The sequence below is a fragment of the Convolutriloba macropyga genome, chromosome 1 (assembly GCF_964194025.1).
Source record: "Convolutriloba macropyga chromosome 1, txConMacr16.3, whole genome shotgun sequence".
In the NCBI taxonomy this organism is placed as follows: domain Eukaryota; kingdom Metazoa; phylum Xenacoelomorpha; order Acoela; family Convolutidae; genus Convolutriloba; species Convolutriloba macropyga.
The window spans coordinates 4,933,868-5,071,367 of NC_134468.1; the positions used below are offsets into that span (position 1 = coordinate 4,933,868).

Genomic DNA, 137,500 nt, shown 5'->3' on the forward strand with positions numbered 1-137,500 from the left:
CATCAGATTCTTATATTTTACATCTACTGATGTATCCAGAACGAAAATCAGCTTCGCACTTCTGAGGACCTGTGTTCTTTGCTTGAGGGGATGTCGTGCCCTCAAGCCTCGTGTTCTCAGTGAGACTTCGATTAGCGCCGTCGTGGACTGATGTATCCAGAGAGTCAATTATATAAAGTAGGAGGCAGGATAAACGAAACGAGATAGATTTCTGCAGTTTTTATATTTTGACAATAGAAAGGGGGTTTGCTCTTAAGCCGCCCAGGACAATCCAATCGATGAGTAGTGATGCCCTACTAAGAGACATCACTGCATCGTATATAATTTTAAAGACAAGGCACTATAGCTCTTTTAAAGCTGCGTCATGAAAATGAAAAAAGATAAAATAAGAAATGCCCCACCCCAACATGGGGTGAATATTGGCTGGTCCGTGGCCCTCCCAGCACTACGTCCTCAGAAAGCATTTTGTATTGTTCAAATCTATCAATAAAATGATAATATATACAAACATCAGCTGAGAAAGACAAGACAGCATTAGGAAACAAACAACTAATGGCGAAAGTAGAAGAGTCAAACTAACAACCTCCCGTTTTCAACTACAGCTCCCATTGAAGCATCGACAATTTCGCCCCGCCTAAGCGTCCTTGACCCACGAATGCAGAGGATGGAATTTCTTAGGACAGCAAAGCTGATTTTGTCCTCAGATATATAATATCAGCGAAACGGTACTCTTTTCGCGCAGAGAGCTTTGATGCGTTGTTTCACCGTTTTTGAGGCTGATTCGCAAGCTCCATTAGTGCATGCAAAGACAATCCGCGAAAGTGTTGTTTTCACAACCTGTAATTCTTTGTTCATATTTGATCTTTTTAAAAGATTCATGGTACCTGTAAACTTCGCTAATGCTTTCAGGGCGACATTTTGTCAGCTGGTCGCCCTGAAAATTTTCGCATCAAAGTAGGTTTTGTTTAACCTCGATTCCCAAATTCCGTTGGCTTTGATATCTAATTTTGCATCATCATCATCATGTTGTCGTTGATTTAAGAGCAAAGGTTTCCCCTTGCAACGGCTGAAGATGAGGTTCGATCTCGACATCAAGACAGACATCACTTAGCAAGTTCGCAAAGGAATCGAGAAGTTCATTACGTCTAATGCTGGTGTACCCTAATTTCGGACAGTGGAGGACATGTGTCACAGTGAAGTTTTCATTGCATGCGCATAGTGATGGCATCTTCACTGGGGCTCAGCGATAGTGAAGGGCAATGTGAGTGTCATACGTATATAAAAAAAGTTGTACTAAAAACCTTGGGTTTAAAGGTCAAAGCTTTAGTTTAAATTTTAATCTATTACCTGATTAATGACTGACACAATCTTGATAGGTGTCGACAAATTGAAAAAGACAAGGCTCGGGCTCCGAGCAATATTAACAATTGTGACATATCAGTATTTACTTGGTTAATTTACCACCGTGATAGAACCAATATTGGGTACGGACAAAACTGAGGATAAAACTCTTTCATTGAACACCAAACCTACCTTCAGAGTTAATCACTCTATTAGATCTTCATTTATTTGAAACCATTCTCTTCTGCTCTTATCTACTTATTAATTAAACTTCAATCCTTGTATTTTGAACAAGTACCACGCTCAATTACTAATGATAATAGATATTGCGCACGGGCTGCTGCTATAGTGGCGACAGAGATTAAAAGTAAATAGAAAACCACCATCCAATAATATTGAGCGTTGTATTATTTTCCAAGAGAAATCTATGTTTTGTTTGAAAACTAACTTTTAAACTCGAGTTCGACGTCTTAACATCACGACCCGGAAGAGGAAATGTGGACTGCTGTCGGGATTCGACAAGAAAAATTGCCATCTTCGAACTTTCAAGTGAGTACTCCCTAAAAAATCGAATAGTATAAATCAGGGCGTACATGTTTTTTTGATGATAAAATAGCGGTCAGAAACATCAGTATTTTAGTTTGACTTAATTTGAATTAAAATATACCATTAAACCTCGAGTTTTTTTGCATTTATTGAAGAGGGAATTAGAGTGTCAATTATAATTAAAAGCTGTTAACTAGAGTGTTGGAAAAATAGTTCGAGTTTCGAACAGAATTAGTCAAAGATTTTGAATAACAACAGCTTTTAAATAAAATAGGGATGGCGCGGCACTCCTCAAAAACGCTGTTACCGGAACCGTTTACTGGATCAAATGATTTTGAAAGTTGTGTTACACACTTTGAGCTCTTGTCACAATTACATAAGTGGCAAAGAAAAGAAACAGTAAGCGGCGCCGAGACCAAAATTGATGAACGGCCGCATTATTTCACGTTGAGGTTACAAACGTCGGCTATTGATTTCTATCGTACACTTTCGGAGGACTCTAGAAAGAGTTATGACGAGACCGTAAAGGCTTTCAGACAACATTATAATGAGAAACCAGTAGTGTTCCGGGGTAGGCTAGCAAAGAGAGTCCAGCAACCCGGTGAAAAATTAACAGATTTTCTCGGTGATTTGCAAACATTAGCTCTGAAAGCGTACCCCCAAGAGTCCACAGAGATAAGAGAACATCTCATTTTGAGGGGTTTCCTTGAAGGCATTGAAAATAGTCAGGTGCGGCTCTACTTGAGAAAGAACTTAGGTGACGCGGATATGACTTTAGACAGAGCTTTAGAGAGAGCTCTACATATAGAGGCAGTCACGAGAATTGAGGAGGAGGACAAGGAGCCGCGGGTTTCTGCCACCCAGTTAAAGAAAAATTCACAGTTACTTGATTCGATTAATGAATTTGTTAGAACATTGCAAACTAATCAACCTAATAGGCAAGAGAATCAAAAGTTTTCATCTCAAGGAGCGCGGCCAAAAGAGTTTCTGCGCGGTAGTGAGCGAAGTTCAAGAGAAAACGGAGATAGAAATAGAAGTACTAATAGCTATACCAGAAGCAGCGCTGAGCATAGACGAACCAATTACGAAATTAGAGCTCGTTCGCCAACACCGGGAGGTGAGAACAGAAGCCGAGATCCATCGCACGAGAGTCGTGCCGAGCAGTCGAAGGCAGCGGTGAGTTTCGAGAGAAAAAATGTTGCCGTTGCGGTCAGCGAAACCATGCATCTAGGGAATGCAAAAATTGTTTCAAATGTGGGAGCCCAAATCACTTCAAACGAAATTGTCCGTTTTTAAACGAGAACTAGCTCGAAATGGCAGGGCTTCATTTTCAGCTGACTAAGTAAAAACCTTGCGTGGCGGAAACAGCCCAGTGGAGGCGTTGTTTGCAAAAATAATTATAAAAGACAAATTGGTAATGGCCTTAATTGATAGTGGAAGTAGTGTTAATATTATAAGCGACACACTCTACAAGCTATTGAGGGGCCCGAGCCAGATCAGAATGTGCAATAAAAATATAATAGCTGCCAACAACGGGGAAATTGCCTGTAATGGAGTCAGCAGATATTCAAATTCAACTTCAAAAATTTACATGTGAAATAACAGTTGAATTTCTAGTGACCAGAATTGAGAAAAGGCCCTGTTTATTAGGCATGGAATTCTTATACAGGTTTGACTGTATATTAAACCCCAGAAAAAACGAACTGTTCTGCGGAAAATTTGGGAAAACTTCACAGTTGTCCCATCACAACGAAGTAACAGAAACTTGTTTTTAATTGCGGAAGAGGATCACAATTTAACTTGTCGCTGCGAACTTCTCATTAAATGTAGTATTGTTGACGAAGAAGGTAACAAAGCACAACAAAATGAAATTATAGTCGGACACCTAAAGGAGTTTGAAGACAAATAACGTTTATTAATAGCGAGATCGCTAAAGGATATGGTTGATGATGTAGTATGGGTTCGAGTTCTGAACCCTACAGTAGAACAAAAGAAAATTTACAAAAATGCGAGAATCGCATTTGCGGAAAACACTGAAAAGATTTCAAGAATACAGCAAAACAATCTTGACAATAATGCAAAATCAAGAGATGAATTTGACTTCAAGAAGCATGTAAACACAAGTTCAATGAATTTAACCTGTGATGAAATGGCAAAAGTGAGGTCACTTTGCACAAAATTTGAAACAATTTTTTCGCGAAACTCAAACGATATGGGATTTTGCGATCGAATTCATCACAAAATTAAATTGAAAATGCCATTTCAGACGTACATACGGCAACTTGAGCTTTGAGAAACGAAAAGCCATGAAAAAAATTGTTGAAAACTTGGAACGAAATGACTTAGTTGAACCAACACACTCTGATTGGGCAGCACCATCATTACTGGTACCAAAAAAAGACGGAACCTACCGCTTAGTTGTAGACTACAGTGGTCTAAACAAACAAATAGAGAAAACCTGCTGGCCATTACCACGAATTAATGAGGTTTTTGATTCATTGGAGGGAAACATGTACTTCTCAAACATTGATCTTCTGTCGGGATAGTTTCAAATGGCGCTGGAAGAAGAGAGTCAAAAAGTAACAGTTTTTATAACACCTTTGGGCCTATATAAGTGGAAAAGGCTCCCTATTCGACTAGCTTCTGCACCAGGAGCTATTCAAAACCTAATGGAATTAATTTTTGCTGGTCTCTCTTACGAAGTAGCTTTAGTTAATCTAGACGACGTTATCGCTTTCAGAAGAAATTTCGAAGAACATCTTAAACGGTTAGAGCTGGTTTTCCAACGTTTATCGGAGAATGGATTAAAGATTAAAGGATCAAAATGCAATTTCTTCCGAAAGCGCGTCAGCTTTTCAGGACATATTATATCTGAGAGTGGTGTCGAGGTCGACCAAGAGAAAGTAAGAGCGGTAGAAAGAATGAACGAATCATCATCCTTAAAAGACGTCAGGGCTTTTCTGGGCTTTGTGGGCTTTTATCGACAACTTATTCCGGGTTTCGGAAAAACAGCAGAACATCTTTACAGGTTACTAAATAAATCAAATAAATTTGAATGGAGTACAGAGTGCACAAGTGCGGTAGCACAGTTGAAGAAAAAGCTTTTGGAAGCCCCAGTTTTAGGATATCCAAACGATACGGATCCATATACATTAACTACCGATGCATCATTGACACGCATCGGAGCAATTCTTACACAAAAACAAGGAACTGAGGATAGAGTTATTGCATATGATAGCAAAATTTGAGTAAAAGTCAACGAAACTACTCAGCAACTAAGCGGGAATTATTCGCAATTGTTCATTTCACCCATTATTTTGACAACTATATACTTGGTCAGCAATTTTTAATTATGACGGAACACAGGGCTCTCGTGTGGATCTATTGTTTTAAAGAACCAGACGGTATGGTCGCAAGATGGATAGAGAAACTTGAGCAATTTAATTTTGACGTCAAGTATAGAGCAGGTAAGAAATCCCACACATTGACTGTCTTTCGCGCATAAGCACAGAAGATGAGGAACAAACAGCTTTCGTTAGCGCTATTGCACTAGACGTAGAGCAAGACGATACCGACTATAGTAGTCGAGGTTGGCAGTTACACAAACTACAGAAAATAAAACTGCGAGATTCGCAGCAAAGTGACAATATACTCAAAGAAGTATATTCATAGGTCAAAAACAAAAAAAGACCCGAATCACTGCAAATGAGAAACGGAGCTTCGAAGGAGTTATGGAAATACTGGGTTCAGTATAAAAAATATTTGTCTCATAGAAGGGATTTTGTATCGAAAACACCAAACAGAACCTAACTTAGAAACTGTTTACCAAATGCTGGTACCCTGGGGTAGAGTGTCCAATGTTCTTTAGCTGTTGCATGATTTGCCTAGCGCAGGACTTTTTGGTATAGAGAAAACGTACAAAAGGGCTTGCGAAAGGTTTCATTGGCCGTGCATGAGAAGGGACGTAAGAAATTGGATGAAAAGCTGTGACGGGTGCCTAAAAAGGAAAGGCACTAAACAGAAACATCGACATTCACTCACAAAATAGAAACCTTGTCATCCATTTTGGCAAGTTTCTCTCGATATCATGGGTCCACTTCCGGAATACCAAGGAAAAAAAATACATTTTGCTTCTCTGTGATCAATTCAGTAAGAGGTACGAAGCCGTAGCGTTAGCCAATAAGAGACAGAAACTGTGGCAAAAACGTTTGTTGAACACTGGATAGTGAGATTTGGCCAGTCAACCTACACAGTGAGGAAGGGTCAAATTTATGTTTAAATTGTTTTGTAGTCTTTGCAGTGAACTAGGAATTCAGAGGACATCAACAACATCCTACCACCCACAAGGGAACGCGATGATTGAACGAACAAATGGAACAATAGAAGAAAGCCTCTCCAATTATATAGGACAATACCAACACGAAAAGGACAAATTTTCTACCTTTAGCGATGATGGCTTATCGATCATCAATCCATTGTTTAGCAAAATATAGCCCAGCATATGTGGTATTGGGTTTTCCACTATCACTGCCTATAGACTGCATCTATAGCACACCACAAACTGCAATATATGCCACACCAAGTGACTAAGTTTACTCAACGAAACAAAAACTACAGGAAACGCATCAGCTGATGCGAGAAAGTATGGATGTTGAACAAGAACGCCAGAAGACCTATTACGATCGCAGTAAATATGGACCGAACTATAAGGTAGGAGAAGATGTGTTAGTTTTCAACCCAACGGTAGAAAAGGGAGAAACACAGAAAATTACTTCTGTTTATAGAGGACCATACAAATTGTTAAAATCATAAACGATTTGAACTTCAGGGTGGAAGATAAAAAGACGAAGAAAGCTATTAAGGTCCATTATGACCGACTAAAAAAATATAAAACGCGAGAAAAACCATTTACGCTTGAGCCTCAGGCAAAACAAAAAACAACAGTTAAGTAGGAGAAAAACATTTCTTTGGAGAGCTCAGAGGACGATGATATAATTGAAATAGAATCATCCACAGACAGTGAAAGAAATCTGAACTCAGAAAATCAATCTGAAGCTGAGAATGTAAACAATTCACTAAATCCTACAAATGACAAGGTTGAAAATGAAACTAAAGAGTCAGAGCTAGAAACCCTTAAAGGGCAAGAGAAGGCAAACAAAATTGCCGAAGGAAGAGGTGGATCTTCTTCAAAACCTAAAGAGAAAGCTGGAAGGAAATCAGCACAAACAAAAATTCCAAAAGCGGAAAAAAGCCACCGGAAGGTAGTAGTAAAACAAAAAGCACTGAGGAAAAGGTTAATAGTGAAACAAAGGTGCCAAAAATGGCAACAAGATCCAGCAGCCGATTAAAATCGGTACCTGAGAAACTAAAGAATTACTTTACTGAGCAAGATGATGAGTATTTTAGCAGTGAGGAAGCTGATGATGTTTTTGTTTCAGGAAAATTCGGAAAGAAATAATGGAATCTAAAAGAAATGCGAGTTCATCCGGAGCATCGTGTGATGGAGTATCACTATGTTTGTATCTGGCAATGATAGCCATTTTCGCTTCTCCTTCACTTTGTATTAAATTATACGGCTATGATTTTGACAATATGGTATCAACTAAGATATTTTCTCTGGATCACAGTACAAACTGTGGTAACAAAATTCGAGTATCGAAAACAACAGAAGAAGGTAGTTTGATGTATTTGATATATGCTGAGGTTCAAATTAAGACTTTGCATGTATGAAGCGGCATATACTGTGTCTGCACTTCAAAAGAGCAATGTATAAGACAATGTTGTCTTTATTACCAAAAATTCAAGACTCCTAAAATCCATATATCCATTAAACGAGGGAACTGTAGAAGCAATTGGCAAAACAAAAACTTCGCTTTACCGGGTTTTGGAGATAAAACCTTTAAAGTCAACAATTCAGTAACGGAATATATATTACAACGAGCAAGTGGAACCACTTATGTTGAGGAGCATAGCCAGAGCTTCATGAAGAAAATAATTGTAGAGGTGCTATGTAAGCTGAGCCTATAGAGTGGGTTTCACTTACAGGATTAAAACTTGAAATGTGAAGATCAATGCAAAAATTTCCATCGGAACAATTTGGGGAAAGCTGCTACAAAGAAAACTCTTAAGCTTTAAGGATCCCCTAGGTTTTCCAAAAACTGTTTTCATCAAAACCGCACATTTTGAAGATGACTTAGTAAATGATTTTTTCAAAAATCAAGGCAAGCAAACTTGTCAATTTATTAAACACTTTAACAAGGAGGACCATGCAAAAATTTTTGGTAACAACAAGACCACATCTATCAGCGGAAACATTTTACACAAAAAACAAATATGAAGATTTCGCTTTGGAAACTTTAGAGGAAAAAGCAATTTTGTGTGGACAACAGTTAAAAGTAACCAGAGTCCCAGGTGTTTTTTACTCCGAGAAAAATTCAGAACTGACAACTGTTAATCTAAAAATAACCTTGGAAATGTTTCTGTCAAGTATTATCGACAGCTTTTAGTTCGATTTATTCGAAGAGAGGGAATTTTTTTCATGAACATAAGAACGCTGCAATGTGAAATTCAACGACTGAGAATTCAAACAGTGATCGAAACATCAATAAACTTTGTGAGCCCTTCAGTAACACTCTTCGAGCCAGGAACTCACGTTGAAAGAGCAGGATCTGTTTTGTATGTCCATAAATGTACAAAGATGGTAGCAACAAAAACTAAGCTTACTTTTTGTACAGAGGGAGTTCCGGTGTTAGTAGAAGGTCAAAATTTTTCTTTTATTAGGTATTTGGAACCCCTCACCAAAATTTTGTATCATATTTATACAATCGCTGCATGTAACCCGCTGTACACAAATGTCGTCAAATTAGAAGACGGCAGTTTTCAATAATATGGAGAAACACTGAAGAAATTCGATCATGAAATATATCAATGCCGATGAATAATGACTTGAATTCTAGTGATCAAAATCTACATCGTAGACTTTTTTTCCCCATCAGATTTAAAAAAGAGTCAAATCGCTCGAACAATTCGCCACAATAGTAAAGGAATTATCAGTCGAGAAGCGTTCCAAGACTCGGATTGAAAATACAATCTTGATAATTTTGTACATTGAAGCAACCAGTTTCAACAAGAAATTGTTTTTAGCAAAAGAAATAACGATTTTTTGTAACTTAAAAACTGAAAGCTTATACGTTTGGTTAAAAGCTAAGGACATTACTGTGTCAGTCTTAACAGTCTACCTCATATTCCAGTTTGTGAAAAATTTTCCTAAATTGTTCTTCTATTTAGGATTAGTCATTAATGGAGCATCCTGGCAACAATTGTTGCGGAATCTCGACCCTGTAACGGTAACACGTATGTATAATCAACTACTCAAATTAATTAATGAGCGCCGAGAACAAAAGAAAATGATTGAAGAGAGAGTCCTTGAAATAGTCGGTTGTTTAAATAAAATAAAATTAGCAGTCTCTAGTTCAAGACCAAAAAAAATGAAAATGAGTTGTCTTGAGTTCAAGACAGAAAAAAAATGAAAATGAGCTGTCTTGAGTTCAAGACCAAAAAAAATGAAATAGAGTTGTCTTGAGGTCAAGAACAATAAAAATAAAGGAAAAATCTTGAGATCAAGACTGAAAACATTGAGAAACTTTGGAAGCACAAAAGGTTCCCATTAAACATAGCAGGCAGCGCGACCCCACAAATTGGTGAATATGTGTACTATATGGCGGAGTTGTGGAAAGTTATTTCGGAGATTTCCCCGAGAGTGTACCGAGTGGAATCTTGTCTGTCACGGACTTGGAAGGTGTCTACACTAGAACTTCTGGCTCACGCCAATATTCGGTCCCGAGCTCTGCAGACTGAAGTGGAACTGCAAAACCAGTGCGCGCAGTTATAGAAGTTGAAGAGTACAAACTCCAAAAAGATCTTGTGGAGCTTCGACAAAAACTAGACAAACATTGCGACAAAGCCAAAGAGGCAACAAGAGAAGCATTGGGAAAACTGAGCGCCGAGTGTGAGGCGCTAAGAGATAACCTAAAGGCGGCGGCAGCTAGAAATGCCGAACAAGAGCAGTCAATCGTCTTACTTAAGCAGGAGTTGGCCGATCTAAAAGTCAATGTTGATAAAAAGAGCGAAGCCATGGAGAAAATGGAGAAAGAGAATGACCAATAGAGGTCAGAGCTTCGGCAGTTGGAAAACTATAACCACTACTTGGCGAGTGAGTGCCGAAAGAAAGACAATATAATCGATAGACAAAAGCATTCTTTGAAGAACGAGAAAGCCAAAACGAAGGCCACAGAAAAATGTTCATTCGAGATTTGGAATAAAAATGTATTTAATCGGCCTGCGACATTGTACGAGATTTTGTTGGTAAAAAATTCTGCTTCAAAAGATCAGATCAAAAAACACTACCACAAAATGAGCTTGTTGACGCACCCTGATGCTGGTGGAGATGAGTTTTTCAAGACCATTAATCGAGCATACCAAATACTGATGAACGATGGGGCGCGAGGAGCGTACAACAATTTTGGGCTGGACGAGGCAGAGAAAGTCATGAATTACAAAAACTGATACCTAACCTTTTTATACGACAAGTACAAACTTTTCGTATTTTAGAACGTTCATGCATCAAGAATTGTAAAATTTGTTTGATTTTTATGTGAGTGAGTGGCACACTCTGTCCTTATTGAGAGGGGGAAGTGTGAGTTTCACACGTATATAAAAAAGGTGTACTAAAAACCTTGGATTTCAAGGTCAAAGATTTAGTTTAAATTTTAATTTATTACCTGATTAATGACTGACACAATCTTGATAGGTGTCGACAAATTGAAAAATACAAAGCTCGGGCTTCGACCAATATTAACAATTGTGGCACATCAGTATCTACTTGGTTAATTTACCACGGTGATAGAACCGATATTGGGTACGGACAAAACTGAGGATAAAACTCTTTCATTGAACACCAAACCTACCTTCAGAGTTAATCACTCTATTAGATCTTCATTTATTTGAAACCATTCTCTTCTGCTCTTATCTACTTATTAATTAAACTTCAATCCTTGTATTTTGAACAAGTACCACGCTCAATTACTAAAGATAACAAATATTGCGCACGGGTGGCTGCTATTGCAATGCTATCACGAAACTCGTTTTTTCGTTAGGTCAAAGTGATATCGTTTCAATGGCCTAGCTTTCAACCAATTTGATGCTCCTTTTTCACTAGATAAGTCAAGTGAGAGAATCCTGTTCTTATTCAATTCGGTCTTATATTAGTCTTTTTTGATTTGATACCGAGCTCTTTCCCCTTTTTATTTCCTGTATGATCTGTTGTTGCTTTAGTTCGGCTTCGGGCGAGATAGGGATAAGGGACTTCTAGGTGAACTGATCGCTCATAACCCCTAAAACTGTCTTCAGGTTTGAGGATGTTCGGGCCAACCTCCCTTATCGCCAACGAAAAGAAGGTCCGGTGTTTTTGATTATAGGCGGGATTCTTTATTAGATTAGGCGAAAACTCATCGTTGATTGATCTAACATTCGTCTAACTGGCCTTCAGTATTGGGTGTTGTACGAGCTAAGAAGGTCAATTCATGCTGAACCAATGAAGTGAACGATTTATGAAGATTTTGAGGTGAAATATTATGAACGGCCAGCTTTTTCAACAACAATTTCTGCTGTTAAAGTGATCTTTCTACAAAATTTGCTGCGTTAAAAGAACCTATTATACTAAGTACTCTACAACTGTTAACTATTTGCTCTTGGTCGTGAACAAAATTCTGCTGTGCTTTTCCAAAAAGATGTTCTTGGGTAATGATGTGGCATTTGGTAAGATGGTAACCGAACCGACTGTGTTTTTTCGGTGAGCCAAAATGCTTTTTCAAGTTATCAGGAGAGCCGACAGCGTTGCCATCGTCTGTATACCACTTTTGAACGTTGAAGCAATCGTCGGAAAATTCAATTAAGAGGATATTGACAATTCCATACATCGACATCTCAAGGAGATTGCCCTGGGTTGTACCTTCCTGAGAGAACATTGTTTGTTTTTTAACAAATTGATGTTTCACGATAAAAATTGCTTACGGAAACATAGAGTGAAGTGCATAATTGCCCAATGTTTTGTTAAGGCAAGATCACGGTTGAGATTATTTTTGCGTCGATAAGCAAAATCGCCTCCGAACCAGTGTTTTTAATGAATGAATTGCATGTTCAATTCTTTCCCTTCACCTTTCAATTCATCCTCAATTTTGACCCATACATGGTTGCTGATCACTACCTTGAATTTTAAGGTCAGTTTTAATACATTTGAAAACAGTTTTTTAATCGTTCGTACCACGGATTAATTACCCCAGAGCTATCAACCGACATGAATTATACGAAGAAGGAAAATCAAATGAGACGTAGCTAAACGTAATGCTAGTTTAGCAGTCGTTTGCATAGATCAGTTGAGGGCAACCCAAAGGATGTCAGAAGATTTCGCACTTTGTTGGCATCCAGGCAGGAAAGTCACTGCCTTCCATGGCAGACTTTCTAAACATTGAGGCATTGAGTTTGTCAAATATGGATTGATGGTATGGTTAATTTTTTTGGATGTTCATTATTTACCAGGTAATTCAAATTTGCACTGCTTGGTTCCCGATGTTTTTCGCGTAACATCAAGAACTGTTTTCTTATCAACGTTGTCATTTCTAGTCACTGCATCGTAGATAAATTTAAAGACAAGGCAGTATAACTCTTTGGAGCTGCGTCATGAGAATTGAATTTTTATATAATTTGTTATGAATCTAGTCTCCCTTCCTGCACTATGGCACTGCGTGAACTATCAATGTCGGTTGGCCACTTAGAACAACGGCATCCTCGGACGCATATGATAGCGCTGCACAAGAGAGCAAAACGTATTCTCAAGAGTATGTATATCATAGCGTCCGAGTATGATTCGTCTCTTTTCAGCAATTTTGCTAGCTTGTTGTTTCAGTGTCTTATAGTGCGCTTTGCGGACATTCCTGTGCCCTCTTGCAGGAAAACATTAGCGGAACGAAGTTACTCCTCTCGATGTCAAGTATTCGTTGCTCATACTTAAGGAACTTCAATGACTCATGATATTTGTACGCTTCAACGGAGTGTTTCGGGTATAACTTGAAGAGTGTGTTAAAGATCTTTACGTCAAAGAAAGAACGGCTGAATCTGGACTCGACTTGAAGCAATTGTCGGCTTAACCTCGAAATCATAGCAAGCCTCAAGCATGATCTTAGCAAAGGTATCGCGCATCTCGTTGTGTCTCATGTGTGTATAATCACCCTTCGTATAGTGGAGAGCATGTGATAGGGTGAACTTTTCACCACATGGACAACTAATTGGCGTATTTTTGGCCTCTTTTTTATCTCTAATGCAAAGCCTGTCTCTAAAATCGGATTTTGGTGAACCAAAAACCTTAAGGTTTAAAGGGTAGAGCTGTGAGCCTGTTCGAGGCTCCTTTTTCTGAAGAGATTTCCATTTCTTTTTCCGTTGTTCGGTCGGTAGGCTTTCCATACGATCCTTCTTACGCGATCGAGTTTTATTCAGGCGTGCGGTTGGTTGGTCGTGCGTTATGCGTTCTTGAGTGAGATGAGCATTGCTCAATCCTCATCTTCATGAGTTGCGCATGCGGTCGGCGATGCGGCGTGCTCTATTCAGCGAAGGCTGCTCAAAACTTTTGGAAGATTTGGAAATGCGTTAATACCGAGTTTTCAGAAGTCAACCTTTGCACATGGCAGTTTTACTGTCACTGCAACCCGTGCAGTAACAAGTAGACACTTTTAGATTGAAGGAAGAGGACCCTGCAGCTGTGTGTTGCGAAACCACATCATCAACAACAAACGCCTAGCTCTTAGCAGTGTTAATATCTCTCCCATCAGTGTGAAAATTTTGCATGAAAAACTCCGGATCTTTTCTGTTTCGGCCACTCCAGCTTAGTGAGCATAATTTTTTTATGACCCCCAGGCGCTCCTGCTAGTTTCTTACAAAGTAACATAAAGTCTTACAAATTCCAATAAAATCTCTCTCAATGTAGCTGGCTTTGCATCTACCGTCAATAGTGAGGCCAGTAATACATCAAAATGAACAAGATTCTCGACTTTGAATCTAACTTGTATTTTGTGTTAGTAGTAACTTTTCTCTGCCTCTTATTTGATGTACGTTTGTGGGTGAAAAAAGAAAAAAACCTCGGGTCTCAATAGCAGAGATGTACTCCAGTTTTTAATTTAATACTTGATTTTTGGCCGTCAAAATGTTGACAGGTGTCAAAGAAATTTAATTGAGAATTGATGGAAAACAGAACTCAGGCTTTGCGCCATATCAACAAATCTGACGTATTAGTGCCCAGGTTGAGGTGACATCCCGAACAGACATCTGCTCAGCAGACCAAGTTGAAAGCACACGTTGAGTTCCCAGACCAAATTTACAGGGTCTGGGATTTGGGATCTATTCTGTTTTGCCTCCCCCCCCAGGGTTAGTGAGCATAAATTTTTTATGACCCCCAGGAGCACGTGCTATTTTCTTACATAGTAACGTGCTATATAACATAATTAAATTTGTAACTGGGGGTCATAAAAAACACTGGGGGGGGGGGGGGGGGCGAAACAGAATAGATCCGGGATTTGGTTCGAGCGCACAATAGTATGATCAGAGGTCATTCGGTCTGGGGATGGTAAGATCAGAGAAGATTTTGAGCGCAATAAACTCCTAATGATTGCGATAAATTTAATATATAGATGACCAAATGTGAGAATGCGGTCAACTAAATTTACTAGAGAACTCAATCGATTTCAAACAATTACCCGAACTTGATGAGCTATTACGTTCCCTATAATAGTAGTAGTAGTAGCAGTAGTAGTAGTAGAAGTAGAGAATTCGAGTATGTTTCCCGGGGCTAAAATTTGTGCCCGTGTCAGTCCAGTTTCAGTTGTCAAGTTTTTTCCAATTGTTACAATTGTCACATCTGCAAATTATAATCCAAGAGCATTTGTTTGTAAGGCTGAATTGAGTTGTGAAAAAAAGCCAGTATGATTTTGTGATAGTGTGTTTGTTTAATTTGCCTCCAAATTTTTGAATATTTCTTATTTACAACGTTGTACAGTTGTTTCGTTCGGTGGAAGAAGTTTTCATCGGATTTGACTAGCCGGTTATAGTCAATTTTCAGTTCACCTCTACAGTGTTGCCTTGTCCTCTCGTCTTCCAGGGTTTTAAAATTTGTCGGAATGTCAAATTCATTACGTATAATAGCTAGCAAGAGAAGATCTTGCTTTTCAACGTGGTGACACAGTGGGAGGAGTTTTAGGCCAATGAGACGTTCTTTGTAACTTTGAAGTGAGTTTCCTAGACGTTAAATTTTTGGCTAGGAAGTTCTCTTGACGAAAAATGGCTGTACATCAACGTTCCAGTTGGAGAGGCTATAGATATTGCTCTAAGAGAACTCTATTTAAGCAACCTAGCTCCAGATATCCCAAAATCCGCCATGAAAAAGTTGCTAAAGCTTGCGGTGACAAATGTTCATTTCAAATGTAATGGGATTTGGTATGTACAATCAGATGGTCTAGCAATGGGTGCATCACTCGCTGTATTACTAGCAAACGTATGGAGGACATCGTTTGATGCATCACTGCAAAAACCAGAGCACAGTGAAAATTTTTCCAGATCCGACCAAAACGGGAAGTGCAGTGACTGTAACCGGAGAGTGACTTTCCGAGGAAGAGGAGTAGAATGTGAGTCATGCAAAAACTGGTTTCATGCAAGATGCCAGAAGATATCGATTGAGGAAAACGCCAACATGCAGGATGAAATTGTTTAAAAGGAAGGTGGAGGATTTTATCTGCACGGTTCGTGGTGACCCGGACGTGTTTTTAAAATTTGCTAATCCACTACACAACAACCTGCAATTTACATTAGAAAAAGTTAACATGGAAGGGGATTTGGCTTTTCTTGACATTAACGTAAATGTGAACAGCAAAAGTAATATCACCTGCTATTGGTATCAAAAAACAACTGACACTGGAAAAATACTGAATTTTTGCAGCTGTGCACCGCTTCAGCATAAGAAAAATGTGATTCAAGGGATGTTTCATAGGGTTTTTAATGCAACCTCTAATTGGTAGGCCTTCGATCAGGCTCTTGAAAAAAATGAAACTTGCTGGACCAAAAATCAATATCCAGAGGAATGGTCTTCAAAAATAGTGAAGCAGACTCTAGAAAAGATAATAAGTGGCGGTAAAGAACATTTGGGAACAACACCAAAGGAGCATCAAAAATGCAGGAATAGATCTTATGATCAGCCAATTTTTTTTCTAAAATACAGAGGCAACCTTACAAACTTTGCCAGCAAATTGAAAAAACTATGCTAATTGCAAGTGGCTTTTACAACGCAGAAGTTAAGATTATTCCTCCCCACACTGAAATCATCTTTCGATAGAGACCTGAAATCCCACGTGGTATATGAGATTAAATGTAATGAATGTGGATCCATCAATGTTGGGCAAACAAGCCGGCATGTTACCACAAAGATATCAGAACATCAAAAGAAGGATTCACAGTGGGTCAACATCTGGTTGAATTTCGTGTCGCAACGAAAGACATTGAATAGAAAATTTTGGACGCCTGTCGGACAGTAGAAAAACTAATGATTATCGAAGCTATATACATCAGCAAGCTGAAGCCTGCTTTAAGCACACGCGATGAATATAGGGATTGGGAACTCACCTTAAAATATTAGTTCAAATTATAATTTTGACTAGATGAGGATACATAGGGCAAAGAATTTTGTGCATGACAAACCGAAATTGGCAAAACCTCCACAAGAGGGCTACTTAACTTTAGGGCAAACTCAGAATGACCCTTAAAATACAAGAACATGGCCAAAATCGAAAAATCCGGAATAGAAATGTTTCTAAATAAATTGATAACAGATGTAAATATGAGTTGTAAAAAGGCTAATTAGTGTATATAAGGAAGAATTTTTGATTGAATTTTTTAGAATAATTCCTAGAATTGTTTTAAGTGTGGTCTCAAACAAATCTAAATACATATTCATTTTACCTACAGTTTTAACCTGACGATGAACGTAAAGTTCGAAAACGTTTGTTTCAAATATCGGAAGTAATTTTAAATTGACAAATCGATTTCTTTCACATGAGTTTCCTAGAATCCATTTAGTGGCCATGATCTGCAATCCAACGACGCTGAATCTGTCCAACGACGCTGAATCTATCCAACGACTCTGAAAAAAAGCTCATACGGTGAAAAATACCAAGGCTTGGGCTCACCGTCTGAGCTCTAATCCATCTCCTGAAGCCAACCTATTTCCCAAATTGACATATGATGTTGATGACAAATTGAAACTTCTAAGAATTTCATCCAAGAAAAGAAAAATGCTAGAAAATTTTTGAAGAAAAACTAAAATCTGTTAGCTAACCGAATGCATAATTTTGATTCACTGATCAAAAGTAAGCCAAATAGTGCTACTTAGAGATCAAATTAAGATGATCAACAGACGGATATTGATTTGAAGCGACTCATGATTATATGAAAAATTTTGTATAACAATATCCTATATGTAAAAATTTCGGATACTTAACCAACTTTAACCTCCTTAAGACAGGAAGAATACACGAATCCCAATTCATATCATTTCCCAAACTCACTCAAATATACTTATATAGGTTAAAAAAATTAAGAGGTGGCGTGAAAACCCCGCGCTTGTTTTCAGGTATGATCAGGTCCTGTACTAAGAAGGATTTTTATCTCGACTCGGGCTTTCCCATTATAGCCCCTCCCCCAGCTTAGTGGGTCAGATAACCTATAGCCCCCAAACATGGTAATTATAACAAAAGGGGGGGCTGAAATTTCATGGGGGAAAGACCCTTTGACATTTGGGACTCAAAAGCAGAGTATAGAGAGAAAAGTGACACAAATTAAAAACTGGTTTACTGGTTTTGTCATCAAAAAGATATTCGCAATAAGCGAAACATGGCCTACTGAAAGCGATAATTCTTCGGCATGCAACACCTTAAAAGGACAAAATTTTTTCTTTAGAAAAGAACGACAACCGAAGCAAACAAAGAAAGGAGGCGGTGGTGCAATTTTTGTACCTATAAGCATTGATACTAGCGAGAGAAGCGAGAGAAGCGAGAGAGAGAGAGAGAGAGAGAGAGAGAGAGAGAGAGAGACAGATAGGGAGAGATTGAGAGAGAGATAGAGAGAGAGAGAGCAATAGTCAACATAGATACCTTTAAGTCAATTAGCTTGGAGTCAGTTTGGGTAGAGTTTAGCAAAGAATTTGTACCAAAACACGCAAAGAAAAAATATTAACAAACCCTGAATATTAAACTGAAAAGCATTTAAGTAACAATTTACTTGAAACTAACCTCTGGCCTGCAACGTAGACAACGCTATTGTTAACTGCCCTTTATTATTGTTTATGGGAGACTATAAAAGAAACTAGCTAAACAATCATGAGAAAAACTGCCTGGACAAAATTATTGTTCCATATGGTTTGAATGTAGCTTCACCGCCCGATGAAACAAAACTCAATTCTCTGTCAAACACGCATATAGATTATAGCATAACTGATGATGAACCATCAGAAGAATCTTTCATTTTCGATTTTTAATTTTTATCATCTGTCAAAAATCACAAAAAAAGACACAAAAAGATTTTGACTTTTATAAAAAAAACTGTCGTGCAAACGAATTCAAGCGATATTATGCTTCGTATATTTTGTATTCTGCTGGTCTCAGTGTTGTAGATAAACTTCAAATATTTATCAACATAAGTCTTTGACACTAGCTACACCAGCATGCACCAGTTTAAAATTTATTAACAACAAGAATACATTGAGCAGTTTGGAAGGCAAACAGATATTCAGTGTTTGTTGGCCTTCGAAAAGCGTCAGAAAAACTTTTATGTATTCAAAAGATATAGTATTATAACTAACTGGTCTAATTCGACAAGCAAAACAGTCAAGCTACAAACGCTATCCAATAACCGCAAAACTTAGAGGCTCCTTACAGGTCTTTAAAAAATAACAGCTTTATAGAACTCTTTCGGCGAAATGATTACAAACTATTTTAAGTTAGAAGAATTTCTGAATTTCTCCTTTTTCAAATTGGGCAAACATCTTTTCTTGGATTGATTACACGTGAACACACCAATTGCCTTTCTACATAGAGAAGTGCGGTGCTTACTCTCTGCATTACGGGAATTCAATCAAAAAAAGCCATTAGGACAATACACAGTCCCTCCATGGGCAATTAAAGATGCAATGTGCGTAGTTGCTTCAGATTTGGCTTACAATTTCATCGAAAGTTTACGACCCCAAATTTATCCCAATAAGTCTAATGATGCTAATGTTACCCATCGGTGAAAAAAATTTGGTCCGCTAATTGTTATTGACCAGATGTTTTAAAGAGTCATATCTGTAAAGAAAGTAATGCATAGAAAATTATCAGATAATCTTTTGAAAAAAACATAATGATCAATTAGCCGCTCGGCTTTAGAAAAAAATATTAACTAGTGATGCCTTACTCTTTCCGACTGAGTCAATTAGAACAAAAATAATAAAAAGACAAAACATCTTAAGCAAGTGGTTCTGTTTCCCAATAAAAACTCTAAAAAATTGACGGAATTGGGATCTCACTTTTCGGCTAAAATTGTAACTGAAAATTATCTACCCACAGGTAGCAACAGATAGGCGTCAATAATGTTTTCTTTAGTTGGTACCAAGTGGAACAAGGGATGTCACGGGGAACTGTGCGTGGTCCATTGCTTTTCAATTTACACCGTAACAGCCTGAAAAATTCCATGAAACATAATAAAAAATTCATACAGTACGAAGATGATAGCTTTTTATTTTCTTCAGATAAAGTTAACCACTTAGCTAAACAAGATTTATTGGAAAGTCTTAACAAAATTAACTCAAGTTTTTAAAATTGTGAACTAAACCTGAACGCACAGATAACAGAATATATCGAGTTTAAGCCAAGGTGTAGATTTAAAACCACAGTTGTGGAAACCTTATTTGTTCAACATAAAACTGTTATTGAGAAAAGCGAATACAAGTAGCTTGTCTTAATAATTGATAACAAAGTTCAGTTTGAATCACAAATAAAAATAATTTTTCCAAAGTGGTTGTAGGAAATAAATCCAGAAAATCAATAAAGATTCAACTCGCAAATTGAACAGCAATTAAACTGGGGATTAAGGACAAATCTTTTCAGATAAAAGACAGAATTTCAAGGGAATCAGTAAAAATGGTTCAAGTATCCGACACCGAATTGGCATACGATCTCTTCGACACGCGCTAATTTTCCGACTAAATCACCAATCAGCATCTGCCAATCAATAAAACATTGAGGCTTCCAAGTGCAAATTGTCACGTACGTAGAGAAGCTAAGATAATCTTTTTCCAAGATCACAAGCTTTATCTAAAGAATTTTTTTCTACACAATATTTTAAAAATGGAACTATAAATTAACAAAGGTAGAAAACAGTTTAAAAAGATACTCTAATGACTTTATTGTTCAAGCTTCACAAGAATCTAGCCATTCAGTTTTGAAACACGTTGATTTAGTGGTAACGGAGAGAGACCAGAAATCTTCTATTTTCTTTGTTAATGTTTAATTTGTAAATTTAATTGCTTGTATGCCGTTTGACTAAATATACAGCTGCTTGTATATAGGATACAGTTAGTCAAACTAATTTGTTTTTTTTTTCTCTCTACTCTCTTTTCTGTCTCTCTCTCTCTCTCTCTCTCTCTCTCTCTCTCTCTCTTTTCTCTCTCTCTCTCTCTATGTCTCTCTCTCTCTCTCTCTCTCTCTCTCTCTCTCTCTCTCTCTCTCTCTCTCTCTCTCTCTCTCTCTCTCTCTCTCTCTCTCTCTCTCTCTCTCTCTTCGTGCATGGAAGCTATTTTATTTTTTATGGAGTTTTTTCAAGCAATCCAAAAATCAGTTTTCAAACCATGTGTCTGTCCTAAATTTCAATTTACAGACCTGTTTTTTTAAATTAAAGTCTGTCAGCGTCATCGCTTTTTGCAGACCATTTAGAAACAAAGACAATTTGTAGAAACCTAAACTTCCGAGATGACAACCTGAAAAATCATATATTTCTGAATTCCAGTGGCGGTTGTAGTCAAATTTTTCCGAGTCTTGTCTCACTTGTTACGTTTTTCGGACAGAGCATTTTTTAATCAAATTTTAATATAGCTGTATTAAGCAAACACTCAGATGTTTTTCAATATTACTTTTTGCTTGTTCTATTTTGTCATTGAAATCTGAGCTTTGATAGGAAAAACGGCTCAATGGCATTTAAAATGAAATTGATAAAATTAGGTGCCTTAATTAACATAGATAAGTTGTCCGTTTATTTTGCTAGATCCCTTAATTACTAGCGAACATTAAGATAAATTTTTTGAATAATCAGATTTGAATTGATATCATAGTGTATCGCGATTCAAAAGTGCACACAACTTTTAAAATATAATGGATTTTGCGTTTGTGTCCCCTCCCTCCACTCCAGCTTACTGGGTGCATATTATTTGCAAACCCCAGTCGCACGTGCCATATTTTTACATCATGATTTACTATGTAATGGCACGTGCTCTGTAACTTGGGCTGCATAATGCACTGGGGTGGTGGGGGGGGGGGAGAGCAAACGGAAAAGATCCGTTTTAGCATATAAAATCTCATTAGAATAATAAGACATTTTTCAGAAGACCGTTTTATGTCTGTATTATTTGATAGGTAATCTTCAAACCCTTTATCTTTCAAATATAATTATTTAAGTCACGTGCTTTGGGTGCAATGAAGTTGATAAGTGCGAATAGGAAGTTTTGTTTTTTTCTCATCGTGCTCTGTGATTAGTTTTGAGTTGCTGCTTTTGTTTTGGTTACGTCTTCTGAATGGCGCAGGATTTCATTCCACCAAAATGTCCACCAAATCTACCACCTGCCCGAGAGTGTGTATGTGACAAAGAAGTATGCAAGATTCCACCCAATGAAGGTGGAAGGGAAAAACCACTTGCATATCTCATCCGCATTCCCGGCACTCCAGTAGTCGAATTTGGTCACCTGCATGCAAAAAAAAACATGAATGTACATCAACACTCTCCAAGTTTAATAACCCAGATTGTGGTAATGGCTTCAGCAATCAGATCATTATATTTGGTTCGTTATCAGGTACCGTTAAAAACTAGAATAATTTTTTTTAATCACAAGTTTTGTCTCATTTAGAATTTACTGTGATTTTTTATTCAAAATTTACCATCTTACTCTATTGACAGAATTAACAAACAGATAAACTGGGGCATAAAAGTTTGCTTTATGAAAACCAAATACAATACTGCCATAGATCTATTTCTGGAGACTAAAATTCTTCCAGCAGAGCTCTAAATAACACGGGTGTCATTAAATAGGTTTTTCAATATTCTCCAACAAACAAGAAATCGATCTAATAAACATTTCAGATTTTTAGAAAAACTGCCAATTATTGAAAACAAAGGAACCCATAACCTTTTCTTAGAACAAAAATGTAAGTCAAAATGGAGTAATGGTTCAATTGTTCGTAACTTTATTCGAAAATGGAACACACTTCCAATTACAATTAGAAAAAAACCGTCGAAAACCAAATTTAAACAAAAAATTACAGCGAAAATGCTTAAACGACACGAAAGAGTTCCATTAGACAGAAGGGTTGCAGGATTCAATGCAAAAGGGTTACATATTTTTTATCAAACTATTTTAAGGAAACCGAACCTTAGTTTGTTATGAATTAGAAAATGATTATGTATGATTAATAAATTTATAACATGTAACATTAACCAAGTGGTTAGTTTAATTTACAGGTTTCAGATTTTAACAAAATATCAAGCTAACAAAGGTGATACTTCAGCAGAGCTTTGGTGCAACGGTAGAATGCCTGAGCGCGGTGCTGGAGATAGTAGGTGCGAGTCCTCTATTCGAAACCCTAATTTTTTTTTTGCAGCATATGGAGTTAGCTAATACCACAGTTGGGTTGTTACACAAACATGCAACTTTTTCTTTCAAATGTTCCACAAGAGCGTATACGACGCTTGGATATGGCGCAGTCTATGACCTTCAATGGAGCTAGCTTTGAAGGTCATAAACTACGCCATAACTTGGTTCGTTAAATGACTAATGGTGGACCCATGAAAAGACCTTAGCTGGACTTTGGGGTCTTTCCCATTATAGCCCCCCCCCATGAAATTGTAGCCCCCCATTATGGTATAATTACCACGATTGGGGAGCTATAGGATATCTGACCACTAAGCTGGGGGGGGGGGCTATAATGGGAGAGATCCGGACTTTCTTCGTTATGGAAAATGTTTAGCTCGACCCATGATAAGCTATTAGCTCGACTTTAACTAGGAAGCTCGACCGTGTAATTATAGTCAATATTGCCCCCCCAACAAGTCTTTCAAAGTCTTTTCATAAGTCGAGGCCTAGGCCTGAGCTATTTGAGCAAAATTTGCAAAACATGACTACTGATTTGCCCTCTTTTCATTTTCTACTCAATTTCCGACTTACAATTTGAAGAGATTTAATTTTTCGCTCACTGTATCATTGCAAAGGAACTCTGTTCCCAGTGTGACTTATCCCCGGCTGAAGTTCTTTCGCCAAAGCAACACTTATCAGACCGCCATATTGAGCTAATAGATGAGGGTTGTAATTAAAATTGGAAGAAAAATCAGAAAACTTACAGAGATTTTGTATCTATCCAATTTTTCAAGCATCACTATTTGTTCAATGGCTCAGAAGGCTTTTTCAAAAAAGAACCGATAGTCAGAACATAAAGCACTCTTCATAAAATTTTTAAATGTAAATACTGTTTAACAATAATTAAACATAAATAACATAAATAAAAAACATAAACAAAAAACATAAATAAAAATTTGTAAATTCATTATTTCGTCAGCATTGGAAAATAGAATAAATAATAATGAAAAATAAATTCTAGCCTGGCAAAATGGCAAAAGCGGGCTCCAAGTAGAGGAGAAACAAATTTTGCACAAATTTGATTGAATTTGAAACTCATACCCTGTTTTTTGACTTGTAAGGACCGAACTTTTGCTAAACTGAAGTCAGTTACCACAAATTTTTGTTACTGGGTGATCACAATAGCAATTAAATTGTTTATTATTGTATGCAATTTTATTTAACCTGTTGTAATTAACCGGTTATACTTTTTTTTAAATCAATTCTCGGGTCGAGGTTTTCGGGTAAATTTTTGTAAGAAATGCGGTGAATTTTGCGGTGAATTTTTGTAAGAAATGCGGTGATTGCGGTGAATGCGGTGAAAATAAATATTTCATCACATTTAACCGCTTTTCTTACAAAAATTAACCGCAAAATTCACCGCATTTCTTACAAAAATTCATCGCATCAATTTTTGTGGCAAATTAATGTAAGAAATGCAATGAAAGCGTTGAATGAGGTGAAAAAAAAATAATTCACCACATTTCACCGCATTTCTTACAAAAAAGTCTGATTTAAATTAACAAAGAATTTGAAAGCTGTAAGTGAGAGTTGGCGAAGTGGACTAAGCAGTTGAAGGCACGCAGGAGGTCAAGGGCCAAACCCCTGTGGGGACGATTCCTTTTTGTAAGAATACTGAGAACGCGGTGAAAATAAATAATTCACCGCGATTCACCGCATTCACCGCAAACAGATGTAAGAAATACGCGGTGAAAATTATTTTTTTTTCACCGCATTTCACCGCATTTCTTACGAAAATTCACAACCGAACCTCGACCCGGGTTTCGATTAAAGAATTGAGTAAATTGAAAAATATTTTGGTTGGCCATTGAAACCTAGTAGTTCGTTAATCAGCTCTGCTCTTTTTACCTTGTGCAGTTCATCCTCTTTGATTTCTCCATTGAACTCCACCTCCTTGGGACCCTGTTCGAAGTCAAGGAATCCGGTAACGTCTCCAGCCTGGGAATCTCTTTTCGCTGCCAGGATGCTTCTCACGGCTGCAGCTCTGGAAAAAAAGCAGTTGATAAATCGGATCTATTCTGTTTCGGCCCCCCAGTGTTTTTATGACCCCCCGTTGCAAATTATATGTTGTTATATAACGCGTTACTATGGAAGAAAATAGCACGTGCGCGTGGGGGTCATAAAAGATTTATGCTCACTAAGCGGGGGGGGGGGGGGGGGGGCAAAACAGAATAGATCCGAAAAATCGAATCTATTGTTTCGTCCCGCGTTTTTGTTACCACTCTTATAATCTATGTTCTTACTAGCAAAAAGCAAAAAGAACAAATTATCGGTACGTCGAAGGGGGGGGGGGGCGTAAATGTTATATGTCAACTAAGATGGAAGAGAAAAAGAATAGATCCGAGAATTCTACTAAACAATGTCTGTTCTAAAGAACAGAAAGATAGTTATCGAACGGTCGCAGCTGAAAGAAAAATTGTTTTGCGACGAATTAGTCAATTTGCAGGCCAAGGCAGCTAGAATCTTGAGTTCACTGCCCCTTGTAATCTGACAATTAGAATATATTGTTAAAATTGTCATGTATTCTCTAATCTGATAGTTAGTAAATATAGGAAATTTTTTCTGCTAGCGTCCCACCAGCCCTATATAGCCGTTACTTAACACCCCCTGCCCCCCCCCCCCAAAAAAATTCTAAGTTTTCGTGAGTTGTAAGAGCGATATTTGCATTTCATTGAAAAAAGTGTGTCTAGGTAGACTGAAGGCACTTTTAGAGTAGTTTCGCTAAGAAAATTTTAAAATCGAGCTCTTATTGTAGCCGATAACAAGAAAAATGATATAATACAGAACTTTTTATTAACGCAACAATTTATGCAACAAATTTTCGTCGAGATATGTAATACTTTCAAACTATAGCTAGGCTAGCTTTTAATAAATGCATATTATTCATATATGTTCATGTATAAATTTACTTACCTTTAACAGTATGTTTATACATGTACAAATGGGGGTTACAACACTAAGCGGGAGGGGGGCTAGCAGAAAGGATTCATTATTGGAAACCGTATAATTTTAGACACGACATCCAGGAATTCATGCAATGCATACTTTTTCCTTCTATCATAGGGTTTTTTGCATGGTTACAAAAGAATTTGTTTGATGACCGACTCCCTAGTTGAAGAACAACATTAATGAATTAACGACATACTTTTTCCTTCTATCAGAGGGTTCTTTGCATGGTTACAAAAGAATATGTTTGATGACCGACTCCCTAGTTGAAGAACGACATTAATGAATGGAGGCTGCAAAGCGGTCTAGATTTCACTGCTAAATGTTCTTACTTTTGTTGATTCAGATGCCTCGAAAAGAATTGTTGCGGCTCCTAGATTTTTCGAGTATTTGAACCAAAACTTCAAGAGCCTAAACAGCAACATTAGTGAACTAATTTTTCGTTATCAAACAGAAAAATCAGTCTTTTGTTTTATCGAAAGCAAAGAAAGGACCCATGTTCTTGTGGATATTGTCCTTTTTTGGGTAGCTCATCATAAGAAGGTTCGTCATCCTAATTTTTAACGTAAAGAGGACTCTCTCGTTTTCTAAATGCAAACGTTTTCTAATCGTTTTTATCGTGCCCTACTTTTAGGTAAAAAGTTGTTGGTGTAGTCACTCAGAGGAAAAAAGATAATTTTGATTAGATTAACGGTTTGCACCATATGTCCACTTCAATTAACAAAGCGGATGTACAAAGAAAGATAGCAGTAATCAATAAGGCGCATATAAAAATTCAAGCTCATATTGAACAACTTAGGCTAGTGTACTGAAGTAATGTTTGTGTTGAATACTTAGCTTAACTAAGCTAAGTATTCAAATTACATCATTCTAAAAATAGAATGATGTAATTAGCTGAACCATTCATATTGCACAAAATGTCTGTCAAGCCAAACGGACTTTTTGCCATCCAGCAGGACGGGAACTATCCCGTTCTGAGAACTATATATAGAAAAGAAAGCATCACAACTTTGAGGAATTAAGAACTAACAACTCAGAGAAACTGAGAATCTAATATCTCCAAATTGAGAAAAGTAATCTCAAAACAAAAGTAATTCGAATCGGAATTGCCAAACTCCTTCTCAACTATATCGAATAACGAATAGTTAGAGATATCTTCAAGTCAGGACTTTATTCAAAAGAGAATAATAAGTTACTGATAAGTTAATAACGTTTTTACAAATATTCCGACCCTTTCCCTTTTTACAAGTTAGATTTAATAACTCTAAGTGCAACTCTTATAATTATACCATTAGTGCTGTAAATTATCTATGTTAAACTTTTACAAATCATATACAAATCTTATAACTAGAATAATTAGTCAAATTTACATATTTAAATCCTTAAGTAATTTCATGAGACTTATCAGGCTTAGAAAGATAGCGTATACTAGGAGTAAGACCATCGAGTCAGAAGTTTAAGTTTGAACCTTCGCACCCCCCTACCCTCTAGTATAAACTGGTGCGACCAGTGAGGCACGCATAAATATTCTATCTTCTAAGTACTGTATTCAGTTTTAAAATATAAACCAAGTTAATGGCCTCAGGCGGAGGAACTGGAAGTTGCACCGGTACTGGTGGCACTGGTACTGGAACAACCGGTACCGCTACATTAGTAAGAACACTTACTGATACACCTCTCTCCCATCCGAATATGTCACTTGTTACATTCTCGGGAAATGACCCCAGACAAAACGCGAATGAATTTTGGAGTTCTGTAGAACAAAAAATAAACTTCTCTTTGGGCACAACGTTACCTACAGATGCTGCCGCTTTAACAAATCACCACAATAGACGCAAAGCGCTATTTGGATCTTTACTAACAGAAACCGCATTAGAGTGGTTCAATACTATTGACCCCACAAGAACCCTGGATCAAATAAAAGGAGATTTCATAACCCGGTTCACAGATAGTCGTGACCAATTCAAATATCGACTTGAAGTTGAAGGTGCCACCAGGCACGAAGGGGAACTAATTAAAAATTATTTCCACCGAATTAAGCATGCTGTTGATAGAGGATGGCCTGAAGAAATACCCGCACGATTAGCTGATCCTGGCCAAATTGCCACTGAACGAACAATACAGCAGAGACAAAGAGAGCAAAAATACATTGACTTTGCTATCAGAGGTCTACAGCCCCCATCTCTAAAGCGCAAGGCGTATGAATATAGGATAGAAAATCCGGATAAAACTTGGGACGAAATACAAAATCATTTAATAACAAAGGACTTAACATTTACTGTTAGCACTGACGGCACAGTAAAACAAACAAATGATAAAATTAGTAGCCTCGAAGCACAAATTAAAGAGCTTACTAGCCTAATAAGAAATAACGAAGTTAGCGCTATTAATTCGGGCTCCTTTAAAGACCCCAATGTAAAAGGACGACCAAATAACACACGCTTTTGCAACTATTGCCGTAATCATGGGCATTCTATTTCTAACTGCTCTAAACAAAGGATTGATGAAGGATTTAAAAAGATGAAAAGAGAACTCACTGAGGGAAAGGAGAAAAAGACATCCTTCAGTACTGACTACAAAAAGCAGACTAACAGTAAGCCGTATTTTAGTAACCAGAATCGCCCAAATAATACAAACAGTGGATATGACAACCGCAGATACGGAAATAAACACTATAATAATAATAATAACGAATCCTATGAACAAAAATTTCCCCAAAACAACCAATTTAGTCCCCATGAAACTGAAGCTAGGCAATATTATGAACGTGAGAATCAAAATTTTCAACGTTCTTATCCCCCCCACGCGCATAATAATCAATTTCAAGCATCAAGCAGTAGATATTATGATCAACAACCCCGCTCGTCCCACTCTGTTCACTGGGTAGAGGATCAAAACCAACAAACAGAATATTACGATCAGAATAATTACACCGATGCTATCACAGACTTCTTTCCTTTAAACTTCTAAAGTCTCCGAAAGTTAATACAAATAGTAATCCAAAATCCAGGATTTACCTAAAAATGTATTATTTCACCATCGGAGACATAAATAAAAATAGTGGACTTGAAATTGAATATCTAATTGACCCAGGTTCGACTTGTACGATAATAAACTACCCCACATTTCTAGAAATGCAAAAGTTGAACCCTAGCATGAGGATTTTCTCAGCCATAAACATCACAAAATCCTATAATGGATCACAAATTCGTATGTTAGGCCATACTACAGTAACATCATACTTTGACACTGATGGAAAGTATGAAGCAAACTATAAAGTATGGGTTACACAAGAAGGAACGTCTAACCTGATTGGAGTTGATTTCGGCCATATTTTCTTTAAAGCTCTGTATTTCGATATTCCTGCTGTAGAGTTAAAAGAACACACAGGAGTAATCAATTATGGAACACTGAATAACGAAAAACAGTATCCACAAGTATCAGAAATAGAAGCAATAATCTTGTCTCAGCCACTTTGTATACAGGCAAGATCAACCTACTTGTACAAACACAAGAACACTGATTTATGTTACCCCAAAGGCACTTCCTTTCTGCCACACAAAAATACAGTTAAAACAGAACTAGTGTTTATTAACACAGTCTGTACACAAAAAGAGAAAACATTACCTATACTAATAGAAAACCACAAAAATCACCCTATTACACTTAATAAAGGTATTATCGGGTACGCAGTATGTGATCTAGTATTAAGTCGTGATACGCGCAAATTCAATATTCGTGATTGTAGTGAGTTCGCATACTCAATATTAAATAAGTATGAAGAACTAGATAATTGTTTTATGCTCAGTACAGTTGTTAACTCAGTACAAGAGGCTGAGTCAAACGAGTCTGATAGTTGCATAAATTACATTAACCACGAAGAACAGTCAATATTCAATAGTAGTATGGCTATTGTACACACAATTTCTAAGGACTGCGCCATGAGCAAAGGCTTTGCACTTATGGTGTGTAAAAGGTTCCCCGACTTAAGAGAACATTGTAAGTGGCAAGTAGAAGTGAACGATCGTGACGGAAATACAATGAACCAAAATGTATTACAATACATTGCTCCTAGTCTCGGACACCAAATCTTTAGTCTAGTAACTAAAGAAAAATACAATAGTAAACCGACTTTTGAAAGTATTACAACTGCATTATTCGAACTTCGCAATATACTTCTAACTGCAAAACATTAGATGCATAGCTATGCCAAAAATCGCATGTGGATTAGACAAAATGAACTGGTCTGAGATATCTGCATTGCTATACAATGTATTTAATTCTTCGGGAATTAAAATATATGTTTATGTGAGTAAAGCCGAAATTAATCAAATGCCGTCTCTTACACAATACACAGATGAAAACATTGAAGAGATATTTGGAATTGTAGGCGATGAAATAAATGCAAAAATGATGCTGAAGTAGCAACTGATTTCTCAAATGATGCAAAAACCTTATGCAAGCCCAATAATACTGAACAATTCCCCAAGTTCAGAACAACTGAACAAAACCACTTCATTATTCATGAAGTTGTACAAGAAGGACTCGATACACGACCAAAAGATGCAAGTAAAAACTATGCACACTATATCGAATACCTAAAAAAGTTTGCCTTCACGCAGAGTGATTTAACGGACGATGAATTCAGAGCACTTCTAGAAGTTCTTCTAGATGATGAGGACGTATACTCCCATCACAAGTATGATATCGGCCGCACGAAACAGAAATTTCACATACCCCTAAAAAGGACTGCGAATTTAAGAAGCAACGTCCCAGCAAAGTTCCCCTACATTTGCGTGACAAGTTAGAGGCATTAATGGACGAATTAATACAAGCCGGAATAATACGCGAGCTAAATGAGCACGACGATTTAAATAGCTGGTTTGTAAATCCAATTATTATACTGCCTAAGAACGACTATGTAAAACTTGTAATTGACGCTCGCTACCTAAACTCAATTACAGATACAAGTAACTCAAGTTGGCCGCTCGAGCCACTACAAGTTCTAATGACACGAGTAAATGGAGCATATTTTACAAGTAGTGATTTGTCGTGCGCTTATCATCAAGTGCTCCTTACAGAAGAAACTCAGAAATTAACTAGTTTTATTGTAGGTGGACGTCAATATACCTATCAAGTCGGATTTTATGGCTTAAAGCCCCTTCCGAACTTCTTTAGTAAACTTATGCGTTATGCATTTGGACCGCTAATAAAGAAAAAGCAACCCATCACTTATATTGACGATACACTGCTACAAGCACAAGATAAACAGGAAATGTTCACAGTAATACGTGAATATCATGCACTACTGCGTAAAGCTAACTTAAAAGCTGCGCCGGATAAAACAAAATTCTTTTTACGAAAAGTGAAATTCCTCGGGCATGTAATATCGAAAGGGACACTCAGCCCAATCACTTCGCGCATTGCAGATATACAAAACTTAAAAACGCCAGAATCGAAAACCGATGTCCTCAGCGTATTAGGGGGGATGGGATTTTATGCAAATTATGTTATAAACTATCATATAGACGCAAAACCGCTATATGATTTAGTTAAGAATGAAACGCATTTCGAATGGCTGGATAGCCACCAGCAGGTATTCGATAAGTTGAAAGCAAAATTTGCACACGATATTTCCGTCGCTATCTCCAACCCAAAATACCCCTTTCATATACATGCTGACTCTTCCAACTTAGGAACTGGTAGTATACTAATACAACAGTTCCCCGAAGGGAAAAGAATTGTTTCTGCAAACTTCCGTGTATTCGATAAAGCAGAACAGAAAATGTCCCCACAGCATAGAGAACTGTGCGGAATAATATCAGCATTACAAACTTACGAGTTCTACATTATAGGCTCCCCCTATCCAATATATCTATTCTGCGATCACAGACCTATACTATTCCTCTGGTCTCGCCGCGGACAATTATCACATAGATTCTTTAAGTATCAAGTCGTGCCTACTAAATTTCAGAATCTAAAGATAATATACACTGAAGGTAAAAACCTTGCTTTCCCCTACTTACTTAGTAGACAAGTCCCGCAAGAAGAAGCGAAAAAGTTCCAAATTGAACACAAAACAGTCCCAAAGGACATTCGCTTCTACACATCGGAGTATAAACCGATAAAATATTCAATACTACACTGTGACGAAAAGAAAGCACCCCCAAATACTAGCTATCCGGTAATTGCACATATACCCGGTCAGAAAAAGAAAATACTAAATATAACCGACGAAGATTTTAGTATTAACGACGCAAGCGATGATATAGAGCAAACATGTAGTGCAATATACAATATTGCCGACTCGTTCAGATATGGACGACAAATAAATCAGATCAGAAAGATGTCTTCGGAAAATGTATCTACAGAAAGCCTTAATGACCACACATACGAAGAAATAACCGAAGAGTTACATGCAGTAGATGACGGTCTTGATGATGAAGACTGGTTAGAACTGCAAAAAGGGAATGTAAATATATCGTTAATACAAGAACTAGAACAAGCGAAGGAGGAATACAAACAACGCACACACAAGTGTGATATTGTAGAACCGACGACTCTACATACAGAAGTAGTAAAAGTATCTTGTAAGGACTTACTACAAAAATTAACAGAGTTCACCAAACAAGCTCAACTAGACACAGATACAATTCTGCGCGAACAAATAAATGATCCGGTTTTACAAACCGTTCGCCAGTGGCTAAAGGCAGGCAAAGAACCGCCGAGCACAAGTACAATTAAGCATTGTAAAGGATAACGTGCGTACAAAAATATATTTAACCTTCTACTACTCGAGGAACAATATGACTTACTATGCTACAATAAACCAGACGAGAACGGTTTATACGATACCAAAATATGTGTTCCACTATCGCTATTTATGAAATGTTTTGAGTTAGCACATAATAATCCGCTAAGTGGGCATCGTGGAGACGCATGCACATTTAACAACACTAGTAGATTCTTTTACTGGCCCGGAATGTACAAATTGGTCACAATGCTAATACATGATTGCCTAGATTGTCAGAAGAATAAACCACAAAGACATGATCTAAACGAAGCACCCTTAGAACAGTGGGGAGAACTAGAAACCACCCCATTTCATACTATACACATAGACCACAAGGGCCCATTTAGGCCTTGTAGTAACCAAAAGAAATTTTGTCTAGTTATAGTAGATAGTTTCTCTCGCTTTATACAAGTTTATCCATCAAAAACAGCCGATGCACCAGAAACTGTTAAGTTAATAGAAAAATATATTACCCGATTCGGAATCCCCCAACAAATAGTACATGACAACGGTACTGCATTTTTGAGTAATGATTTTGTGCACTGGACGCATGAATTCGGAATTACATTAAAACCACGGACCTCATACTCACCTTGGACAAATGGCAAGGTTGAAGTACAAAATAAAAACTTAGCAAATTATTTGCGTAGTTTTATTAACGACACCGGATCGAACTGGGCCAGCCTTACTAATAAATTTGCCTTTGCGCATAATACTGCAATAAATTACAGTACAGGATATACTGCGTACGAGATAGTATTCGGCATTAAACCACAAATTCCAATTTCCCTTAAGCTAGGCTTACTACGGGATAATAGACGGAATTGTATTTCAGAGTATTGTAAAGACCTTCCCTTACGTACTCACTGTGAAAATTCTTGTAAAAACGAGAAGGTAGACAAACTATTACAGAATAGATTGTCTAGTACTATACTACAACGCGAAAATGAATTTAAAAATATATATAGTAAAACGTATACTCGCTGTCGGCAAATTACAAACAAAGCACACGAGTATAGGAATAGATTTAAATTGGGTAGACCAATCAAAATTGGTCGTAAAGTTCTACTAGAGAATCACGCTAAAGGATTATTGAAATCCAAAAAACTACTAGAGTTACGCTCTGGACCATATACTGTTACTAAGCAAATTACTAACACTACGTATGAAATTGTTCACGACACAACTGAACAAAAGAAAGTAGTGCATAGAAATCACTTAGTAGAATACTTTCCTAAAGAACAGGAAATAGACAAGTTAGTACAGGACTATAGTACTAACTATGATGATTCACAGGCCTACTATGATAGGTTCAACCAGTACTCAATAAATAGATTCAATCACCAAACAATTGATAACCCGGAATATATGCCGTGGCCTATTATTAACAACGCAAATAATCAGGCTGAGCAAATAACATCACCGCAACCAGTTGAATACTCAACTACTGTTAACACGTGCCGGAGTGTGCCTAACAGCCCATACAAAACAAATAGAGATGATAGCACACTACATATCAGAAATTTGTTTAGCCCCCAAAGTAGTTCACAAAGTACTACGTCCAATTCCCATACATTTAGCCCTATCATTAGTTCAACCCCCCACCCAGTAAAAATAAAAACTAATCCTAACCCAATTTATTCTGATGTCAGACCGCAGAGAACACGGACTGAACCTAAACGCTATGGTAATACAATCCCATCCGATTTAATTCCAAAAGTCCAAAAGAAATAATTCTTTTATACAAAGTTGTTATTAAAATATACAAATTATAAAAATATTTAAACCAAAATTATAACAGCCGAGCTCTAGCAAGTTTAATCAGTTTAATGTATTCGCGGGCAATAGCACAGTCTCGAAAGAGAAGCCCGCACCCCAGAACAACAGCCAACCCATACAGTTGCTGAGCAGCTCTTGCTGTCTCAGGGGTCCACCACACTCGCCAAAGCTCGAACACATAATTCATAAATTCTTCGTGGCACTCCGGGTTTGGTGCTGTTAACTTTCGCTCGAACTAAAAATTCAAAAATTTCATAATCTACCCCAATATATCCCAGAAAAATAATTGTAACTTCAAAAATTTACCTCTTCGCCCAACCAAAATTTGAGGTACTGCACTGTAGCAGGACATATCTTCGTATATTTTAGTAAACTTCTGTCTTTATTATTTACACAATACTCCTGCGCAACCCGCAGCGAATAAAACTCCTCTTCAGAGAGGACAATTTGAGTTGATATATACTGCTCAGAGAGGAAAAATTTCATCTCTCTGGTATCCAACTCCAAATCTAAGTCTTCAAAGGCAGAATAATTTGCCTCTTTAAACAAATTTAAAATAGCTCTGTTCATTATTCTCAAAATTAGACTAGAATTACACTCAGAATATTTCTCTATTTATACAAGTATAAAAATATACCCCAACCAGTTAAATTTCTTATTCACTCTGTCTTCACGGACAACCCTAAATCAACCAATGAGAATTGCATATTCCGCCAGTTGCGCGGATAGTAATCCGCTCTCAATAATTTATGCAAATATACAAACTACAAAATGCAGTTGAAACAGTTAGCCAATCAGAGCTCAGTATTTTGCCATCCGCGCGGACGGCCAAATTGCCATTGAGAATTCTATAAATTCTCAGCCCCACTGAATCGATTCATTCTTCTGAATCTCTCGCGTAAAAACTCCACTCTTGTCTACAAAACAATCTGAAATTCATTTTTAAAAATGAATACAGAAATCGAATCTCTGTTCCCCGAGGAGGGAGAGGTTATCGAAACTGAAAACCCCAGAAGAAACTTCACCGAGGTAAATCATTTGCTTATTCTTTTTCTGTTTCGTCTATTTTTATTTTGCAAAAACAGATACATAGAAAATGTCACAAAATTATTTGTGACCGCAACCTTAATTTTATCTAATTTCACAAATTGTGAAAACCCAGACTCTGAAATTTTTACAGATTTAAAAACTGCTCACCATCACTAAAAGTCGCTCACTACGATTGTTCACTTATGGGCTCTAATAAAATGTACTCACTAAACAAAGTCGCCCCTTGTAAAATTGAACCACAAAATGTTGAAATTTCAAAAATCAAAGGTCAAATTTTCAACCGTTTCTTTAGAGGAAAATTAGAAGCTACTATGTGTAGAGCAAGCCACCAAAGCATTAGGTGGTATTGCGGCCTTTTCGACGCTAGTGGAATTGATGCAAAACGCGGCACATTCACCACAGACGTAGATTTAACTCCAGAACAGTGTAGGCAGGCTAGATAAGTTAAGTATTAACGGAAAAGAAATTCCGATTAAATTAAATGTAAGAACAACTTATATAAAAAATTCCGGTCCAAATATTGGAGAAAATCCAAACGAATGTGACGACTCTGGCTGGATAATTCACGATACATTTGAAACTTATATGCAGGATAAAACTTTAAATAGTAACCTGCGGGGAGGATCAGTAAATAACTGGCAAAATATTCCCCTGCCTTGCACATTATCAGAAGGCGGTTGTCAAAGCACGTCAACCGACCCCCATGCTTATAGCTGGGAGAAACAAGATAATTGCTTGTTCGCTTTAAGAGAACAATTTGAAGGCAAAATGATAAAAATAGGAGATAATTACTATATCTCTAAAAATCAGAGAAAGAACAAAGCTTTCTATTTCAAGTGTACAACAAGCCTCAATCGCTATGCAATAGCAATAATATAGTTTATCCGTCACCATACGACACACTATATGTTGAATTTACAGGCGGATTTAATATGAATACAGGAGAGGCACTCGAACCTCTACCTAATATAAATAGAATTACTAGACTTCCGAACAATTCACTAAGTTCGCTTAATATCTCCCGAACAGAGATAGATTACGAGACACATTTGAATACTAAATTCGACTACTATCAGTACACTAATTTCCGAAGGCTACAACTCTCTGAAATAAATACTATACAACAAATTTGTGAACTAGAACGTTCACTTAAAAATACACAACTTGCATATTCGCGTCTCAGCTCCAAGCTGGCTGGTTTTCTGTTAACTAATAACAGATCTATGTTTTTAGAGACAAACGGCAATATAGCCTGGCTCTATCACTGTCCAAAATTTCATTCGCCTTTACAAGTGATGGATACTTGTTACGATCGAATACCGGTGTTATATCAAAATAAAGTTCGCTTTATCGATCCAGTTAGCAGACAAACTTTCACTACTGCTAAACAACAACCATGTAACAACAAACAAAAGAATCTTTTTCAACTAGATATTGAAAATGATAACTCTTGGATCGAGCTAACTCCAAGTATAACACAAGTCACTGGGCCAGCATTATTTGCCCCCAGCAATCAGAAACACAAAATGGTTTCGATGAAATTCAAAAGGAAGTTTCTTTGCATGTCAAAGAAGACATGATTGCATTTTGGAACGATGTAACTTTAAGTTCCGAAATGAAAGACGCAGCGCAAGAGTTTTCTCGTGAATTAGTTGAGATTCAACATAATAAAAGCCAGCCTAGTGGTTATAGCAACTACTACACTACAAAAACAATATATTTGGATTCTCTAATCTCGTCACAATTCTTACACAACCGGTATATAAAAGCATTCGGCCGAATACACTATTATTTGGAACAATGCGCAATTACTTTCGCTGTATTCCTTTTTGTGAAATTTATAATCGACATTGTAGTTTGCATCATTCGAGCACTACAAATACACAAAATTACTGGAGCCTCAGTGAGTTTTGGGAAAGTAATACTATCAGCTACTTTCAATATATTTTTTCAGTCTATAGTAACTTCAGTATTTCGTCCTACTGAAGAAAGAGACGACTCAGAACACTTAGTACAAGCCCCAACTTATAAAGAGCCGACTATAAACATATACCCTCCTATACAAAGTGAGCTACAATCAATTAGACAAGAGAGGGAAAATCACTCTAGCAATGATGATTTCCCAACCTCTCCAGTGTAATTAAATCTAATTAATTACAACTATAAATAACCCTTTGTATAATTTTTTTTTAGAACATAATACCGGACGACAATGACTTTCTGCTGCCCGCATTCGAGGAATTACTAGACGATGCACCTCCATCAGAACTTCCCATCGACATTGTCACACAATATCTAACAACAACCGAGGAGCCCCAATCATATGAGCAACAAGATACCCAACAACTGTCAGAACAGCCTCAACAACCACAACCAGGACCATCACAACTCCAACCTCCAGTGGCAGCAGTCATGCCAAAGACACTTACTGTGCAGGACAAAATCAACCGCCAAATCAAAACCGAACAACTAGTGTGCAACCCAAGCTTCAAGGGGCACCCGAAATATGACATGAGCTTGAACTATAAATTGCAAAACCACGCTAACCTATACAAACTGATCTCTTATAACCCCAAAGCAAAAACTTACAGAGCGAAGAATTTAGGCATCGATAAACGAATCATCTCTGTCCCATTTCATTTCCTAACCGCAAACCTCGACAGCTCAGAATACAATTACATTCGAAACCTCGAGCAAAGTTTCCTCAAGGAACGTTAAAAGAATTTCCAGCTCCAGCAGCGCAACGAAAGCCTGCTGAGAGAACTAAGAGACTATCGACATGGAGACTTTCGAGGAAACGACAATTTTTCGAATCTCTGAGCCGGGGAGAAGGCACAAAAACTTTTTTTTACATAATCTGTAAACCTTAAAATTTATAACTTGACTTTATTTATCTGTAAACCTTAAAAATTTATATGTGTACCTTTATTGATGCTATGATTTTCATTTTACCCCCACTAAGGACCGGGTCGGGATGTACTGAAGTAATGTTTATGTTGAATACTTAGCTTAACTAAGCTAAGTATTCAAATTACATCATTCTAAAAATAGAATGATGTAATTAGCTGAACCATTCATATTGCACAAAATGTCCGTCCAGCCAAACGGACATTTTGCCATCCAGCAGGACGGGAACTATCCCGTTCTGAGAACTATATATAGCAAAGAAAGCATCACAACTTTGAGAAATTAAGAACTAACAACTCAGAGAAACTGAGAATCTAATATCTCCAAATTGAGAAAAGTAATCTCAAAACAAAAGTAATTCGAATCGGAATTGCCAAACTCCTTCTCAACTATATCGAATAACGAATAGTTAGAGATATCTTCAAGTCAGGACTTTATTCAAAAGAGAATAATAGGTTACTGATAAGTTAATAACGTTTTTACAAATATTCCGACCCTTTCCCTTTTTACAAGTTAGATTTGATAACTCTAAGTGCAACTCTTATAATTATACCATTAGTGCTGTAAATTATCTCTGTAAAACTTTTACAAATCATTTACAAATCTTATAACTAGAATAATTAGTCAAATTTACATATTTAAATCCTTAAGTAATTTCATGAGACTTATCAGGCTTAGAAAGATAGCGTATACTAGGAGTAAGACCATCGAGTCAGAAGTTTAAGTTTGAACCTTCGCACCCCCCTACCCTCTAGTATACTAGCTAGGCTAACATAGAATTTTGCAGAAAAACTGATTTGAAAAGAAAGAGAGAAAAAGGCTTGCAACAATTATGTCTAAAAACGAGCAAAACTATCAAGTTTTGAGAGATAATGCAAAGAAAAAGATTTTGCCAACCATTCTAAATACGAAAGCTAACCTTAGTCGACAAAACTTTTTAAAAATAGAGGTTCCTGAAAACAGGTTTTCTACAAACAGTTTTTACTTGAGATAAGATATCTTTGAGGCCGTCAGTTTTGGTCAAAAACGTTTTTAAGTGCGATTTATTTTGATGTCATTTCGTAGTTGAAGGTAAAAGAAATCAGATCAAAAAATAAGAAAAAAACAGAAAATCAATGTCAAAATGCCGCATGTGAACAAAAAAAACCACTAGCGAGAAATTAAAATTTAATTCAAACAAAAAAATTAGGCCTAGAATGAGCTGTGAATAGATTGGGAAAACCATTTAGAAAACAATCCGCTCCAAAAAACAAAAAAAATGAAAATCAAAGTGAAATTGCCGCATGTGAACAAAAAACCACTACCGAGAAACCGAATTTTTGTTCAAACACCGTTTTCTCACTCTACTTTAAAATTAGAGCGAAAAAAATTCACGCCACAAAACCACTCGCTTTTTCGCTCCACTTACTGTTTCGGCGTGACCAAAATCACTACTCCAATTTGACTTCAGAAATCATGAAAATGTGTGAACAGATCTTAACAAAAAAGAATTTGTTCTATATATATTTGTTCAGGATTATAAAGTTTGGTGAATGCACTCTAATTCAAAAGAATACCACAATTTTCTTTTCCATGAGCAAAAAAAATTTCGACAGGTTTGTTCCAGCACTTTCATTGCGACTGCGAGAAAAAAAAAACATCAAGCAGATGGCTATCCTAAAAAATATATACTTGAAACCAATAAAAGAACGTTCACTCTTCACTTTTTAAATTGGCATCCGCAAAAACAACCAGTCGAAATAACTTCTAAAATATGCTTCTTGAGGCGTTGCTCTTTTGAAAGTTTTGCAGTGCCAAAATTTAAAATCATATTTTGGACATTTAAAACTTATCGCAATAACAGTATTTTTTTCAGGCATTAAATATCCGAAGAACTTTTGAAACACAAATTTTTCATAATTTTTTCAAAAAATTGAAACTTTTCTTGGTATTTCAGATGAAATACTCGATTACTTGATCATTCAACAATGTCTCTAACTCCTTACGATTTTTGACGAGGCATTGGAGTGTTTGGAAGAGGGGCGCCTCCCTTGCTGTTGTCATCCTGGTTGTTTTGACCAGGTGTGGCAGCTGCTGTCTTGTCACCACCTGTGCCTCCTCCAAATAACAGGGCCACTGATTTGACCGTCTTTCCACTGAAAAAGTTTGCTGTTAAATGTTCTTTGTAATTCCTGAACATTATTTTTATACTTGGATTTAGACTTGCCTAGTAATGATATAGACTTGGAGTTCGGCCCGGGTAATTCCTGATTTTTAATGTGAACAATCTAAGAAAATGTGTGGAAAAAGTAGCGCATTCTCTATTTAGCACATGTAAAAAGTACGGGACAAATTAGCTTTTTCGCGAGCAATGTGGTCCAGGAAGAACTATGAATTGAGGTCTGCAAGGATTGCACAGTCGAAGAGGTTACTCAGATTGAGGGGTAGAGACTTAGTAACATAGTTTGGACAGTTTATATAACAGTGAAGTTTAACAAATAGCTCTTTGAGGCACCTCAAAAATAGATCATTAGTTGTATGGTTTACTTTCGGTTCTATTAATCAAAGAACGACTTTATTATTATTATTGTTATTACCGTGCCGGCATATCAATGGAAGATTTGAACTCAATGGGATGAAGTCTTATAATAAAGACGACAAATTTCTACAAGGCATAAAAAAGGCAACAGAGAGTACAAGTATTCTACCATCACTACCAACTTTTTGAGAGAACACCATATTGACAATTTGTCCATCTAGTTCTGTAGCTGGAAAAAATATCCTCGAAATCCAAAATCTACGCCTCAATACAGACTGTGTTTTATGTTTTCATAAAATTTTATTATCTTTTAAAAGCTTTTTTTTTTAAAAAAGTCAAATTAAGTTTGTCACAAAAGAGTAGCATACTCGTCTGCAATGATGGGTGCTGCCGCGTCCTCTGTAGTCGGAGTGTTGTTTACGTTGTTTACATTGTTGCTCCTAGTCAGTTTGCCCAAATTCATCAGTCGCAGAGTTGAGCCAGGGAGTTTGGTGAACCCTTTTAGGGTCGACAGGAATTTCTCCTTCCTTATCATCTTCCATTTAGCCCTGGAAACAACATGCATCTGATGGCTTTGGTTGTTAAAAAAAGTTTGCATTTGAACCAGCACTATAAAATAGTAAGCAGATTTCCGAATTCAAAACTAATAATGAAGTCGACAAAAATCTTGGACCAGAAAAAGTACGACTGTTGTCCAGAAGTGACACGCATTTAATTTATATTTCAGGTTTAAAATTTTAGTAGAGATTGCAAAGAGTGGATCCAATTGTGGCTAAGGTTTCAAATTTTAAAAGTTGAGCGATTGATCAAATATAGGCTTGGTCATAATGTTATGAAATCAACATCATATTATTTAAGAGATTCAGTGGAAATTATAAAAGTTAAAAATCTCTTCAAAAATTAAAATTCTGTTGTGAAAATTTGTTTGCTTGTTTGAGTTTCTGAGATCATTACTTTGCAAAAAGCGCATTTGCGCGAGTATATATTTTTATAATTATAAACAATTAAATTGTTGAGTATGAATTTTGAGAAACGTTGTTTCAAATGAGAAGAAGATTTATCTGTGGTTGGTCATTTTTTGAAACTTCCCTGAACGCAATTTCAGCTATAGTTGACCAGAGGCTGGTGACAGAAGAAATCATCGCTGAATCAGAGTGAAGACATTCTGTTTTTTTTTATGTGGATGGCCAGTACTCTTGATGGCCAGCTGGTCTTGATTTTCGAGTAAAATGTAATGCACTAAAAATGTTATGTTCAGCTTAAATCCCGCCTACAAGGTGTGCTTTATCTGCGATTCGAACTTCCGCGAGCACACTGGTACCATTTAATTTGCGAAGCCAGGAGCTAGGTGGGCTTTGTGGTAAGTACCCAAAAATAAACTTAAGTAAAAACTTAATTTCGTTGCTTGTGTATGTTTTTAGACTACAAAGGATATAATTAGACTGGGTGAACTCAATGACATGACTTCAATAATAATGAGGTTTAACTGCACATAATGAAACTTGAAATACACCTGATATGCAAACTGAACACGTGATTTACTATTCATATACGCTGGTTCAGCGGGGAAATGCTCTGAAACTCAAATCCGGATTGCTAATGTGGTGTCAGAAAACAGGTAAGTAAAAATTGATCAATCTGTGGTATGTTAAACTAATAAATCTATAAGTTGTTCACGCCATCAACACATTTTCAACCTGGAAATTTTAATATAACCCATTACCAGATCGCTAGAACCCTCTCAGATCAATTTTATATTTTTGATCAGTGCTTCTCTTGTGAAGTACACATATTGTACTAAAAAATCAGAAATATCAGAGTCTTATTTCACGTCTTCTGAAGACTTTTCAGGTCTTGTACAGGATTTGTGAAGTCTAAGTCAATTGTTGGCTGACGAGTCTTGAGTCAAGTCGTGGCCAAAGCCTTGAAAAGTCGCAATTTTTTCAGAAATAACCAGCAGAGTAGTGTTTTCAGAGAACATGATTTATAATTAACGCTTTTCAAATGTAGTAAAAAAATTATCAATTTTCTTATTGATAAATTTGTTTAGCTAACCAAGCTATCACTAAGATTATCAACCACCCTTAGTTGTACCAAAAATTTATTTTGAAGCCAATGGGCAAAAAGGAGTGGCCTTGTCTGAAAAAATAGGAATTTTTACTTTAGAGTTTTTTGAAGGCACGCCGCGTCTTATTTCACGTCTTCTTAAGACCGGTCAACTCAAAGTCAATTGATGGACAACACAAGCCTGACGTTACGAAATGAATAAATACACCAACGTCTGTGTTTAAGACTTGATTCAAGACGTGCCAAGCTTTTAAAGTGACTGCGATACAGTACTGATCAAAGACTTGCAATTTTACCGAATCAGTACTAATTATGAGCTGGCGTTCAGTCCGGGTTTCTTCTAACATACCCCCGACCCCCGCTCACCTCCCCCCTCTCACAACCTACTACCCCCCTCCCCCTACCCCCTCACGCCCTCCCCCTCCCCATGCGTACACCTGCTATATCTTTTTCCTCCTTGTTTTTCCGGGTTTCCTCCTTGTTTTATCATCCTTCTTATTTTAGTGAAAGATAGTAATTGAAATTTCAAGAATTTTTCTTTAATCTTGGCTCGATATTTCGGAAAGCACTAAACTTTTGGTTCGTTACAGGAGACCTCAGGCTATGGAGAGTTATTGAAAGCTATTGAAAACTAGAAACAATTGGGTTACCTTGGGGGTGGTTTGTAGGAAACGAGGGCGAACTCGACCAGTGTTGCGAAGACATAGAAGAAGTTCACGATGAGATAGAGATCACCCATCTTCAGATCAGCCACTCCTGGGAACCTACCCAAAAAACAAGAGATCCGGTGAACATTATAAAATCCGACAATTCTTCCCTCCTCCGGTCATCTGACACTTGATAACTGAATGGAATGGAATGGATGTGACATTAAAGTCGAGATGGCTTATTACATGTTTGGACTGTAGTGGATTGGATATAGGGGGCCAGAATTACGTGGGAAGTGGCGCAGTTGAAGAAGAAAAGGCTATTATGCAGGAGGTGAGAGGTTCGAATCCGTGCAAGGACGGTAACTTGTAGATAGCATTACAATCTGGTGAATTTTTGTAAGATCTCCGCTTACTCTAGCGTGAACTTACATAATTTCACCGCATTCACCGCATTTCACCGCAAAATTATGTACGAAATTTGCGGTGAAAAAACTAACTGTTCACCGCTTATCTTACATATTTTCCCGATTTTTTTTTCGACCCGGGCTACATTTCACGATTTCTGCCTAATATTTTGCATTTTGGCCGGAGAAAAGCCCACTTTTGCATTGTATTGTTCTAATTTAAAATGAGGGCTTGTTAAAGATAAATGGCACTTTCGTCAAGTCTGAAAGAAAAAATACGTTTCGCAGTGTCAGTAATGCGAAGGTGAATGGATTAATTTTTCACGTCGTGACGTCAGTTTTCACGTCGTGAGATTAAAGATAAATTTAACCTGGTGCCGTTGCCGTTGATGAGGGTGATTGTAGCCAGGATTGTCGTAATTGACAGTCCAGATCTAGCCGGCACTGCCTTCTTGTCCACCCAAAACCCAACCCAGGACAGCACAACCAGTGCAATGGAGGGCAGGAACATAGTTATGACGTATATGGCCAACTTGCGAGGGAACACCATCTTTATGCAGAGTTGCTTCCATACAGTTCCTATAAGAAAGGGGAATCCAGGTGTTCAATTCGGAATGAACTGTTTTTCCTGTTTTAGCCCGAATTTATCATGAAAACATCACTCGATCCAAATTAACAATTAATGAAAATTATTAATAATTTTAATTAATAATTAAAATTAATAATTACGTTTCTTAGGATAGGGGATGTTGAAGGGGATGACAGCAATGTTTTCAACCGCAAACAAAGTGTGGATTGTTCATGCTCGATTGCATATCAAACGTTTCAATTCATCAAATGCATAACCATGGGTAAAAATTGAAAAATTCAATTTTGAGTTTATTCTCAGATTTTGTATATTCTAAGTTAGGTTTTTATGTAGATTAGATACCCCAGTGTACGATTTCATCGGTCACTAAAACTTCGAGGCAAAGAGTTTTGTTTGGAAGATTGAAGTTGGGCTTAAAGAAGTAAAAAGGAATTAATAACTGACAAATTAACTCAAATTTTGCATCAAATGTGTCGCTTCTAATTGAGAAAAAAATCCGCCACCAGTGGATCTTACTTAGAAGTTATTGGATTAAATCATTGTAATTTGTTGTGTTTGCTTGAAATAAACGCATGAATAATCCGAAATGTGATTTTCCTTTTAATTTCCGACGTCACATCGTTTCATTTTTTTTCAGGCATATATTCATAGAATTAGTTTAGACTAACTGGCCCCATTTTACAAAAATCAATTAGTTTGTTTGAAAAATAATTCCTTGTCTATTGTCTTCAAGTGCAAAATTTGGTTGATTGGCACCTGTATTTACATAGAACAACTTATGCTGATTTCAAGTATTGAGGGCATTATATGTTTCCAAATTTCAAATTCTCAACAAAATCAAGCCTTAAACCGACCATTAATTTCGTTCAGCAAAACATTTTCAGATAGCCAGTTGCAATTGATCAATATCGAAGCCCATTTTCTCAGAAAAGATTACCCATGAATAATTCTAAAAACAAGGAGAGAACTATCAGACTTATATAACATTTTCGGCCTATTTATATAACGTTTTTGGAAAGTTTAAGTAACATAAATAAAAACATAACATATTTGTGTAACATGTTATTTGATCGAATAACAGAATTTCATTCAAATATGTGCGTGATTGTTGTATCTATTGCTCAGTTATACTGAAACGTCAACAACCCAATATAGATTGTTGTATCTAACTGCTCAGTTATACTGAAACGTCAACAACCCAATAACACAGCTCCTTGTCGACAATCCTATAAAACAGCACCACTTACGTCAACTGTCAAATGAAACTGGCTATTTCCTAATCTGTCTAATAATAGGTAGTTTATAGGGTTATCGTCGTAGTTTTCAGTATCAATTAACAGTTGTACTTGTACAGCAGCTATATTAACGCATTCAAAAAACAAAAATTTTCAAAAATAATTAATTAAATTAAACATTAGGCTACTGTTTCAGGAACCCGTTATTATTGATTTTACTCGGTTTTTTACCTCGTTTAATTGAATAAATAATACGATTTGCCAAAAGCACGGACGAGTTAAAGTATACGTTAGAACAAAATCTTAGTCACCCGCCCGCGGGACCTCGCGACCTGGCAAGACAGCGCTAGCGCCCGAGTCCTGGTTACGAGGCATGAGGAAGAGCAAGATTTTGATCTAACGTTTTTAAAGAACAAAAGGACGCCAAAATATTGAATTTCATTTGAAATTGAAGTTAACAGTACAATTTTGCAGATTAGTGAAGGAAAAGTTTTCTTCTTAGAAAAAAAGAAGTTGAAATAAACTAAAACGTCTCCGTCTCAGAAAGCAAATCAGCAGATCAATTATAGTGGTTTCATTCAATTGTCAATATTTGGATTTTTAACTAAGTCTTGTTTTTTGCCCTTAACCTAGTGACTTAATTTTGGACAAAAAGTTTAGGGCGAAAAAGATAAGACTTAGTTAGAAATCCAAACTTTGAAAATTTATGCAATGAAACGAGGCCTAAAGCCTAGTAAAACCATTAATAACGAATTCCGAAAACAGTAGCCAATTTTTTAATTTATTTAATAATTTTAAAAAATTATTGTTTTTTGTTTGCTTTTAATATAGCTGCTCTACAAACTGTCAATTGATACTGAAAACTACGACGATAGTCCTATAAGCTACCTATTATTGGAAAGATTACGTAATAGCCAGTTCCAATGTACAAGTGACGTAAGAGATGCTGTTTTATAGGATTGTCGACAAGGAGCTGTATTATTGGATTGTTGATATTTTAGTATAACCGACCAGTTTTTCTTCTAGTGTTGCTGTATTAATTGATACATCGACGCACGCACATTTGTATATTAACCTCAATTATTCAATCAAATATTTACTTGTCGCTGCTTCATAAGCACATCGACCAATAATGTTATATAAATATGTATAAATAATGATAATGTTCTCCTTGTTTTTAGAATAATTCATTGGCTACCTATTTTGGAAAAAATCCTTCTTTTCTTGCCCAGTACACAAAAAATATGTAGTGTTCCGGGCTTCGATTTTGATCGATCACAACTGGTTATCTGAAAATGTTTTACTGAATGAAATGAATAGTTGGTTTAAAGCTTGATTAGGTTAAAAATTTGAATTTTGAAAACCAGTAATAGCCGCGACTTGAAATCAACATTGTTTTATGGAAATACAGGTGCCAGTCAACTAAATTTTGCGATTGACGACAATAGAATTTGAATATTTGAATATTTTTATTCGAAATGGGCCATTTAGTCTAAACGAATTCCATTCATATGTGCATGGAAAACAATATGAAACGTTGTAACGTCGGAAAATGAAAGGAAATTAAATTTTTTGAAATTTTAAGCATCTATTTCAAGCAAGCACAACAAATTATAACTTAATCTAGAAACTTATACCAGCCGAAGAAAGATCCACTGATGGCGGATTTTTTGCACAATTAGAAGCCAAATTTGAGTTATTTTGTCACAGTTATTTATTCCCTCAGTTAATAAAAGAGCTGAAATTTTCCTCTTATTAATAAGATGTAGTTTAAGCACATCCTCAACTTTATCTGTTAAAACATTTTCTCTGCCTTTTAACTATTTTTTTATTATCAAGGAGTTAAACTGGCTTAAAAGAAATCAAAACTGAGTTGAAAGAGTTATAGACTGGCTGAAAGTTTGGATTGGCTAAATAAGTTTGAAGAAAATGAACAAGAAAAAAGAAAGTATGAATAACCTAGAGCATATGTGGTCTCCTTGGTGTAAGTACTTGGCTTGTCCTCAATGTAGAAGTTGGCGATAGTCTGTCCTGTCGTGATGGACACAATAGACTTCGTCCATGTCATGTTCTGGTGGTTCGTGTTGTACAGGTCTAAATAGTCCAGCCTGAGAGGTCGACCATATGAGAAAATATTTTGAAAATACATGTTTCTGGGTTGTAGGAAATAAACCCCCAGAGCAAAAACCCACCCGATTTTAGATGGGGAAACAACACCCAAGGAAATAAACCCTCTTTTTAAAGTTGAATTTTGATCGTGATAACTTATTCGGTTGCAATAATTTAATATTAAGTCTCACGGGTCGCTTAGGCATGGCCATGGTCTGCGAGGTATAGCCAAACGAGCTGAACGCGCCTCTCTTTAATAGTCAAGTGGGGTTTATTTTCTATCCAAAATCAGATAGTTTATTTCCGTGTTTTTTTTTCCGAAACTGATGGTTCTGCTATTTTTATGATACCATTATGATACCTATATTACAATCTATGCAAGATTTAGGTTTTAAGATTAGGTTTATTAGCGCGAGTTGACAACAATGACAGTTGAGAAAACTAAATCAATTTGGCTCAAAAGTGGACCTATCCATCACATTTACCTACAATGCTTAAATTTTGACAATTGCGGATAATTTTTCAGAGTTTTACCATTTTTGTCTGCACATTACCGTCACACTGAATCACACTAACTTAAATCAAATTCCGCATTTTTATTGTCCACAAAAAAGGTATTTTATTTTTTACGTTTTTTAAACAAATTTTTGCAATTTCAGCGTATCTTCTATGGACAAATTGCTTAATCTATATACAGAGATAAAACATCTAATTTCCGTTGTATTAATGTGTTTGTCCTAATCCATCTTGGTTGATGTAAATCAGTGTGTTTGATGTCGAATAAATTGGGTTAACTGGGTCTGCCCATTTCCCTTGACATCTTGTTTTAAATGTTTTTCCTACCATTCAACCACAAGAAAGAACTAGAAAAGAAAAAATACATAAACAACAAAATGTTACGACATATGCACCAGCAGAAATAAAACAAATAACTGTTCATTTTGTATCGAGATCGAGAGAGAGCATATTCAAAAACTCAAATCTTAACATCATCAGAGTCAGTTGGAAAATGCCCACATGGCATCAGAAATCAAACATGCACAACAGTCAGTTTCACGCAGCAATTTGTGTATCTTAAAACCGCTTCGGATGATTCAATTGAATGTATTTCTTGTCGAATGCAGTTTGTTAATTTGTAAATCAATTTGAATTATTTTTCTGTGTGTTTCAGTTACTTGTGGAGCTAAAGGATAAACGGAAGCCATCGTTTCTAGGACACGGAATGGACTGTCAATTGAAAATTGATACAGGTGCACTTCCAAAGTAAAATGAATACTACAACTTACTCATGGACTCTAATTAAAGTTGATATAATAATAAAAATTAAACTTTTTGCATAAAACATCCTCAGTGAAGTCTCCAACAATTCTGAGCAAAAGAACTCATACCAAATATAAGCTTCCTTTAAATAAGGATCACGGGTTGATTTTGTTATTTTCATTATATATGTTATATTTTGATTGCTTTGTTATAGATTGAATTTATTTTGATCGGTTTGATACGTTTGATCTTCATTTTCGTCTCCTTTCAGCTCGAGTTTGTAGAGCAGTACACGTGGGTTTGCACACTCGTTTATTCGTCATAATTTAGTTTTGCTTTTGGCAGAGAGAGGACATTAAAAGACATTAAAAGCTCATACGGGAACAGTTAATAAATTGTGTTGTACTCAAATCACTATAAAGTTAGAAATGGGTGGCTTTTCTGTTAAATACATGATACAGTTAGTATATGTAATGGCCCTTTAGAATGGCTATGTAAAATTCCAAAATGAAATACAAATCGGGCCGATAATCGGTAATTGAAAAATTCAAAAACTTTCGGAAAATTCACAAACTACAAATAGTAAAATATAACGTAAGGTTCTGGTTAAATGCCTAAAATCATCCGATATTAGTGCTTGAAGCAGACAAAATTATTAACTCTCAAAATACCATCAATCAATTAAGTTGTACTGACAGCTTTCAAAGCAGAGATGGCACTCTTGTATGTCGAAGGGGAAGTAGGTCAGATCCATTTCACATCTGAAGTTGATCAACAGGCGAGAGGAGAAGAAGATGCTACCCTCCGGATCAAGTTCCAGAGACTGGCCTCTCGAGTGCACTCCTGGCTTGGACACTAGCAGAGCATCAACCTGCAGAACAAATAAAACAGGTACTGGACAAAAACAGTTCAGTACATTTTGAACTCGTAGTTATACGAAGAAGTCTCTCAACTCTGAAGTTTCAGAAAACGGGGCTGAAAATAATTACGTTCAAAAATTCGTCAAAATTTTAGGGCAATCGGAATGGATCATTTGATTTAAGTGCTGCTATACAGTTGTTTACTCATGCTGGGGGGGATTATTTTTTTCGATTTTTGGAAAAGAATATCCTAATATTCCATAGAAATTTGACCACTCTTAAATTTCTAAAACTCTTTTATTGCTCTTTAATTCATGGGGAATTTCGTCGCTAACAAACTTTCTTCGGCGAGTATTTTGGGCGGCCCGAGATTGTTTAACTTCAGTGCACAGTTTCAGCATAGTTTCTTAGCAAAAACAAAGGTAGATCGAAGTCGAATTGTTACCCAGTATATATCTGGGAACCATATGAGGTCCATGTAGTCGATGCCCATCTGAACTGAGGATCCGACAGAGGCGTTCGTAGCTTCAGCCAAGTAAGTGTACAAGTCTATCAGTCTCTCGTCTTTCCAGTACTGTCGGAAGTAGATGTCCACCGACATTTGCTAAAATATATATCACATCTGGAATCATTCGGATGACATTGTCGGATAGAGTAAAAATCTTTTGTAGAGATTTAATAATTATAATTACAATCTTTTAAGCCATTTATGTTTACATTCACCTTTCCAATGGTATGTATTAATTGGAATCTCAGTTTATTCTAACAGTTAATTCAAAATTAAATTAACTGTTAGAATTAACTTGAATTAACTTCAAAATTATTCTAACAGTTAATTCGAAATTTTCTCAGTAAAAAATAATACAATTTTACTAGAAATATTTGAAAAAGACTCCGTTAGTTTGACTTCTGATCAGGCTATGCAAATCACCATTAGTTTAAGAAAAGAGGGGTATTAGTTTATTCACACATGGTTTTAAAATTACGACACATTGTTTACGCGGTACTGAAGCACTGTTCGTTAAGTTTTTGTTCACGAGGTGAAGAAAAGAGTTCCATTTTTTTGACCGAGGATGACACTTCCAAAAATTTTTTTCTGATCGAGCATGGACTGCGCTCGAAGTCGTGCCTTAAATAACCAATAAAGACCACAATCGTTTGTAAAAAGAAAATAATTTAAGCCAATTAAAGAGAATAACAAGGAGGCTCGGTAATGTGCGTTTGCACATAATCTTCCGCCCTCACTCAACTACATTTAATTGTCTTCCATAACAGGAAAAAGTAGAAAATTTTCAAAAATTTAACTATTAATTGCTTTGAACACGAGCCACTGAACGACTTAAACAATAATGTCTTAGAGGGGCAATGAGATATGCAATCAACTAAACTGAAAGACAAATAAAACAAAAAACCAAACAACAAAACCAAACATTATTTACGACCAAAACTCAATGTATTTTCTTTAAAGAATTAATAAACAATGTCAAATTAATATCGTATGAAACCTAAATTGATCAAATAAACTTTTAATTCACAAAAAAAGATATGGGACCTGCCCTTAATGAGACTTGGTACCAAAGAGACAAAAGTAAAAAAAAAGAACAGTTAAAAAAAAATGCGTTAATTTTTTTTAAAAAAGCCGAAACTTTTTAAGTGCCGAAAGCAATTAGCAATTAATTCGAATCATTAAATAGTTCCATTTACAATTTTATAAAATGCCATGGGACCTATGATTATCCCAGATTATATATTATGATCAATAAAAGAACAGGAAATACTAAAAGCAAGGAAAAATTAAAAAATTTAGTTTAAAATCAGTATCAAATCCATTAACATACCAAGATGTTAACTAAATTAAAATCTGTAACTTGGCTTGCAACCAATGCTGGGACTTGTACTTAGTTTGTTATAGCTACAAGACACAAAAAACTAAACTCAAATAAGGGCAAAAGCTACAATTTAAAAGAAATAAGAAGAAAAAGAAGAAAAATGGAGAAGAATTAAAAAAAATGATGTTTTCACAAAAAAAAGAAGTCAAAGCCTTGAAAGATACTAACTGTAGTTCAGATGTACCTTCAAAATTAGCTTGAGAGTTTTCGGTATCCAAATTATATCATATGACAACATGCCGAACGACAATTGAACGCATACGTCCGAAGTTCAATTAAATTTTGAAGGAAAACGGTATCGAAGACGTTAAAACCAAAAACCCTCATGAAAAACCCTAGATATTATCATTGGATTTTTTTTAACACCGTTGTTGTGATATGTGCTCTGTGATTAACATAAAAATGATAAGTCGTTAAAGGCAAATGTACGAAGTTAAAAAATGTACGAGAACGAAAATAATGTTTCGCCTCACTCAACCACGTTTAATTGTCTTTCATAAGAGGAAAAGAGGGAAAATTTTTCAACAATTTACGGTTACCTCAAAACTTATTGGCGCTCGAACAAAAAATTGTTTTGAACACAAACAACTAAATGACTTAAACAATAATGTTTTGGAGGGGTGATGAGATATTCAATCAACTAGACAAGAGAAGTAAAACAAAAATCAAAAAACAAAACCAAATATTAATTACGACGAAATGCTAATGTATTCTCTTTAAGAAAAAACTAAACATTGTAAAAATAACATCCTGTGAATATTAATTTGAACGAATGATCTTTTAATTCACTAAACAAGTTATAGGACAAGCCCTTAATGAGACTGGGAACCAAGGATGCAAAAAGGAAAAGTTAAAAAAATACGTTTCGTTTTTTTAAAAAACCCAATTTATTTAATTCCTGAGGGCAATTAGCAATTAAATGGAATCATTAAATAGTTCCTTTTACACCTCAATAAAACGCCCTTAGACCTATGATTATCCCAGATTATGTCTTACGATCAATAAAAGAACAGGAAAAACTAAAAACAAGAAAAATGCCAGTAGAATGTGATAAAAACCATTATCAACGCCATTAAATTCCCAAAATGTTAACTGAATTAATATCGGTAACTTGGATTGCTATCAACGACATTGGGACTTGTTTTGCCTGCATTTGACGAAATTAAGCTACAAGTTAAAAGAAATAAGAAAAAAACTATGAACAGGGGGAAAAATTCAACGTGAAATTGATATTTTTATTTAAAAAGAATTCAAAGTATTCAAAACTATTAGCAATAGTTCATTTGAACCTCCAAAATTAGCTTGAGAAATTACGTTATCCAAAATATATCATATGACAACATGCCGAACGACAAATAAACGCGTACGTCCGAATTTCAAATAAATTTTGAGAGAAAACTCTATCGAAGACGTTAAAATCAAAAAACTTCATGCAAAACCTTAGATATTGTCAATTGTACTTCCCTTTGGCACCGTTGTTGTGATAAGTGATCCGTCAAAAAATTGACAAGATATTACAGGCAAATGTACAAAAATAAACTTATACGAAAAAAATGAAGGGTCGTAGTCTCGAAACCAAACAATAATTTTTGAAAACATAAAACACTAGCAATTTACAACTCAACTGTAATACAGTTAAAATTGCTGAAAAACTCCTTGTCCTTGCTGCAGAAAGATGAAAAAAGTAGAAAAATCTCAAAACCCAATACTTTTCGTTTTGCAATTGAATAGTTTCGAAAGTCGAGAAAAAATTGAGTTTTCAACTAAGAACAGTAAATAGGTTAATTGTTTTTCTCATGAGGACTTGGAGATATATTAGTATTGAGACTAAATTTATGACTAAAATGAGAAAGAAAATGAAAAAAAAAAAACAATTTTACGCAAAAAATTTGTTGTAGCTATGAAAATTTTGAGCTTCTATTTGAATTATTAATAAATGTTCATTGGACCTCAATTGTACGTAAATTTGCATTTGTGGATAATTGAGCATTTAAGCAAAATCATTCCGGTTATTAGTCAATTTAAAAGAAACAAAAAAGCCAAAAAGTTTGAAAAAGAGAGAAAAGACAGAAACCTATACACTTCGGAACCACGAACGAACCAAAAACAGCTTGTTTATTTTGTTGTATTGTAGAAAAAAAATCATTCCATATTTTAACAATATACAGAATTTGACCAGAAAAAGACAATATATGAAAGGTGAACAAATTGAAAACCGGGAAATATTTTTTTCGAGAACACTCTCAAAGCAAGCGAAATTAAAGTAACCATTTTGGGAGTTTGATAAGATTTTGGCAGCAAGTTTTAGGTCTGCACTTCCAGCTAATTTTACAAAAAATGCTGACGAGTGCAGTTTGATGGAAAAAGGCTGAACTTTGTCAAATTTAGCCAATTTTTAGCAAATTTTTGGATCAAACTGTTCAACAATTTTAATTTTCCTTTAAAATTAAAACAATTAAAACTTTTTTTTAAACAATTTAACATACAGCTTAGCAAAATTGAGAAAGAATTAGGGAGAATGTGAACAAAAACAATTGAAATCACTCAAATTTTCACAAAACTTTCAACCTCGATATTTCCGTAGAAAAAATTAAATTCGAAAAAATTTTTCATTGTATATCCTACGGTGGACGGGCTTTCTAATGATAAATGATACCAATCACCACCTTCTACGATGAATATATCGATTGGACAAAATTGACTGAACAAAAAACTCATTTGAGTATATAGTCCCTACCCCCACCAAGGTTGGTGGGAAAAATTAGCCACTAATCATAGTTCAGACATTTTGTAGCCGTGTTATGAAAGAAAAGCTGGAAGGAAGTGGTTTTCGTGGTGTTTTATATTCCGTACCATGTCCGCTTCTTCAATGGGCCCCATTTTGTGAATAAACGTGTCGAATGAAGCATCAACTTGTAATCCTAAAACACAGAATTATTAAAACGGAGAAATTTTTACCATCATTAAACATTCCAAGTTGTCCAAATTAACAACTTCCCATCTACTAGTCGGTGATAGCAGTGAAGAGTTACTACTACACTAGTGATCAGAGTACTCAAAATCTTGCAAGAATCTTGCAAGCAATCTTGGAAGGGAGTACATACTACTTCCATTCTGTTTGCAAGATTCTTGCAACATTTGAATCATCTTGCAAGAATCTTGCAATATTTTAAATTCAACTTGTACGTTTTTTTGTTGCAAGATTTTGAATTTTTCGATCTCTTTTTCCTGGTTAACTGGCTGCATTCGGAGGTTGGTCGAGCTGAAATAGTTGATCAGGTTTTAGAATTAAGTTTTAGAAGATTAAGTTTTAGAAGATTAAGTTTTAGAAGTTAGAATTAAGTCAAGTTTTTGTTTTTTTTTGGAAAATTCCAACACTTGAAGTTGGACTGTTCGTTGCAACGCTAGTTTGGAGTTGACGGTAGCACATCCTCTGGAAGAAATGAGGAATATAATGAAATAATAATGAACAGTCCCCAAAGAAATTATTTAAAAGAAAAAAATTGTTAATTCCTTTTGAGCATGAACTAAGAAAAAAACAGAAAGATAGTTTAAAGACAATGTAGCGTCAAGAATTATGAATGAATATAGAATTAAAATGAATACAACTGAATATTAAATTTACAATGTGTAAAAAGGTCTTGGCAAATTAAGCCCGATAAAATAATTTCCTCGGCTCATGTGAAAGTCATGCTCGATTCAAGTTAGGTCATAAAAAGAACCCTGCTCGACCCTTGCAAGACCCTTAAAAAGACAGTTTTCTACCCTAATGTGTTATTAAAGAAAGAGCAAAGCTGGACCCATCAAAAGACTTTATCTGGACTTTAATTAGGCGCGGGATCGTGTATTTATTGCCAGTATTGGAGCTCTTACTAGAATTATAAAGTCTTTTTACAAGACGAGGTCAAAATCAGCAGTCTGGGTGTTAATTGGTATTTGATATTAAAGAATAGATTAATGGAAATTACACTATGATATTATCAACATTGCTACTATATTCCTATTTTACAATGCCTTCATCTAAAAACTTCACAATTGTTGGGTTATGGACTTTCGCAAGCGGAATAAAAAGCGTTTTTAAATAAGTAAAAGAATTAATTTCTCAAAAAATGAGAGAATAACAAAATCATATTTTACAGTAGAATTTAGAGATTTACAGGAGAGATCTGATTATTAGATCAAGATGGTGATTTGAATTTGGGGATGAAAAAAGACTCAAAAGTCAGCTGTATATATACCTATTATCAGGGTGAAAAAGTCAAGATACAAAACTAATCTTAGCACCGTGATATATAGTGGGGGTCGCAAAGGTTACCCAATATGGTTTGCTTCTGCAAATCATTCGCAAAGGGAACCATAAATGGAATGCATTTGCACTTTTCTAAGAATTCATTCACACCTCCGGAGATATCATCATCATTTAATACATGCTGGGAAGATTTTACATCACTTAATCTAACTCTAACAATAGTTATATAGATTCACCAATTTGAACCGAATATTGATTCTCAGCACCATTTCTTGACGATTCATTTATATAATTACTTTGATCGAAGTCATATTGCTTGTCTTTCTAATCTGGTAAGTCAAACTTTCTTTCTAATTCTCACTAAGTTTAAGACTATAGTTTGATCGATATTCTAACAACCCCACTCAGACTTGAGCTGATTGCGTAGAGTGTGCTCCCATCAAAACTGCTTTGAATGTTTCCACTTTCGAAACGGGTAAGGACTTTGTGAAGATGTCCACTGCCCTTTTGTCTGTAGGGACGTAATGAATTGAAATAGTCCCATCCTCAGTCTTGTCACAAATGAGGTGAAACTTTGTTTCGATGTGCTTTCTCCTTTTGTGCATGACTGGGTTTTGGCAGATTCTGATACAACTTTGGTTGTCCTCTCCAATTGCTATTGGACGTTTCTGTTGGATGCCAAAATCCTCTAGAAGTTGTTTCAGGTAGAGTGCTTCCTGAACTGCTGCTGCCATGCCCTGATATTCTGCTTCTGATGAAGAAAGAGCAACCGTGGCTTGCTTCTTGACACCTCAGCTGAGTGCTGCGCCACGTCCGTTGAGCTTGAAGTAATAGCCCGTTGTTGATTTTCTGTCGTTCACGTCTCCAGACCAGTCTGCATCACTTTCCCCCACTAAATCATAACTAGCCTCTTTTGTGTAAGTAAGTTTTAAACCTTTTGATTCTTGAAGATATCGCAGAAGTCGTTTTCCGCACATCCAGTGTTGATTGGTAGGTGCATTCATGTGTCTGGACAGAATGTTGACTGTGAACATGATGTCTGGCCTCTTCTGTTTGGCCAGATACAGAAGTGATCCAACCAAGCTTCTGTAGATCCTCTGGTCCACTTCTTCGTCTCCGTTCTGTGCTGTCTGAAGTTTCAAATTCAAATCAGCTGGAGTTCTTTAGGGTTTGCATTGATCCATTTGAAACCGCTCAAGCATTGTTTCTATGTAGCGTTCTTGGTCGACTGTGACTTTGCCCTCATCTCGTCTGTTTCTTAGACCCAGAAACCAGTGTAGTCTCCCTCTGTCTTCCATGTGAAAGGTTGCTTCTAGTGCCTTCTTGACATCAGAGATCACTGTCATACTTCTTGATGCTACTATGATGTCGTCAACCCAGACCAAGATGAAGGTGTGATCCTCTGCCTCTGATCTTGCGAACAAGCAGTGATCGTTCCTGCTTCTGGTGAACCCCTGTCTCAGTAGTAGGAAGTTTGCCAGTTCTTTTTACCAGTTGTTAGCAGCCTGTTTCAAACCATAAATTGATTTATTTAATCGACATACTATATTCTCCCCATCTGATCCGCGTTTTACAAACTCCTGTGGCTGTTCCAGATACACTTCTTCCTCGATTGGTGAGTGCAGGAAAGCAGTCTTGACATCAAATTGGTGCATCACATGGCCCTGCTTCGCTGATAGCTGAAGTAGAATCCTGAATGTCTCTGGCTTACAGGCAGGCGCAAAAGTCTCAAAGTAGTCCAGTCCTTCCACTTGTTTGAAGCCTTTCGCCAAATAGCGCGCTTTGTATTTGTCCACTTGACCACTGGGTCCCAATTTCACTTTGTAGACCCATTTGCCCGGTATGACGTCCCTGTCTGTGGGTGGTCTCACTAGGTTCCAAGTCTCGTTGTCTTGGAGTGCCTTGAACTCGTCCTTCATTGCCCGGTGCCACTGGTCCCAATCGTCACCTTGCTTGGCTTCGTAGACTGTTTTGGGTTCCACATAGTCGCCCTCAGTCACAACAAGATGGGTCCTGACTTCTCCAAAAAATTGCGGAACATTCCTTGCTCGTGTCCCTCGTCTGGGCTCTGCTCTGTCCGCGTGTTCCAGTGCATCTTCATTGAAACCAACTGTCTCTAACTTTGAGAAGTCTTCTGTGTCACTGTCTTCCAGTGACTCTGAGTCTCTGTAACTCCCTCTTGTTGCAGTAGATCCTTCATCTAGTGCTGTTTCTCCAACATCTGAGGCCTCTGGTCTCAGTGTTGTTTCTTGAGTATTGACGCTCCCTGCGTCATGCCACTCCTCCTTTATTGCAGTAGATGTGTCCTGTCGTTCTCTGTTGTCATCATCTTGATGACCATCATCTGGGTGCGAGATTCCCAGTTCCGACCCATCATCTAGTAGGTCAGCCGTTTCTTTGTTGTCAGGGATTGAGCCCACTTCAGACTCCTCGATGATCACATCTCGAACTGCCATCACCTTGCGTGTGTTGGGTATGTACACCAGGTATCCGTTTTCTCCTTCAGTGTAACCCACAAACATTCCTTCCAGTGCCTTGGGTTCAGGTTTGCTGACTTCTCTGTCCCTCTTCCTCATGAAGACTGTGCAACCAAAAATAGATAATTTACTAATTGAAAGCTTAGGTTTTATACCTCTCATCAGCTCTGCTGGGCATTTTTCTTCTCCTCGTCTCACAACCAAGTTTCTGATCCTTGCTGCGTGAAGAATTGCTGCTCCCCACATCATCTTGGGAAGTCCTGATTCAATGAGCAAACATCTTGCCATCTCCAGCAGTGTCCTGTTGCACCTCTCAGCTAACCCATTCTGTTGTGGCGTCTCTGGTATGGTCTTTTCCTGTAGAATGCCTGCATCTAAGCAGTACGTCTTGAACTGCTCTGAGAGAAACTCCTTCGCATTGTCTTGCCTCAGCTTCTTGGGCGTCCCCACACTGAGAACAAATTTCTTGAGGCTAGCCAGTGCTTCACTCCTTGCCTTAAGCAAGTCCACAAACACAAACTTTGTGTACTGGTCTGCAAACACTATGCAGAACCGGAATCCTGACAGTGACTCTACTCTGAAAGGTCCCATCACCTCTGTGAACACCCTCTCCAGCTTCTCTTCTGCTTGAGTCTCTGCCACTCTTGGTACTGGAGTCTTTGTGATCTTGGCCAATGCACACACATTGCATACATCATCGAGTTCCCCCACTGTCTCTGGTGCATTCCTGACCACATCCGCTTGATTCAAATGACCCAATCGTCTGTGCCACTTCCTTGCACTGTCAAGTTTCACGCTGTTGGAACTCATCTTGAGTTCTAGAACGCTGCAGGGTAAGTAAAACAAATTATTTTCTTGTGTTAGTTTTACCCGAGTTCCCTTCTGGAGTTTCATGCAGCTGTTTCCTCTCACGAAAGTGAAGCTATGTCCCCACTCCGTGCATCTTGAGACTGATAGGAGGTTTGAAGAATAGTCCGGCACACACAGAACATTTTTGAGTTCGCATTGGAATTCCCCTTTGTTTGAGGGTATGCTGATCCTCACACAGCCTCTGCCCACCACTCTGGAAGCCTCTCCGTTGGGATTTCTGACCACTGATTGAATGGGCACAAAGTCCAGGAACGCATCGATGTTCGTCACTATGTGATCTGTACAACCACTGTCCACTAGCATGCCTGCTGTCTTCCACTGGGTAAGAGCTGCCCAGCATTCCTCGTCTGGTGTAGCCAATGTTGGACCCATTGCCACTGACTCATGTTTGCCTCCATCTCTTTGTCTCTTGCATGCCCTGTCTAGGTGACCCTTCTCACAACACTTGCTGCATTGTGCTGTCTCCTTCTTCCTGCAGTCCTTGGCAAAGTGTCCAGGGATTCCACACACAAAGCAGTTTCCTTTCTTGTGTCCCTTCTTGAAGTCACGCTTCACTGCCAGTGCCACTGAACCACTTTGTCCCGTGTGTCTCTGCACCGTGCTCTCATGAAAGTTCTGCAGCCTTTTCCTCAACTCTGTGAAGTTCGTTGCCGGGTTGAAGCTTTCATGTATAACAAAACTTTCATACCTCATTGGCAGACCATTGAGGACCAAGGCGTCGAAGAGGGTCTCTGAGACTGCTTCCCCTGCTTCTTGTAGCCTTGTGAGCAACTCCTGTCCTCTGATGAAGAAGCTGTCCAAATCCTCAGAATCCTCGAGCTGCAGTCGAGCAAGCTGTGCCATTAAAGTCACCACTGTCGGTGTCTCCACACTCTGAAATCTCTCTTGCAAAAACTTCCAAGCCTTTGCTCCATCTCCAATGCCATCATCTCCCACACAGTCATGTCTCATCAGCATGAGGGTTGTTGCATCTAGAGTCAGTGCCAGATGGCACCACACATTGTTCCGTTTCTCCTTGATGTCTGCAACTTCCTTCTCATATGCATCCTTCAGCACCTTGTGGTTCTTCTTCTCATCATTGGTTGCCTTATTGGCCAGTGGCGCAGGCTCATTGGGTTGCTCCTCTGTCCCCAGTAGTGATTTGTAGAGTCCCTTCGTCTGCATCATTGCCACAAATCTTGTGCTCCAGATTTGAAAGTCCTGTGCCTGTCCTGTGTAGGTCAGCAGCTTCACTGTCCGTTGATCCATTGAAGTTTGAGCAGGCAAAACAGTTGTGAAAAGAAAAGGTACTAAGCAGAAAAGGATTATGACTGTCAACAACAAATTAGTTTTGTTTTGGAAATCAATTTTATGACTTCGAAAATTGCTGGGCCCATAACCTGTTGGGTTATGGACTTTCGCAAGCGGAATAAAAAGCGTTTTTAACTAAGTAAAAGAATTTATTTCTCTAAAGATGAGAGAATAACAAAATGATATTTTACAGTAGAATTTGGAGATTTACAGGAGAGATCCGATTATTAGATCAAGATGGTGATTTGAATTTGGGGATGAAAAAAGACTGAAAAATCAGCTGTATATATACCCATTATCAGTGTGAAAAAGTCAAGATACAAAACTAATCTTAGCACCGTGATATATAGTGGGGGTCGCAAAGGTTACCCAATATGGTTTGCTTCTGCAAATCAGTCGCAAAGTGAACCATAAATGGAATGCATTTGCACTTTTCTAAGAATTCATTAACACTTCCGGAGATATCATCATCGTTTAATACATGCTGGGAAGATTTTACATCACTTAATCTAACTCTAACAATAGTTATCTAGATTCACCAATTTGAACCGAATATTGATTCTCAGCACCATTTCTTGACGATTCATTTATATAATTACTTTGATCGAAGTCATATTGCTTGTCTTTCTAATCTGGTAAGTCAAACTTTCTTTCTAATTCTCACTAAGTTTAAGACTATAGTTTGATCGATATTCTAACAACAATTTAGCGTAATTTTACTTAAAAGCTATTGGTAGTAACCATCCCCAGACCGAAGTGACCTCTGATCAGACCATCGCCAGACCGAAATGACCTCTGATCAGACCATCCCCAGACCGAAGTGACCTCTGATCAGACCATCCCCAGACCGAAGTGACCTCTGATCAGACCATCCCCAGACCGAAGTGACCTCTGATCATACTTAAGTGCGCTCGAACCAAATCCCTGTAATTTTGGTCTGGGAACACACCGTGTGCGTTGGACTTGGTCTGGTCAGAGGTCACTTCCGGATGGCACCTCAATCTGGGCTGGCTCATAAAGGGCTCTATCGACGATGTTAAAAGCATCAGATATTTCGAACCTTCCAAAGCTCCCGGTCTAATGTTTCTGTCATAGTCGCTCACAAAGAACACATCTACTCCAAATGCCCCTTGTTGAACCAGAGACAAAATGGCGATAAAACTCAGCATGCAGTTGATAAGATGTACAGACAGGGAGAACATTATTACGTAAGGGAAACGCGCTACAATAACTGCAACCCTAATGCCCGTTTTTTCAGATCCCTCAAAACTGGAGTACCACAATGACAATGAAAATTGGTATTAAATCATTCCCTAATTGTTAAGACTGCTATCCTACTCGAACGAGTACGCATATATTTCAAGATTTGTTTGCAAATCAGGCTTATCTCGCAAAATCTTGTAAGATGATGCACAATGATATATTTCAAGCGTTTACAGGTACTAAAAATGAACCTAATTTCAGAGAAAATGGCTTTGACTTACACGCCAATTAAAAAGATTAAGTAAAATTTATAAGTATAGTCGACTTTTACAAGTGACTAGAGTTTCTGTTCGACTAGGGTAGTAAAATTCGAAGGTGAGCCTTATATAATATTTAAATTATATTTTAAGTTGACGAGGATGCAAAAAGTCAAATGAAACGGTTGGACCAAAATGTGCTTTACGATTAACTAGGTGGGTTATTAAATTATAATCCAGTAAACTTCTAAATTAATTTTCAGCTTTGTCAACGTTGAACGTAGGATAATAAATATTTATGAAAAAAATTGGTAAAATGGTTAAAATGGTGTTTTTAATTAAAATTCAGCAATTGAATGATATTTTGTGAAAACACGCGCCTCAATCTATTATTAAAGAGCAGATAGCAAATTTGAGACCACTCTCAAATAAGCTACAATTCATATGCTATAAAGCAAAACAAATATCCGAGTGTTTTTTGACTTCAGATAAACGCTCCTATCTTTTTTCTCAACGGTGATGTACATACAAGGTGTAATATAAAAAATTTACTAAAATTAAATTTCTGATGAATAAATTATCAACTGTTGCTATGATTTCGGGATAACACATTCATTTATAGCAAAATGTTCAGTTTGGTCTAGTTTGTCTAACTTGAATTGCTCACTATCAATACGAAATGACCGGACTGAAAAATAAATCTAATAAGTTGTTTTTTTATGTTTCTGTTCAGATCAGTGATGTTTCATAATTTCGCGATTTAAGTTTAAGAATTCTCACTCTAGCCGATAATTGATTTTATAGGCTTTTTTACCCCACCCCACCCGCAGATTATCACCCGTCATAATTGCCCGGATACGAGTCACAAAACAATTCACTACTGAATCATAGTACTATATATGCACGCTGTTTTTGTTTTACTATGACTCAGTCATTTTTTTAAAGGTTTTTCGCATTGATTTCCAAAATTAATGTTGCTAATATTAAGAAGATCGGTGCTTTTTGTTTCTCATTTTGTCATGATGGAACAATCTAATTGAGGTGTAGCTCTCACTGCATGAACGCTCTCTGAAGTTATATTTCATATCGTCTGAGGCACCTTTCACATACTCGGTTCAGCTGCTGCATCAGTTAAGCACACCTCAAACAGAATATAGACCAAGAAGTTTCTAAAACTGCTCCAGTTATCTTAATAGTCCCATGCAACGTTTGAAAATGAAGGTATAATAAAAAAAACCGACCCAGGTTTGTATAAAATAGGGATCGATTTTGTCCCCCCCCCCCCCCCCCCCCAGCTTAGTGAGCATAATTCTTTTATGACGCCTAGGCGCACGTGCTTTTTTTCTTACATAGTAATGTGCTATATAAAAACATATAATTTGTAACGGGGGGTCATAAATAACGCTGGAGGGGGGGGGGGGGGGAGGAGGGGGCGAAACAGAGTAGATCCAAAAATATATGTTGGATAGACCTCAGGTTTGTGTATGAAACAAATTAAGATAGAACCAGATGTATATAAAAAGATAGAACCAGATGCATTAGGCTGGATGTATGAAAAAAATTAGATAGAATAAGGTGCATAGGAAAAAATGGTACGACCCATGGAAAGACAGTGCCCGACCGAAATTGTATATGGAAGAAATACGGCTGGACTTGAAAAGAATTCTCCTCGACTTTAACTAGGATCCTCGACCCGACCGTGTAGTTTAATTCAATAGTTACCCCTCCACCTGGAATACTTTTCATATTTCCAGGCTTGACTAGGATTGAAATCATTCTTCATTATTCTACCACAAAAAACATGAGTTAAAAAGCAAGACTGTAAAAAACCCGAAATAAATACCAGCGGAAAAGAAGTGAACAACCACAAGACCTAAATTATGTACTGGTTGTCGAACCGATTAGCCTTTGGCTAGCATTGCCACAACATCCAGACTTTTGTCTCTATAGGTCAAGAGACTCCCAATCAATTAAACAAACCAGACAGACCCTATCCAGACTATTAGCGAGAAAATACAGAAAAATGAAGGTAATAATGAAATGAAAATGTTGACTCAAAAACACACCTTGACCAAACAAACGGAATGAAATGAAAATGTTGACCAAAAACAGACCCTAGTGCGGACTATTGACCAGATTAAGCAGACTCTAGGCTTGAACAAAGAAACACTTGGCCAGATCAACTTAAACATAAAGCATCTCACAAGATTTACAAAATCTTATTTTCATTTTATAGGTAAAGAATTCAGAATGGACTTCATTAATTTTATTTTAGTGAAAAGACCTTAAAATTTTGAAAAATTGAGAATTTTAAAAATCAATTTGGCTAAGCAGCCTAACCATCCTCATTTCGGCAAAGGTTGGCCGTTGCTTCAGAATCGGTGAAATAATCTCAGTAGTATCGTATATATACAGGAAGATCGGGGGGGGGGGGGGAGATCCTTTGGAGATCCGTTCGGCAGAGGGGGATCACTGATCCCTTAGGGGAGATCCTTCGAGATCCTTTCGGCAGAGGGGGATCACTAACACCTTAGGGGAGATCTTTTATGTTAAGAAAGTGGTAATTGCGCTACATGTATTTGTCTGGTGGGTTATTGTTGGTATATATACTTCGCGAGTGTGAGGGAAGATCCTTCATGTTAGCGGTATTTTCGCTACATGTATTTGTGTGAACATACTTTGGTTGGGAGTGGTCAATCCTATGAGGTACGATTAGGATTCATTTTGCCAGAATAATATTTGTTGAAAAGGATGGCCAAAACGATAGCAACCACTGATCTAAAAAATATTCATGAAATTTACCTGGAGATAAAGAACAATTATCCAAAATACGGTGAAAGGTTTCTGTATTTTCTAGCTGCTTGCCAATACCTTGACCCTGATATTGATTTCGAGGCAACATTGAAGCTGAGACCGTATGGAGGTCTAATTGGAATTGATAATTCGTCGCTGGACAACTACTTCAAATCGTCCAAAATACTTCGACTTCATGCAATACTCCACGATGCATCAAGTTTTATAGCAGAGTACAGTCGTAAAGGCCCTGGATACTCCTATGTGTTACCTTGTCCAATTACGAACGAGTATTTGGGTCACATCACGGGATTGGCTTTTTGTTTGTTTGTGAAGACGTTCAAAAACAATTTGTTCACTTTGTTGGAATGCTGAAACAAGAAATAGTGATATTGGATTTTGAAGGTTTTCGTTACAAGAAAACTGTTTTTATAATAAAAGAGTTATCGCTTTGTTCAAATAATTATTCGGACACAATTCTTTTTCTTCCGCCAGTGTCCTACAACTCACTTTCAGCTAGTGACAGGAGATATTATAAGTGGGTTACTAAAATTTTACATGGTTTGTCTTGGAACAGCGGTACTTATCCTTATTGGTTTCTATCACAAATTTTTGTCGCCATTAAACTTCGGTTTCCGTTAGGGAAATTTTATGCCAAAGGGAAAGAGAAAACAGAATCACTCCAAACTCTCTTGCAGAAAGAGGTAATAGATTTGGAAACTCTTCTATGTCCGAAAGTTGAAGATATTAAATCGCCAATTGATAATATTACTTGTGCTCTCCACTCTTTCTACCTACCGGAAAAGCAAAAGAGGAAACATTGTGCTAAAAGGAAAGCACAGCTGTATCTCTATTGGATCTCTCTGCCATCCAATGAGCCGTCGAGTGGAGAAGGCAGCTCCGTCAGTTCTTCAAGTGAATTTATCTCCAAGTTTGACAGTATGCAGTTACATAACGAACGATAATCAGTTCACATTGACTTTTTTAAAAGAAGAGAAAATAGAATCACGGGGACAGAATATTCTGCGAAAACAACAGATTCTCTGCAACACTAAAGAAATTGAGACGCTGAAGAAATATCTTTCATTACTTGAATATTTTCAAATGTATCATGTCGTTACAACAGAAAATGAGAAAACTGAAACTAACCCCTTTACCTACGCCCAAGTGGCCAGCACCAGTTCAAGCACCTCTGGACGATGACAATCTCCCTGATGAAATTAAAATGTTGGTCAGTGAAGGCAACGTAGAGTCTATTTTCTACTATGGAAGTGGTTACGGAATGCAGGCAAACTATAAAGTGACTTACAAAAAAGACGACAAAGACTCTAGATATACTACTTATGAATTCTTTTGGATTGAAAGAGAGACTAACAAAAATGCAATTTAAACTAAAAAACAGAGTGTAAATTCATTTTTGCAAATAACTTATTTTCAAATGAGTGTTAAAGAAGACCAGATAGACTCCGCTAATGTAGGGGGTTTGAATGCTTTAGTTTTTGATGAGGAAAATCATGAGAGGCGTTCGTGGAAGTTTTTTAATTTTCGGCTACCACGTTCCGAAGTCGTCTATTTTACTCAAATTTTGATAATACTTTTTCATATTGTAGTGTCTTTAACCAAGCTTGTGTTTCCCAACTTGATTGTGAGGAATCAACATTTTGGTATTCATTGCTTTTGTGCACAGTTGGCTACGCTCTTCCAAATCCAAAGCTATGAACAAAATAATATCCACTAGCGATAGGCTGTTTATGGCTGTTTGTGGTCCGTCGTGTTCTGGAAAAACAGAACTTATATTCCAAATGTTATTGAGAAACACTTTCTATCCAACCTTTAGTTCTATTTACTTTTTCTATCAACACGAGCAGCCAAAGTTCAGCACAATAGAGCGTAAAGTGAACATTTTTTTCACTAAGTTTTCTGGATTCGAATTCATTTCTCAGCTGGAAAATTGTCTGCTTGTGTTTGACGATTCGTGTGAAGAAATTTTCACTGACAAAGAATTTTCAAAACTTGCAACTGCGGGACGCCATAGAAATATCAGTGTGATTTATGTTAAGCATAACTTATTTCAACAGAGTAAATGGTCGCGAACGATTGATCTGAACACAACCCATATCATTTTGTTCAAATCACCTAGAGACATACAGCAGATCACCTATGTCGGAAAACAGTTGAACAATACAAATTTTTTGAAGGAAAGCTATGAACTTGCAACAAAACAACCTTTTGGACACTTACTCATTGACTTAGATCCAAAAACATCAGACTCCTTGCGTTATTATTCAAATATTGTACAACCAGGTCCAACAATTTTTTATCTACCGTCCTCCAAAGCGGTTATCACTACTTTGACAGATGAGAGAGAAAGAGTTATGTATGCTAAAGCAAATGCTCGAGCTGCCCGAGAGCAATTTCAGAAAGTTCCTCAAACAAGCACCAAATAGCTTTATAAACTTTCTCTGTGAGTGTTTGCTCAATGTGATCAATGGCAACGTTCCAGTGAACAGGCAGTTACTTAAAAATCAGGAGAAATCTTTTCAACAAATATTATCAAAGAAAACAAGTTTGGAGAAAAAGCGAAACGTTTTAGCCAAAAAACCAGAATTCATTCGTTGGGATTGTCGTGCTATATTTACTTGAAGGCAGAATAACGCATGCAGAAGAGTTTGTTTTGATCCCTGAAAGAATGTTCATTTCAAAAAACCCAACCAAGGAAGAAATATTTGATAATCCAATGTATCAGCAAAAAGCAACTCAGTTAGCACTCCTACAGAGGACTAATCCCAATTTTGAACGAAATAATGAGAAAAAAGTACAAGATGCGGACACTAACACTGATTGGTTGATCAAGAGAACAAAGAGTAGCGGTGATGTGACAAGTGATGCAGACGATGTAAGAAGCGAATCGTTTTTTAGCGATGACAGTGAAATAGAGCTAATAGTGAAAAAAAGGAGGGATTCAGCATTCGACTCAATAATGCTAGAACTGAAACTAGTGGATGAAAACAAAACAAAAAGAGCTGCAATTATCCTAAATAAAATTTTCAATTCAAATAATGTTTCTATTAGTGAAGAGACCAACATTCTGCACATTAACGATGAGCCTCAAGGAGTAGATGTAACAAGCTTTTTGTACAATTTACAACAACCCACAAAAAAAATTGACTTGTCAAAGTATACCAAAATCTTGAGTGAACTTGATATATCAGCTGACTTGGTTTATAATACTCACGCAAAAAAAGTTGTAGATCAGTTTTACAGTGAAGATAAAAAGGAAACTGCATCCCAACAACTAAAGCAAAAAACAAAAAAAGAGCAGGAAGGAAGACGATCTGAACACACGAAGAAACATGCAAAGCCAAGAGTCGATGAAAGTAAAGAGAAGACAGCGGAAGAGGCGCGTAGAAAAGACTGGGATATCTATTGACGATGTGCGAAAACTTGACAAACTCTATTTAAACGGTCCTGCGTCATTTGGAAGCGCAAAGAGATTGCAAAATTTGAGTAAATTATCAATGAAGAAAATTAAAATGTATCCGGAAACGAAACCATCTTTTAACAAATACCGATCACGTCGCCTCAGGTTTCCAAGGCTTAAAGTTGTTGTTAACGACATAAATGAGATCTGGTCCGTAGATCTAGCATATGTTGATAAACTTGCAAAATACAACGGTGGTGTAAAATATCTGCTTGTGGCTGTTGACTGTTTGTCAAGATATCTCAGGGTTGAGCCACTGAAAACAAAATATGCCACAGAGACAGCACAGGTCTTCAAAAAGATGATCAAGCATAAACAACCTGAGAAAGTTTGGGTTGATGATGGTACAGAGTTCCTAGGTGCCTTCAAAGCCCTATGCACTGAACGCGGAATTGATTTATACAGTACCTTCAGTGAGAAAAAATCTTCTTTTGCGGAAAGAAATATACGCTCTTTGAAAAATATAATTTACAGATATTTAGAAGAAAAGTGGACTTATTCATATCTAGAAAAATTGGATGCGTTTGTTAAAACAATCAATTCTCGAGTAAATCGAACGATAAAGCTCGCTCCGAACAAAGTCACGAAGAAAGACGTTCCAAGGCTTGTGTCCTTGACTGCAAATACAACAAATTCTCAAAAACCCAAATTCTATATTGATGATTTTGTGAGCATAGTGAAAAAAGAGCAGACTTTCGGGAAGGGCTACAAACAGTCATTTACTGACAAGATATTTGAAATCGCATCTATCCCGACATTGCATCCTCCCACGTATTCTCTTATTGATGCGGATAAAGAAGTTATCCGGGGTAAATTCTATCAACCCGAACTTCAACTAGTACGAGAGACTCCACTAAAAAATGGGAAGTAAACGATTCGAAGACGAGTTTACGGTACATGTAATATCTAGCGCTTCGATGGAGATCTTTGATCAAAACACACTAGCTTCGTTCAGAAATTTTTTCAACGATGAAATTCAACTATCTGGTGACTGGAGGGTAGCTCTAAGCGAAATTATTTTTCCGACCAAAATTCAGCATGTGGTGAATGGAGATTTGATAGCATATAGTCTTAAGGGTTCCGAGGAGTCACAAAGAATCTCATCTGATGCCAATGTCATTTCTCGACCTTGCAGTGGAGAAAAATTCTCTTTCATGACTGGAAACTTTGAAACTGTTGCTCAACTTTTATTTACTATCAAGCGAACAGTTGGACTACCTAATTTTTCGTTTCGTGAAATCAAGAGTACTGGAAAATACGAAATACTTTTTGGTAAAAATGAGGGAATCACTTTTCCTAGTGAAGAAATACCCAGTATTGTGGGTTTTACAGGAATTCCACATAAACATGGTGTACATATTGGGTACAAAATGAATACAGCTACATCAAATAAATTAATGAAGAGCGGTGAGACAAAAGCTTTTTATGGAGAATTCCCTGCTGATCTGTGCGCGGGAAAGCACTTAATATTCATATACACAAACATTATTGAGTATCAATATGTTGGTGATGCTAAGGCGCCTTTATTACGTGTCATTGATTCAAAACAACGTCTGAAAAACGGTAGCGTGTGTGAACTTGAACCAACACATAGAATAGTTTTTTCAAATTTGGACTATAAAAAACTACTTTCAAATACGATTCAATCAATTTCCATAGAGTTACGTACCGAAACAGGTCAATTAGTCCCCTTTTCAGGAACCGGTAAAGTAATATTGACATTACAGTTCATAAAATTTGGTGATTAAAACACTGGAATCGTACTATACCAATCAAGCATCTTCGTTGCCTTATTTTTCTGGACACTATAGACAAAGAGGAAGTGGCTTTGGAGCTTTAGCAAGTGGCATAGGTCGAATCGCCTTACCGCTTGCACGAAAATTCATTCTACCCGCAGCAAAACGTGTCGGAAAAAAACTTCTATTACAAAGTGTGCCAGAGTTAGTGGATGTTGTCAGCAAAAAAAAATCCGCAAAGCAGGCGTTGAAAAACACTATTTCGAACACAGTTAAAAAGCAAACAGGAGGCTCATTTGCACTGCGAATGAGACGACAAAACCGAATGAATCGGAGACGGTCTAAACGATCTGGCTCAAAAGCTAGAAAAAGTACTAATGTGAGAAAGACAGTCATTTCAAAAAATAAACAGCCAAAAAGAAGTCGGTCGGATTTCTTCGCTAGAGTTAAAGATGATCGGTAATATGTTACCAACAGAGGCAACACATAGTTCCCTGGATTTGTTTGAAAAACCAGCGCTTCTTGTAACTTTTGATGGTAGTTTTTGTCAAAAAGTAGGGCCAGTGTACAGCCCTAACGGACCCATGCTCGAATTTGAGGTGGCTGGAGACAGAAATAATTTTATTGACCTACAAAAAATTTTCCTGGAAATCAAATGCAAGATAGTTCAAGGTTCTGAAGCCGATTTGAAATATGACGCTGGAGCTGCAGCAGACGTCACCAAAACAGACGCCCCTTACTTCTGCAATAATGTTTTACATTCGCTCTTTTCTGACTGTACAGTATCTGCCAACGGATTAAAAATTTCAAATGCAAATGGAAATTATGCTCAGAAAAGTTTCATTGAAACTGAATTTTCTCATAACAAAGATGCTAAAGCAACTTGGTTGGCATGTCAAGGTTATTCCTACGAAGAGAACCCCGGAGCAATTCTGGCAGCTGAAGTTAACAGACGAAAAACTTTGGTTAGACAATCTGCCGAATGTACTTTTTATGGAAAAGTAGCTGTAGATTTTTTTACTTGCGATCGACATCTTTTGAGTGGTGTGACGCTGCGAATTTCTTTTCGACGATCAATAGATGATTTTGTCACAATTTCCGACGATGCTGCAAAATCCTACAAAGTAAAAATTATAGAAGCTAATTTGTATGTAAGAAAAATGACGTTGAACGATGACGTGGTTTCTGCAATTGAAAAAATTTTACTATGAAGTCCAGCGTCCTATCCGTATTTGGAGACCATAACTAAATCGTTTCTTGCTTCTACTGGCTTGCAAAGCTGGAAACAAGAAGATGTTTTCAGCAGGGAGCCAATTCGACGTCTAGCTATATGTCTTAACACAAATGAAGTGTTTTTAGGCAGCAAACAACTCAATCCTTTCCACTTTCGTAAATTCAATCTGGAGCAGATTTGTATTTACCGAAATGGACTTCCTGTTGCTGACAGTCCAATAAATACAACTGATGACAAACGCTTATATTTCAACACAATGTCAGACTTAGCCTATATTGACAATGGTCATGGAATTAAATTGTCTGAGTACCCGAGCCATTTTATTATGGTGTTTGATCTCACAAGCACTCAGCAGGCGTCGCATGATTTTATTCACCCTGAACTCAACAATTGTTCAATTTCAATAGAACTCAAGTTTTCAGTTGCCTTGCCAAGTAATATAGAAATTTTCATTATTGGTGAGAAAGCGAGCACTATTTTCATCGATTCGGCTCGGAAAGTTTCTAAAAATCATATTCTGACAAACTAATGGATGAAGACGAAATAAACAGCCTGATTCAAGCATGTAAACTTCTAAAGTACAAATTTTGTGGTGTCTTTGCAGCTGATAATTTTCCCTTGAAATTGTCACAGAACAGATTCATTATTGTGAATGTATCCAGCTCTGATTCTATTGGAACACATTGCACACTTTTGTGTAGGAAGAATGGCAATTACATTTTCGCTGATCCGCTTGGACAGAAATTAACATCATACAAATGTTTGTACAACAGACTGGCCTCTGCTGCTCTTGATATTCAAAACGTGTATGAATTGCTTAGAAATCAACCTATACAAACACAAAACTCTATATTGTGTGGCTTATTTTGTATTTATGTTGCTCATTACATTTATAACAACACAGAAATGGTAAAAATGAGTGATGTTGATTTGATTCGATTTGCGCTTCATATGATGCTCTAACTAACTCTACTAAAACTCTGCTTAGTTGAATAAAGTTTTTTTTTCAAAATTTTATTTTCTCTTCATACACTATGCGTACAAACAAAACATCAGTATCAACAAGCAAATTACCATATCCGCTCAAAAAAATGTCCATTATTTGGCAGAAAGCACCTGAGTGTGGCCCAGAGAAGATATTTTGAAATCTCTTTAGAGATTCACTTGCAAAGCTATCAGTTTGAGTTTGTTGGTTATTGGACTTTGTAATACATTTTTGCAATGACTTTTGATGGAGTTGAAACTGTACGCTGCTTCCTTGCTGTAGTCGTCGTCGATTGTCCTCATTCAACGTCACGTTGCTGTTGTTGTTGACTTTTTGATTAGCAGCTACGTTAGAGAAGTTTGGCAACAGTTTCTGAATTGAGTGGGAATCTATGCTCAAATTTTTGTTGTATTCAACCGCCAAAACAAGCTTTTGAAAAATTTCTCCATTCAACTCTAGGGTATTTGAATTGGCAAACAAAATCTTAAATGTTGTGTAGAGACAAGGCACTGTATAGATTTTTTAATTTTTGATTTGTCTGAAGACTTTGTCACGTCTGATGTATCCACCAAAACATGGTAATGATTAGTTTTCAAAGTGCAAAAGGGGTTTTCAAAATGAACACACACAGCATAATTTTTTACACCATTCAACTCCGGTTTTTCATCGCAAACTGAAAATTTGAACGCCTTCTGAAATTGTTTGAAGAAACCCGGCGATCTTTCAAACATTGCTTCAACCATTTTGATTAATCTGTGGAAGCAGCCGAGGATGAGGACGCTGATTCGTATCCAGAATCTTTTTCTGCTAGTTTAGATTTTTTAGCCACCGGTTTTTTAGTAACCGAAGTATCTTTTTTCCCTTCTGACTCTGGCACCGAGTTTCGGATCCTGCCACTTTTTTTCATAAGTTTGTCAAATTCCTCTGTTGTAAGGGATATTCTCTGTTCAAATTCGTATTCATTGTCTTTTCTCTTAAAAAGTTTCAAAAAGACATACGTCCCGGTGTTTTCATAGGTTTTGAGAGTAGCTCTTATCAACCTCTTTTCTGTTTTGGATATATCGAAATAGCAATCACCGTACTCTTTGTCTTTGCTTGCAGTGAAAGGCATTTGTACCAAATTAGCTTGGAAGTTTTTGTTGTAGAACGTAGTCAACTGTTAGCGAAAGGTTAAATTATTCAAATATTAACTATTCATTCCAAAACGGTACTGATAAGGGTGTTTCAAGTGATTTACATATATCACATGTCTTCAGAGGCCCATGTATTTCCCATATAATTTATATATCGCGGAGTTATATTTAGATCAACAAGAGGTATTTCTTGGCATTGCCTTGATAACCCACACACATACACAAATACACACTGGTAATAGTCCCTAACACCATGAGTTTCAAAGAAACTAACTGATAAGAGGGGAATAATACGTGTTAGTTGTGATAATTCCCTCGTAACAAGGAACCAGAGTGGTTTCAATTACAAGCAACGTGCTCCCCACCTCAGGCGCGCGGCATGCGTGGTTTATACGTGTGTGGTCTACTTATCCGACTTGGTCCAAATTAATGAAAAACACCTGGCGTTCAACTAAAATTTTGTAAATACATGTGAAGTTTTAAGGCGTGTGCCTAATTCTGTTATAAACAAAGTAGTAAAGCACATATGTTTTCAATCAAAATTCCGGGCCAAACTAGTTGGCCATTGGTTGTGCCGGGGGCAGATAAGAGAACTGCCACTGGACTCACATTGTTAACTCGCATAAACTACATGGGGGTAAATTCCCCGCTACATTTTATTTCATTTCGGTGCCGAAACAGCAACTCTTTAACTTTGTTGAAAGTCCACTGTCTGAGTAGAAGTCAAATTTTGTAAACAAGTATCCTTGCGCTTAAAATACCTTCACAACTTTTTCTTGTTCAATTATCAAAAACATTTAATTTGCTTAACTTCTCTTCAAAGCACTCCAAAATTCTTTAAAACATTATTATCTCTTCAAAATTCTTCGAACGCAGAAAATGTCTTTCCATATCCTAAGCGACCAAAACAATGTCTGGGAGCGAACAATTGTGTACCAAACCTTTTACGAAAACTTTGTGGTTTTTATCCAACCAAAAAGGACAAACGAGAAAGAGGAGAATTGGAAAACGCTTGAACACTTTATGATACCTAAAATCTTCATTAACTTCATTGCAACCTTGCCGGACAAAAAGGAGAGTGAAGATTGCGGTGGAACCTTTATCACTTCAGGCGGGTTCGTTCCACCTTTGTCGTTAACACATCCTCTTTACCCGTATGACATTGTGACGCTGCCAAAAGAAACTCGAACTATTCTATACAAATACGATTGTGACTGCGTGCCCTTTTTCGAAAACCAGTTGGGAGTAGTTCGGGCCTGCAATGACCTAGCCGATTTGTGGGGCCTTCCACATTCTCCCGAGTCACCACCACCAACACCAGGATGTGTTTCAACGCCAACTTCTGATCCTAGTGCCACTGTGACTCCGGAGAGCTCACCGTCTCTGTTTTCACCCCTTACAGAGGAGAAACTTGCATGGAATTTTGGCTCACTAACAACTGCAAGTCAATTGATGCAGAATTTCTCTGCGACCGACTTCAGAACACCGTCTGGCTCGACGACACCAACAACAATTTTAGAGACCGGTGCAAGCTTGGTTGCAACAACAACAACAACAACACCCGACAACTCCGAGACGCCAAAAGTCACTCTCGCGCCAAGAAAAAGAAGGTTCATTGAACCTTGTGAAAAACTCTTTGATTAGAATTTCTGAAAGGAAACCTAAACTCTCAGTTTGATTGTGTGAAGAATTGCTTATTGGAGTAATCAAAAATTGTGTTTTATAAAAATGTTGAGTCAATTTATTTGATTTATTTGTTTCGATTTTGCAAAGGAGATTAAATATTTTTTGTGTATAAAATAAAAATTTAGTATTATTAGTTTGGTTTTTGAAAATAGAAAAAAAATTCGAAGGACTAAAGACAAACTGAAATTTTTTTTCGAAAACCTGTAAAAGTGACTAAATTCGCCAAATGAAGAAACATGTATAAACATGGTTTTATAGAGCACAATATCGTCTACAAAACAGGACATGAACAACTCTATTGAGAGGTGGAGTCTTTGCCCATTTTCAAACCGTTTTTCAAACAAATTGCTCGAAAAATTGGAAAATTTTTGAAGAAAAACGAAAAAAAAACAATGAAAACGAAAAAGTTGGATAATTTTGTAAGGAGACATTTTGCTGAGCGCAAAGTGTTCTACAATGAGTATCTCATATGATGTAAAACAACACGCTCTAAATTTTTGGTCCCCATAAACTTTTTCATATCTGTAACAGAAAGTTATTTGTAGAAAAGCAAAAATTTTGTGAAAACTATAAATTTTGAAAAAATTTTTTTCTTACAAATAACTTGAAAACATGCAATTTTTCGATGTTTCAATGTTATCTCTATGTTTTTTACTACAATTTGAAGGTGTTACTTTAGAAATTCCTCATAAAAAGTTTTAGAGAAAAAACACTTTTTTTCTGAAAAAAAGGTCAATTTTTCCGAAAAATCGAAAAATATTGATGATGTGGTTGTTTTGCTGAAAAATACTCAGAATGAGTTTTTCTTACGACTTTGTAACAGAAATTACAGGTTATGATGATCATGGCCAAAAAACCCCGGGAACACGGTTTTCGCAAACACCTGTTTTCAATTAAAAACATGTGGCTGCCAGATGTTTTGAAAAATTGTGTTCCCGAGGTTTTTTCACACTTCTGTAAAAACCGGTCTTCATAAAATCTCACGCTGTGAAACTTTGATCATAATAATGATGAAGCTAGCTGCTCACCAAGTATGAGTTCCATTAAAAATTGCAAAAAAAACAAAAAAAATCAATTTTTTTCCAAATTTTAAAAACATTTTTTCTTAGTTTTTTAAAATCTTTCAACCCTCAACTGATTCTGCTACAACCTCCAGTAATCATTGATGGGACTTGTTAAACTAAAATTCAAATCTATTTTCAAAAAAATTTTTTTTCAAGGTTTTTGGTTAAAAAAACTGCGATAATCAATTTTTTTATGCCTAAAAAGAAATATTCAGTTGCACTAGAACACCAATAAAGCCATTTAACCATATAAGGCTCGCTAAAACACGTCATTGCATAGTCATTACGCATATATTGCATAGAAAATACGCATAAATCTCCGACTATTACGGCAAAACATTGGTATTTGCATTTTAATTCAACTTTGCATAAGACATGATTGTAGCCCTCTTTGGCCAGAATACCAATCATATATGCAAATGGATTTGCATAAAACATGATCTACGCCCTCACTGGCGAATGATGGAGTTTGCATAAAGCAGGACTAAATTTGCATAAAATGCTAGACGCCCTCTTACGGGATAAAAAAATGTTGTTTCTAAAGCTTCATCCATCTCCTAATTTAATTAATGGGGCTGTGAACATTGGGCAATGATTTTATTCACTCTTGTGTAATCCTTTAGTTAACTGATTGGAAAGAAACTTTGTCCCTAGAAATTTCGTTTTGAACATGTTTTCAAATTCAACCAATCAGAACGTTGGTTATTTTTAGAGAGTTGAAGGTTTGGTTTAGCTCGAACTTAAAACCATTTTATCTTCAAATTGATTCAACAATGAGTTTCTCGTGCAAATTTTGTTACCCCAAATTCACATTTCGCACCAACCGCAATCGTCACCGAAGGAACTTGCATCCAGATGAAGTTGGAGTGCCAGTGTACCGCTGTGAACACTGTGATTTCACTACAAGAGATCTACGAACTCTCGAACGACATTTCGGAAACCGACATAATCCGTTAGTACAATGTTGTCTCTACTGCTACATTGGCTTTGATTCTGCTGATCGCTTTGCCACACACATAAGAGATCAACATGGACTGCCCTCGAGAACTAGTGAAACAAGCAGAAGACCAACAGAATCCGCCTTTCAAGGAGCACTTCAAGTTTTCACTATTGATGGAACGGAGGACGACCAAGATCTCATGGAGTTCATGCTGAACAATAGAGACATCATAACGGACCTTATAAACAGCGAAGTTTCGAATGCAGCCAAAAAAATTCAGTTTGTTGTGTCTCTGGATCTGTACAAAGAAAGAAACGAAAATGACAACGAACAACAAGCTATCGAAATCTTTGCTAGCTCTGAAATGACTACAGTGTACTTGGATGGACTCTCAAACGAAGATTTTTTCAAGATGTTGAGTAAGATGTTGAATATTCTCTTCATGTTTTCGTCACAAGGCAGTGGATGGATTCTACGCAAAGTAAACAGACTGGAAATCAAGATGGCCGCCTTTGCCCCCGTGCATGCATCGTCATATATAGCTCTACCTGGTTTCCTGAACGGATGCCATTCATTGCTCAACATACGAAACCATTTTGATCACAACTGCTTCGTGTATTGTTTCGTTGCCGCGTATCACATCAAAAATCGAATCAATTTACTGACAGAAGGTCGATCGGGAACTGAAAAGACGAATCCAGATACGTACAAGAATGCGGAACGACAGCCGGTTGGAGACTATCAGATGCCCACGCCCATAAACAGGATCCCATACTTTGAGGACGCCAACGACGTTCGCGTCAATGTTTTCGGGTAAGTGTTTCTTTAATAATATCAATAAAACTCAAATAATCCCGCTCAACGAATCAAAATGTTAAAACTGTATTGGTCTTCATGAATCTGTTTTGTTTACAGAATCGAGGGAACACGTTTGGTGATGATCTATGTTTCCAAAAAGTCAAACAAATCCTTCACAATGGACCTTCTTCTCCTCCACGATGAGAATGCCCATCACTACGTTCTCATCTTGAATCTGGAACGATTTGTCGCATACTTCAAAGGTATAGCGCACCGTGCAGCGCAGCGTATTTGTCGAAATTGTTTTCATTTGTGTACAAACAGAGAAACTTATCAAAACCTGTTAAAACATGCAGTGAACATGCAGCAGCAGAAATTGTTATGCCAAAAGAAAGCAACACTTCCCTACAATTCAGAAACTGGAAAGCACGCTGGTCTCTTCCTATCGTTCTATACTTTGACACAGAATCTTATCTTGTTCCAATCGCTACAGCACAACCCTCACCCTCTACTTCCTACACAGTTGCAATTGAAAAACATGAACCTTGTGGTTATGCAATAGCAGCCATAGAACACGGTAAAGCAACTCCTGTCTACTTTGAACTCAAACGAGGTGACAACTGTATGAACGAATTTGTAAATCTTTGCACGTACTGGCGCGGGACATCTACAACCGAAAACGAGTTTTCTACGGACCCTACCGAGGACCTGTTCAAGCGCGTGAAAATAACACAAGATGTTGGATCTGTGAAAACGAAATAAACGATGAGGCTGAGCTTGTTCTTGACCATTGTCACTACGATGGTCATTTTCTAGGGTGGGCGCATCAACTCTGTAACACTCGTCGCAGAACATCTAACTTTACGCCAATGATTGGTCATAATATCAAAAAGTATGATATTCATCATATATGTCTTGCACTAGCAGAGTGTGAGCCAGAAACGATGTTTGAAGTTAAACCTTCTACGGACGAAAACTATATATCACTCTCTGTTGGAGTGTTCATAAAAAATTTTGAGTCGGAGGCCGGACAACAAGTACCCTCGTTTAACTTCATGCCCCAATCATTCGAGTCCTTGGTAGCTGATCTGCCTGACAATCGCTTTGACATTCTACGCTCTAAGTATGAATCTTACTCCAATAGCGATTTTCAACTTCTCTGCCAAAAAAGTTTTTACTGTTATTCCTACATCATATCAGAACAAGTGTTTGAAGAAAAAGTGTTGCCTCCATTATCGGAATGGAAAAATACATTGCATGGCGGTGAAATCACTATCAGTGAAACCGACTACAATCATGCTCAAACAGTGTTTTCAAAATTTGGTTGTCAAAACATCGGCGACTACCACGATCTTTATCTAACCAGTGACACTTTGCTCTTGGTGTGCGTCTTTGAGGCTATCAGAGACATCTGCTATGACACGTACGTTTTAGATTGCGCACAGTACTATGGAGCATCAAATTTATCAGGAGATGCGTTCCTCAAGGTGTGCAAACCCGACCTGCATTTGCTAACCGAGAGAGAACAACTTGAACTTGTAGAGAACATGATGCGCGGAGGAGTGTCTTCAATCTATGAGCAACGACTCTTTCAAGCAAACAACTGCCATCTGCCGAACTATGATGCTTCTAAGCCGTCTACATATGCGTTGATGCTAGACGCAAATAACCTCTACGGTGGCGTAATGCAGAACGATCATTTGCCCTTGAAGGATTTTGCGCTAGATGCACACATCACGCTCGAGGAAGTACTCAAAATTTCGTCAACGGCACAGCATGGATACATAATTTAAGTTGATATTGATTATCCACCCGAATTTCATGAAGCTCATCAAGATTACCCTCTGGCGCCATCCAAATTGAAAATCAAACATTCTTGGCTGAGCGGTTACCAGAAAAATTTGAAAGTACAGATGCACTTACCTGAAAAGTCATCTGGGCCAAAACTCGTCCAAACGCTGTTGCCTAAAAACCGCTACACGCTACATTATCGGCTTGCCCAATTCTACAATTCAATGGCGCTCAAAATTACAAAACTTCATCGGGCATTAAAGTTTGAGCAAGCGAACTGGATGCGACCCTACATGGAGCTAAATACCAGTCTCCGGATTGCTGCCAGTACTGCTTTTGGCAAAAAGTTCTATAAGGGCATGAATAATTCAGCGTTCGGAAAAACGTGCGAGTCGAAAAGGAACCGTGATCAAGTCGTTATTGTTCGAAATGCTCAAAGTGTGCTACAAAGAACGCAAAACTTTCATTTTAAATCGTTCAAAATCTTTGGAGAGAGCATGGCTGCGATGAAAACTGCAAAAAAACGGATTTATTGGAACAAACCCACTATTGTAGGGGCATGTGTACTTGATCTGGCCAAATTACACATGTTCCAATTCCATTATACAGTGATGAAGCCAAATTTTGATTGCAAAGTTCTCTACTCGGATACTGATTCACTGCTATATCGAATCAATACAATAGACGTTCATGAAGATATACGCCAAAAAATTCATATTTTGCAACATTTCGACTTCTCTAATTATCCACCACAGCACCCGCTCTTCTCCAAAGTGAACGAATATGTCGTCCTGAAGTTTAAGGACGAGTTTGCCAGCGTGCCTATTTAAGAATTTTGTGCTCTCAAGACGAAACTCTACTCAGTAATTGCAATTGGTAAGTTAGTTTTCATCACACTCACACGTATCAATATACAGTTTGTTAGTTGGGACTGTTCCTAATGTTCAATATTTTAATTTAGATGGCGGGGAAAAGAAATGAGCTAAAGGCGTCACAAAATTAGCACAACGACAACTGACGCATGACAGATTCAAAGAAATGCTCTCCTTGGTCGTTTGATCCGCACGCAAAACCATAGAATAGCTTCTAGCAGCCACCAACTCCATACAGTAACCATTAATAAAGTGTCGCTCAACGCTTTTGACGATAAACGATACATTCTTGAAAATGGGATCGATACGCTGCCGTTTGGTCACATAAATATTGTCCACGATCGTTTCTTCGACGAAGACGACAATTTCGATAACGAATCGTTGAGTTCCTGGTCGTCTGGAGTGTTGTACGAAATTGAAAACCAGAGGGAAATTGAAACCACAGTTGGAACGAATACTGGCAACGCTGAAATCCCTGACCCCGGCTTCGTAAGAACCGCCGCAATCACAGAGTCTGATATTGATTCTGATGAAATTGCCGATGAAAATGAGATAGAAGAAGAACGTCCAGTGTATAACCCATTTATTGATTATGAAGCGATAGAATCAGACACTTAATTAACAAAACAATGCGCTATTTTGTATGCAATTTGACGCTTTTGTACGTGTTTAATTCTCTTATCTATAACAGTTTCTATAACAATTCTATTCTATATGTCGTAACGTATAAATTCAGCTTTAATTCAAATCTACTTTGCTAGGTTTTGCCACAAATAAGCAAGAAAAGTTAAAACTAGAATGGCTTTCCAATAACGCAATACCAACAATAAGCCACCAGACAAATACATGTAGCGCAATTACCACTTTCCTATTTTAAAAGATCTCCCCTAAGGGATCAGGGATCCCCCTCTGCTGAGCGGATCTCCAAAGGATCTCCCCCCGATCTTCCTGTATATATACGATACTACTAATCTCTTATATACTTTTTTAGCAGACGGATTTCAACTGTTTATATATGCATTATTTGAACTCTGATCAAAGCCTACTAACCTGATGGTCAGACTTATCATATCAGCACAATGTGGGTAATAGCGATTCCGAAAAGACATGACAGTGGGCATTGAAAAGGAAAGAAATTGGGATTTACCAGATGGAAGCCGCGACCGAATCTTCGTCCAGACTGAAAACTTGGGCCGCGCCAGAACATCCTATCCGTGGCCGACGTCCGTCTGGCCAAAACCTGTCTCTGGCTTGAAACCCGTCTTGTGCAACGATGAGAAAACTCTGTTTTATAATTAAAACCACTGAATTTTGCTTTAACCCTGTATCATGGCATATGCTACTTACAGTAAAAACCGACGCTCCTTACGTCTTGAAGCCGATAAAAACCAACGCTTTTCCACGTTTAAATACCGACGGAAACCGACGGTTTCCTACGTTTAAATACCGACGAAAACCGACGCTTTTTTACGTTTAAATACCGACGAAAACCGATGCATTTCTACCTTTAAATGCCGACGAAAACCGACACTTTTCTAAGTTTAAATACCGACGTTAACCGACGCTTTTCTACGTTTAAATACCGACGAAAACCGACGCTTTTTCACATTTAAATACCGACAAAAACCGACGATTTTCTACGTTTAGATACCGACGAAAACCGACGCTTTTCTACGTTTAAATACCGACGAATACCGACGCTTTTCTACGTTTAAATACCGACGAGAACCGACGTTTTTCTACGTTTAAAAACTGACGAAAACCGACGCTTTTCTACGTTTAAATACCGACGAAAACCAACGCGTTTTTACGTTTAAATACCGACAAATACCGACGCTTTTCTAAGTTTAGATACCGACGAAAACCGACGCTTTTCTACGTTTAAATACCGACGAATACCGACGCTTTTCTACGTTTAAATACCGACGAAAACCGACGTTTTTCTACGTTTAAAAACTGACGAAAACCGACGCTTTTCTACGTTTAAATACCGACGAAAACAGACGCTTTTCTACCTTTAACTACCGACGAAAACCAACGCGTTTTTACGTTTAAATACCGACAAAAACCGACGCTTTTCTAAGTTTAAATACCGACGATAACCGATGCTTTTCTTCGTTTAAATACCGACGAAAACCACGCTTTTCTACGTTTAAATACCGACGAAAAACGACGTTTTTCTACGTTAAAATACCGACGAAAACCGACGCTTTTTTACGTTTAAATACCGACAAAAACCGACGATTTTCTACCTTTAAATGCCGACGAAAACCGACGCTTTTCTAAGTTTAAATACCGACGATAACCGACGCTTTTCTGCGTTTAAATACCGACGAAAACCAACGCGTTTTTACGTTTAAATACCGACAAAAACCGACGCTTTTCTAAGTTTAAATACCGACGATAACCGACGCTTTTCTACGTTTAAATACCGACGTTAACCGACGCTTTTCTACGTTTAAATACCGACGAAAACAGACGACGCTTTCCTACCTTTAAATACCGACGAAAACCAACGCGTTTTTACTTTTAAATACCTCAAAAACCGACGCTTTTCTAAGTTTAAATACCGACGATAACCGACGCTTTTCTTCGTTTAAATACCGACGAAAACCACGCTTTTCTACGTTTAAATACCGACGAAAAACGACGTTTTTCTACGTTAAAATACCGACGAAAACCGACGCTTTTTTACGTTTAAATACCGACGAAAACCGACGATTTTCTACCTTTAAATGCCGACGAAAACCGACGCTTTTCTAAGTTTAAATACCGACGATAACCGACGCTTTTCTGCGTTTAACTACCGACGAAAACCAACGCGTTTTTACGTTTAAATACCGACAAAAACCGACGCTTTTCTAAGTTTAAATACCGACGATAACCGACGCTTTTCTACGTTTAAATACCGACGTTAACCGACGCTTTTCTACGTTTAAATACCGACGAAAACAGACGCTTTCCTACCTTTAAATACCGACGAAAACCAACGCGTTTTTACGTTTAAATACCTCAAAAACCGACGCTTTTCTAAGTTTAAATACCGACGATAACCGACGCTTTTCTTCGTTTAAATACCGACGAAAACCACGCTTTTCTACGTTTAAATACCGACGAAAAACGACGTTTTTCTACGTTAAAATACCGACGAAAACCGACGCTTTTTTACGTTTAAATACCGATGAAAACCGACGATTTTCTACCTTTAAATGCCGACGAAAACCGACGCTTTTCTAAGTTTAAATACCGACGATAACCGACGCTTTTCTACGTTTAAATACCGACGAAAACCAACGCGTTTTTACGTTTAAATACCGACAAAAACCGTCTGGCCAAAACCTGTCTCTGGCTGGAAACCCGTCTTGTGCAACGATGAGAAAACTCTGTTTTATAATTAAAACCACTGAATTTTGCTCTAACCCTGTATCATGGCATATGCTGCTTACAGTAAAAACCGACGCTCCTTACGTCTTGAAGCCGATAAAAACCAACGCTTTTCTACGTTTAAATATCGACGGAAACCGACGGTTTCCTACGTTTAAATACCGACGAAAACCGACGCTTTTTTACGTTTAAATACCGACGAAAACCGACGCATTTCTACCTTTAAATGCCGACGAAAACCGACGCTTTTCTAAGTTTAAATACCGACGTTAACCGACGCTTTTCTACGTTTAAATACCGACGAAAACCGACGCTTTTTCACATTTAAATACCGACAAAAACCGACGATTCTCTACGTTTAGATACCGACGAAAACCGACGCTTTTCTACGTTTAAATACCGACGAATACCGACGCTTTTCTACGTTTAAATACCGACGAGAACCGACGTTTTTCTACGTTTAAAAACTGACGAAAACCGACGCTTTTCTACGTTTAAATACCGACGAAAACCAACGCGTTTTTACGTTTAAATACCGACAAATACCGACGCTTTTCTAAGTTTAGATACCGACGAAAACCGACGCTTTTCTACGTTTAAATACCGACGAATACCGACGCTTTTCTACGTTTAAATACCGACGAAAACCGACGTTTTTCTACGTTTAAAAACTGACGAAAACCGACGCTTTTCTACGTTTAAATACCGACGAAAACAGACGCTTTTCTACCTTTAAATACCGACGAAAACCAACGCGTTTTTACGTTTAAATACCGACAAAAACCGACGCTTTTCTAAGTTTAAATACCGACGATAACCGATGCTTTTCTTCGTTTATACCGACGAAAACCACGCTTTTCTACGTTTAAATACCGACGAAAAACGACGTTTTTCTACGTTAAAATACCGACGAAAACCGACGCTTTTTTACGTTTAAATACCGACGAAAACCGACGATTTTCTACCTTTAAATGCCGACGAAAACCGACGCTTTTCTAAGTTTAAATACCGACGATAACCGACGCTTTCCTACGTTTAAATACCGACGAAAACCAACGCGTTTTTACGTTTAAATACCGACAAAAACCGACGCTTTTCTACGTTTAAATACCGACGAAAACAGACGCTTTCCTACCTTTAAATACCGACGAAAACCAACGCGTTTTTACGTTTAAATACCTCAAAAACCGACGCTTTTCTAAGTTTAAATACCGACGATAACCGACGCTTTTCTTTGTTTAAATACCGACTAAAACCACGCTTTTCTACGTTTAAATACCGACGAAAAACGACGTTTTTCTACGTTAAAATACCGACGAAAACCGACGCTTTTTTACGTTTAAATACCGACGAAAACCGACGATTTTCTACCTTTAAATGCCGACGAAAACCGACGCTTTTCTAAGTTTAAATACCGACGATAACCGACGCTTTTCTACGTTTAAATACCGACGAAAACCAACGCGTTTTTACGTTTAAATACCGACAAGAACCGACGCTTTTCTAAGTTTAAATACCGACGATAACCGACGCTTTTCTACGTTTAAATACCGACGAAAATCACGCTTTTCTACGTTTGAATACCGACGAAAAACGACGGTTTGCTACGTTTAAATACCAACGAAAACCGACGCTTTTCTACGTTTAAATACCGACGAATACCGACGCTTTTCTACGTTTAAATACCGATGAAAACCGACGTTTTTCTACGCTTAAAAACTGACGAAAACCGACGCTTTTCTACGTTTAAATACCGACGAAAACAGACGCTTTTCTACCTTTAAATACCGACGAAAACCAACGCGTTTTTACGTTTAAATACCGACGAAAACCGACGTTTTTGGACATTTAAATACCAACAAAAACCGACGATTTTCTACGTTTAAATACCGACGAATACCGACGCTTTTCTAAGTTTAAATTCCGACGAAAACCGACGCTTTTCTAAGTTTAAATACCGACGATAACCGACGCTTTTCTACGTTTAAATACCGACGAAAACCGACGTTTTTTGACATTTAAATACCAACAAAAACCGACGATTTTCTACGTTTAAATACCGACGAATACCGACGCTTTTCTAAGTTTAAATTCCGACGAAAACCGACGCTTTTCTACGTTTAAATACCGACGAAAAACACATTTTTCTAGGTTTAAATACCGACGAAAAACGACACTTTTCTACCTTTAAATACCGACGAAAACCAACGCTTTTTTACGTTTAAATACCGACAAAAACCGACGCTTTTCTAAGTTTAAGTACCGACGATAACCGACGCTATTCTACGTTTAAATACCGACGAAAAGCACGCTTTTCTACGTTTAAATACCGACGAAAAACGACGTTTTTCTACGTTTAAAAACTGACGAAAACCGACGCTTTTCTACGTTTAAATACCGACGAAAACAGACGCTTTTCTACCTTTAAATACCGAAGAAAACCAACGCGTTTTTTACGTTTAAATACCTACAAAAACCGACGCTTTTCTAAGTTTAAATACCGACGATAACCGACGCTTTTCTACGTTTAAATACCGACGAAAACCACGCTTTTCTACGTTTAAATACCGACGAAAAACGTCGTTTTTTCTACGTTAAAATACCGACGAAAACCGACGCATTTCTAAGTTTAAATACCGACGATAAGCGACGCTTTTCTAGGTTTAAATATCGACGAAAACCGACACTTTTTGACATTTAAATACAGACAAAAACCGACAATTTTCTACGTTTATATACCTAAAAAAACCGACGTTTTTCTAAGTTTAAATACCGACGATAACCGACGATTTTCTACGTTTAAATACCGACGTATACCGACGCTTTTCTACGTTTAAATACCGACGAAAACCGACGTTTTTTCTACGTTTAAATACTGACGAAAACCAACGCGTTTTTACGTTTAAATACCTACAAAAACCGACGCTTTTCTAGGTTTAAATACCGACGATAACCGACGCTTTTCTACGTTTAAATACCGACGAAAACCACGCTTTTCTACGTTTAAAAGTCGACGAAAAACGACGTTTTTCTACGTTAAAATACCGACGAATACCGACGCTGTTCTAAATTTAAATACCGACGATAACCGACGCTTTTCTACGTTTAAATACCGACGAAAAACGACACTTTTCTACCTTTAAATACCGACGAAAACCAACGCTTTTTTACGTTTAGATACCGACAAAAACCGACGCTTTTTTAAGTTTATATACCGACGATAACCGACGCTTTTCTACGTTTAAATACCAACCAAAAGCACGCTTTTCTACGTTTAAATACCGACGAAATCCGACGCTTTTCTACGTGTAAATGCCGACGAAAACCGAAGCTTTTCTGCGTTTAATTACCGACAAAAACCTACGCTTTTCTACATTTAAATACCGACGAAAACCGACGCTTTTTTACGTTTAAGTTCGGACGAAAACTGACGATTTTCTACGTTTAAATACCGACGAAAACCGATGCTTTTCTACGTATAAATGCCGACAAAAACAGACGATTTTCTACCTTTGAATACCGACGAAAACCAAAGTTTTTCTACGTTGAAATACCGACGAAAACGAACGCTTTTCTACGTTTAAATACCAACGAAAACCGACAATTTTCTGCGTTTAATTACCGACGAAAACCTACGCTTTTTACGATTAAATTCCGACGAAAACTGACGCTTTTCTACGTTTAAAAACCGACGAAAACCGACGAAAACCGATGCTTTCCTACGTTCAAATACCGACGAAAACCGACGTTTTTCTACGTTTAGATACCGACGAAAGCCGACGCTTTTTTACGTTTAAATACCGTCGAAAACCGACCCTTTTCTACGTTAAAAGTCCGACGAAAACCGACGCTTTTCTAAATTTAAATACCGACGTAAACCGACGCTTTTCTACGTTTGAAAACCGACGAAAACTGACGCTTTTCTACGTTAAAATACCGACGAAAACCGATGCTTTTATACGTTTAAAAACTGACGAAAACCGACGCTTTTCTACGTTTAAATACCGACAAAAACCCACGCTTTTTAACATTTAAATACCGATGAAAACCGACGCTTTTCTACGTCTAAATACCGACGAAAACCGACGCTTTTTTACGTTTAAAACACCTACGAAAACCGACGGTTTTCTGCGCTTAAATACCGACGATAACCAATGCATTTTTACGTTTAAATACCCACGAAAATAGACGCTTTTCTACGTTTAATTTTCGAAGAAAGCCGACATTTTTCTACGTTTGAATACCGACGAAAGCCGACTCTTTTCTACGTTTAAATCCCGACGAAAACAGACGCTTTTCTACGTTCAAATACCGACGAAAACCAACGCTTTTTTACGTTTAAATACTTAAGAAAAGCGACGTTTTTCTACGTTTAATTACCGACGAAAACCGACGCTTTTCTGCGTTTAATTACCGACGAAAGCCGACACTTTTCTACGTTTAAATACCGTCAAAAACCGACCCTTTTCTACGTTTAAGTACCGACGAAAACCGACGCTTTTCTAAGTTTAAATACCGACGTAAACCGACGCTTTTCTACGTTTAAAAACCGACGAAAACTGATGCTTTTCTACGTTTAAATAACGACGAACACAGACGCTTTTCTTCGCTTAATTACCGACGAAAACCAACGCTTTTAAACGTTGAAATACAGCCGAAAATCGACGCTTTTCTATGTTTAAATAACGAAGAAAACCGAGGCTTTTCTACGTTTCAATTCCGACGAAAGCTGACAATTTTCTACGTTTAAATACCGTCAAAAACCGACCCTTTTCTACGTTTAATTACCGACGAAAACCGAAGCTTTTCTAAATTTAAATACCGACGTAAGCCGACGCTTTTCTACGTTTAAAAACCGACGAAAACTGATTCTTTTCTACGTTTAAATACCGACGAAAACCGGCGTTTTTCTACGTTTAAATAGCGACGAAAGCCGACACTTTTCTACGTTTAAATACCGTCAAAAACCGACCCTTTTCTACGTTTAAGTACCGACGAAAACCGACGCTTTTCTAAATTTAAATACCGACGTAAGCCGACGCTTTTCTACGTTTAAAAACCGAAGAAAACTGACGCTTTTCTACGTTTAAGTACCGACGAAAACCGGCGTTTTTCCACGTTTAAATACCGACGAAAACCAACTTTTTTTCTACGTTTAGATACCGACGAAAACCGACGCTTTTCTAAATTTAAATACCGATGTAAACCGACGCTTTTCTACGTTTAAAAACCGACGAAAACTGACGCTTTTCTACGTTTAAATACCGACGAAATCCGGCGTTTTTCTACGTTTCAATACCAATGAAAACCGACGCTTTTCTACGTTTAAATCCCGACGAACACAGACAATTTTCTTCGCTTAATTACCGACGAAAACCAACGCTTTTAAACGTTGAAATACAGTCGAAAATCGACGCTTTTCTATGTTTAAATAACGAAGAAAACCGAGGCTTTTCTACGTTTCGATTCCGACGAAAGCCGACACATTTCTACGTTTAAATACCGTCAAAAACCGACCCTTTTCTACGTTTAAGTACCGACGAAAACCGACGCTTTTCTAAATTTAAATACCGACGTAAGCCGACGCTTTGCTACGTTTAAAAACCGACGAAAACTGACGTTTTTCTACGTTTAAGTACCGACGAAAACCAGCGTTTTTCCACGTTTAAATACCGACGAAAACCAACTTTTTTCTACGTTTAGATACCGACGAAAACCGACGCTTTTTTACGTTTAAATACCGTCGAAAACCGACCTTTTTCTACGTTTAAAAACCGACGAAAACTGACGCTTTTCTACCTTTAAATACCAACGAAAACCGACGTTTTTAAACGTTGAAATACAGACGAAGACCGACGCTTTTCTTTGTTTAAATACCGACCAAAAACCGACGTTTTTCTACGTTTAAATACTGACGAAAACCGACGTTTTTCTACGTTTAAAAACCGACGCTTTTCTACGCTTAAATACCGACAAAAACCGTCGTTTTTTTACATTTAAATACCGATCAAAACCGACGCTTTTCTACGTTTAAATAACGACGAAAACAGACGCTTTTTTACGTTTAAATACCGACAAAAACCGAGGCTTTTCTACGTTTGAATACCGACGAAAACCGACGCTTTTCTACGTTTAATTTCCAACAAAAGCCGACACTTTTCTACGTTTAAATACTGACAAAAATCGACGCTTTTCTGCGTTTAAATACCGATGAAAACCGACGCTTTTCTACGTTTAAATCTCGACGAAAACAGACGCTTTTCTTTGCTTAATTGAAGACGAAAACCGACGCTTTTAAACGTTGAAATACAGACGACAACCGACGCTTTTCTATGTTTAAATACCGAAGAAAACCGACGCTTTTCTACGTTTAATTTTCGACGAAAGCCGACACGTTTCTATGTTTAAATACCGACGAAAACCGACGCTTTTCTACGTTTAAATCCCGACGAAAAGAGACGCTTTTCTTCTCTTAATTACCGACGAAAACCAACGCTTTTAAACGTTGAAACACAGGCGAAAACCGACGCTTTTCTATGTTTAAATACCGAAGAAAACAGACGCATTTCTACGTTTAAATATCGACAAAAACAGACGCTCTTTTACGTTTAAAAACCGATGAAAGCCGACGCTTTTCTGCGCTCAAATACCGACGAAAACCAACGCATTTTTACGTTTAAATAACGCAAAAACCGACGCTTTTCTACGTTTTAATACCGACTGAAACCGACGCATTTCTTTGTTTAATTTCCGACAAAGCCGACACACTTCTACGTTTAAATACTGACAAAAATCGACGCTTTTCTGCGTTTAATCACCGACGAAAACCGACAATTTTCTACGTTTAAATACCAACGAAAACCGACGCTTTTCTACGTTTAAATCCCGACGAACACAGACGCTTTTCTTCGCTTAATTACCGACGAAAACCAACGCTTTTAAACGTTGAAATACAGTCGAAAATCGACGCCTTTCTATGTTTAAATAACGAAGAAAACCAAGGCTTTTCTACGTTTCATTTCCGACGAAAGCCGACACTTTTCTACGTTTAAATACCGACGAAAACCGACGCTTTTCTACGTTTAAATACCGACGAAGACCGACGCTTTTCTACGTTTAAATCCCGACAAAAACAGACGCTTTTCTTCTAATTACCGAAGAAAACCGACGCTTTTAATCGTTCAAATACCGACGAAAACCGACGTTTTTCTACGTTTAAAAACCGACGAAAACAGTCGATTTTCTACGTTTAAATACCGACAAAACCGATGCTTTCCTACATTTGAATACCGAAGAAAAACGACGCCTTTTTATTTTTAAATACCGACGAAAACCGACGCTTTTTTGCGCTTAAATACCGACAAAAACCGAAGCTTTTCTTCGTTTAAATACCGACGAAAACCGACGCATTTCTACGTTTAATTTCCGACGAAAACCGACACTTCTCTACGTTTAAATACCGACGAAAACCGACGCTTTTCTGCGTTTAATTACCGACGAAAACCTACGCTTTTCTACGTTTGAATACCGACGAAAACCGACGCTTTTCTGCGTTTAAATCCCGACGAAAACAGACGCTTTTGTACGTTTAAATACCAACGAAAAACGACGCTTTTTTACGTTTAAATACTTACGAAAACCGACGCATTTCTACGTTTAAATACCGACGAAAAGCGATCAAAACGACGAAAAAATGTAAGGGCTTTGACCGGCTTGGGCGAAGTAAAAGCGACGAAAACCGAAGATTTCTTCTGTTTAAATCCGACGAAATTCTCAACGCGGGATGGTTCTTGACACGCAATAAAAATACCATTAATAATAACGTGAAGTGACAGGTTATAACAAGTTATATATTCGCAATCACTGAGCAGGAAAAAATATTTGCTTCACTTTTTTCTCTGACTTACTTGCGGCTGATCTCGAAAAGACGTGCGCTGTATAAATTGAAAATTTAGGCGTTTGCTTTCCAAAGATTTTTTTCGATAAGCTATGTCGGTCCAAAATTTGTTGAATTTTAATTTGTTCTTTTTTTATTTATGAGCATGCGAGCTTCATCTTTTTCTTAACTTTATTGAGGTTCAACATTTAGCTCACTTGTGACAACGTATGTCTTTTTTTCTGACAAACGTGACTGTTTAAAAACTTTTTAATCCTGAAAAACTTTAGTAATTTGAGCTTTGATTTAATATGATGGTTAATGAATGGGACATATGTAGTTTTGAGCTTGAACTTTTTTTATTTGTAAAATCTTTATTTCGGCCAAACTTTTCTATTCTTGATATTTATATCGGAATTTTTAGTTAGCAAGGTTAACCTCAATTCAAAGGTCAAAACTACTAAGCGGCAACCATCCTAACTGCAAAATTCAAAATCATAAAAACTTTATGGGTTATCTGCATTTTGAAATCTTTGGTCTAATCATTAATTCAGATTAGCTACGATTGGTGTATTGCACAGATTAGACAGGTTTAGTTACTGTAACGGCTGCTCTCCTATCAAAGTCAAGGAAAACTATACACCTCCCAGTTCGTGCCAGAGGTTTCAAATCAGTCCGGATATTGTATTTATGCAGAAGTTTTGTGAACTGTATTATCCGCTACACTGTAGAATACCGTTGCATTACTTGTTCAATTACTCCTGCTAACTAATCGCTCAGCTTTGCTGTTTAACTAACTTGTTTCTCTCAGAATAACAAAGCAATCAAATTTTTGTTGAATTTTTGTTAATAACTCAAGTTATAAATCGACAATTCAAATTATCTCGGAGTACAGTCCTTAGTAATAGACCTAATAACTATTTGGAACAATAATGAACTTGGTTAATCAGGTAACAAAAAGGCGAGAACGCAAGGAAAATTTTTATCTGAATTTCCAATTATTCGCTTTGATAACTAAATTCTAGTTTTGAATTGTCTTCAAATACGTCAATATGAAACTATGCTAGGCTTTGTTAAAGCCAGTACGAGCAATTGACTCTGTGCTTTGCACAAAGTTTCTCTTACTTAGGAACTTTGTTCCTCAGAGGGAAACATTGAGAATATCAAAGTTAATTCTTTTTTCACAAGTCAAAGTTAAGTTAAAACTGTACAATCACCCATATGATCTATAAAAACAAGACATGATAACGAGTAATTTACTGCTCAAGAAAGTTTGCTTCAATACGCACTGTATGTCAGTTTAATGAGACGTAGTTAACGAGTTTCAACTGATTTTTGGTAGTTTTTCAAGCTCTGTTTATACTGCCGTTCAAGTCAAAATTGCATCTCTGATTGGTATTAGATTACTATGTCGTACGATTTTCTGAATGCACTGAGTTTGGGTTTAGGGATACATTATACGGTGTCCCGCACTCTCTGAAATCGCAAAGTTCTTCGAATCTGGCTTACCAAGTTGGGTATCTTGTGCTCCGTTTGAACTAAATTTGTGTGATTGTGAACACTTGAAAACGTGGCAGTAATGGCGTAGTTCGAGCTTGAGTTTTAATTCAACTTCATTTATGACGATTGCGTACTAATAATAGTTGTTAAAAATAAATATTGAACAAAGGGAGCAAATCCGTATGGCTTTAGTAGAATGTAGCATTAATTTTCGCTCTTTAAGCTATTCTGGGTTTAATGCTGGAAATGGCCTTGAAGCGCTATTGGATTTGGTAATTGAGTTAGTGAGGTCAGCAGCCGCATCGCCGGCTTTGTTTTCCATCGCGAAAACATCTTTTTTGGGAATTACTGGGGCGAGCTTCACTGCTGGTCTCTTGTACACTCCGTCTTTCGTTAGATCTATCGCTGATAAAATCACACCGTCAGAGCCATCCATGATCTCCTTAACTCCTAGATTGTAATATCCACGTTTATCGCTGTCTTTGATCAACCAAGCGAGATCACCTTCTTTAAGGGTTTCGTTTGCCGTAGATCGCCATTTTTGCCGGTTATTAAGAGTTGGCAGATATTCTTTACAAAATCTGTCCCCCATGAGATATGCGTAAGCTAGAGTTTGTCGAAAGAGTTTTCGATGATCAATAAGTTCTTCTGCGCATGGTAGATAGGGTAAGCAAACGTTCTTGTTGCCAAGCCAGAAGTGATTGGAGGTCAATGCTTCTAAGTCATTAACCTCTGAACTGACTGTAATCAACGGTTTTGCGTTCAACGTCTGCTTTACAGTACACATAGTTGTTGAAAGAACGTCTTCGGTGACTGATCTGTTCCCCAACACTGCATACATTAATTTCTTGCAACTTCTCGCCAACCGTTCCCATACTCCTCCAAAGTTAGGTGCTGTGGGTGGGTTGAACTTCCATCTGATTCCTTGTTGAATCAGATGTTCTTCGATCCCTTCTTTGTTCCATGCAGCAACGTACTCTGCAAACTCTCTTTTAGCTCCGACAAACTTTGTCCCTTGTCACTAATGATTGTACTCGGTTTAACTCTTCGTGAAATAAATCCCATAATTGCATGGAGGCAACTATCTGTGTCCCACTTGGGTACACCTTCTATATGCACCGCTCTCATAGTTAGACAAGTAAAGAGAGAACACCATCGCTTTTCATTTCTTCGTCCAATCTTCACAATGGAAGGACCAAAATAGGCAACTCCAACATTTGTAAAGTCTGTTGAAAAATCTAACCACTCTTCGAGTAGATCTGCCTTTGCTGGTGCTATCGTTTGTGCTCTGACTTATCTGCAGGTAACACAATTGTTCTTGATTGATCTTAAGGCGTTCCGTACGCCTAGGATCCACATCTTCTGCTGAACGATTTTTCTCCCATGCTCAGTGCCTTCATGTTGATTGTCTTTGTGCTCATTTGCAAGAATAATTCAACCGCATGATGTTTCCAATGTAGCAAAATTGGATGCTTTGCATTGAAGTCCAATTGACTTTTGCCTATTCTGCCTTTGGCTCGAATAAGTCCTTCTCTATCTAGGAAGGTTGAGAACTATAGGATTTTGCTGCCTTTTGGAATTTCCTTTTCAGCTATGAGAGATTTCATCTCTTCACCAATCTGTTGTGGCTGTAGTAACTTGAAGATGGTTGACTTTGCTTTTTCTCTTCTGACTACAAGTGTTGCTGGTTTTGTGTTTGTTCAGTGCTCGCTGTACGTATGCTACTGTTTTCACTAGTCTGTTAAAATTACTGAATCGTTCCACTGAATAACAGCTTTCTTCCCTTCAGCCTGTATCATGAAGACTGATTAGGTTCACTTGTTCTGGTCATTCGCTTTCTTGTCGTTTTAACCAGGCCGGCCCGGTGAGCCACTCACTTCCCATGAGTTCTTCAATGTTGATTGCTCCGGTGCCAATATCCGCTGGGTTGTTGACACCGCTCACTTGTTTCCACTGTGAAACATCAGTTGTATCTAGTATCTCAGCTATTCGACTGACCGCAAACACTTGTTGCTTACAATGGGAGCTGTGTATCGACTTCAATACTGTAGTTGATTACGACCAAAAACTGCGACGATTTATTTCCATTTCGTATTCTTGACTATATGTTCCTTCAACCTCACTACCACGACTGCCGCTGGCAATTCCAATTGGGGTATTGAAAAATGCCTCATCGGTGCCACTCTGCTTTTTCCAATGGCAAATGCTAAGTCAGCCGAGTATTCTATTGGTTTTGAACGTAGATAGGCAAGTGCACAAATCGTGTCTTCAGACGCCTCAGCAAACACATGAAGTTCGGTTTTATCCCTATCTCTGTTGAAGTATCTTCTATTGATGCTTGTTTCAGCCACTATTGGAAGTTGTTCTTTCCATTTCAGGAATTCTTCTTCTTCGCAAGGCTCCTTTTCATTTTCCCAATTTTGCCCATTCTTAGTCAAACTGACTTCCAGAAGTTGTATCATGTGAAAACTGAACGGAGCAAACAATCCGATCGGGTCGAATACTGACGAGACCAGCGATAGAATCTTCCTTTGGGTTATAGGTGTTTCGACTTGCTTGTTCGTACCTCTGCACACTTGAAGGCTATCGTCAGTAACAGTCCATTGTAGCCCTAGCGCTGAGGATCCATCAGCATTGGGTTTCACTTCGACTTGCATCGTCTTGCTGATTGATTTCAAGTCTTCTGGGATTGCTACGGTAACTACATCGCTGTTGCTTATCCACTTCTTCAATTCAAATCCATGTTGTGAGAGAAGAAGTTGTAGTTGATTGAAGACTTCATTTGCTTCTTCAAGCGTTTCTACTGATTTGATGAAATCGTCCATGTAGAAGATGTTTTGTAATGTCTTTGCTGCAATAAAGTACTCTTTTTCGTTGTCCAGTCCTACTCGCTTGAGAGCATAGATTGCACAAGTTGGAGAGCTCTTAGCTCCAAATACATGACGCTTATATTCCTATATTTGAACACGTTCGTTGGTTCTTGGACGCCATGAGAACCTCAAACAACTTCTGTCCTGTTCGGGAACTTGCACTTGTAGAAACAATGATTCGATGTCAGCTGTATGGGCTATTGGCTATATGTCAGCTATCAACTGTTGATACTACTCTTCAGGTTTGGGTCTCTTTGGAGTCTTCGCTCCAGTGAGTAGAGCTGACCCAAGGCTGTGCTGTAATTTGTCGGTAGGTTTGGCTCTGGTCCACTCCACAGAATTCCCACTTCGTACCGCTCGCCTGTGAACTTTGTCGTATTCTCTAGAATCTTTGAAACTGCAGTTCCTTCTTTGACTGACTGACGACGTTGATTTTGGAATCATAGGTTTTTATGTCTCACCAGGTTTGGATAATATCAGCCACTTTCACATCTTCTGTGAAGGCGAAATGACAAACATTTTGTTTTCTTTTGCCCGTCATGGGTCCACTGACTACCCATCCTAGCTCAGTCAGAACGGCGAAAAGTTCACTTCGTGTTAATATCTTGTAGTGCAATGGGCGCTGTAGCTCATAAGCATTTTGACCAACGATGATGCCAACATCCATCAAGTTGAAGCTATTGTTGGGTAGAACACTCAAGTGATTGAATCTTTGCTTCAGCTTGCTGTAGTTGTAGTTTGTGTTTCCCAGGGATTTTGACGGGTGTGCAAACACTTCGATTGAGCACTTTTGAATTTAGTCCCCTTATTTTAAGTGGAACTTTTGCTGTGTTCACATCCTTTGTTCCGTGTATGCCAGCTATGTCGAGCGTCACATCGGCGCCTTGGGCTCGTAACTTCTCTTGCACACTTTGATCGATAAATGAAACCCTTGATCCACTGTTGAAGAAAGCATATGTGTTCAACCTGTTGCCACCGATATTTATTGAGACAGGAACTATCTGAAGAAAGCTTGTAACATCGTTACTCTGATTAATTGTTGCTGCGCTTACGTTGACTGCGTGATTGAACTCGTCCATTTAGTTTTCTGAGTGAAGCAAACGGTTGTGCTTTTGGATGCATCCATTGATGCCGCACGCATTGACTTTACAATCTTTGATTGCATGTCCTTTGCCTAGACATCCGTAACGTAAGCGTTGCTTCCTCACTGCTGCGTACCGATCGTTCACACTCATGTTATTTAATAGTGGACAGTTCCAAAGTTTATTAGTGCCATCAGCTAGCAGACAGTAATAGCTTTGCTTTTGCTTCGTTTCTTTCACGTTCGAACTAGCACTGAAGTTCGATGTTTTGGAGAAACTTTTGTCTCTATTTCTGCTTCTTCGGTTTTCTTCTCTTCGCTCTCCCTTGAAAGATGAAATCCCTTCGTGCAGAATGCTGTCCTAGATAGTCATTTTTTAAACATTACCAGATCAGGCCAATCTCCATCTTCATCATCATCATAGAACCACTACTTCACTTTGAGAACTTGATGTTGTTTATATACTGCCATATAAAGTGTCGAGCTTGATTGCAGATCTCCAATCTGCTTGTACTCTTTGAGCAGATTCACAAAGTTTAAACAATCACTGAGAAACTGATCAGACCTTAGGAGTTGTGTGGTTTCACCTGACATGCTTTGCGAAGAGTCTCCAGTTGTGCATCAATGATCACATGAGGCCATCCAAACTTCCTCTCCAGAAAGCTCCATGCAGCATCATAGAACCGTCCAAAATAGTCCAATCCGGAGATTGCTGACATTTTCTTGACTGTCAGTAGAGTCTTCAGATGGCTCATCTTCTCTGAGTCTGGTTTTGGTTGTTGATCCACTGTAGCAATGAACATACTAGACCACTCCGGCCACTCGCGAGGGTTTGCGTCGAAGTTGTTAAATTTCAGATTTGGTAGGCTACTGCTACCTGCGTACCCACTATTGTATCGTAGACCAACTCTGGGGGAACGTCCCGATCTTCAACACTTCAGGGACGGTCTCGTGAACTGCGATATTGTGAGAAGTGACTCTGCCTGATCACTTCAGGGATTGCTTCAAAGCGAGCTGTTGATCGATATGGCGTTAGAAGGTTGTCGATTCTACTGGCCCAGTCCGAGACATCTGTCTTCTTTGAGGTCCAGTTGAAGGGTGACTTGTCTCGAGCACTAGTTGATTGGGAACGGACATCATCATTCTCTAAGGCTGTTCTCTTCACTTTGCGCTCTAGCTCACGCTCTTCCTCCAGCAGTTGATGCTTGGTTTCCAGTTCCTTCATTTGCATTTCCAGCTCTAGCTTCCTCCGCTCGAACCGTGCTTATTCCAGTCGCATCTTGGTTTTGAACTCGATATCGAATTTCTTCATCCTTTCCTCTCGCCTTTGCTTTGCTGAAGATGTTTCCGAACTATTCTCCGTATCTTGGCCGCTTGCTATTGCTCCCTTTTGCACAGTTTGAGCAACTGTGTTGTCCGTTGGGTAGTTGTTAATGTTCTCGCATTCCTTCACTGCTTGAGTTGTTTCGTTTTGCTCTGCATTCATTGCTGGTTGCGTGCCTTTGCTTATCTTTGCAATCCGATGATAGTCCAAACTTTCTTTTCGCTTCCTTGCTTCTTTCAGATGTTTTTCAACAAAATTAGTTTGATAGGGCACAAGCTTGTTTCGACTCTGCAATTGCTTGGGTATTTCTTTCTCTAGAAAGGGAACAGTCTGTTGGTAGAGGACATTTACTTTGTTGGGTCGACCTGAATCTTCAATTATTTTGTAGCCAATCCCCGTTTTAGTGTTAACTTATTCCACTAAATCTTAGAAATTCTTGTCGTACCTTTGAGCTGTTGATTGAACCTCCTCTCTGCGGATTGTGCTTTGATTGCCTGGTTGCTCTTTGATTTTACTTTGTATCATACTTTTAGGCGAGGTCAACTCTTCAACGTGTTTTGTGAACTGCACTCTCACCTTTCGCTCTGCCTCACTGGCGTTGCGCTGCTGATTCGTTTGATTCTCTTTGGGTGGTGCTTTCGGCACTCTCCTCATCAGATTGAGCAGCAGTTTGCCTTCCACTGTCCGGGTCGGCGGACCAAATGTAATGGCTGCTCTCTTATGAAAGTCAAGGAAAACTTTACACCGCCCGTTTGTTTCAGCGGTTTCAAATCTGTCCGGATATTGTATTTTTGCAGTTAACTTTTGTGAACTGTATTATCCGCTATACTGTAGAATACCGTTGCATTACTTGTTCAATTAATCCTGCTAATTGATCGCTCAGCTTTGCTGTTTAACTAACTTGTTTCTCTCAGAATAGCAAAATAATTCAAATTGAAACAATCAAATTTTTGTTGAGTTTTTGATAATAACTCAAGTTATAAATCGAAATGTCAAATTATCTTGCAACGCAGTCCTTACTAATAGACCTAATAAATATTTGGAACAATATTAAACTTGGTTAATCAAGTAACAAAAAGGCGCAAACGCAAAGAAAATTGTTATCTGAATTTCCAATTATTCGCTTTGATAACTAATTTCTAGTCTTCAATTGGCTTCAATAACAACAAAATGATACTATGCTAGGCTTTTTTAAAGCCAGTAAGAGCAACTGACTATGTGCTTTGCCCAAAGTTTCTCTTACTTAGGAATTTTGTTCTTCAGAAGGAAGAAAGATTGAGAATATAAAAGTTAATTCTCTTTTCACAAGTGAAAGTTCAGTTAAAACTGTACAATCACCCATATGATCTACAGAAACAAGACACAATAACAAGTAATGTACCGCTCAAGAACGTTTGCTTCAATACAATACGCACTGTATGTCAGTTTAATAAAACATAGTTAACAAGTTTCAACTGATTTTTGGTAGTTTTTCAAGCTCTATTTATACTGCCGTTCAAGTCCAAACTGCATCTCTAATTGGTTGTAGATTACTATGTCGTAAGATTCTCTGATTACAATGAGTTTTGGGTTCGGGATACTTTATACGGTGCCCCGCACTCTCTGAATTTGTATGAAAATTGCAAAATTCAGCGAATCTGGCTTACCAAGTTGAGTATCTCTTGCTCCGTTTGAGCTAAATTTGTGTGATTGTGAACACTTGAAAACGTGGCAGTAATAGCGTAGTTCGAGCTTGAATGTAGCATTATGTTCTTTCAGATGTATTTCAACGAAATTAGTTTGATAGGGCACAAGCTTGTTTCGCTTCCGCAATTGCTTGGGTATTTCTTTCTCTAGAAAGGGAACAGTCTGTTGGTAGAGGACATTTACTTTGTTGGGTCGACCTGAATCTTCAATTATTTTGTAGCCAATCCCCGTTTTAGTGTTAACTTATTCCACTAAATCTTAGAAATTCTTGTCGTACCTTTGAGCTGTTGATTGAACCTCCTCTCTGCGGATTGTGCTTTGATTGCCTGGTTGCTCTTTGATTTTACTTTGTATCATACTTTTAGGCGAGGTCAACTCTTCAACGTGTTTTGTGAACTGCACTCTCACCTTTCGCTCTGCCTCACTGGCGTTGCGCTGCTGATTCGTTTGATTCTCTTTGGGTGGTGCTTTCGGCACTCTCCTCATCAGATTGAGCAGCAGTTTGCCTTCCACTGTCCGGGTCGGCGGACCAAATGTAATGGCTGCTCTCTTATGAAAGTCAAGGAAAACTTTACACCGCCCGTTTGTTTCAGCGGTTTCAAATCTGTCCGGATATTGTATTTTTGCAGTTAACTTTTGTGAACTGTTTTATCCGCTATACTCTAGAATACCGTTGCATTACTTGTTCAATTACTCCTGCTAATTGATCGCTCAGCTTTGCTGTTTAACTAACTTGTTTCTCTCAGAATAGCAAAATAATTGAAATTGAAACAATCAAATTTTTGTTGAGTTTTTTGATAATAACTCAAGTTATAAATTGAAATGTCAAATTATCTTGCAATACAGTCCTTACTAATAGACCTCTTAAATATTTGGAACAATATTAAACTTGGTTAATCAAGTAACGAAAAGGCGCGAACGCTAAGAAATTTGTTATCTGAATTTCCAATTATTCGCTTTGACAACTAATTTCTAGTCTTCAATTGGCTTCTGGTCCTCTTTTGAGGATGATCGGCAGTAATATAGAGGTAGGATTCAGCACAACACCGCCTATTACGTGTAAACTTTAATTTTTGTTATATAGTTTCAACGGTTTTTTATAAAATTGTTTTTTTTGTAATGTTTATGAAATTTTTCTGCAATTTGTAATGATTTTTAATGATTTTATGTCTTTGTTTTCATTCATGTTTTCTCATATAAATTTCATTTTGATGATTTACTAAAATTCAAATATTGTTATCACTACATATAAAATTTTTTCAAAAACATACACATTCAAAATAATTAATGAAATAAACACACCAATAAAATAAAATTTTTGCTATATCAGAAATCTAATACTTTATAAAAACTAAATTTACAATAAAAATCTGTTGCGCCTTTATCATCAAAACCAATTAAAGCTATTTAATTTTGTCTTTTGTTTCTATAATGTGTTTATCACTTTGAAAAGTATAGTTTGCTACAAATCACCCTTATCATGATATCTTTTAATCTTCAATATCAAACTGGTTTTCAAAAGTTGCTTTTGTAACTTTTTTTTGTTTTCTTTTCCACCTTTACTTGTTATTCAACAAAAAGCTTTTGCTTTTAGAGAACTTGATTTAATAATAGTATCATTATGGTCTCTCGTTTTTCATCTTACCTACTTCAGTATTACTTAGTATAACAGGCATTTCTTCTAGCTGTTGTTCAATATTACATCTTTCTGTTAGGATATATTAAAATATACTATCTCTGTCTGCATAATGATAGGTACAGTTTAAGTAATCATATACTGCAGATTACATGAAAAACTTTGCTTTTTCCAATATTGCAAATAAAATTCAATTGAACTTATTTAACTTAGCAGTGGATCTTGCTTTAAGTATTGCTACTAGACGCTCACTAAATGGTATTGCATGTTTAAAAGTAATAGCTTCAACTAAATTATTATATCTATCATGCTCAATAACTATTTCTACATCTTGTCTATTATATACATTTTCTATTGTCTTATCATAGAATGCGTTGTTTTTTAGTCTAAAGAACGTATCAACATTTTTTATCACCCTTAGGTTTTGCTTCTCTTCTGTTGATAATTTCAAACTCAATATATCCAGTTATCATTGCACTCTTATGATATATCAATAAAACTGCAAACTGTCACGTCTTTTATTTTTAATCTTTTTATCATATAGTCATGCTCCAACTACCAGTCTGAAATTTTATCATCAAAAACTTAATCTTTAACACACATATGCTATAGCATTAATTATTCATTGGGTCTATACTTACCCATTCCCACAAATTGATGAGTACTAAATTGAATTATATCAGTCTTGCTTTTATAAGGAAAGAATGGAAACTTCTTTGTTTCCTGGTATAACTCGTTCGTATACTTTCCATCAATAGTGTAAATGTAAAGACATCATTAATTGACCTAGTATAATCAAATTTCTCTCATTCAAAAATCTCATCAGTGGGTAACGCTTAAATCATTGCTTCTGAATATAATGAATTGAAATGAAATTTCATAATATATTTTCTATACCTTTATACTGTTTTTCGTTCTCTTATTTTTACGTACTACGTAAAAATTACCTAGTACTGATGATAGTCTACCTCTAACAGCCCTCTGAATAGTATCATAAACACCTACTGTATCTTTTTTTAAGATACTCTAACTTCGCTTTTGTACATTTTAATCCACACAAACGAGTGTAACCCAGGAAAGGAATAGCTGTATTGTGGAGCAAATCTATAGGTATCTAAATGCAACTTTCTAAAGTTCTCGAACACATCCACGAATAATAGTATATCCATCTTTAAATACACCATCAAATAACCTTTAAATGTTCTATAGGCCATTTAATTCCAAACATCATTAGCTTGTTGTTATCAGTAATACAACCCAGTCTTAAATTCGAATAGAATGCTTCCTTACGTGGTAATTTTGTATGTTTCAATTTAGCTAAACAGTCAAACGACTCAAATGCTAAATTGAAACATACAAAATTTCCACCTAATGGAGAATTTAAATCAAATTCAAGACAGGGTGGTATTACTGATAGAGAATATCAACAAGCTAATGATGTTTGGAAGGACATGGGTTATAAAACAATTAAAGACTATTGATACGTTTAAAGATTGATATTTTTTAATGATAGATGTGTTTGCGAAATTTAGAATGTTTTGTTTAGATACCTATGGGATTGACCCATATTATACCTATTTTACTCCCTCGGATAACCTGGTTGTGTGGACTAAAATGTACTAATGCAAAGTTGCACTATTTAAAGAATGTATGATAGGTATTTATGGTACTACTCAAAAGAGGTGAACTAGCATCATTATTTGGTATTTCTCATGTATTATTTAAAAATAAGAGAAAAATAAAAGATTTTAAAGGTATAGAAAATCAGCTTGTGAGTTGTGATTTTAGTTCATTATATCCAGCAGCAATGATATAAGCATTGTCCACTGGTGCCACTATTGACTGTGAGAAATTCGATTATACTAGGTTATCTAATAATATGGGTAAAATATACTCTATTGATGCAAAGTATACTAGAGTTATATGAGGAAACAAAGAAGTTTCCTTTTTCCTAATAAAAACAAGGCTGATATAAATCAATTTAGTACACAACAATTTGTCACAATCAGTAAGTATAGACGCAGTGAAACGTTAAACAACATAAGGATTTTAATGTTTATGTTGTTGATGGTAAGAAGTTTGACTGCTACTCAGATCATGGAACATGTGACAATTAAAAGTGAAATAAAATATCAATAGAGTCCATTGTTAAAGGGATATAAATATAGTATTTGTTATTAAGCAAAAAAAGAAAAGCAAAAGTTAACGTTTATAAAACTGGTGAAGTGTTCATCAAACTAATGAACAAAGCTTTCTGTGATAAGACAATCGAAAATGTATATAATAGACAAGATGTAGAAATAGTTAATATTCATGATAGTTATAATAAAATAGTCAAAGAAATTACTTTTGAATATGTAGTACAATAGGGTGAAGATCTGGTAGCAATACATGAAATAAGATCTACTGTTACGTTAGATAAGTTCACTGATATCGAAATTGCAATATTGGAAAATTCAAAGTTGTTTATGTACACTTCAATATCTGGTTACTTTGAGAAATGCTTAAACGGTATCTATCGTTATAAAGATACAGATAGTATATTTATAGGCATAATTGTGCCAGAGGGAAGTACTATTGAACAAGAGCTAGAAAAAATACATGGTATTTTAAGTAATACTGAAATAATTAAGTTGAAAAACAGGAAACCTAATGATACTATTATTGAAGTATGTTTTCTAAGAGCAAAATCATAATGATATGTAACAACCAAAGGTGAAGAAGAAGACAAATAAAAAATTACTAAAGAAACTTTGAAAAACCTTATTGATATCGAAGATTACAAGAACGCTGTATGTCATGATAAGGGTAGGTATGTTACTAATTATACTTTTCAAAGTGCTAACCACATTACAGAAACGAAAGAACAAAAAAAGCTTTAAGTGGTTTTGACGATAAAGGCCTGAGAGATTTTGATGGTAATTTTAATTTCAATAAAGATTTAGAATTTAACTAAATTGATAGAATATAAAAATATCAAAATATAAAATTTTTGAAAAACATAAAAAGCGAATAAAATCACCAAAATTCGTAAAAATTTACAAATACATAAAAATTTCATAAAAATTGTATTAAAAAATTGCTAAAAAATACATAAAATTACAAAAAAATTAATCTTATAAAAAAAGAATAAAATTACATAAATATAGAAAAATAAGTATTTTTAAAATATAATCAGTGTTGTGGGGGATCCTACCTGTGGGGTATCCTATTTCAATACACGTGTGTCTTTTGGTAAAAACATGCTTTTTTGGTCCTCTTTTAATGATGATCGGCAGTAATATAGAGGTACTATCCCCCACAACAATGCGTAAAAAGTTACATAAAAATATATAAAAATTTGTACACGTAATACATAAAAATATACACGTATTATGCAGTGCTGTGGGGGATTCTACTTCTTCTTTACTATCGGCAACAATTCTTTAATCTATTTCTCTTACCCGTCAAAAAAAATCGTCATCAAAAACTACCAAATCTGTTGTGTAGGGTCGGGAATAAGCTATCTTATTTATTATCTTTTCAAAGAACAGCTTTTTTGTTATGGTCGGCCAAATTGTCTTCTATATTTCTTTCAGGTCGTGGACCGCTATAGTTGGATGAATTCGATATTATCGCTTTAAATTCTACAAACGTATGACTGAAACGTTGCGCTATTTTGGAACGCAAAAGATGCCATTAGGCAAACGAGAAACTATTTATCTCTTTTTACATAAATGGATAAATAACTTTTGTAATTTGCGCTAGCTAAATAAAAACACGTTTTCCATCGTTTGCTCGACCACAGATGACATTCTCATTGAAGTGGAAAAAAGTCAATTTATCTTTTCGATATTCCACGATATGTGAGATCAATTTTAAAGGAGTTAGCCAGCGCGGACTTTTTGAAATATTACTTCTAATAGATGTTAAATGTTGTTAATATTAACTGACAGGCCTGATGTAAAAAGAGCAATAGTGTCTAAAGTGCCGCTGTTGAAGAGAAAAACATATTGTTGTGTTGTGGTTTGACCCACATGGAGCTAATGTTGGTTCTCTTCAGTATTAAGTGTGTCTTGCTGATAAAAATCAGCGTCATTATACAATTCACAACAACTGCAGTTGCCGCAAAATCTGATGAGCGTGAGTTTATTTAATTTTAATTTAAAATCAAAAATTAATTCAAGTTCATGTTTACTTTGAAAAATCAGAGCTGTTCACTTTGAACAGCTCTGAAACGGTGCTTAAACAGGAAAAATCCGGGTCGTTGTGTCAACGCTAAAAATGACAAAAAATGTAAGAATTGCCGTGAATGGTTGTAAGAATTGCAGTTTTTAGACCTAAGTGCGGTGAAAGCGGCGAAAATAAAAGTTTCACCACCAAAAGACGAACACATTACCTCGATTAACCGGTAAAAGATACTGTACACTTTTTGCGGTTTTTGTAAGATTTACATTTTTCAGCATTAAATTTTTCATTTTCACCGCTTTCTGTTTACAGTGGTGTATTATTTTTCACCGGTTGAGCGGTGAGAAAAAATTCCTCACTAAAAATTTCAGATCTTACAGAAATTGGAATTGGTTCGAACCAATGTACCAGATATTTTTTGGAAGAAATCCGGTCCGGGTCGAGGGGTTTGGGTTAATTTTTGTAAGAAACGCGGTGAATGCGATGAATTTTTGTAAGAAATTCGTTGATTGCGGTGAATGCGGTGAAAAAAAAATTCACCGCATTTCACCGCATTTCTTGAAAAAACTTCACCGCGAAATTCACCGCATTTCTTAATAAAATTCATCGCACGACTTTTGTGGCGAATTAATGTAAGAAATGCGGTGAATGCGGTGAAAAAAAATAATTCACCGCATTTCACCGCATTTCTTACAAAAAATCACCGCAAAATTCACCGCATTTATTATAAATATTGACCGCATTTGCTTTCCAACGTTTACTGAATCTGATTAAAATTCACAAAAAATATCATAGAAGTAAGTGTCAGTTGGCGCAGTTAAATAAGACAATGAAGGCAAGCAGGAGTTAACAGGTTCGAACCCGCGTAAGGAAGTTTTTCTTTGTAAGAGTATTAAGAACGCGGTGAAAATAAACAATTCACCGCGATTCACCGCATTCACCGCAAAAAGATGTAAGAAATACAAGGTGATTTTTTTTTCACCGCATTTCACAGCATTTCTTACAAAAATTCACCGCCAAACCTCGACCCGGGGTTGAATGTGGAGAAAAAAAATTTCACCGCTAAAAATCTCAAACCTTACAAAAATTCAACGCTAAAAACGGAAGTCTTTTTAAAAAAATCTCTGCTTCCACCGCATTCATCGCTATATTTTACTTTTCACCGCTATTCACTGCAATTCCGACAAAACCTTGACCGGGAAGCTTCCTAGCATTCGTTTGGCATGGCGTTGGAAAATAAAAAATTTAAAATACTTGTTGATATTGTAATCGTACAGAAAACGAAATCATTATTATTAATAAACCCTGAATTTTTGCTACCAGGAAGAGCTAATAAAACAGGCTCGAGGTTTTAAAGGTTTTACAGAACAATTACGTAATACCTGAGACGAGTAGTACTGAACTTAAACATTTTTCACCGCAAATTTTGCTTCTTTAAGCGGCGATGACAGCGAAAGCGGTAAATTTTTGCGGATAAATAATGTTTTTGTAGTCACATATTTGAAAAAAAAAAGAAATTAGGAAAATTTTTTTTCTAATTGATAATCTTCATTCAAATTTCAAAAACAAGGAGAGTTTTCAGCTAAAATTTATTTTAAATGAAACGACCAATCAAGTTTCTGAGCACTTGAAAGTTTTTTATAAATAAACTTGACATCATTACCTTTAGATGGTTTAGAGATCACCTTTTAAAGCTTATTTTGACAAATTTTAAGAAAAGAATTAACCAGTGAAAATATGCTCATCCTTAAATTTATAGATAAATGTGATGAAGGAATGTTATAATTGTAATGAAGGAGTTCACTAAAATTTTTTTGCTTAAAACAAATCAAGAAATTTCGTTGCTTGGTAGATGAATTTATCTTTTGATGTTTGAACCCCTCTGTTGCTCAGTTGAGCTCCTTTCGCATTCCGTCGACGGATAAAATTAGTTTAACTGAACTACTTGGATAGATCAATGATGATGGTTTGTGACCAGACGATAGAAAATCCAAATGCTGAATATCGCTAACTTGTACTGGATCATAGATAAACCAAGAAAACCATTTTACAGCTTCAAATTTAAGATTCTTTATTGGTGCCAATCGGCCTCTGCTAATCGCTAAATTTTATACCTGACCAGTTTTTGATGATTCCCGGTTCCAAATCCTGCTAGCTAGTGAAGCTATATATATATATATATATATATATATATATATATATATATATATATATATATATATATATATATATATATAATACATTTGCGCCATGATGACATGCTAATTCCCTTACTTATATTAAATTAACTCATTTTAAAATCTCTGTTTTGAACGACAATAGTTTAACACGCTTAATGTTTCCGCCATCTATGAAATTACAATAATCCGTGGATTGGAACTTTATGAAATTGTCAAAATTAATTCTTGTTAGGATTTATTTTCCATGAAATTGTTTCGATCCATTGATAGATTAATGAGATTGCGATGATCAATTGATGGAAAGCAACTGAACGTCATCGTGGGTTAACTCTATTCAAAAACCTGCGATAGAACGATCTTTTAAGACCTTTGAGAATGTTGGTGAAAAAACGAGAAATGTATGCAGCCTCTGAAGTTATCTTAAAAAATAGTTTCAACCAACATTACGTGGTCAATGTCCGGAAAATCGAGTATACATACTCGATTTTTGTCGGGATTTTTCACTACCCATTTATCAAGATTAGAGTTGTAAGCGTGGGTGGAAACGAATGACAGTAGGCTAGTTCAGTTCAAATTCGCCTATAGTTACCATGGATGCAGTATCTAATAACCAAAATGAAAGAAAGACTAATTGTTGATTATTTTCAGAAATGCCCTTCTCGATTCTAATTTTGGGCCAGGAAGACGATTAGGAGTTTTGAAATTACCATAGCTGTGTTCACAAGAACAGTTAAGTCTTGGAAATGTTCACAAGAACAATTTAATCTTGGAAATTAGTCTCAAGTAACTACAAATAAATTTCGGGCAACAAACTTTTAGGCTAATTACATGCTCAAAACAGTTTTGTTTCCACAAAACGCAAAATTTATTAAAAATTGCCTTTTTGTACATCGGCCACGTAATGCTGACCTAATTGGCCACTGACCATATCGTCTGAGTCCAGTTTGACATCATCTGATCAGAATTTACTGGCATCATATTTTGGCGCTCATCTTAATCTCGTCTACCTCAGACATAAGCACCAGCTGGATAGTGAGACGAGCGTTAAAGCTTTGGCGCGGAACCCTATAAGTTCCAGCACTCAATTACAATAATTTTTCTTTTAAAGACAGACTGACCTGACCAGATAAACGTACGAACCATGCTACTGAAAAACCACTAATCTAGCTAAAATTTCCCTATTCTCTCATATTCATTATTTGGAGCTTCAAATAATTTTTTAGCCGAAGAATGCAACTACTGTCCCGAGGGCCAGGTTAGTGTCCAAATAAAAGACTGCTACAACAAAAACCCGACAAATGGCTGTGGTTCCAGCACCTGGAGTAACCTCACACTTGAAATCATAGATTTGTTCACGACTGATGAAGCCACGGACTGTTGTAACGAACACGACTTGTGCTACGAAAAGTGTGGGAAGACTTTTAAAGAATGTCAAGATGAGTTCAAAGCTTGTCTGAACGCGTTTTATAAGGGTCTGTCAGTGTTCACGGCACTTGCAGGTTGTTCAAGCTATAAACGGACGCATTTGAATGTTTGTTCATGCGTTGAAGAAAGCGAAAAATTGAAAGTTGTTGATGTCGATTGTCCTTTAGACCACCAAGTTTGAATTCCTGGACAATCAAATGGTAGCGGGAATTTCATTTTCCTGAAATGATAATAGATAGAAATTCAAATAGCCAATAAAATTTTACACAATAAAAGTTTTTCTTGCAGTGTCAAAGTTGTCAAAGTGATTAATTTGCAGGGCAATAATAATAATTAATTGTTTTCAAGTAGGTTATGAGCATTACTGCAATTTTAAAAGCTTCAGCAAAACACAACCCATTTGCGAGGCCACCAAAAGGTCTGCATGGCCCTAGTTGAATGATACCAAGTATCAGCACTAAAGATTTTGGGATCTTTAGAACGTGAGACGAGGGGAGAGAAAATCAGGGTAGATAAAAAATAGAGTGAAGATATCTGCGTTTTTGACAAATCAGTTATCTTTAAATTTATTCTGGTAGTGCGATTTAACGGAAAGAACCAACATTACGGTTGAAAAGCTTGAAAAAAGCATATTTAGAGCAAATAGAGGAAAACTATTTTGGCTGAAAACAGCTGAAATGAAGTCTAATTTTTTAAGAATTTCTAGTCTTTCACTGTTCCTCAATTTTTTATCTGTTCCTTTGTCTCGAACACAGTCTTTTTTTTTTAAAAAAATCAAGATTTTTAAAACTATTTGTACGATTAAAATTTGTTACTGAAAAGGATGCAAATGGTATTCGAATGTTTTAACTATGATCAATTTTATGTACTCATCGTTTTCTGCTGCTGACCACGCTAACCTTCCTTTCCAGCAAGTTTTTATAGCCTCGTGCGCGAACACTTAATGAGGCAAACTTTTTCGAAAGTTTGCAAAGGTTTTTTTAGTTGTTGTGTCAGGAGGAAAATGCAACTAAACGGAATACTTTTATCGTGTGGCTAAACAAAACGACCCATCTGTGGCTGCCAGAAGAAGAACAAAAATGCCATAGGCAAATGAGCAAACACAATTTTTGGCTCGGATCAGAGTGTCTAGTTTTCGATCGGAGCATAAAACAGAAAGCAGAAAAACAGTTTATTTGTCAAAACAAAAGAAAAAAATGAAGTTCCATTCAAACAATTATAACACATGATATTTGTTCATTACCAAGCAGCCAGATTTTAAAAACCTAACCAATAAAGTTCTGAAGTTTTAAAACTTCTTTTTTCGAAAAATGTGGAAACATAACGGAAGCGTGTTATATGAAATTAGAGTGTAAAATAATTGAGAAAAAGTGTTTCACTTTATATAATATTATATAATACAGTATATTATATAATAATTTCAGATTATAATATTATATTTGCAAATCACAAACTCTTGCAATAAATCATCAAATAATGACACTTTATAAATTGTGCAGAAACACATCAACGAGATTGATCACAAAGTTTTATATAGTTTTCGAAAACATTGAAAAAAATTTTAACATATCAAAAAGTAGTCTTGATAAAGGTAATCTCTATATTAATAGGGACAGTGTTGCTTCTGAGCTGAAGATCTAAAGATACAAAACATTACAACCAACTATTTTTTATCTTTCTCACAAATGACCATTTTAAAATGAATGTTTTCCTTAAAAGCAAGTTGGCAAAAAACTCGGCTGACGAGAAATTTTTTACGAACCGAAAAAAGGACGCGCTAATTGTAGTTGATGGTTTTTGGAGCCTTGCTTCAAATGTAAAGCAAGGTTTAAAGCAAGGCTTCAAAAAACCATCAGCTACAATTAGCACGTTCTTTTTTATTCGAGTTTTAAACAGTTAGCATCAGCCAGGTGTTTACAAACTCGTTTTTAAGGAGAATACCTCCTTAAAGGAGTGGACATCTAAAATTTGAAAGAAATTAATTTTTCTTAGCCACACAAACACACACCTACACGCTCACACACACACAGACACACCCAAACACACAGACACGTAGACACATACACACACAGACAGACACACATACAGACACAAACTCAGGCGCACGCACACAGACATACACAGAGACAAACAAACACACAAACACACACACAAACAAACACGCATACACAAACAAACACACACACTAAAACGCACTTACAAATACACACACAGGCACAAACCCACACACACACACACAAACACACACACTAAAACGCACTTACAAATACACACACACAGGCACAAACCCACACACACACACACACACACACACAAACACACACACACATATACACACGCAGTTTTCATTAGGTATTTAATTATTCGGCTTTGCAGTTTTTATACTTAGAATATGGAATATAACTTATCAGCTTTCTAGGAACTTTTTGTGCGGACGCACATTACCAATCATCCCTGCTGATTTTAACAGTAGTTCCTCTTGGTTCTTGGTATGACTAAAAAATACTTTCTCCAAAAGTAACGCATTGTTCAAGACAGGGACAAACAAAGTTTTGTAAAAATTAATTCATTGCAATTTCTCTTGGAATCTTGTTGTTCCGACCCCTCTTGAGGGGGAAGGAACTATATACTCAAATGGGTTTTTTTTTGTTCCGTGAATTTTGGCCGATCGATATATTCGTCGTAGAGAGTTGAGACTGGTATCACCAGAAAGCTTGTCCAGCGTAGAATATGGAATTAAAAAGATTTTTTTAATTTTCGTTTTTTACAGGAAGTTGTCGAGGTTTGAATTTTGAGAAAATAGAGTGAATTCCGGTGAGATTTTATTCACATTTTCCGGAATTTTTGAATAAAACTTCGCCAATTTTGCTTAAATTTGTTATTTTTTTTAAAAAAAAGTTGTTGATCTTTATTTGTAAAGAGAAAAAACATTGTAAGTTACTTTTATTAATTTTTTTGTCGAAAAAAGCTGGCTAAATATTTCAAAATTAAAACTTTTTCATCAAAAACAGCACGAATTAAGTTTTTTTTAGTCCAGTTTGATTAATATTACAGGAATTACAGACCCAAACACCACTAACACAATCTTTATAGACCCAAAAAGGGGCTTTTTTCCTTCAAATTCTGCTGAAAATGCTCTGTAATAAAAACTTTGCCGTTTTTTGCTAAATTTATTCGTTGAATATCAAAAACGCAGCATTTATTTTTGATTTTTTAACTAACAAAATATCAAAATCGATAACATTCGAATAATTAAGTGTTCCTTACGACCAAAGAGCATTATCAGGGCTAGTTTGGACGAATCTTGAAATGGAATAATCCAAAAATATTTTGGATTGTAAACTGTCGATCTTTTTTATTAAAAAAATTTGATCTTTTCTACATTAATTAAATAACAGAACATTTCAAACTAAAGCTCACTAATGATAGATCCAATTGGCTTCCAAATTAGCTCCAATTTTTGCATATAGTTCATTACTTGAAAGCTTCTGGTCCTTTTATGGTCCTTTTAAAATACTTTTAAAAGTATTTTGTTTTTTAAGTAAATAATGACTTATTGAAATTTAGCTCCATTTTTCTCTTAATTTGGTCAACTTGTAGCTTATTGCCTGCAATGAGAGAATGTTTTTTCTTTCTATTGAAATCAAATTTAATGTCTATTGCGGTTTTACGCCTTAAGTTGTGGTTTTCTGGCTTTGATACTACTAGAATTCACATTCTTTTTTAACTTAAATGTTTTTGCCCATTTTTCACGTTTTCTAGTTTTGTCACATTATCACGTTATTAACAGTTCACATGTAAAATTATTGACTTCCAAAATACGACAAAATTGATAATCTTAAAATCCTTGAAGATATAGATTAAGATTTTAAAGTCTTCGACACTACTTTCTCGAAGAACTTATTTGAATTTTTTTAAAAATATTTTCGTTAACTGTCGGTTTTTCTTTGTCTTTTTAGTCGTATGAAATTTCCTGTTCATTGAACTGGTTTCATTCGTATTTAATAGAGGAATTGATTAGCCAACATTCTGATATTGGTAGATAGCTGATGGCTTTCATGACTCTGAAAACAATTGTTTTCCAATCTTAAAAAAACAACACTTTTAAACTTCGCAATTCTGTTCCTTTTATTGTCTGTTTGTTATCTAGTCTCGTTAATTACACGCTAAATGTGTCAAATTTTTTGCAATGGAAGGTTTCAGAAGAGATTGGTGTCACACAACCTTATATTTTGTAAGAATTCATTGACTTAACTGGCTTCGACACGGAAATTAAAGTAAACTAATTTTTGATTTTTGTCATGTTTGACGTTCTTTTTGCAGACGTAAGACATTTTCTGGATAATTGCAATTCTCAAGGGCTTCCTTTGGAAGAATAGACAAAAACTTTTTTTATTTCGTTCTGCAATAAATGGCGTTCATGTCTTTGAAATTTTTTTTTCGAAAAAAAATTAAAGTGTTACTTAATTTCGCATTTTTTTTCATTTTTGTCTACTTGCTATTTAGCATCAATTATGAGAGGTCACATAATACAGTATCGATGCTCGCAAAAAGTGTAATGGAACATATTTTGATGGAATGGCTTTACGGTTTCGAAAGGTTTTTCTGCCAAGTTTTAATTGATTTTTTGTTCGTTGTCTATTTGTTGTTCTTTTTGTAACCGCATAAAAAGTTGAATATCAGCAATTCTTAATCCCTTCTATAGAAGCATTGGTAATTGTTCACTTATGGGATTTTTTCATTGATTTCTAATGGTTTTCATTACTTTGAAGTTAATTGATTTAAAAAAATTAAGCGAATTTTTCAACTTTACTGTTTTTGTTGTTTATTGTCTAATTGTTACCAAGCCTTTTAATTGACTTCTCCCATATCTTTTCTGGTGAATTACAAGTTATTTTGATTAATATCAGTTTTATCTTACGCTTTTTTGACTTTGTTATAAAATTTTGTTTTTTAAACCGGATATGAAGTTTTTGATGTAATGAATTTTTGCTGTTGTTGTTTGATTTTGCTGTTCGTCTTGACTCGCTTTCTTAATTTTTGCACATACTATCAATCTAATGCACCATTTTTACTCCACCACTGAGTTAATTGCTTTCGAGGCTATGTTTTCTTTCATACACCAATTTTTTTAAACGTACTTGAATTTCTGAGTTTCTCTATGTTCCTCATTTGGTAGACAATCATGCCAAAATTGTGGATGAGCGGGGTCGGAACCTTATGTGCGATCGCACATAACCGAGTCGCCTTGTTCATGCTAATTTTGGCTATCATTTAATGCCTTAGAATCTATAACTCAGTAAGTTAAAGAACCTTGTTTTAACATGTTTGCTAACCAGCACCTCTAAATGTCCCTCTTTTGTAAAACCGGGTAACCACAGAATCTGACATAGTTATAATTTACACATTATTATTCGGTTTTCATAACTAAACTGTCATAACTAAATATTATACATTGTTAATGGTACCACACTGGTTAGTATTGATTGGCATTCTTCTAAGAACTCGTTTTTTCTAAAACTTATTACTCTGAAAATGGGGAAAGTAGGACAGTTTTTGAGCATTATTGAATAAAACTTATTTTAATAACTAAGTTTAATTTTCGAAAAATTTCTTTGAACCTTGCAAATTTACAGTGGGTAATCAATCATACAGAAAATCCAAATTTTATATCCAATTAGGATTTTATAATACCGCGTCAAGAAATTTCCAGCGTCGAATTTTCGAAACATTTTTTAGCTCAAACCTTAAATAATAATGCTCTGAAATTAGCTAAGCCTTTTCCCTCTCTGTCTCGTTTTTTTTCTCCATTTCTCCGCATTGAACATTGTAATGCAACTTAGTTAATGTAGTTCAATCCGTGATTTATGTTGTGTTACGTTTGATTGTAAAATTTGAAAAGATAAAAAGAACAGATAAGCTGTAAAAAGAGCCATCTTCGCCTCTTTAATTTGTTAATCTATGAACCAGCAAGTCATAGTTCAATAAAAAACATACGCAACTAATTTAAAAAAATCAAAATGTAGTTTTGTTAAACCAATGCGCAGATATTATGCGCTTGATTCACGCCTACAGGCTTTGTTATACATTTGCGTAGTCAAATCAACATTTCTTGCGTAGTTTTTAATAATATCACGAACAAAAAAATTAAGCGGCCAAAATTTATAAACTTAATTGAAAACTATAATAAGATCAAGAAAAGCGCTCGTTTAAGTATGTAAACGCATAAACAATGTTTGGTTCGAAGGCTTTGCTAAAAATGGACTTAGTTTTGATAAGAACGTTCACAAGAACAGTCGCAACTATGTTTTCATTTATTCATTGTTATCCTGGGCGAACTCCGTCGGATATCTTGCCGATATTTTTTTTGAATAACGTTTGTGTTCCAGGAACACCACCAATATTTTTACGCCCTTCAAGATTTTGAAAGAAGACATTATCCGTTCAAATCTTGTTAAAAATTGCAAGTCTGTTCTTTGTTCTGATAGCGCTCATATTGTAAGCTTCTGGACTCTAATAGGGTTCAAAATTTCTACTATTTTTTCAAGATTTCTTTCCACATTATACGTTTCGCCACAATATTTTTGCATAATTTTTGCAATATCTCGGAAAAATAAACGTCGGAGTTCGATTAGGTTAGATTTGAAAAACTGCTGACATGGATTATGACATCTGACCAACTCCTGTTCTGTGAGGAAGTGAATTAGAATCTCAATCATGAGTGGGAGTGAAAGTGGGGGTGGGAGGGGAAGCAGGGGAACGAGAAAAGTGAAGAAGGATGCTGATGGGTTCCTCTATGACGATGACCCCGACTACCCAAGATACTATCTGGTGAGTGCGGTGTCAAAAAAATACAGACCACTTGTTTTGTGTCTTGTTCGCCCAGGTCCATACCCCGACATTCAAGCATGATATTAGACAGTCCTCAATTAGAAGACAAATTCGAAATCTCAAATTACATTTATCAGGTTTTTCAAATTGCTTTGTATCAGTTCTCATAATCTCTGTTGTAGCTTCATCAAGCATTATTTATACAAAACCTATTCCGTCAAGAATCATTGTATATTTTTAATGAGTTTCACGATTTCCAGAATGCTGGTCACGGCATTTGAAACACAGATCATGTTAAATTGCAGAACATGTTCCTGGTCTTTGTCTGCCGAGTCTGGTTCATTAACAGGTCTTTGTCTGCGCAGAATGATCTAATCTATTAAATGGTTTTCTTATAAATTAAATGGTTTTTTGATCTATTAAATGGGCAGAAAGATTGACGACAAGGTCTTTGTCTACGCAGATTGTTTTGTTAACGGACTTTTGTCTACGAAGCATGATTTATTAACAGGTCTCTGTCTGCGAAGAATAATATATAGATAAATCTTTCTCTGAAAAGCATGACTTAAAGAAGCGTTTGCATAGCGCGTGATTCATGCTTGCGGAATCTAACATCGCTGATTGCAATTACATCAACTCAACTTTACTTACAACAATTACATCCAGGCTTTCACTACAAAAATTGGATCAAAACATAAATGAGGGGATTCATGTAATGTCTGAAATATCAATGAGGCACAAAATCATTCACAGGAAGTTTATGATCATCCACGTTTTACCACAAAATTAGACCATTTTGGAAACACCCCCTTATCTGTAACACTCTATCAGAAACTTATTCGCAAGCATTTCCAAAGTTAATCAAAAAAGTTGCTGGGAAAGAGGGGGTTGGTAAGTAAATTTTGAATAAACAAATAGAATTTTCTCTAGAGAGGAAAAAAGAGGGCTCTCGGATGTTTTTTTTGCAAGATATTAAAGTATAGTATGCAATACCAAAGTTCACATTAAACCAACGCGCAACCGCAAACTTTTTTTATTTGGTTGAGTGAGTACCTCTGGGCCGTAATGGTAGGTATAACACGATTATCATATTTTAAAAAAATCGTCAAGGACAAAATGATCATAGCATTCATATGACGCACCATTCTCGTCGCCGTTGGTGCTTAGATGAAATGTTTGTCTGTTGTGAAATTCTTCTCGGTCTATTAGTTCAGGTCTCTTATCATGAAACCTAAATTTTCGCTTCCAAATATTTTTTATTCGATACGAGAATTGGACCGAGAAAGCCATTTTGGATGTTCCCAAAAAATTTAACTCCAGGGTGCCAGAATAAGCACATGAGTTTTTTAAAATTTTCTGATGCAGGTTTATTAGGTTCCAGTAGACACACACGATAATAACTCATATTTCCCAAACAAAAACTAGTTTAATAATTATCATTTCGGACAGAGACATTTTTTTAAAATAATGCTTAGTAGACAAAATCTCGCTCATAAATATTCCTAAAAACATTGGATCTAAAAAAACAGTGTTCCCTGTTCATGTGTAACCAGTATTGTTTTGTACGTCACATAGAGAAATTTATTGCAAATCAAATATTTTATTTGAGTACTATCTAGATTTGAATAATGTCGCTCAGTGTTGAAAGCCTCAGAGCGCAACCGCCGGGATTGAAAAATATCGTTTTATCTCCTGGAAACTGCTGCAAAATGATGCTAGATAGGAGCAAAGATTCGAGAAATATATGCTTTTGAATTCCTCTCAATGCAAAGCAATTCTGACAAACACGACAAGTTGTAGCAGAAAGTTTTCATATTTCTACTGGAAAACTTGGGGGGGGGCTTCAAGTTTTGGCATCCATGAAAGTTAATTAATCGTTCAAGTTTAGACTTCAAATTCATTGGTTCAGTATCGAAACTTTTATTTGGTGCAAATCTTAAAAAAGTAATTTGCATGATCCATTGTATCGAAAACATACTCAATTTATTTTGCAAATGCGAATCTGGAAAACAAAAACAAAATCCTGACCCGAACAGTTTTGGGGATTAAAAATATTAGTATAAAAATTGATGACTTTGTCGTTTCATATCACACAAAATTACAACTTCTACAATCAAATATTGCGTTTGTCATATAAAAATTTAATATAAAAATATTAAAGTGCATCAAAATTTTTTTGTAATTGTACAGTAAGAAGACTTTAAAGGTTTGCGTTTTTGTAAATCTAGTTTTATCACTATATTCAAAAATAATATATAAAAAGTTATCATTCTCCATAATTTTGCGCTTGCTCAAACAATTGACGGCAACGTTGCTTCTCGATTCTATAAAAATTTTCTATTACAACATTTAAGATAAGATATTTGAAATGTAGCTGTAGGAACCAAGAACTCAAAATTTTATTGTTCCGACCCCACTTGTGGGGGGGGGGAGGAACTATATACTCAAATGGGTTTTTTTTTTGTTCCGTGAATTTTGGCCGACCGATTTATTCATCGTAGAGAAATGTGCGTGGTATCATTAAAAAGCTCGTCCAGCGTAGAATTCGAAATTAAAAAGATTTTTTTGAATTTCGTTTTTTTTCGAGGAGTTATCGAGGTTTAAAGTTTCATGTGAACACTGGATATTTGGGTCACTTTTGCTCACTTTTACCGTAATTTTCGTTCGAATTAACGTTTTTTCTACGAAAAATTTAATTCAAAACGAGATTTCACGCCAAAAAGTAAATCAATTTTAGGTTTTCAATAGACCAAAGGAGATAATAAAGACTAGTTCTAGCCTTAGAGGGAAGTTTAATATATAAAAAAAAATCGAATTACGTTTGGGAGCTCTTTTTTTTTAGAAAATTTTGCAATTTTTTTGTTTTTTCAAGTCAGCTAGAGAATACGAGACACTTTTAATATCGAAGATCCGTTAATGACAAACCTCTTTTACGATCAAATGAAGCCCAATGAACAAAAAATTTGTTTTAAAGGTATCGCTCATTTTTTTTTGGACTCGTATCTCAAATTTCGTAATTTCAAATGAAATTTTGATTTTTTTTGAGGTTTTACTAAAGTTTTATAATCCTATGGCATATACTTGTTGACTAAAGGTGCAATAAATTTGCTAATGAGCATTAAGTGAACCTATCTAGTGCTTTGAGTCGACAGCTAATGGCTGTTAAGACTTTGAAAATAAATTTTCGAAAGTTTTTTAAAACTAGTAAATTATAAACTTATTTTTGTGAACTGTAAGTTCGTCTCAGTAAAAACAGGATTGAACTCCTTCATACCATTGCAACATAAGTTAATCTCATCGGCGGCTTTATCAAATAACTATTGGTTATACGTCTTCAATGCCACAAGATTTCAAATTTTTTAAAATTTTTTTTGGACATTTGGTTTTATTGGTTCATTTTGAAATCTTATCACGTCATCTTAATATTGATGGCTACATCTTCCTTTAGTGAAGACGTCCAAAGGATCATAGATAAAACTTTCTGAGAAAAAGATATGGTTTAAATGGCTTCAACACTTTCTTCTCCCATTTTTCTAAAGAAATTTTGGTTTTTGCCTGTATTTGTTGTTTTTTTTCTTAGTCATAAGACATATTGTGATGTCTTATTGATTACCTAGGCATCATAAACATCCTTGTTTTCACATCGTGGCATAGCTGACTGTATTCATCGAATTCTATGAAAGCTTTTGAGTTTAATGGCTGTTAAGACTTTAAAAATATTTTTTTACTTTTTTTTTGAACATAAATCAATCTTAAGCTTATTTTCGTGGATTGTAAGTCAGTCTCGGTAATGACAGAACCGCTTTTTTTCTACATCAGCAAAAATTTATCTAGTTAGCGGTTTTGTCTTCTAACTATTGGTTTTTTTGACTTCGGTGCACGAGTTTTCATAATTTTTATATTTTTTGGATTTTTTTTAGTAATTTTGGTTCCTTTTGAAATCGTATTACATTATCCTAATATTGATAGCTCCCATTGGCTTAGTGAAGACGTTCAATAGGTCGTTGAAAAAATTTTCAGAGAAAAAAGCTTATGGTTTAAATAGCTTCGACACTTTCTTCTCTCAATTTTCTACCGAACTTTTGGATTTTGCCTGTTTTTGTTGTTGTTTTCTTAGTCAATGACTTGTTATAATGTCTTATTGATAAATTTTGAATGACAAACATCCTAATCGTCACATCATCTAGGCATAATTTAGCGTATTAAATGCCTTCCGTTGAAAGCTGTAGAATTTTTTGACTTTGATACTATGGGTTTTCTCAAAAATTTCGTGGTTTTAATGTATTTCTCTTTGCCATACGACTTATTGTGATGAGTTATTGATGTCACATGAATGAAACCTATGATTGCTATTTCATCGAGGCAGAATTTAGTGTGTTTAATTAACTTAAAATGTAGCATTTATTTTAAATTCAAACATCTATTTTTGTTATCTCTTCATTTGGTTGACAATTAAGTCAAAAATGTAGATGAGCTCGGGTCGGAACATCATGTGCGCACGCACATTAACGAGCCGCCTTGTTGTCTTTTTTGATTAAAAATTTCAGCCTTAAAGATGAATTTGAAGAAAATCGCTTTTGATTATTACAAATGCATCTTTTTTTCTGATGCCCCTTTAAGGGATTGGTTAACAATTGTTCTCAGATAAGCAAATAACCAAACGAAGAGTTTGGAAAGAAAATAATTATAAGGTTTTTGTATGACATTGCCGGATACGAATGTGTTGCTTCTGTGATCAGCTGCTTACCCCTTGACAAAAAAACATCTGACTAGTCTTTGGGGGGGGGGGGGGGGGGGGGGGGGGAGGGCTAGTGTTGCGATAGTCAATTTTCAGCGTTTTTCGCCTAAGATATCCCTTAAGATTATCGCTCCGATTTTTTTTTTCAATTTTTATCTAGGGAAAACCATTATATCTCAACAATGGGGCTTTGAGGAAAATTGACCTGTTGGCGAGGTAAGCTTTACAGCCTGTATTTGGTTTTCATTACCCATTACCCGTTAATACTGTCCATAAAAAGAATGTTCCTGGCTTTGAAAATGTGCAAAATTGGAACAATGTGTTTCAATAAAAAATAATTGGTTCTCATTCGAGAGCTATTAAACGCCAACATATTGCCAATACGAAACGCCCAAAAGTTTGCTAACTAGTTTTGCGAATTTCTACAACCCAAACTTAGATGAAATTCAAATGTTCAAAGCTAGATAAAAAATGTTGGTTTCATTGTTATAGCGTTCCAAATGGTATCCAGTGGATTTGCTGGCTCTCTACCCGGAGGTCTTTGCGGAGATACTCTCCACCAAGTTGAGGAGAGTGATAAAAGACGCACAAAAAGCAAAGGAGAAAGGGGAGAGTAAACAACAACAACAACAACAAGAGGAAAAGACACACGTGGACTCTGGGAACACGAGAGAAGCGGAAAAAGAAATTCGGCCGGCTGAAGATAAAGAGAGTCATTTCAAATCTAAGGTTGAGCTGTTTTTCTGTATTTCCGATTTGGTTCAGGTTTCTTTTGTACGATATTACAGGCTTGCCTAAGGTCTTGTGTTAAGGTCATAATGCACCCTTTTCCTTCCCCCCCCCCCCGAGTAGTGTAACTCATTTTATAGCTGTGATCATTAAACGTACTGTTGGCCAACAACAAAAAATTTTACGTGAATACTTTTTTTGCATCGGAAAGTCCCATAGAATTAGTTAAAGGCTACATGCAGCTAGCTATCTTTGTTTCCTAAATTTACGAGAGTTTTTTCAGTTTGAGAATTGAACAATTAGTTCTTATGTGTCAGGACAAAACAGTCATGTCCCATACATAAGTAAGTTCCATAAATAAGCATCCCAATGAATGAATCCATCAAAAATTTTACTTCAGTGCGCGTTTGATCAATTCAAGCTGTAATATTTTTCGGTAATATTTTTTCATGAGGTTTATTTTCAGGTATATGGTAGCCCAGTTACCATTGCCAGTATACTCTATAAGGCTAATATTAATTTTTTGGGTCTTGAATTAGTTAACTGAAGCCACAAATATATATATATATATATATATATATATATATATATATATATATATATATATTAGCAATATAGAGTATACTGTCTATGTTAACCCGGCTATTATTTACCTGAAAATAAACCTCTTGAAAAAATATTACAGAAAAACTGTACAAACAAACACACAGTGCGCTCATTAAGAAATATCAAAAAAATTTAATGGGACTTTGACAACCATATTCAAGACCATTCACATTTATAGAACCATGTGAGACATTATGCTATAGAAGAATGTTCTTGGCAAGCCTAGCAAGATCATATACGACATTTTTGTTCGTAACCATATACTTCATGGATATTGTTCACAAGAATGGTCTACCCCCAATTTTTTATCAACTAAAATCAATTCTTTGAATATTTCGGCAATTCAAACTGTCTTTTCCTAGCGATTGTATTGTCTATTATAGCCTGTTCACAAATTTTCAGTTCAACAATTTAACTCTTTGTAATTAGTTAAATAATGAACTATTAATTTTGGTGAATGAAATTGTTTATAGGGAACTACACGCAAACAAGTCTCAGGTCTTCAACGGGTCAACTCAACTATGACGTCAGAGAGACCTATGAGGTATCAAACAGCAGCCAACTCCTCAAAAATCCCCAGATCCGAGTCGCTCAATTATGGCCACCGCAAAACTGCACTTAACCAGTTGGCTGAAAGAGGACGATCTCTTTTAAGCGCGAAATCCGAGCACGAAAAATACGCTTCAACTTACACTTTAAAAGAAACGAACGAGGAACGGCTCCTTAACACGACTCTGAACGAACACGACATCAGCTTTGATTTAGAACCCGAAGTGCAGACCAAAACCAGAAGTCGAGACGAAACTCCATCGCCGAACGCCGAGCGAAGTCTGTCGCAGCGTCGGAAAACGAGCGCGGTGCCAGCTTTGTTCGCTAGTGCCAAAGTTTCCCGAGCAAACTCAAAGAAAGAAAAATTTTTCAGCACAAATTTGGCACCAATTATGGGCGGCTTTTCAACAGTAGACGTTAACTCTGAAATTCCAACAGCGGCCCAGCTTACCGTTCCCTTTTTCTACAAGGGAAAAACGAGAAAAGAAAGTCGCCCAGAGTCAGACTCGAACCCAATTCTGTGTGCTAAATGCCGGAAGCTTTTGACGAGTGAAGACAATGATACATCACCTCAGGTTCTAAATCTCAAGCAAAGTGCAATAAATGATGAAAAGGAGGAAACTCAGAATAATAATCTGATCTCAGGTTCAAATGATGGCTGCAGTTATAAACCAATAACTAGTTCTTCAGCTGACGCATTGTTCACAAAGCTTTCTAACCCGCAGACAAGTCCCCTCAGTTTCCCACAGGTGCGTGATTGAAGTTAATAAGTCATCATTTCTTTTTCTTGGACCACTGAAACGAAATTTGATATACTGTGCCGAGATGCCTAGATGGAAAAAACTTTGTATTCTGGAGAGAATTTGAATTATTAAAAAATATTTTTGGTCCTTTTTGGCTTATAACTATTAACACGCCTTCTTAAAATATACAAGAATTATAATTTTTAAAACCTGGCATCTTTGGTCAGTTTTTTCCATTAATTTTGCACCGAGAGTACTATCCAGCAGTCCTAAATTAAATAATTAATTGGATTTTGTTTTTTTTCAGAAGATATCTGGCTACAAGAGGAAGAAATTAAACAACGCGCTGGATTTAACAGAAATTACAGGTGAGGAATTCGGTAACTCTTCAAATTATGAGGACTGAAATTTAGGTGAACAAAATTTCACCTTGCTCAAAAAATGAATCATAAGAAGTATTGAACCGGGTTTTAGTAGGATATTTTTTGCCAAATTAAAGGACGCAGGAATAACCGAACTCATCTTGAAACACACGCTTGCTAGATCTGCCCCTATGTTCTGCCACATTTCAAACATGCAAGTTGATCCGCTTCTCAAGTTGAATTTGCAAAGTGTTCTGACATGCAGCTCATACCACTGTGCGGTTCGCCATTAGTCCGTAACACAAACTGAACGAATCCACTCTTAAATGACGCCCATATTGACATGAGAATTGAATAGAGAAAAGTTTTGGACTTAAACACGGAGCAGAATAAATCATTAACTGAAATTTATAATAAAATATGAACGGAAAACATACAGATTTTGACAGAACGATGCAGAGCTATATCCAGGATGATATGCTCGAGCTAGGCAACCTCTGATCAGACTGACTCGCGTCGCGTATGGGAGTATCAGAAACACTTGGTTCGCAAAATGATTTGCCAGACTTACTTGAGTTGCCAACTGGAACTGCCAGAATAACATGAGTTGCGCACTTATGATACCAGACTGACTTTGGTCTCACATGGGGATTCCCCGACTGACACTTTTAACCGTTGAAGTAACAGTAATCATTGGTAAAATGCATGCATTCTTTTATATAAACGTAGTTTGATGTATATGGTTTTTGAGTTCTTCAGTGAAAAATGTTAGCTCTTGACAAAAAATTTCTCAGCTCAACTTCAATTACGAACGCTGTCTTTAGCCTCGTTTTGATGTTTATCAAGTAATATTGGGAAGTGCTCTTCAGAAAACAGTCCCCTTGGGGATTAATTATCTTTTATTTTCTGTGGGGGACTGGTTGTTTTCTTGGCTGGACCATCTTGATTCTGAACAGAATTTCAGACTCTGAAAATATTTAAGATCAGACAGTACAGACTCTGGAAAGGGCTCTGTTCAGACGTTCTATATCGTGCCACAAAATTTTCCTGCCTCCAGACAACGCTATTGTCAGGTTATTCAGATTCTGGGCGGAGCTCTGATCAGACGGCAGAGATTGCTTTGATAAGAACATGAAGACTGTGGATGGGACTCTGGTCAAATTTCCCAGACATTATATAGTCTTAGAGATATTTGACTAATTTTATTTGCTAAATACACGTAAAATTGCCAAACTTTGCAGATTTTACTGAATTCCGCAAAATTTGAAAATATGAAAATAATGTCAAGGTACTATCCCCAACATTTTAAAACATTGATTTCACTGAAAAATATTTAAAGCAGAATCTGCGCCTTTTTCTAGTTGAATGCAGTCATTGAAGGTAATTTTAGTCCACAAAATGTTTTATTGTGGTTAAAAAATGATACTTTTCTGGGTATATTGCACTATGTTTTATTTAGTTCTACAGTGTGCCACAATTTAGTATTCCACAAATGTGTCAATTGGCAATGTTGGTACACAAAACAATTTCAATGTGATCAGAAAAATATATGAATATGTCAAATCATGAAATTTGTGTCTGGTTCAAATACGAAATAATGTTTGCATAGAGTAACCTCAAGTATATCTTAGGACTTCTTAATCGCTGTCAATAAAAAAAATTATCTGTGCAAAAATATTTTAAATTTGAAAGTAATACGATCCTTGTCAATGCGAGAACAATCTTATGGAATTATTTAAACTAAAGTCTGCCATAACAATTTTAGTTCTTTCAATTTAAAAAATTTATGATTTTAAAAATTTTTGAATGATTTTTGGACAAAAATGTACAAAACCGACACAATTAAAAGTCTGTGTTTGCATTAGAAAAAAAAAACGAAGACTGCCATGCCACGTTCTCTGAGCCTCTTAACTAATAGGATTAAGAAGAAAACTATGATTTATATATTGAAATATATTTTAAATGTGTCAGCTCGTGCCTAAACAAATACTCTTCCAATAATTGTTCAAATTTTATTAATATCTTTGCAAATAATATAACTGAGAAACGCCAGAGAATTTCTTAATTCCTAAGATTAGAATCATCTAACAACATTTTGAGTTTATGCTTCCGAATGATTAAATTTCCATGTCGGAAGAGGGGGTATATCTGCAAAATCTAATTTTGAAGCAGACGAGTCAATCATCTCCTTGTCTCTCAAACGAAAACAGGAACAAATTTTTTCTTATTTTTGCTGAAATTTTTTCTTGTGATTTCCAGGAGCATTTGTTGAATGTTACGTACAAACCATAGTTTCTTCCAACTTTAGTTAGTTGAGGAAAATTGTGTGAGAGGTTTCATTAAATGTCAGCAATTCTTAAAACTGCACTGATGTGACCCAAAAGACAGCAAGTTCATTTCAATAATCTTTTCATTAAATCTAGTCCTTCTGCTTCAGGCACTAATAAAAAAGAAACCAAGGCTTCTTCATGGCATGAATTTCTCATGCAGGGAAATCGGAGGAAGTCTTTGAAAAAGACTTCCTTTTCTTAATATGAGAGCATCAATGTTTATATTCAAAAACCTAACTACTCCTCAGTTCAAAAAATTTTGAGAACAAATGACGACAAAATAATTTCAGAAATTGTGTTTACAAAATTGATCTAAAAACAAGTTCCTAAAGAATATTTCCAGAACTAAACATCATTAATTGAATCCTTTTAAATTTGTTTGTTCCATATCTGTTTTGTTCTCATGGCTCCCGTAAAAGTCGTAGGACGTTTATTGAATTATTGTTCCGACCCCACTTGTGGGCGGAGGAACTATATACTCAAATGGGTTTTTTTTGTTCCGTGAATTTTGGCCGACCGATATGTTCATCGTAGAGAAATGTGCATAGTATCATTAAAAAGCTCGTCCAGCGTAGAATTCGAAATTAAAAAGATTTTTTAGAATTTCGTTTTTTCGAGGAGTAATCGAGGTTTAAAGTTTCATGTGAACACTTGATATTTGGTTCACTTTTGTTCACTTTTACCGTAATTTTCGTTCGAATTAACGTTTTTTCTACGAAAAATTTAATTCAAAACTAGATTTCACGCCAAAAATTTAATCAATTTTAGTTTTTTAATAGACGAAAGGAGATAATAAAGACTAGTTCTAGTCTTAGAGGGAAGTTTAATATAAAAAAAAATTCGAATTACGTTTGGGAGCTCTTTTTTTAGAAAATTTTGTTGTTTTTTTTTTAAAAAAATTTTTTTGTTTTTTCAAGTCACCTAGAGACTACTAGACACTTTTAATATCGAAGTTTCATTAATGACAAACCTCTTTTACGATCAGATGAAGCCCAATGAACAAAAAATTTGTTTCAAAGGGATCGCTCATGTTTTTTTTTGGATTCGTATCTCAAATTTCGTAATTTCAAATGAAATTTTGAAATATTTTTTGAGGTTTTACTAAAGTTTTATAATCCTATGGCTTAAACTTGTTGACTAAAGGTGCAATAGATTTGCTAATGAGCATTAAATGAACCTATCTAGTGCTGTGAGTGGACAGCTAATGGCTGTTAAGACTTTGAAAATTAATTTTCGATTTTTTTTTAAAAAATTAGTAAATCATAAACTTATTTTTGTGAACTGTAAGTTCGTCTCAGTAAAAACAGGATTGAACTCCTTCATACCACTGCAACATAAGTTAATCTCATTGGCGGCTTTATCAAATAACTATTGGTTATACGTCTTCAATGCCACAAGATTTAAAATTTTTTTAAAATTTTTTTGGACATTTCGTTTTATTGGGTAATTTTGAAATCTTATCACGATATCCTGATATTGATGGCTACATCTTCCTTTAGTGAAGACGTCCAAATGATCATAGATATATTTTTCTGGGAGAACAATATGGTTTAAATGGCTTCAGCATTTTCTTCTCCCATTTTTCTAAAGAAATTTTTGTTTTTGCCTGTATTTGTTGTTTTTTTTTTCATAGTCATAAGACATATTGTGATGTCTTAGTGATTACCTAGACATGAATAACATCCACCTATTCACCTCGTGGCATAGCTGAGCGTATTCATTGAATTCTCATGAAAGCTTTTGAGTTTAATGGCTGTTAAGACTTTAAAATATTCTTTTTTTTGAAATTTTTTTGAACATAAATCAATCTTAAGCTTATTTCCGTTGACTGTAAGTCAGTCTCGGTAATAAAAGAACTGCTTTTCTTACATGAACAACAATTTATCTAGTTAGCGGTTTTGTCTTCTAACTATTGTTTTTTTTTTTACTTCGGTGCACGAGTTTTCATAATTTTTATAATTTTTGGATTTTTCTGGTAATTTTGGGTCCTTTTGAAATCGTATTAACTTATCCTAATTTTGATAGCTCCCATTGGCTCAGTGAAGACGATCAATGGATCGTTGAAAAAGTTTTCAGAGAAAAAAGCTTATGGTTTAAATAGCTTCGACACTTTCTTCTCTCAATTTTCTACCGAACTTTTGGATTTTGCCCGTTTTTGTTGTTGTTTTCATAGTCAATGACTTGTTGTAATGTCTTATTGATAACTTTTGAATGACAAAAATTCTAGTTGTTACATCATCTAGGCATAATTGAGCGTATTAAATGCCTTCCGTTGAAAGCTGTAGAATTTTATTGCTTTGATACTACGGGTTTTCTCAAAAATTTCGTGGTTTTGATGTATTTTTTCTTTGCCATAGGACTTATTGTGATGAATTATTGATGTCACATAAATGAAACCTATGATTGCTATTTCATCGAGGCAGAGTTTAGTGTATTTAATTAACTCCGTTGAAATTAATTGAATTTAATGTCTTTGATACTAGGGCTTTTCCAAAAAACTTCGTTGTTTTAATATCTTTGTTTATATTTGTTGCTTTTCAAGTCATTTTGTAACAATAGAAACAATCATCTTGCTGTTAAAAAATAAATGAAAATAAAAGAGTTTATACTGAAAAGTTCATTCTCTAATGGCTTTGAAACTTTTCTCGCTTAATTTTTGTGAGTTTTCTGTTTTTGCTTTTTTTTTATTTTTAGGTAGCCGTGAAATTCTGATCGATCTCATAAACCTGTAATGTTGCCCATAAACCTGTAATGAGTTTAAAGCCAATAGTCGTAAAAATTATGATATTATACATCTTCAAAGATTTTTCAAACTTTTCAGTTTTTTTGTTCTTTTCGTCAACTTATTCTCGTCATTGAGAAGTCCACTCCAATTCCTTGAATTTCAAAAAACAACTTATCTACTAATATTATGTCGTAACTGATGTTTTGTTTGGTGGACATTATGCGTTTTCATAAAAAATATTGTGAATGGTGTATTTGTGTTTCTTTTTTTCTCTTCTTTTAGCTTATTCAGGTAATAACAGATCCCAATGATTTTCAAATGTGGCCCAAATGAACGAGTTTCTTTTCTCTTTCAGTATAATTTTAGCTGAATAAGTATAAATGTAAACTGAAAAAAAATTAAATAAAATTCAGATAATAGCTAATGATTTTAATGGCTTCAATAATTTATGTTATTGTTGGTAATTTTTTGAGATTTTCTGCTTCTTTGTGTAAATTGTTGGTTTTTTTTGAGATTTTCTGCGTGTTTAGTTCCTTCCTATAGTTTAGTCTTAGCAATAACAGGTCCCATTAGTTTCATATTGACTTTTTATTAAATTCATCAAGAATTATTTTGTTAAAAATTTAAAGATTTTTTAGACTTTTGAAATTATTTGGTTTAAGAAATGTTGATTGATCTTTGACTTTAACCTCATTTTCTTCTCTATGTCAACTTTTTACCTAATCTCATTATGAAAAACATACATCTGCTGTATAGTTAGCAAAAACTAAATTTGTGGAGTTAAGGTTTTATCTGATTGCATTTTGACGTTGTTACTGGGTGCTTTTAAAATTTTATATATTTGGTTTCTGCTGTGAAAATTTTGTTTTTGCATATTTTGTTGTTTGCTGTATTCTCTCGTAGTCTTTTTATCGGTAGATCTCGTGAGCGCTGAAATGAGAAATGGCATTATGTAATTCAATTTGTAGTTAGGTTTTGAAGCATTTTTTTAAAATTCAAACATCTATTTTTGTTATCTCTTCGTTTGGTTGACAATTAAGTCAAAAATGTAGATGAGCTCGGGTCGGAACATCATGTGCGAACGCACATTAACGAGCCGCCTTGTTTTTCTGAAAATTAAATTTCATGATTGAATAATTATACTGCCAACTAATTAATATCTTGCCTTCTAATGTATCATTAAACTAGTTAGAGGTTTGAATGTTCGGTTCCAAGCGTTTGGTTCTATCTTGCCAACAATGTGTCTGCTGATCATAGTGTTTAACTACGCACTTTGTGCATTTTACCTACGCAATTTGTGCAAACCTCAGTTAGTGGATGTAATTAATCACTTTGTGTATTTTTTTGTTCACTTGGGTGACTTTAGCGATTCGCTTTAAAATAAAATGGCAAAAATTTGCTGAAATATATTGTTTTAGAAATATGAATCACGATAGACCGAAATTGCATAAAATCTCTGAAAATGAACTCATTCTTATTTCTTGAAAATGAACTCATTCGCAAGAAGCTGAAATGTATTTTACTCCAATCTCATCATATGAAATTCGCAAAAAAATTATTCAATGACATTAAATTTTTTGACGTATAACTTTGCCGTAGTTCTGCTGTCATATAAAGTATCCAATTTTAAGAAAAAAGCTGAACAAGGCAAGTTTGAGTAATTTTTTTCCCTAAATCAGGTGTTGAGAACTTTATTCGAGGTAAAGTTTATTATCGTTTTATGAAATACTAATCGCATTTTTGTAAATGGAAGCATAATTGTGAGTAGAATAAAATTTTGAGCAGCAATTATTGTGAGCAGAAATTATGGTAGAATAAAATTTGCATTCAGTTTATACATTTTATTCAGTTTAATGCTAAATTCTTCATGAAAGTTGACAATAATAAAAAACTGATCGTAATGAAAACGGGAAAACGGGTGTGACAAGAGATTGCCAAAACTTATAAGCATCATTAATACTTTCGTTAAGACTACAGGGACGCTTTTAAACCAATTAGTATCTGATCACTTAGTATCTCACTGGAAGAGATGTGCATAAATTTATTTATTTTTCATTATCCACTGGTGGTATAGGTAAAGATTGTTCTTTTAGGTGACGATTCTATCTCACGAAGTTGTCCCAATATTTTCTACAAGTTTGTCGGTACGTTTCTTTACTTTTATTTATCACGTAATTCTCAAAAAGCTCTATATCAAAAATTGTTATTCATGATATTTTTTTGTAGAACGGGAGCGCAGATACAGCACCGAACCAGATTCTGAACGAATCCCGCGAGATAAAGACAACAAAAACGACTCTACTAAAATTGACCGGCTTTCGTCCGAACAAATAAACTCTGGTGCTTCTAATCTGGCGATGCCACCAGTTAGCGCTTCTGAAGGTCAAATAGATTCAATAAAAACGGAAGAAATCATGCAGACAGCTCAGGTGACATTTGAGCAACCAATCAAATTAGAGAGAGCTTCCTCTGTATGCTCTGACGTCATTAGCAGTTTGTCATGCATTGACAAGTCGAAAAAAATTAGATTGCGCGTGCCTGATTGGGAAAAAGGACACCTGTGCTCCTCAAATTCATCGGCAATCGATCAAACTCCCTCGGCAGCTGAACAACTTAGCTTAAATAAAAATGAAGATTTCAGCAACGCTGCTAGCGAACAATTTTCATTGACCGTTCAAGATCAATCGCTTTCAAAATGTGAAAGAATTGAGTTGCAAAATGAATGCTACGATATTGCTAATAGCTGCAAGTTAAACAGATCCTATCGAGCGAACGTTCACATTTTACCATCAGCTGTACAATTATCATCATCGTCGGAAACAGTTGTAAATGAACCGCAACTAATTGACGTCAGGCAAAACGAACCAACTTTTCAGAAAAAGGAAGAAGTTCAAACTTTACCCGCTGAGAGGGCACAAATTGAAAGCAGAACCAGTGAATCCGAAAGCGTAGATTCATCGTTGGAAAGCTGCACTTCAGTTGAAAATAAGACTTTTGAAAAATGTGCAATTTACAACTTAAGCAAAGCCTCGAAACCGCAGAGAATTTACGTCACCGGATCTCAGAGTAGGAAAAAACGCGCGCGTTTTGCGGACTTGCAGACGTATCCTAACTTCGAGCAGGCACTATACGCTGAAAATTCACCCAATATGACCAGAGCGTTCAAAAACGACATGAGGTCGAAGTATATTGTGACCGAATTTAAAGAAAAAGATATTGAAGTAAATATTGAGGCGCCAGCTGTCAAGAGAGTTGAAGAAAACCCGTTATTTTTGCCCAATTACCCAGAAACACCAAACCGCAAAAACCGGCAAACAGAATTTCACAGAAAAACCAAATCTAACTCACAATTTCCCGACAATGTGGTTTCAAATACTCAATTAAGGCTATCTGGGAGGTCAAAAAGAACCCAGGAACCCCATAATAGTGTTTCAGAAAATATTAATTTAGTTTCATCTACACCAGCTGTTGTTTACTCTTTCAAGTCCGATTTTTGTGACCCTGACTTTGAAGTCGCGGACCCGAGCGAGCGGTCGGTACAAAGTTCCGAACCATCGTCTCGGGAATCGGCGTCTTCATCATCATCGTCGACTCGATTCGTTGACCAATCAGATACGTCCATTAGTCCCTATCATGTAAACATTACGACAATTGTACCCGAAAAAACAAATTTGCTACAGAGCGAACCCGTGAAGAGCTCTCGAAGCAATTCTCTGCATGTTATCAAGTTGGTATCTGAGCCGAAAGACGAGCAACAAACGAATGTGAAGAAATCTAAATCGTTCAGAGTTCAGAATGGAGTGAACAAATTGGCACCAGAACATAATAATGGGGAGAATACTGTTCAGGCACTGAAATACCAGGTATTTTTTACAAAAAAACTATTTTCAGTTTATCGCGCTTGATTTTCTGTCACATTTTTCAGTCACGCCTGGTAATCAAGATAGGATAAGATTAGATTCATTTTTCTAACATTAGGCTCTTGTATATGCAACTTTAACTAAGCTTCACAACAGCAAAAGTCCCAGGATCAAAAAATTGTCTATCGAAAGTTCAATGATTTGACCCCTAATTTTCTATCACAAACAACTCATCTACTGTAATATTTGCAAAAAATCAACCTACAACAGTGTAACAGAACAGTGTTAATTTTTCATTTCCCAACTTTCTGACAACCTTAGAAAAACAACTTAATTGGGTAGTAGAAGCCTGTTACTTTCACCGATTTGACAATTTTTCACTTAGTATCAAACTAGATAATTTGATACTGCCAATTAAACAATTGTTTGAATACAGAACAAATTGACATATAAGAAACCTGCCTTCCGGAGAAGAACAGGACTTAGCTTGCCAACTTATAAGTTTTACAGACATTCAAGAACAAAAACTATTTTTTTTGAAGAGAGGTCAAAAACATCATGGCTGGACAAAAGTGTCATCAGAAGAGGCTTTTCAATTAATAATTGTCTTGAAAAAAGATTAAAGGGGAATGAATTAAACAGGCGGGTTAAAAAAGTCTTCAAAAACCACTTTTTCCAACAATTTCAGAAGGACACAATGGGAAACATTGTCGGCAATGCTTCTCGGAAGACTTTTAGGTTTAACTAACGCTTCATTTGTGAGTTTGTATTCTCACATGGGTGTGTAGAATTTGTTTATTCTATTTAGATAAGAAAACTTTTTATCTGTTACTTCTAATTTACTTATAATTTATGTGCTGCCATTTGTGTTTTTACGCTGCCATTTGTGTTTTTTTAGGTTACCTGACCTATTTATACTCAATTGAAAATTCAGTGTTTTTTTTTAAAAAAAATTGTGCACTATGCTGAGTACTTGTTTCTTGAAATCGTATTCCCACTTTAAAAAACTTTTAAATAAATTTCAAAATTTGTTTCAATTTTCTTGAAAGAAGTAAGGGTCAGCTTGGTTATGAAATGAAAGTTACATTTCATATTGCTTCCTTCTCAACGAGATTTGAAATCTTAATCATTACTTTTCGATTATCATGTCTTTTCGATTTTGTAGAGGCGCTTGTAAGAGGCTTTTTTTTCGTTATAGAGGTTGTTATTTGTTAAGAGAAGAACATCTGCTCAGTAAAAAAACGATTAATTGATTGCTTCAAATAATTACAGGGATCTTTTCTGTTTATGCCCCCAGCTTAGTGAGTTCATATTTTTTTTGCCCCAAGCCCACGTTTCAAATTCTTACAAATTAAATTACTTTACTATGTAATGGCACGCGCTCTGTATTTTAAGGGTGTATAACGTACTGGGGGGCACAAACGGAAAAAACTCAGTTTTTTGCGCTTGTGCCCCCTGTGCGTTATGCTCCCTAAGTTACAGAGCACGTGCTATTACACAGGAAACGTTTATGTAAAAAATATTGCACGTGCGTCTGGAGTGTGCAAATAATATGCATCCACAAAGCTGGGGGGGGAAGCGGAAAAGGTCCAATAAATCTTTGAACGAAAAACTGTTTCCGCCCTGCCAGTTCTTTTAAAAACTGTTGTCGGTCAGTTGACTCTAAGCGCCTTTTTTGTTGACAACCTGAATATTCACATTCTTGCCTAACTTATTATGTAAGACAATCAATTTATAATACCCACAGTTAATCAAGTTTCAAGATTCTTGTCCCTTCTTAACATATTTTACGAAGACGTGGCGTTTTATTGCATTTTCTTGGTTTGCCTATATACAAAGTCATGCATAGTAGCCTGTGAAAATAATTCGTTAATCCAGTTTGTCATCCAATTTTGATAACCGGAGTTGTATGTTGATGTAAATGCCTGGATTCAACTAATTTGATCTGCTAAATACAATTTGATGTGTTCTTAACAAATCAAATGTTTATTGAATTGTTAGCTTTTATAAATTGTCTTAAATTTAACCATCCTTTAAAAAAATTGAATGTGTCGCTGCTAATGGTTTATATACATTTTAATTGGTGGATCAGATTTTTTGGCGCGCAGAAAAACAAGATTAACCGGAAGCCCCATTGACCACGCGTTGGATATTTTTGTCAACAAAACTATTCCGACTCCGCACTTTTTCTGAATATCGGAGACCAAATGTTGAAACGGGAATTTAAAGTCACTCAAACAGGCAGACAAAAAAATCAGTTTTATATTAAATTATTTTAATCAAAATTTTATTGGTTCTGTTTTGTGTTTCCCTATTTTGCAAGAATCTTGCAGGACTTTGCTGGATTATGCGGATTATGCTAAATTTACCACTAGGGTGACGAGCTAACTATCAACATAAGTTTTTCAAGTTGGTCACGGTTTTTATAATTCTCGACAATCACCCATGTATATGTTCAATTGAGGTTTGCCTATTATGACTCTGTTCCATTTCAGCTTGAGCAAGACAAAATTTTTGAGGAAAAACGGCGGATCAGAAAGTTGCTTAGTGGAATGGTTAATTAGCGCCCACCAAATGATTCACTTTTGAGACAATTATGCCGAGATCATGTGAATTTAATAGACAGATGTTTAGCTAAACATAATTGACACTCGAGCACAAATGCTTAGATGAATCAAATTAACTATATTGAAATTTACACATGCAGCAATATTTGCTGAACGCAATTTTTTTTAGTGTTCTGTTTTAAGTTTTACCTGTGATTTTACAGTTTGGTGGGTTCATACTTTGCGCCCACAATTCCACGGGCCATATTCTTACAAAATAAATTACTTTACTATGTAATGGCACGTGGTCAGTATTTGCAGGCTTCATAACGTACTGGGAGGCCCAAAGGGATAAATCCGGATCTTTTCATTTTCTGGCCCCCCCAGTGCGTTATGCCCTCCCAGTTACAGAGCACGTGCTATTACGCAGTGAACCTTTTTGTAAAAATATGGCACGTGCGTTGGGGGGGGGGGTGCAAATAGTATTTATTCACTAAACTGGGGGCTCAAGCGGAAAAAATCCAAAAGTTATGTGAATGAAAAACTGTTTCTGCCCTGCCATTGTTTATAAATACTGTTGTCGGTCAGTTGACTCTAAGCGCCACTTTTGTTTACAACCTGAATATTCACATTCTTGCCTAACTTATTATGTAAGACAATCAGTTGATAATACCCACAGTTAACCTGGTTTCAAGATTCTTGTCCCTTCTTAACATATTTTACAAAGAACGGGCGTTCTATTGTATTTTCTTAACTTGCCTACAAACAAAGACATGCATAGTAGCCTGTGAAAATATTTCGTTAGTCCAGTTTGTCATCAAATTTTGAAAACAGGAGTTGTATGTTGATGTAAATGCCTGGATTCAACTAATTTGATCTGCTAAATACAATTTGATTTGTTCTTAACAAATCAAATGTTTGTTGAATAGTTAGCTTTTGTACATTGTCTTAAATTTAACGACCCTCAGAAAAAATCGTGTGTGTTGCTGCTAATCTTTTATTTACGGCAACACCAATGTATCTATTCAGTTGCTTTTTTGCCTACTATGATTCTGTTGCATTTCAGCTTGAGAACGCGAAGACTTTTGAAGAGAAGCGACGGATAAGAAAGATGCTTAGTGGACTGGTCAATTAGCGCCCACCAAATGAGTCACTTTTGGGAAACTAATGCCGAAATCATGTGAATTAATAGATAGATATTTAGCTAAAAAAGATTTGACACACATGCACAAATGCTTAGATGAATCATATTAAACATATTGGGATTTACACATGCAGCTATATTGGCTGAATACAATTTTTTTTAACGTTTTATCTGTCATTTTGGAGTTTACAGATTTTTTCATTTCTCATTGGATTGGTAAAATGACGTCACATAGCAACAGTAGAACATTCGTGTCTTTCCCGTTATAGCCCCCCCCAACCCCAGCTTGTGATAGTATAACCTATCCCCCAATCATGGTATTTATACCATAATGAGGGGCTATATTTGGGGGGGGGGTGTAAAGGGAAAGACCCGAACATT

General features: G+C 36.3%; 3 protein-coding genes across 5 annotated transcripts; 2 read left to right on the forward strand and 1 right to left on the reverse strand.

Moving 5' to 3' along the window:
* Positions 1-21,474: 21,474 nt before the first annotated feature.
* Positions 21,475-62,739, reverse strand: LOC142344946 (glycine receptor subunit alphaZ1-like). The gene is made up of 11 exons (XM_075397033.1): positions 61,915-62,739; positions 54,822-54,889; positions 50,525-50,683; positions 49,916-50,090; positions 47,810-47,944; positions 44,398-44,605; positions 43,623-43,736; positions 41,274-41,453; positions 40,373-40,522; positions 24,761-24,896; positions 21,475-21,967 (listed from the first exon to the last, which is right to left on the reverse strand). The coding sequence occupies exons 1-11, from the start codon at positions 62,054-62,056 to the stop codon at positions 21,839-21,841; spliced, it is 1,596 nt and encodes a 531-aa protein (XP_075253148.1). The 5' UTR covers positions 62,057-62,739; the 3' UTR covers positions 21,475-21,838.
* Positions 62,740-105,987: 43,248 nt separating this feature from the next.
* LOC142344956 (uncharacterized) lies at positions 105,988-110,231 on the forward strand. Its single transcript, XM_075397044.1, has 2 exons — positions 105,988-106,306; positions 109,755-110,231. The coding sequence occupies exons 1-2, from the start codon at positions 106,201-106,203 to the stop codon at positions 110,135-110,137; spliced, it is 489 nt and encodes a 162-aa protein (XP_075253159.1). The 5' UTR covers positions 105,988-106,200; the 3' UTR covers positions 110,138-110,231.
* A 5,889-nt stretch (positions 110,232-116,120) lies between these two features.
* Positions 116,121-137,287, forward strand: LOC142358698 (uncharacterized). 3 transcript variants are annotated; one of them, XM_075410233.1, is made up of 8 exons: positions 116,121-116,298; positions 116,592-116,787; positions 122,018-122,254; positions 123,334-124,158; positions 124,460-124,520; positions 131,663-131,713; positions 131,796-133,432; positions 137,042-137,287. In XM_075410233.1, the coding sequence occupies exons 2-8, from the start codon at positions 116,674-116,676 to the stop codon at positions 137,108-137,110; spliced, it is 2,994 nt and encodes a 997-aa protein (XP_075266348.1). In that variant the 5' UTR covers positions 116,121-116,298; positions 116,592-116,673; the 3' UTR covers positions 137,111-137,287. The 3 variants fall into 3 exon arrangements, with proteins under 3 accessions (XP_075266348.1, XP_075266340.1, XP_075266357.1); XM_075410225.1 differs by having other exon boundaries at positions 116,121-116,262; XM_075410242.1 differs by having other exon boundaries at positions 116,121-116,262; positions 116,597-116,787.
* The last annotated feature ends 213 nt before the right edge of the window (positions 137,288-137,500 follow it).

Bases quoted from the DNA above. Each gene is read 5' to 3' on its own strand.
- LOC142344956 (XM_075397044.1), top strand. From the start codon at position 106,201: ATGGAGCTAATGTTGGTTCTCTTCAGTATTAAGTGTGTCTTGCTGATA. The intron at 106,307-109,754 runs GTGAGTTTATTT...ATAATTTTTTAG, and splicing joins TGCCGCAAAATCTGATGAGC to CCGAAGAATGCAACTACTGT.
- LOC142344946 (XM_075397033.1), bottom strand. From the start codon at position 62,056: ATGTTCTCCCTGTCTGTACATCTTATCAACTGCATGCTGAGTTTTATC. The intron at 50,684-54,821 runs GTACGGAATATA...TATATATTTTAG, and splicing joins CCATTGAAGAAGCGGACATG to CAAATGTCGGTGGACATCTA. The intron at 50,091-50,524 runs GTAACAATTCGA...TTTGTTCTGCAG, and splicing joins GGTTCCCAGATATATACTGG to GTTGATGCTCTGCTAGTGTC.
- LOC142358698 (XM_075410233.1), top strand. From the start codon at position 116,674: ATGAGTGGGAGTGAAAGTGGGGGTGGGAGGGGAAGCAGGGGAACGAGA. The intron at 122,255-123,333 runs GTTGAGCTGTTT...AATTGTTTATAG, and splicing joins AGAGTCATTTCAAATCTAAG to GGAACTACACGCAAACAAGT. The intron at 131,714-131,795 runs GTACGTTTCTTT...ATTTTTTTGTAG, and splicing joins TATTTTCTACAAGTTTGTCG to AACGGGAGCGCAGATACAGC.